Source organism: Chiloscyllium plagiosum, unplaced genomic scaffold (assembly GCF_037043375.1).
Source record: "Chiloscyllium plagiosum isolate Xiang-an unplaced genomic scaffold, Cpla_swu_hap1 HiC_scaffold_3, whole genome shotgun sequence".
NCBI lineage: Eukaryota > Metazoa > Chordata > Chondrichthyes > Orectolobiformes > Hemiscylliidae > Chiloscyllium > Chiloscyllium plagiosum.
The window spans coordinates 106,882,178-107,026,356 of NW_028270141.1; the positions used below are offsets into that span (position 1 = coordinate 106,882,178).

At 40.5% G+C, this 144,179-nt stretch overlaps 1 protein-coding gene across 3 annotated transcripts; it reads left to right on the forward strand.

The window, feature by feature from the left end:
- The first annotated feature begins 1,213 nt into the window (after positions 1-1,213).
- ibtk (inhibitor of Bruton agammaglobulinemia tyrosine kinase) lies at positions 1,214-114,953 on the forward strand. 3 transcript variants are annotated; one of them, XM_043686948.2, is made up of 28 exons: positions 1,214-1,348; positions 21,621-22,374; positions 24,504-24,600; positions 25,478-25,602; positions 29,612-29,722; positions 33,459-33,629; positions 36,173-36,290; positions 37,064-37,244; positions 38,976-39,099; positions 53,710-53,887; positions 56,706-56,886; positions 59,014-59,619; positions 60,064-60,150; positions 62,054-62,136; positions 62,235-62,272; positions 63,736-63,832; positions 65,835-65,936; positions 67,329-67,446; positions 71,797-71,857; positions 78,709-78,836; positions 82,259-82,371; positions 89,168-89,319; positions 94,176-94,330; positions 97,008-97,100; positions 100,124-100,285; positions 103,237-103,398; positions 111,000-111,132; positions 113,091-114,953. In XM_043686948.2, the coding sequence occupies exons 2-28, from the start codon at positions 22,051-22,053 to the stop codon at positions 113,214-113,216; spliced, it is 4,026 nt and encodes a 1,341-aa protein (XP_043542883.2). In that variant the 5' UTR covers positions 1,214-1,348; positions 21,621-22,050; the 3' UTR covers positions 113,217-114,953. The 3 variants fall into 3 exon arrangements, with proteins under 3 accessions (XP_043542883.2, XP_087838493.1, XP_043542884.2); XM_087982367.1 differs by having other exon boundaries at positions 67,416-67,446; XM_043686949.2 differs by having other exon boundaries at positions 38,976-39,066.
- Positions 114,954-144,179: the final 29,226 nt, after the last annotated feature.

The window sequence follows — 144,179 nt, forward strand, 5'->3', positions numbered from 1 at the left end:
CTGTCACACACTCAGACTGTCACTGTCACTCAAATTGTCATACGCTCAGACTGTCTCACACAGACTGTCAATCACTGTCACTCAGACTGTCACACACTCAGACTGTCATTCACAGTCACTCAGACAGTCACACACTCAGACTGTCAGTCACTGTCACTCAGACTGTCACACACTCAGATGTCATTCACAGTCACTCAGACTATCATACACCCAGACTGTCTGTTACAGTTACTCAGACTATCATACACTCAGACTGTCAGTCACTGTCACTCAGACTGTCACACACTCAGATGTCATTCACAGTCACTCAGACTATCATACACTCAGACTGTCTGTCACTGTCACTCAGACTGTCACACACTCAGACTGTCACTGTCACTCAAATTGTCATACGCTCAGACTGTCTCACACAGACTGTCAATCACTGTCACTCAGACTGTCACACACTCAGACTGTCATTCACAGTCACTCAGATAGTCACATACTCAGACTGTCAGTCACTGTCACTCAGACTGTCACACACTCAGATGTCATTCACAGTCACTCAGACTATCATACACCCAGACTGTCTGTTACAGTTACTCAGACTATCATACACTCAGACTGTCAGTCACTGTCACTCAGACTGTCACACACTCAGATGTCATTCACAGTCACTCAGACTATCATACACTCAGACTGTCTGTCACTGTCACTCAGACTGTCACACACTCAGACTGTCACTGTCACTCAAATTGTCATACGCTCAGACTGTCTCACACAGACTGTCAATCACTGTCACTCAGACTGTCACACACTCAGACTGTCATTCACAGTCACTCAGACAGTCACACACTCAGACTGTCAGTCACTGTCACTCAGACTGTCACACACTCAGATGTCATTCACACTCAGACTATCATACACCCAGACTGTCTGTCACAGTTACTCAGACTATCATACACTCAGACTGTCAGTCACTGTCACTCAGAGTGTCATACACTCAGACTGTCACACAATCAGACTGTCCGTCACTGTCACTCAGACTGTTTGTCACACACTCAGACTGTCATTCACAGGCACTCAGACGGTCAGATACAGTCAGGCTGTCAGTTTCCACCTGGAGACACCCTGCACCCAGGGAGACAATTGGTGGAGCGCCCAGCCAACCAGCAGTGGGGCTGTGATGTCACAGCCAATAGGAGTTGGTGATGTTGGGGTGTGCGGCTCGGTGCTGACATTTCAGTTGGAACCGGAGCCTGTGCCGCTGTTGCTGCCGCCGCCTGTGATCATGGTTACCGTGTCCTCGTTCCTTGCTGTTTTCACCGCCACCTTCTCCCTCTGCAGTGTCCGTTTCATCTAGCGAGAGGTAAGGAGCTGCCCTGAGCCCAGGCCTGCTGTGGGCTGGGGGAGACGCCCCCACCCCCCCCGGCCATGCTCGGGCCCCTGCCGCCCTGACCCTTTGGCAGAGCCGGCCCCTTGGGCGACAGTGAGCCAGGAGACCGCCTCTCCCTGTCACTCTCCCTTCTCTCTCTGCCTTGACTCAACAGGGACAGGGCTGATTGCGAGGTTTTTTTTGTGCCACGTCTGCGGCCAGGGCCGAGGCTGCAGAAGCCTCTGACCGTATGAGATTGTGATTAAAGATCTGAGATAGGACGGCACTGAGACAGTGTCTTTGTGTAGATATTCCCTCCTGCAGGGCTGCATTTGTTCTGTTTCCGTTTCTGTGTAACATGCACTTGGAATTTTGATAGCATAATTAATCTTGTTAATTCTATAATTATAGTTCAGGTTGCACTATTCCAAAACATTGGTGTTAGTTCTCTTCTGACGATCTTCTTGGCAATTTCTTTCTCATATCTCTGCCTCCTTCCTTCCTATTTGAATACATACGTTTATATGTTAAATGGGGAATTTTGAATACAAATTTCTTAATGGTTGAATATAATTTGTTTGGATGTGAGCATTTCTACCCCAACCACTTTCAATTGGAAACCAGTAGTAACTATAAATGAAAATGTCACTGATTAATTCCTTTACCACTTGCCTCTTCCCCCCCCCGTCACTCAAACAAGGCAACTGTCTGCAGAAAGACCAATGTTTTTGTTCATTCCTGATGTTACTGCAGCTGTATGTACTCTTGCTAGGTTATCTGTGAAGTACTTGATACAGTTTTGCACTTATGTGGGGGAAAAAGTGTGAGAAGCAGTTCAGAGAGGGTTCACTGGTTCTAGGGATGAAGAGGTTGGCTTATTAGGAAAAGCTGACAGATTGGGCCTGTATCTCTTAGTGTCTAGAAGAATGCAAGATGAGCTTATTGAGACCAACAATATTCTGTGAGAAAATGATAGGTGGATGCAAGGAGGATGTTTTCTTTTATTGAAAAAAGTAAAATGAGGTGACAGTTTGGTTAAAAATTATTGCTTTTAAGATAGATGAGAATTTAAGATGTGGTATTTTGTTTTCCAGAAAGCAAGGAGATTGGATTACTCAAATTGTTCAATGCACAAATGAGAGAGATTTCTAACGGCCAAGGGGGTGACAGACAGACAGACAGACAGACACACAGCCTGGGGAGAGGGTCTGAAAACTGAACAAATGCGCACTTCTCTTTGGCTAAAAGACCTCAGGCAGTGGTCTTTCTGATGCTGCACCTTGGCAGCAGCTGCCCCAGTGTGGGGCTGGAAAAGCGCAGCAGGCCAGGCAACATCCGAGGAGCAGGAGAATCGACGTTTTGGGCATAAGCCCTTCTTCAGGAATGAGACTGGTGCACCAAGTGGGCTGAGATAAAAGGTGGGGAGGGGAGTTTGGGGGAGGGGCACTGGGAATACCATAGGTGGAAGGAGGTGAGGGTGATAGGCTGGAGAGGAGGTGGGGGTGGAGAGGTCGGAAAGAAGACTGCAGGTCAAGAGGGCGGTGCTGAATCCGGGGTTTGGGACTGAGATAAGGTGGGGGGAGGGGAAATGAAGAAACTGGTGAATTCTACATTCATCCCGTGTGGTTGGAGGGTTCCTAGGCAGAACATGAGGCGCTCTTCCACCAGGTGTCGTATGGCCAGGGTCTGGCGATGGAGGAGGCCAAGGGCCTGCATGTCCTTGGAGGAGTGGGAGGGGGAGTTAGTGTTCAGCCTAACTTTTATCTCACCACCACACTTTTCAACTCTGGTCTCCAGAATCTGCAGTCCTCACTTTCTCCTAGCAGCTGCCCCAAGCTTTAGTGTGCCCCTCCAGCATATACTCCTGGACCTTGGAATGTGCCAGTCTGCAACACTCTGTCAAGGTCAGTTCCTTGTTCTGGAAGACCAACAGGTTTTGGGCCGACCAAAGAGTGTCTTTCACCAAGTTGATGGTCCTCCAGGTGCAGTCTTTTTTTTTGTTTGTATGTTTGTTTTTTTTGGCTGTCTGTCAGACAGAAGAGCATAGAGGCCTGCATGACTTGGCTGCTTAGAACGAACTTCGACAAACCGATGTGTCTTTCTCCAGGCTTCCTCTGCAGAAGCAGATGTGTGGAAATCTCTAACCAGTCCCACCCCACCCTGAGTTGCTTTGAGAGCAGCATGCTGTGGTGCAGACAGACTGGATGTACGTGGTAGTGACCGTCTCACCACCAGCCAAGCGATGTCTTGATACATGTTGGAAAGCTCTGGGGATGAGACATTGTCAAATGACTTTGCTCAGGGAACAATGTGACAGGGTCCATCCTCTCCTTTTCTGACAAGGTATCGAGAATGCTGCATGCTGACCACTTCCTGATGGATCTGTGGTCAAAGGTGTTTTTCTTTGCAAATTTCTCCATGAAGTAGAGGTGATATGGAACAGTCCAACTACTTGGAGTGTTCTGGTGCAGTGGGACCAGGCCCAATCCTTCGCAACACTGGGGACAAGTAGAACCTCCACACAATACTTGGTGTTTGTGTACTGAGGATCTCCACACAGCTTGATGAAGTTGCACACAAAGGTGGCCATCAGGACGACTGTGGTGTTGAGTAAACGTTTTCCCCCTCTTATCTAGAGGTTTGGACATTGTGACTCTGCAGACATGTTCAATCATGGACCTCCAGATGAAGTGGGAGATGGCTTGGGCGACTGCAATTACACAGGTTTGGGGAATGGGCCAATAACCAAGAGCACCTCCCACCTGATGATCAGGTTTTTACCTGTAATGAAGAGGGAATAGTGCATCCAAAAGACAAGTTTCTGCCTCACCTTGGCAATGCGCTTCTCCAAGATTTTGCATATGCCCTGGCCTTTCTGACTCTTACTCACAATACCTTCAGGAAATCTGTCCTGACTGTGAAGGGGAATACAAGATAAGTCTGCCCAGTTGTCATAGAGGTGTACAGCACGGAAACAGATCCTTTGATCCATCTCGTCCATGCCAACCAGCTATCCTAACCTAAATCTAGTCTCATTTGCCATAACCTGGCCCATATCCCTCTAAAACCTTCCTAGTCCTATACCTATTCAGATGCCTTTTTTAAATGCTGCATTTGTACCAGCCTCCAACACTTCCTCTGGCAGCTCATTCCATACACTCACCACCCTCTGCGTGAAAAAGTTGCCCCTTAGGTCCCTTTTATATCTTCCTCTCTCACCCTGAACCTAAGTCCTCTACTTCTGGGCTCTTTTTTTTTTTCCCCCACCCCTACCACTGGGGAAATACTTTGTCTACTTGTATTATCCATGTCCCTCATGATTTTATAAATCTCTATAAGGTCACCCCTCAACCCCCGATGTTCCAGGGAAAGCAGTCCCAGCCTGTTCAGCCTCTCCCTGTAGCTCAAATCCTCCAACCCTGGCAACATCCTTGTAAATCTTTTTCTGAACCCTTTCAAGTTTCACAACATCTTTCCGATAGGAAGGAGACCAGAATTGCACACAATATTCCAAAAATGGCCAAACCAATGTCCTGTATACAGCTGCAACATGACCTCCCAACTCCTGTACTCAATACTCTGACCAGAAAGGAAAGCATACCAAACACCACCTTCACTATACTGTTTACCTGCTGCTCCACTTTCAAGGAGCTATGAACCTGCACTCCAAGGTCACTTTGTTCAGCAACACTCCCAAGGACCTTACCATGAAGTGTATAAGTCCTGCTAAGATTTATTTTTCCAAAACACAGCACCTCTCATTTATCTAAATTAAACTCCATCTGCCACTCCTCAGCCCATTGACCCATCTGATCAAGATCTCGTCGTAATCTGAGGTAACCTTCTTGGCTGTCCACTGCACCTCCAATTTAGTGTCACCTGCAAACTTACTAATTATATTTCCTATGTTCATGTCGAAATCATTACATAAATGTCAAAAAGTAGTGGATCCAGAGGCGATCTTTGTGACACTCCACTGATATAGGCCTTCAGTCTGAAAAGTAATCCTCCACTACCACCCTCTGTCTTCTATCGTTTTTAGCCAGTTCTGTATCTAAATGTCTAGTTCTCCTTGTATTCCATAAAATCTAACCTTGTTAACCAGTCTCCCATGATGAACCTTGTCGAACGCCTTTCTGAAGTCCATATTGATAACGTCCACCACTCTGCCCTCATCAATCCTCTTTGACTTTTTTTTTGAAGAAGTAACCATCAAGTTCCTGCAAGAGATGGGGGAGCTACTAAATGAGTATTTTACATCAGTGTTTACTGTGGAAAAGGACGTGGAAGATATAGAATGTGGGGAATTAGATGGTGACATCTTGAAAAATGTCCACATTACAGAGGAGGAAGTGCTGGATGTCTTGAAACACAAGTGCATAAATCCCCAGTTCCTGATCAGGTGTACCCTAGAATTCTGTGGGAAGCTAGGGAAGTCATTGCTGCACCCCTTGCTGAGATATTTGTATCATCAATAGTCACAAGTGAGGTGCTGGAAAACTGGATGTTGGCTAATATGGTGCTACTATTAAGAAAGGTGGTAAGGAGAAGCCAGGGAACTATAGACCGGTGGCCTGACATCGGTTGTGGGTAAGTTGTTGGAGGGAACTCTGAGGGGCAGGATTTACACGTTCTTGGACAGACAAGGATTGATTAGGGATAGTCAGCATGGCTTTGTGCATGGGAAATCATGTCTCATGAACTTCCCAAAGAACACTGCCTTGCTCTTGCTTTGATTTACCTTTTTGGCATCTGAGGCCAGTTTGAACTGGTTGTGGATGTTCGTGAGTCTGCGCACGGACAGCGAGTCTGTGCAGAAAATAGCAATGTTCTCAATGTATAGAGAGGCTTGACCTACAGGCCCCACTGCCTGGAATAGTCACCCTTGTCGGCTTCTCGTCCTTCTTGATGGACTCTAACTTGGCAAAAAACTCTATACAAACAAGGCAGGAGAGAATAGGCAGCCCTGTCTGAATCTGGATCTGATCAGGAAGCTTTCTGATTCCCACCCATTGATTAAGACCACACTAATGATGTTGGTACAGAGCAGTCTGATCCAGTTGCAAATTCCCTCCACAAAGCCCACTTTAGAGAGCACGTCCCAATATGTAAGTGTGATAGTCTGTCGGAGGCTTTCTCTTCGTCCAAGCTGAGGTAGATGTCCAGCGCCTGTCCTGTGTGCAAGTGATCATATTCCTGAGGAGTGCAAAGCTCCCAGAGATTGTCCTGCCGGGAACAGCACAGGTTTGGTCGAGGTCAATCATCGATCCCAGAGTAGACCTAACCCAGTTGGCACTGGCCTTAGACAGGATTTTGTAGTTTACCTTCAGCAGTGAAATTGGTTGCCAATTTCTAACTTCTCTCTTTTCCCTTTTTGTAGATGAGTGATACCTTTTTCCATAGGGATTTGCACGCGCTACCTCTAGCAGATCCTGGCCTAACTAATCCCACAGAGCTGAATACAACTCAGCCGGTAAGCAATCGCTTCCGGGAGTTGTATTCTCGAGGGTCTTGGTCAGCTCATCTACAGTTGGTCCAGCCTCTCCTGTGTGCTGGCGTCTAAAATCTCTCCTATCGAGGACAGGAATGACTGCGAGGCTGTGCTGTCTGTGGGCCTTGTGTCATATGGTCTGGCATAAAAGAATTTGCTGGTATCCAATGTCAGCCTGAGATGATGTTATCAAAGCGTGGTGAGTAGGTGTTGCAGGGTGTCTCCTTTCATCCGCTTTAATTATATCAAAAGAGGACAGAATGATCCGATCATTTCACACTTTCTCATGTTATGTTATACTCTCATTTGCCAGGACTTTATCCACTCTCTCAACCTATCTATATCCCCTTGTAGCTTCCTTCAATATTCGCATCCCGCTATTCTACCTATCTTTGTGTTGTCAGCAAATTTAGCTACCCACACCTTCAGTCCCTTTTTCTAAATAATTTACATAAATTATAAAGAGTTGAGGCCCCAGCACTGACCACAGTGATGCACTACTCCTACCATTCTGATGGCCTGAAAAAGACCCATTTATTTCTGCTTGTTAGCCAGGCAATCTTCTGCCCTTGCCAGTACAATATATGCTTTTGTTTTCCCCAGTAATCCTTGGTGTGGACATCTGAATACAATACATCCACTGGTTCCCATTTATCCACAGCACAATTTACTCCTTCAACGACAACGCCAATAAATTTAGTTAACCATGATTTCCCATCACCAAAACTCTGTTGGCTCTGCCTGATTACCTTGAACTTATCCAAGTACCCTGTTAAACATCTTTAATAGCCCACCAGACAAAAAGGTAGCGCTCTGAAAGCTTGTGATTTCAAATAAATCTGTTGCTCTATAACCTAGTGTCGTGTGACTTGTGACCTTGACCACCCCAGTTCAATAGCGGCGCCTCCACATCTAACTACTTTCCCATGACAGATGTTAAGCTAACCGGCCTGTAGCGTCTTGTTTTTTGACTCTTTCCCTTCTTTTTGGAATAAAAGAGTTATATTAACCAGTTTCTAAGCTAAAGGAACTGTCCATGAATCGAATAAGTTTTAGCATAATTAAAACCAGTCCTTCAATTATCTCAGTAGCTTAGACTTTATCCTAGGGTTAAAAGGCAATCAAGGATTTGAGGGCATGTCAAGTTGCAGTTCCAATAATTTATTCAGAACATTACTACTTCCCTGATAATTTAGAATTTTCTTGTGTATCTCCCTCCTTTCAATTCCTCATTTACAGCTATTTCTGAGATGTTACATTTATCCTGTCTAGTGAAGACCGACACACACTATCTGTTCAATTTGCCTATTGTCTCTTTATCCTTTTTGTTATGAATTCCATAGACTGATTTTTCTACAGTGCCAATTCTTTTGATTACTCTTTCGTAAGATATTTTAAAAAAAAAACTTTTCCCACCTATTTTTGTATTTTGGCTTTCTCTCGTACTCTGATTTTCTTTTTCCCTCCTTTTTATATCAGTTCGTGATTTAAAAAAAAAAAATTCTGTCTAATCCTCTGACCTGACATCTACCTTGATATCAAACTCAAGGACATAATTGTACGATTTTTATTTTCTGTTTGCCAAGGGGGCAAAAGTAGCTGTAGTTGATATCAACACACATTTCATGGAGTATGACACTGATAAGTCCAAGCAAATCCAAGGTGCAGGAACATCAAGTCTAACCAGAAGCATACTTTATCTGAAATAAAATTCCATTCCTTCAATTTTTTTTTTTTTTTTTTGAAACTTGAAATGTATCTTGTGCTTTCTGGAATATTCCATGTCTACTATTGCATCTCTTGACCTATCATTAGCTGATATTGACATGAGGATAGCAGTTTTTTGCTTTGAAACATTTCAACTTTGCTGAATTCTTGAGTGATCTGTGTCACAGCTAACATTATCATAGCTGCATGTATTGAGAATGCTGTTCAGAGAATTACATTTGGTCATCCAGGTCCAGTTAGTGCCACTCTCTTTTTATATTAAATTTCTCCATGATATTGTTTTTGAGGAAAACATTTTTTAATTACACAGTTTATGGTAGTAGCAAAGCTCAAGTAATCTTTATCAGCTCTTGGCAATTTTTTCCCAGGCCATAATATCTGAAGAATGAGGATAGTGCTTCATGGCTGGTACCCAGTCTTTGGTTAAAATTCTACAGTAGGCAAAGATGTGTGACTGATAACAATGTCAGGCTCTTAATAGAATTAGTCTTTTTCCTTTATAATAGAGAATGGACATTCATGGCATTAATTAGCACCGTTTGTGTTGACAGTTCTGAATAGTTTTGCAGGCTCTGTCATCAAAAATAGTGTTCTCAATAAAGTGAGACCTGCACCTTTTATTTTCTCATTGGCCCTGAACTCTTTCCCTTCCAGATGAACGTGTAATGTTTTCCTTTTAATGGCCCGTTCTCAGCAAACCTGGGAGTGGAGCTGTGTCCATGATCATTCTATCCAGTCTGTGTTGATTACAGCTGCTGTAGTTGATCAGCTGTAGGTTGCCTGTCGATCTCACTATTATGATGTGTCTCATTCTAGCTTGATATCATCTTTTGTTTGATTTGGTATTCTGCTGAACAACAGTTTTTCAGCAGAAATGTTAAGCTCCAAGCACCCCTTGAAGTGGATGCACTGTAGCAAGCCAACACCTTTACTGCCTTGAGATAGGCAGTAGCTGACCAGTGAGGAAAGACTGTTCATTTCACCATTGGGGACAGCCCATAGCAACTGTTCTGAAATCCAATCAGTAATCCAGAGGTTCAAGTGAATGCACTGAGGATATGTGTCCACATCCTACCACAGAGATGATAAACTTTTTTGGTTTCAATGAATCTACAATTGAAAACTTGTCTTAGTGAATATGCCAAGTGGCTGACACTGTTGTTGTGCATAGATTTTTAAAAAAAAAAAAAATTGTCATTCAGGGAATGATCTGCCCTCCTTAGTTAGTCTGCCTTACATATGACTCCCATTCACACACTGGTTGACTCATACGTATTGTTGCAAGCGACTGTTACATCTAACTATGAAGTCTAAGAATGTTAAATGTTAATATGTGTGTTTATTAAAAACAAAATATCAATACACTTTTCCTTTTGTAGTTTAAATTATACTCAGCAAAAATGAGAATGACCTTTCTGTAAATTTACAGAAATAACTATAGGAGCATTTGCTTAATATCCTCAAATTATGAATGTACTTCCAAAGAAAAGTAACTTTTTCTTCATTTAACCTTTATTTTTTTAATGACAAGACTGATTGTTTGTTTGGTGTTTTTAACCATTCCCTATTTTAACCATTCACTACTTTGAATAGATGCTAGGGATGTGGAAAACTGCTCAGGCACACCCTCTCCACAAAAGCAGGACAATTCCCTTTTGGCCTATTTCTGCCCTAATATCTATTCACCATTTAGCAGCAAAGTGATATAAACTGTCATAGACTGTGCTGTCAAGTAGCATTTGTACAGTGAGAGCCTGCTTGCTGATGCTCCGTTGAAGTTTGACCAGCCCCTCCTCTCACTACAGTCTTGACCTAAAAATGAACAAAAGCTGAATTCCAAAAGTGAGGTGAGATAGACTGACTGCCCTTGACATTCAGGAACCCCAGCAAAATTGGAGACTTGGGAGCAAGTCACTCACCCTTGAGCCTGCTCTGTCATTCTATGTGGAGACTTGATCGCTATCTTTGTCACTGCCATATTCCAGTGCTATTCCTATGTCCCTTGATGTCGTTAGTTAACTAGAAATCTATCTTTTTTTTTTTACTAAGTGGTTGAGTTTTCACAGCCCTCTGTGGGGGTGGGGGGTGGGATTAGAATGCCAAAGAAATGTCTGGTGAACCTCTGCTTTCTGACTTTGGAAAATATATCATTCCTTAGGCAAGGGGACCAGAACTGCACATACTATTTCTCATATGTTCTCATTAGTGTTCCGTACTATTGAACCAAGGCAACTTTGCTCCGATACTTAAATCCTCCAGTGCTAAAGGGTAACATAGTGTTTGCCTCCTGAATTACTTGATGTACTTGCATGCTCGCTTTCTGTGACTTATGAACAAGGACATCCCAGTCACTTTGGAGATCAACAGTTTTTTGTGTCTCACCATTGAAGTAATACATCTGTACCTTTGTTCCTCCTACCAATCATCCTTATCCAGATATATTCCATCTGCCAAATTCTTGCTCTCTCATTCAGCCTGTCTGAAGCCTCTTTGTCTTCCTCACAATTCCCATTCCCACCAAGTTTTGTATCATCTGAGAGTTTGGAGATATTACATTTTAGCTATGCTAGTGTCTTACCCCTAACCCCAGGGAATTTTAACTTTGTTCACTTTCTTTGTGGAACTTTATTAAAAGCATTCTGAAAATTCAAGTGCACCATGTCCACTGGTTTCCTCTGAATTGACTGTTAATAACAGCCTTAAAAAAAAAAATTCTAATCATGTTTCCCTTCTTAAATCCTTGCTGACTTTGTCCAATCAGATTACTTTCTCAACTTTAACTGTCATTTTACACTAGATTCCAGTATTTAATACTACTGATGTCTGACTGACTGACTGACTGACAGATTTGCAGTTCCCTGTTTTGTGTCCACCCTCTCCTAAACAGTGGGCTTACATTTGTAGCCTTTCAAGGGAATCTTTTTTATTTTAAAAAAATTAAGAGGTCTTGTTAAAATTTTACAAGGCACTAGTCAAACCACAGCTGGAACACTGGATAGTTCTGACCCCCTTTATTGAAGAAAAGATATACTAGCATTAGAAGCAGTCCAGTGAAGGTTCACTAGACTGATACCAGGTAAGGAGGGTCTGTCTTGAGGGGAGGTTAAAAGAATGAGGAGAGCTAATTCTTTGAGATGGAAATAGCAGGGACATTGGCCATAATTTTCCAATTTCTGTTTGGCTACAGAGGACTGGAGGACAGCTAATGTGGTATGAAGAGAGCAAGGGATGAACCAGGGAAACTACACACCAGTCTGTCTAATCTCAGTGGTTGGGAAATTATTGGAAGCAATTCTGAGAGAATTAATCTGCACTTAAAGGCAGGGGTTAATCAATACAGTTAGCATGATTTATCTTTAAAAGGGAGGTCATGTCTGACCAACTTGATTGAATTTTTCAGACATGACAAGGTGTGTAAATGAGGGCAGTATATTTGATGCAATCTACTTGTAGTCAACCAGCTTTTGATAAGGTACTGCATGAGAGGCAGATTGGAAATTATCCATGATACTATATATTTTTTCCATTCTGTGGCGCCTCTAATTTCCTGATTTACACTATATCATACATTACCAATACTATTTGGCCTATAAACCACTCCTACCAATATTTTGTTGCTGTTTTTTAGCTCCAACCCAGCAGGTAAAGTGGGATTCAGAATCAGGAGAAAAACTCACTAGTTATCCCTAATATAAAAGGTAGTTGTATTGTTTTGGAGGTCTGTCATCACCACAGAACAGCACTGCAGAGGTTCCTCATGGTAGTGTCCTTGGCCCCATCATTTTTGGTTGTTTCATCAATAACCTCTCCACCATCATAAGATCAGATGTGGGAATATCTTCTGATGAATGTACAACATTCAGCATCATTTGCGATTCTTCTATCCTTAAGCAGCAAGGTATAGACAACATTCACGTCACACAGATGCCATGCAGTGACTACCTCCAACAAGAACAAATCTAACCAAGTACAAATTTACTTTTTGTACAAAGCCATTACCGTAGCTGAATCTCCAGTATCAGCATCCTCAAAGTTATCATTCACCAGACATTGAGTGAGCCAACAGATAAGATGTTGGAAATACTGTGCTGAGTAACTGACTACTTATCTGTGGTGTAAGGCACAAATTAGAAGTGATATGGAATATTCCCCACTTGTTTGGGTGATTGCAGCTCTAACAGTATTTGAAGCTTGATACTAAGCAATGAGGGCACTTGATTGGCACCTCATTCACTACATTCTGCTTTCCCACGCTCTACCATTGCCGTAGTAGTAGTAGTAGTAGTATCATCGTTCTTCTACTTGTAGGATCACAATCCTGGGAGACCCTTCCTCAAAGCACTGGGTATCCTCACAGCCCAAGGGCTGGAATGGTTCAAAAGTGTAACTCCTCACAGTCTTCCCTGGGATAAGAAATGCTGGCCTTCCCAGTAATGCCCACATCTCTTGAATGGGGAAAAAAATGATTCAGTTTGGCTTATCACTTGTAAACTGTTGTGCTGAGGATGTTTTAATATGCCATATTGTGAAGCATGCATTTCCAAACCATTACAAACTTTATGGAGACTGCGAACTGCCCACTCCAGGATTCCCCTCATGACTTCCTCCGTTGAATTCAATGTACTGTGAAAAATTACTTTTGCAACAAACATAATTGGAGTTGCCAGAAGGATTGCAGATATTTTCTAATCAACCTTTTCAGAGATGTTATGACACACTAGAGTAGGTGGGATGCTATTCTGGGCATCCTAGCCCAGAGGTACAGACACTATCAAGGCACCAAGCTAAAGATTGCATATTTAGACATCAGTTTACCTTTTAAATTGCAGTCCTTTTTTCTTTAGTTTTAATGTCTGGGCTCATTCCCACAGTATTCTCAAGTGGCATTCCAGTGTAACTGCTGCCCTTATCCTCCTAGATGGAAGTGAGATTGAAAGGTGATGTCTAAGGAGCTTTGTTAAACTTCAATAGTGCATCTTTATAGATGGTACATACTGCTGCTACTGCGAGTCTGTGCTGGAGGCAGTGGATATTTGTAAATGTGGTGCCAGTTAGATGTACTGTTTGAACTTGGATGATGTTGTGCTGCTTGTGGTGTTGGAGCTGCATGATCCAGCCAAGTGGGGGTTACTCCATCACAGGCCTTTTAGCTGGTGGAGAGGCTTTGGGAAGTCAAAAGTGAGTTATTTGCTGCAGGATAAGAACTTAGGAACAAGGAGCAGGAGTAGGCAATTCAACCCTTCGAGCCCACTCTGCTATGTAACATGATCACGGTTGATCTTATCCTGTTGTTTTTGGTTCTTGTTCCTAATCAACTTATTCCCCAGCTACCCAGTTCATTCCTCTCCTTGGTAACTGTTTGAAGCTAACCCAGAGTGTTTGCCATCAAATACTGGAGCAGGTTTAAGAGGTTATACATGCATAAACACCTGCATCACAAAGAAGGGCCTTCCAGCCCATTTTGAGTCTGCACCAGTCAAAAGCAACCATCTAATTATTCTAATCCCACTTGCAATGCCAATGCAAGCATCTAAATACTCTTTTAAACGGTATAAGGATTTCATGTCTTTACCATCCTTTTGAAGACAGTGAATTCTAGACTTCCACCACCTCTAGGTGAAAACATCTTTCCTCTTGTCCCATCTAAACCCATCTCAACCCTTGCCCCTTCCCTGAATTCTATGCTGCGCAGTTATTGATTGCATAAAGGGGAGAAGTTCCATCTCTACCCCTCATCACAATCATGTTCCCTTCAATCTCCTCTGCTCCAAGGAAAGCAGTCCAGTCTATCCAATCTCTCTCTCTTCTTCATTAAAATTATCCAGCAGAGGCAAAATCCTGGCAAATTTGTATCCTCTCCAGTACTATCATACCTTTCCTATAATGTTGGTTCCCGAACTGCGCACAGTACTGTAGCTGTGGCCTAACTAAGGGTTGCCTTCCAAATGTGGTGTAACCAAGATTCATTTCTTGTTCAAAATGATTAGCAGCTGTAATGGTTCAGCCCTTGTTGTTTTTATGACCTGGAAAATACATGGAGATGTTTTGTTCCTAGTTCATGTTTAATAACGCATGAGTCCATCTTGAGAACATCGAGATCCTCCAGAAGAACTTGAAAAGCTTTTATTGTGTGTTGGACTTGAAATGTTTCATTTCAAAGTGCTTGACTGCCTAGTCCTATACTATTTTAGAATTCTGGCATGGGCATGTAACATTCAACCTCCTGAGAAAGACAGCTATTAAAGTTGACCAAGAAGAGTTTTTTAAAAATAAAAACCCTGTTGCCAATTTATAAACATATCATCTTGCCTTCGAACCTGCAGTCTGCTTTTTAGAACTCAAAATTTCTATTTGGAATATGCTCACACCTTTTTGAACGTCTGCAGAGAGTCTATGCTGTCTGCAAACATTTGGTAATATGGTTGAAAAGGCAAAACTGAAAATAAATTGCTGGCATCTAACCTGACTCTGCCTATATATTTTACATTTGTTAGAGTTTCTCATCACGAATCCATCTCAAATTCAAAAAAGTAATTTGGACAGAATGAATCAACTTCTGGAATTTGTACATTTTTAATTTTTTTGTTTTTGTATTCTTGTCTTCAGGTATAGGGTCAGGACACAAGTCAGGACTTCCTTGACAGTTGAGAACCTGAAAACCAGATGTACATTCTTAGAGTCCTAGAAATGTACAGCCCCGAAACCGACCCTTTGGTCCAACCTGTCCATGCCGACCAGATATCCCAACCCAATCTAGTCCCACCCGGCCCATATCCCTCCAAACCCTTCCTATTCATATACCCATCCAAATGCCTTTTAATGTTGCAATTGTACCAGCCTCTGCCCCTTCCTCTGGCAGCTCATTCCATGTACGTACCACCTCGCACCCTAAACCCTATGCCCTCTAGTTCTGGACTCCACCACCCCATGGAAAAGACCATGTCCTTTTATCCTATCCATGCCCCTCATGATTTTATAAACCGCTGTGAGGTCACCCCTCATCTTCTGATGCTTCAGGGAAAACAGCCTAAGCCTGTTCAGCCTCAAATCCTCCAACCCTGGCAACATCCTTGTAAATCTTTTCTGAACACTTTCAAATTTCACAACATCTTTCCAATAGGAAGGAGACCAGAATTTCATGCAATATTCCAACAGTGGCCTAACCAATGTCCTGTATACAGTTGCAACATGACCTCCCAATTCCTGTACTCCATATTCTGACCAATAAAGGAAAGCATACCAAACACACCTTCACAATTCCTATCAACCTGCGACTCCACTTTCAAGGAGCTATGAACCTGCACTCCAAGGTCTCTTTGTTCAGCAACATCCCAGGGCCTTACCATCAAATCTTAGCAGGACTTATATATTTAATTTCCCAAAAATGCAGCACCTCCCATTTATCTAAATTAAACTCCACCTGCCACTTCTCAGTCCATTGGCCTATTTGATCAAGACCCTGTTTATAATCTGCAGTAACCTTCTTCGCTGTCCACTACACCTCCAATTTTGGTGTCATCTGCAAACTTACCAACTGTACCTCTTATGCTCACATCCAAATCACTTTTGTATAAATGATGAAAAGTAGAAGATCCAACACCGATCCTTGTGGCACTCCACTGGTCACAGGCCTTCAGTCTGAAAAACAACCTTCTACCACCATCCTCTGTCTTCTACCTTTTGAGCCAGTTCTGTATCCAAATGGCTAGTTCCCCCTTTATTCCATGAGCTCTAACCTTGCTAACCAGTCTCCCGTAGGGAACCTTGTCAACCGCCTTATTGAAGTCCATATATTATCACGTCTATCGCTCTTCCCTCCTCAATGCTTTGTTACTACTTCAAAAATATGATTTCCCAAGCACAAAGCCATGTTGACTCTCCCTAATTAGTCCTTGCCTTTCCAAATACATGTCCCTCAGGATTCCCTTCAACTTGACAACCATCGACATCAGGCTCACTGGTCTATAGTTCCCTGGCTTGTCCTTACCACCTCGTGGCACCACGTTAGCCAACCTCACCTGTGACTATCAATGATACAAATATTTCAGTAAGAAGCCCAGCAATCACTTTCCTAGCTTCCCACAGAGTTCTAGGGTACACCTGATCAGGAACTGGGGATTTATCCACTTTTATGCATTTCAAGACATCCAGCAATTCCTCCTCTGTAATTCCTGCTGTTAGCAACAAAACGGAGCACATTAGTTTAGATGTGGCTTGCATAATCGAACAATAATATTCATGATTTTTATATAACAGCTGAAGTACTTTCTGAAGCCCTATTTATTTCACGTGGACTTGGGATTTTCAGTGATTTATTTACTTTGACTTCTATTTCCCTCCGTAATCATTCATGGATACTTGTGCATTACACCCTGAAGGATTTTTCCATAAACAGATTTACTTCTCTACTTTACCTATGAGAAAAAGAGATGCTAAGTATCAGTTTTACAACTATTGATATTCTTTCCTTACATCTAACTTGCCTGTTAAATTCAAAGGATCTATATGCTACTTGGTCAGTCACAGTTTCTTAAATGTTTTAGGATTTGAATATGTTGGCATGATTGCATTTCTTGTTCATCGCTAATTGCCAAGAAGGTCTTGATGGTCCACTAATCCTCTTCAATGTACAACCATTAAATAAAGACTCCAGGATATTGATCTAGCAAAGGTGAAACCATGCTGATTATATGGTCAAGTCAGGATAGTGTGTGGCATGGGTATATTTAATTTTCCATGACATTATGGTTCTCTTTCTTTATGATATGAGGAGATGTTGTTGAAGTAATCTTGTTGAATTACTGACATACATCCTGTAGATGAAATTTACTGCAGCCACTGTGTGTAGTGATGAATGGAATGCAAGTGACTTGGTTTTGGTATCATTGTCATTTTCTATATTGTTTTAAAAAAAAAATTGTCTTCAACTTTATTTTATACAAAGTTCACCTAATTTTCTGTTAGTGAAGAGGTTAGCATTCCTATTTGCTTCTTTTCTGTACTTTGTTATGCACATGTCTTGTTCTCAGGCAGGTCACTTGGTATCAATACTGACTTGCTTCCATTCAGATTCAATTGGGTCTGAGATGGTTGCTCAGTCCGAAACATGATTTGCAAATTGTAGGTGGTACTTGAAGAATCAAGCAAATGAGATGTTTGGAGATTGTATGCTCCAGGTAAAGTCTCTTCCTGAATGAGTCTTTTCCATTTTGAGTGTTCATAGTCCACGATTTTCCAGAGTTGGAAGGTATGTTTGAATTTTTTTGCAGTGTTCTCAAGTGTTCCTGCTGTCCTCTTGGGAATATCCAGCTGCAAATGAGCTCTGATTGGAGTGGTTGCTTTGAGAGCTTGCTGTCAGGCATATCGATGACATGCAGAGTTGGTCTTGAGTAATGTTGCTGGGTCAGGCACCACAGTGGCTCAGTGGTTAGCACTGCTGCCTCAACAGTGCCAGAAACCCAGGTTTGATTCCCGCCTCGGGCAACTGTCTGTGCGGAGTTTGCACATTCTCCCTGTGTCTGTGTGGGTTTCCTCCGGGTGCTCAGATTTCCACCCACAATCCAAAGATATGCACGTCAGGTGAAATGGGCAATTTAGCATGGTCATAGTGTTAGTTGCATCAGTCAGGGGTAAATATAAAGTAGGGCAATGGGTCTTGTAGGGTTACTCTTTGGAGGGTCATGTGGACTTGTTGGGCCAAAGGGCCTGTTTCCATACTGTGGAAACTACAATTAGTTTCTTGGTACTGAACATGTTGACTTGGCTACGAGACTCTGTTATTGGGCCATCTTTCTAGTGACAGGATTTGGAGGATCTTTTGAAGACACTGTTGATGGTAACTGTCCATTGTTATGGAGTGCTTGCTGAAGGTGTCCAAGTCTCTTAAATATAACAGCAGAGGGATTGTTGCTGCCTGGTAAACTTTGACTTTTGTCCTGGGTTTGAAAACTTGGTCCTCAAACTTTTCCTCAGTTGGTTAAAGGCTGAGCTGGCAATGTCATCAAAGTGGGGCGTCCATCTAGCATTCTCCAGAGGTTCCAGCATCACAGGTACCTATACTCACCAAATCCGATCTCTCTCTCTATGCTTGATATCAAGAACTATCAAAGGCACTGCATGCTGGAAAGGCTTTGGATCATGACAAAATTCCAACAATAGTATTGAAGACCTGTGGTCCCTTAAGCTTTTGAATAGATCTGGCATCTATCTGACAGTATGGGAAACTGCCTGAATGGAAAAAAAACAAGACCAACCCAACCTTGCCAATTACCATCCCAAAGTGATGGAAGGTGCCGTCGGGCAGCACTTGTTTAGCAATAATCTGCTCACTGGACATTTCAATTGATTCTGACATACATGCAGTTCTTATTACTCCCTCCTCACTGTCTTGTGCGGAGAGGTTGAGTAGATTGAAGTTTACAAGAATGAGAGGTGACCTTATTGACACATACATGATTCTTGGACTTGACCGTTAGATGTGGAAAGGTTGTTTGCCTTTGAAGAATCTCTGACCACAGGGCATAATCTCAGAATAAGTGGTAGGTAGAGATGAGGAATTTTGTCTCAAATGGTGGTAAATTTTCGGAATTCTTTGCTATTGGCTGGATTGTTATGTATATTCCTGATGAAGTGCTTTTGCCCGAAATGTCTATTTTCCTGCTCCTTGGATGCTGCCTGACCTGCTGTGCTTTTCCAGCACCACTCTAATCTAAACTCTGGTTTCCAGCATCAGCAGTCCTCACTTTTGCCCTGTTATGTATAGTCAAGGCTGAGGTAGATAGATCTTTAATCAGTAAGGGATTGTGGGTTGTGGAGAAAAGACATGAATATAGAGTTGAAGATTATCCGATCAGCCGCTATCTCATTATATGGTATAGCAGATGTGATGGTGTGAGTGGCCTATTGCTGCTCCTATACCTTATGACCTTAAACCACCCGCCATCCAGACCTAAATGTGTGTACTGCTGTGCTGTGTCACTGGGTCAAAATCCTGGAATGCACTCCCAAGTAGCATTATGGGTGTATCTACAGCAAATGAACTGCAATAGTTCAAGAAGGCAGCTCACCTTCTCTAATGCAACTAGGACAGTGTGCAATGAATGCTGGCATAGTTAGTGGTACCCACATCCCCCAAAAAATCACTTCTTTACCACACTAGCAGTGTTCCACTATTGTCTTCTGTTCTACATTTTACTTAAGGACCCCCTGTGGAGAAAGTTATAGCACTTGGGATGTTGTCAACAATAACTTTTATACCCAATTGAAATCTAATGGTTTAGTGAACGTTGCTGCAGTAGCACAAATAGTGATGGTAATATTAATAATCACTCCATTTACTATCTATTCAATTTCCTAAGTCTCTGGTACTCTGCAGCTCGCACTCACTCTCTTTTCATCTTGTTTTATAATGCTGCATTATTATATCAGGATGATTCTATATTTTGCTTTAAAGATCTGACATGTGAACATTGCTCATACTTGTGGCTGTATTATATTATGTTATATTAGGGTCAGTCGACCCAAAACTTTAACTCTGATTTCTCCCTACTGATGCTGCCAGACCTGCTGAACTTTTCCAGCAATTTGTTTTTTTTTGTTCTGTTTATATTGTGTTCTGACTTGATTATGTTTGTAAGTCAGTTTATACAACAAGGAATCTATTTGTAACCCAGAGAGTGATTGTATAATCACATGACAGATTCCTTTTAACTGGCATAATTTCTGCTAAACATTTTAACAACAACTGGCAAGTGTTTCTTTTGGTACTTTAGACTAAAGCCTGGAATACAATACTGGGCTTAGGAAAAAAACTTGGCTGAGTTTCTGACTAGCACAAAACTAATGACAAATTGCAATGCAACAGTGGAAAAACACTAAATCTCATTTTAGTTTTCCTCTGGATATAGCTATAATTAGTTCAATGACACCAAATATTATACAAGCATTGGCTGCGTGAAGTCTGGTAGATTGCGGGATACTGAAGTGACTTGAATCTTATTGTAATCTTGATCAGTTTCACTTGGGGTGTGCATTCCATGGGGGATCAGTCGGTTCCGTAGGCAGTAGTTTCACTTGGAGCAGTCTGCCTGATTTTATTTATTTTCCTGACCATTGAACTCTGGTTTGGCTGACTTATACTCTTAATTTGCACAAAAAGTCAATTCAATCTTTCAATTGTACAGTTACATTTTTCTCTCAGGCAGCTGTTTTTTCAGTCAGCTTCTACTTATATTGGACAGAATCATTTATATTTTAAATGATGCTATCTTCTTGGGTATCTTTGGTAAACATTTGAGCAATAATTCTGTAATTTGTGACTTGTAAGCAGAATGAGAGATTAGGTCCTGTCTTCGAAACGCTAATTTTATGCTGTCCGTAAAAAGACGAAAAAAGGCTTGTTCCAATATTGTACCACTTTTGGGAAGGTTTATGGTTCTTCCTTTTTGAAATATCCTAATATTAAATGAGCACAGTAGCCATAACAGATTATTCTTATCAAAAAGCAAAATACAAATGCTCAATCTGAAACAAGAATGGAAATTGCTGGAAATATTGAGAGCTGGCTGCATCTTTGGAGTGAAAAACACCCAGCAGGCCTGTCAGCTTGTGTCTTTTGAAGATTAGATTTAAAATTTTGAGGAGTTGTATTCAATATGAAACTTGAATTATTTTTCTCTCTCTACATGTTGCCAATTTGGTGAGTGTTTCTGATCCTTGTTTTTTGTTTTTATTTCAGCTATTTCTTATGTCAGTTTCCAGTATTTGTTCAGCAATTTGCAGTGAAGTTCTGTGCATTGGAGCACTGAACTTTTGTTTTATTCAGCAGTTTCAATGTAATGGATTTATTGTATCAAAGATTTCATAGTGCTATCTGCTTATATTTGTCCATATATAGCAACTTATCTTTAATTGAGTTTATATAGAAAGTGTCATCCTAACTCTAAGAATTTAAAATGTGAGTTGATAAATTGGGGATTTGTCTAGTAAATCAAGGTTGAAATAATATAGCTTGTGGAATTGCTGATGTTTGTTTTTAACTTTTTACAGGTGGCACTTGCAATTATGGAGGCTTAAGCAAGAAAGGAGTTGTGGGGAGCTTCCCTTCCCTCCCCCCTCTGGTGGCTGACTTTGGATGAATGATATTCAGGAGAGTGTGGATGTTTTGACTGGAAACTTACAAAAATGTTTATTTTCCATAGTAATATTACAATTAAATTTCTATTTTTGTCTATTTAATTGCAAGAAAGTGCCATATTATAGATAGTATTTTATATCTTCGAGGAACCATCCTCTTACAAAACCAGCGCTGCTGTTATGTACTGAACTAATGTAACGAAGGATACAAGATTGCTAGAGTGCAGTGTTTTTATAACACCAGCACAAATCTAGCGCTTTAATGGTACAGCTTCCAGACAATTAAGTTACATAGTCCTCCTTGGAGTTTACGACATTTTGAAGACCTGGAAGTGGGCAGAAGATGAATTCTGTGATGGCAGACTGCACTCCAAAGTGCCGCTCTCTGCAGCATGCCCTTGACATGATTTCAGTGTTGACTAAGGGAACTGAAAGTCAGAGTAAAGCCTTCCTTTCACTGTATTGCTACAATGCAACTTCCCTGAAAGATGGCTTTGGCAGAACAGTTCTACACATGGCTGCATCTTGTGGCAAAAAATCTGTTTTGGATTGGCTCCTCGAAAAGAAAGGGGCTGACCCTTCAGTGAAAGATAAGGAATCTGGATGGACAGCTCTGCACAGAAGCATCTTCTATGGACACGTTGATTGTTCTGTGTTTCTTCTCAAGGTACTATTTTGTTATGTTTGCACTTGTATTGATAGCCCAGTTAGTCTTGTTGCGTCAGGTCTGTATTGGTGCCAATGTTTCTGGATCTTTAAGGAAGAAAAGTTCCTCTACCACTATTTGTAACTTCTTTTGAAGGAGAGAAATCTCACTGCAGATCCAGGGAATGTAAATTCTCATCTCAGTCTAATGACATTAGTTTGAAAATATTACTTAACAAAAAATCTAATTTTGGGACAATGGCAAGTTATCTTTTAACATGATAAAGCATCGCAAAGTACTCTCAAAAGCTTTGTTAAACAAAATTTGACACTGTGCCACACAAAGTATTAATCAGCTGACGAAAAAATTGAGAGAAAGTGGTATAGTTTTAAAGAATATTTTGAGGGAAGGGTGTTGGAGAGGTTTAGGGAGAAAATTCCAGAATTTAGGGCTTTGGCAACTGCAAACTCAGGCTACCAATGATATAGTAAAATATTCAATTGGCAGAAATTTCTGTTAATCCAGTGCCTTATATCAGAAAGAAATTTAATAGCTTGGAGATAATAGAGATGTCGTTGAGGTATCAATGTAGACCAAAGTGTTATCACCGCACATGGAAGCAAATCGAATGTTATGGATTTCTGGACGTTATCGCTGATTGGTGGCATTGTGCAGTCTTTTGAGAGTCTGCAGTGTCTCAAATTGGAAGAGAGTCACAAGCTTTCAGCAGTGTCTATCGTTTGTCAAACCATTATCTATTTTCAGAAAGCACAAAAAGTTTGATTTTTTTTTTAATGGGTGTACATGGATAGACAGATCCTACAGGGAATAAAAACAAAGAGTAGGTGTAAAAGGATCATTTTTATTTTTAGGGGTGTAATTGATCAGTGCAGTACTTCTTGATTGCACACAGGATATTGATGGAGGAGCAATGTTTGAAATTTGCTGACATCACCAATTTGGGCAATTTTTAGTTAATGTTTCAAGTCAGCTGGAATACTACCCACTTGCCTGGATGAATGCAGCCCCAACAACACGCTAAGCTTGACACCATCCAGGACAAAGTAGCTTGCTTGATTGGCACTGCATCTACTCCCTCCACCACCAATGCTCAGTAGCAGCAGTGTGTACAATTTACAAGATGTACTGCAAACATTCACCAAAGATCCTCAGACAGCACCTTCCAAACTCATGACCACTTCCATCTAGAAGGACAAGGGCAGTAGATGTATGGGAATGCCACCACCTTTTAAAGTTCTCCACTCACCATCCTGACTTGGAAATATATCATTTTTCCTTCACTGCCACTGGGTCAAAATCCTGGAATTTCCTACCTAATGGTATTATGAGTCACCCACAGCAGGTGGATTGAAGTGGTTCAAGAAGGCAGTTCACCACCACCTTCTCGAGGGCAACTAGGGATGGGCAATAAATGCTGGCCAGTCAATAATACCCACGTCCCACAAAATGATTGATTTTTAAAAAGAAATCACAGAAGTAATGTATTGGTATAAGTCAATATCATATAAGTCAATATCTAAGTTGGCACATTATGTACCAAGTTGGACTTCCTATTTGTGTATTTTTTTAAAAAGACCAGAATGAATTGAGAACCATAACACAAATGTGGGATTATGACTGAAGAAATGTTTAAAATTAGGGATTTCTGTAGGACTTTGTGCATGTTTTTCAAGCGAAAGCAAAGTTTGTGGCAAAGTATTGCTTTCACTAGCAATCCCAAAGAGGTATATCCTTAGATTTGTCATTGCAAAATCAATAGGAGGCTAGACGAATTGTTTGCAGATGCATATCAATTGCAACATTGTTTTATGGCAAATGGCTGTAGGAGCATAGACTGAAAGTCATTAAAAATATCGAATTGGCATTTAAAAAGGACGAATGCAAAAAGATATGAGGAAAGAGCAGTATGATGTGATTAACCCAATTGAAACAAATTCTGGTTGTAAGACCCCTTTCCATGATCTAGTTGCTATAGTTATAACCAGGTTTAAAGTTACATTTTAGTGCTCTTAAAAATGGTTGTAATTTCTAGAAGTTTACTGACTTTTTTTCTGTTAAAATTAACTCTATTGTCTCTTGCTTTTTAAATATGCAACATTAATGGGCTCTGCTTCTATTTTTGTTTGCAGCATGGAAGTAGTCTTCATATACAAGATAAAGAAGGGTTATCTACACTTGACTTGGCCATGAAAGATAGACCATCACATGTGGTTTATAGAAAGACTGGTATAATTCTCTTTCCTTTCTCAATCTGTGGGTGTCGTAACTTAAAGTAAATATTTGAACTATTGTTTTAACTGTTGTAAAATCCTTTCAAAATCTCTTCAGTAATGAGTTCTAAAAGTTCATTTAACTATATATCTGAGTAATGTGAATTAGAAATCATCAGTATATATTTTCTAATCCACTTGTTCAGAGATGTCATTATGCACTTCTAGAGCATGTGGGATTTGAACCTGGGGCTTCTGGTCCAGTGGTAGGGACAATACCACTGTCACAAGAGCCTTTGAAATCTTCAATGCGTACAATACCAGCTATCTGCAATGGAATCGCAGTTATTACCTTTTGGAAATAAGCTTGTACTTTTTTATGCCATCAATATAGCAAACTCGAGGCTAGTGTAAAAATGCAACTTGATGTTCTTTGCCAACAATTAACAGTCTAAAGGTCATGATTTGCTGTGTGACGAGTTTCGTTGAAAGCCGAGCAAAGACTGGGGCGATGCTGATGCGTGAGATGGTTTCTTAGAGGGAGGAAATAGAGGATCAGGTGACCTGCAGTTGGCATTAGTCACTGCTGTTAACAGGCCATCTGCTTTTCCTCTTGGCTAGTTATGACATTTTAGCAAGATTGACTAAACATTCTAAAAGCACCATAAAGAAATTTATTAAAGACGTGTATAATTCGCTAACTCTGTTTGTTTAGAGTTCTAGTGTTGCAAAAACTAATTTGCAATGTCAGATATTTTTTGGTTATTTTTAATAAAGTTTGCTGTAATTGGCATTTTCTGTAAATACTTTAACTGTGTGGCTCAGCAACATTACACTTAAGTGGTGTAATTGCTTTTGAATGTTTGACATGTATATTCAAATTTATTTTCCAGATCCCACTGAAGTTTATACCTGGGGTAACAACACTAATTTTACCCTTGGTCATGGAAGCCAACAAAGCAAGCATCATCCTGAGCTTGTGGACTACTTCTCTAGGTCAGGGACCTACATCAAGGAGGTATAAAAACTTTACTATGATCATAAATCTTGTTTCAAAATCTCTCTATGCCGAATAACAGAGTCCTCAGCAGATATTTAACAGTTTTCTTTGAAAATTAAATTGTGGTTGTATCTGACTGTGTGCTTGGTAGCGCTTTTGCCTCTCAATCAGGCAGTTAAAGGTTAAGCTTCAACTTCAGGACTGTTTTTCTTATTCATTCACGGAATGAGTGCATCATTGGTTGGGCGAGCATTTATTGCCCAGAGCAGTTGAGAGTTAACCACGATGCTGCGGGCCTGGATTCATGTGTAGGCCAGACCAGATAAGGACAGCAGATTCCTTCCCAGAGGACATTAGTGAACCAGATGGGTTTATCCAAAAATTGACAACTGATTCTCTGGTTATCGTAGACTCTTAATTCCAGATATTTATTGAATTCAAATTCCACCATTTGCTTTCACTGGATTAGAGCCTGGGTCCCCAGAATGTTATCTGGGTCTTTGGATCAAGAGACCAGCAATAATACCAATAGGCCATCACCTCCACTTGAGCAAATAACATAGGTGAATGCCTCAGGCTATTTACCCAAATATAATCTTTTGGATAAAATGTTCAGACAGCCCGACCTGACTCTTTGGACAGATGTTAAGGTACCCAAAGCACTACTTGAAGAATAAGGGGATCTCCTGCTGGTCATGCTAAATTTCTTTGTTAACAGCAAAATCATTGATCATATTTTGCTGTTTGCAGGCTATTTTGCACCGAGTGGCTGCTGTATTTGTTCAGAAAGCAGCAGTAATTAAATTCAAAGTAACTCGGAGCAATCTGAGATAGAGGTGCTGCGTAGAAGCAATTGTTTCTTTCAAACAGCTTTCATGTTCGACTCAATCTGCAGGATCTCTTTCTGGTGCTGTATTTTAGGAAGGAGCTATTTTAACTATTGAAGAAATTACACAACTATTGTTTCACTATTCTGGTTATAGTACAAATCAGAACAAATGTCCTGTGAGCTGCAAGATTAAAATCTCTTAAAATTTCTCTCTTTCAGTGAATGCAAGTATTTATAACTTTTCTTGCATCAGTGGTCAATACATTGTGTTGACTTTGCATGAAGTGATACATAAGCTGTGGTATTTTTATTATAATTGATGGATAGAAATAGTTTGGCAAGAAGCAATTCAGACTAGTTAATCTTAATTGATGTGGAATGTAGTTTACTATTTATGGAATGTATGCAATCTAAAGTAATGCTGCTGACTGGGATAAAAGTTAGCATGCACCATAATGTGTAAGTCTTGTTATTAGTCAGACCAGAGCATTATGGTGAGGTGGGTGGGGAAGGAGTTGATGCAATTTAAAAAAAGTAAAATCAATAAAGCAGCATGTGTTTTGAACAGCATAAGCTGCTGTCAATTTACTTCAGCATTATTATTGTTTAGTTCAGTTATAGGTTGAGATGTTGCCCATCCCCATTTGGCCTTGAAGACGATGATGTGTTACCTTGAACTGCCATTGTCTGTGTGGTGTAGGTATTTCCACACATTAAGGACTAAGTCCCATGATTTTTGATCCAGTGATAATGAAGGAATGGTGATAAATTCCCCTCCAATTCTCACCAGGTATATAACTATAATGCCATTCCTTCAGTGTTGATAGGGGGAGATTCTGAATGGATCAATTCGGTGACATGGAAACACTACGACTTAGGTTCACCTCCAACTCTCGCACAAGTCGTAGTGTTTCCATGTCATTGAATTGATGCAAATCCACTCTGAATCTCTCTGTCTAGCAACATCCATAAATCCCAGAACCCTTGTTCCTAACAGCGCAGGAAGTGAGATTACCCTTCCCCTCTGTAGGTTACAGCAGTTTAAGAAGGTGGCTCACCACCATTTTTGCAAGGACAATTAGGGATGTTCAGTAAATTCTGCCCTAATCGGTGGCATCCATATCTGTTGATTGAATCTGGGAAAAGAAACTTAATTTTGCTGGCCATATAAATACACTCAAAGTTCAGGACCAAAGCAGCACATTTGGCACCCTATTTATTACCTTAAGCACTCAATTCTTCCAACATTGCTGCATAATGCAGTGTGTACCATATATACAATGCACTAATGCAACTTACCAAGACCCTTTAAATGGAACCTTCGAAATCTATGCCAAAACCTACGAGGGAGGTCCAGGGCAGCAGGTGCATAGAAACATCACTACATGTTGCAGTTGTATAAGACTCTGGTGCGGCCGCATCTGGAGTATTATGTGCAGTTTTGGTCGCCATACTATAGGAAGGATGTGGAGGCACTGGAACGGGTGCAGAGAAGGTTTACAAGGATGTTGCCTGGTATGGTAGGAAGATCGCATGAGGAAAGGCTGAGGCACTTGGGGTTCTTTTCATTGGAGAAAAGAAGGTTTAGGGGTGACTTGATAGAGGTGTACGAGATGATTAGGGGTTTAGATAGGGTTGACCATGAGAGCCTTTTTCCACGTTATGGAGTCAGCTATTACGAGGGGGCATAGCTTTAAATTAAGGGGACAGATGTTAGGGGTAGATTCTTTACTCAGCGAGTCATGAGTTCATGGAATGCCCTGCCAGTAGCAGTGGTGGAGTCTCCCTCTTTATGGGCATTTAAACAGGCATTGGATAGGCATATGGAGGATAGTGGGCTAGTGTAGGTTAGGTGGGCTTGGATCGGCGCAACATTGAGGGCTAAAGGACCTGTACTGCGCTGTATTCTTCTGTTTCTACATTTCTATGTCCATGTGCATTCTTCTTTAAAGATGCACACCATTCTGACTTGGAACGATGTTGCTGTTCTTTCACTGCCCATGGGTGAAGACCCTGGCAGTCCCTTCCTAACAGCACTGAGTACCTTCATTACATGGACTATAGTGCTTCAAATAAGGCAGCTAACCACCACCACCTTCTGGTCAATTTGATATAAGCAATAAATTTGGCAAGATTGATGCGCTTGCAGCCTGTGAACAAAAAAAATCATGTTGAGGGTATTTATATTTGGAAAATCAATAATTAAATTAAATCTGATCAAGCCAGTCAACATCATCCTCACAATTCTCTATTCTACCCAGCTTAATATCATCAGCATATTTTAGATATTTTTCCCTCAATACCATCTTTTTTTTTGATATAAAGGGCTGACAATTCACCAGAGCCTGATTAATGTGCATCCCAGAGTATTAAAGGAAGTGGTTCTGGAAAGATTAGGTATATTAATGGTCATCTTCCAAACTTGAACAGAGTCTGGACACATGGGTTAGAAAGTACCAAATATATTCCCAGTATTCTTTTTTTTAAAAAAAAAGAGAAAAGTGATTTGCATTCCAGTTCGCCTATATCAGCAGTAGTGGTAAGTGTAAGAATATATTAGAGGGTGGTAGGTGCCTGGAATGAGCTGCCGGGAAGATGTAGAAGCAATATGATAGCAACCTTTTAGAGTCATTTAAACAACCTGAACAGGCAGAGAACTGAGGGATACAGACCATCTAAGACAGATGGAATTAGTTTAGAATGGCATTGTGACGCGGACATGGTGGGCTGACAGCCTGTTCTATATTCTATTGTATTGTTTTTATGTTTGGAAACGGAAATTGCTTTTTAATATTACTTTTTTAAGAGACTGAAATCTTTACCGCTCACAGCTTAAGGTTACCGGGTAGACCACTTGGGACTCCGATGAGGAAACCATTCCTTTACCCAGAGAGGGTGAGCCTGTGGAATTCTTCACAGAAAGCAGTGAAGCCAAAATATTGAATGTTTAAGGAGGAGTTAGATCTAGTTCTTGGTTCTAAAAGGATCCAAAGTCAAGGGGAGAAAGCAGGAAGAGGGTACTGAGTTGGCTGATCAACCATGATCCTATTGAATAGTGGAGCAGACTCTGAGTCAAATGGTCTTTTCCTGTTTTCTATGTTTACAAATGTAAGGTAACTATTAAGTATATAATTGGGAGCAATGAATAAAGTAATTAGCCTGTATTTAAATAAAGTGCTTGACTTTTTTATTTTTTAGGTTCTGCTTTGCAAATTTCATTCAGTATTCCTTTCACAAAAAGGTCATGTGTATACCTGTGGCCACGGCCAAGGAGGTCGACTTGGGCATGGAGATGAGCAAACATACCTTGTAGGTAGAAATTCTGTTAATTTTTTTTTTCTTTATGCATGTTTGCTTGCCTTTTTTTTTATGGAGAATAAATAAGAGATTTTGAAAAATCATGGAACAATATTATCTCCATGGTTCACTGAGGTTTTCTTTTGCACTCTGGTCCCTGGTAACTGCCCAGGAAACAAACTCATATTTGTCTGTGGGCCGCAGTGAACATTTCCTTTTGCTGCAGCAAGGCTTGACCTTCTCACAAGTAGAGTGTCAAGCTTGGGATGTTGCTGACAAAGTCATGTTTTTTTTTTTAAGCCTTTGTGAGCTGAAGAAAATTCAATTCCTCTCTGATCAAGGAAGAAGTGACTGGTAGAATGCATTATTACTTACTTTCTAACTTTCTAGCCTTTCTATTCTGGCAAGCCAAGATACCATAAAGATCTCAAAAGTCTGCAAACCCAACCGCAGGGTGCAAATGCAGCGCGGACTTCCCTTCCATCAACCTGGACTTAAATTCCTGCCCCAAAAGAGAGTGAAATGCTGGGAGGAGTGATGAGACAGCATTTTTACTCACCTGTAAGTAGCCCTACTCTTTAGCATAGAACAATCTATTTCTTTAAAAAAAGAAGCAAAGCAGGCAGTGTTTTTAACTTGAAGAATGACTGACAGAACCGTCAATGTGTTCTCTGGAACAGTGAATGGCAGATTCTGAATTTTGCGTAGGTGAACCTGCTGGAAGTTGTGCTTTTGCGCCATCAGTTACATTTTTCAAAAAGAACTTTTCTATCGCGAACCAAAACCTTGGCTAGTACACCCCAGGAGACAACATTTGCATGTCTCCAGTTTGTCACCTATGGTTTTTTACTGGCATTGGGAGCTCCTGACAGTATTGCCCACAGGATCAACAGAACACTTGAGCCTGTCCACCACCGAAAGGATTCCTGGAAATCCTGGTAGGATCGTCGGTCATGGTAGATTGCAGGAGGTGAGTAAGGGGACATTTGTTTAAAAAACTGAGATGTGAACGAATTCCATCTGAGGATAGTAAAATTCTGGAAATCTTTAACCTGGAGAGTTACAGAGGCTATAATCAAAGTATTTAAAGAGGAGGTATATAACGTTTTTTGAAATGTTAACGAGTTGAAAGTAATGCTAGCACAAAAGAGCAGTTTATGCCTAGGATATCTCAACCATGGTCTTATAGAATGGTAGGGGAAGCTCAAAAACTAATGTCCTACTCCTAACCATATTTCTTATGTTCTTGTGTACTCTGTCCAGTTACCCTGTCAAGGCCCTTCAGGATCTCATATGTTCCAATCAAAGCATCTGTTGCTCGTATCTTCAATGTTTACAAGCTGACCCTGCCCAGTCTTCCCTCATAAGACAATCTGCCAATTCCAAGTATTAGTTTAGTAAACTGTCTTTGAACTGTTTCCAACACACTTACATCATTCTTAAAAAGGATTTAAGCAATCAGATCTCTTGTCTGTTCATTCAAATCATTCATACAAATTGTGAAGAGTTGTGATCACAGCACTGATCCTGAGACAACTATATCATCTTGCCAACCAGAAAATGACCAATTTAGGTCTAACTTTTTTTCTAGCTAATCAATAAAATATGTAGGAGGAAGATGAGGACTACAGATGCTAGAGAGTCCGTCAAAGTATGGTGTTGGGAAAGTACAGCAGGTCAGCCAGCATCAAGGTAGGGGAGAGTCAACATCTCTGAATAAGGGCTTATACCTGAAATGTCAACTGTCCTGCTTCTCTGATGCTACCTGACCTGCTGTGCTTTTCCAGCGCCACAATTTTCGACTCAATGTTTAGGGAGATATAACAATGAGCTTTTATTTTCTGCCATTACCTTTCATGGGGCACCTTATTAACTGGAATGAAATACCACCACCTGTTCCAAAGCTGTGTTGTAAAGGCAGTTATTTTTTCTCCCTTGACTAATCAGATATACTGATGCTCAGGAAATCTAGTCAGCAGTTTTTTAAAATAAAAAATGTCAATGGAAGAACGTAACCTTACAATATTTTGAGGAGGTTGACTTAAATCCTCAGAATGGGTTGGTTATTTAATTGATTGCCCTGCCCCCCCCCCCCCCCCCCCCACCCAAAAAAACAAAAACCGGCTCACATTACAACTTCTAAATCCCACAGTGGGAATTCCAGGATTGAGTTACTCATTATTTTTTACTGCCTCGTGATCTGAAAGCTTGACTTTACCTTAAGACTTTGAATAATATTTTATAAAAATTTTCTGGGATGAGTTTAAAGCAATGATTTTCATATTTGCCCACAAATGTTCACAAGCTTATAATGAACAATTCTTTTGAGTCTTTGGAATAGAAATCCAATGAGTTTGAGCTATTGATAGAAAGTCTGTGTGCGTCTTGCCAATTTTCTCTCCTGAGGGCACTACTTTCTCTTAGAATGGAATGTAGGGGTGACATTTCCATTTCTCAGTTAACACTCTTGTTCTGATTACTGATCTCTGCTTGTCAGTGCGTGACATCATGGTCAGATGTTAGCATCCCAACAATCTCACTGGATCTCGATTAGGGGAGGAAATTCTGGCATTAATTACTATTTGAAATTTTGAATCAACAGATTGTGTGTTTGGTTAAATCCTTCTGTGGTGTCTCAAAGAAAATACAACATAGGAGCCGCCTTCAGCTCTCCAAGCCTGTACCAACACATTTGTCCTTCCATACTAAGACTGTCTTTGCTTACAGGATTCATATCCCTCTATTCCCTTTCTATTCACATATTCATCCAGGTGACTCTTGAATGCTGCTATTGTCTGCTTCCACCACCAGCTCTGGCAGTGTGTTCCAGACTCCAGAAAAAATGTCCCTTGCACATTCTTTAAAATTCCTGTTCACTGTATAATTTCCACCTGTATGTGACCTTCGAAAATGCATCACCTCGTATTTGTCTAGATTAAACTCAATCCATCATTCTTCTGCGCGTGCCTCCAACTGATCTATACTCTGTGGTATCCTCTGACAGTCGTCCTCAACTCCCAATCTTTGTCTTGTTCTCAAACTTACTAATTAGACCAGACGTGACTTATGTAGATTACAAACAGCAGAGGTTCCAGCACTGATCACCACTAGTCGCAACTCGCCATTCCGAAAGCATCTTTCTACTGTTACCCTGAGTCCTATGACTGAGTCAGTTCTTTATCCATCCTGCCAGCTCACACCTGATATCATGTGACTTCACCTTTTTTGTACCAGTCTGCCATGAGGGACCTTATCAATGGCTTTACTGAATTCCATGTAACATCAACTACTTTTCCCTCCTCAATCCTCTTTGTCACCTCCTCAAAAACTCTATCAAGTTAGTGAGGCTTGACCTCTCCTGCAACACAATCATGTTAATTTCAAAGCAAATTCAAACAGTGCATGGCTTTTTCTTTAAAAACTTCCAAAATTGAAATTTGCAAAATGCTTAAACAGATGGGTAGGGTATGATGTTCCTCTTGTTGAGAAGTCTAGAACTAAGGAGCACAATTTAAAACTGATGGAGAATGTCACTTAGGCCTGAAATGTGGAGAAATATTTTTACTTAGAGGGTTGTAAACATTTGGAACTCTTTATTAGATAAATTTTGAGATGCCATGAAAAAGGCAATGTGACCCACCATTACCTCCTGGCAAGATATTGCTGGGCAAGTTGTGTGAAGATTTCAAATGAGACGTTTTGATTGTACGGCACATTTACTGTATAACGTTTTTACTGTCTTATTTAGGTTCCTCGACTGGTGGAAAGTTTAGCAAGCCATCGTTGTTCTCAGGTGGCAGCTGCAAAGGACCATACAGTTGTTTTGACAGAAGATGGATCTGTTTATGCTTTTGGACTGAACACTTATTATCAGTTGGGCATTGTACCTCCACCAGTCAACAGTAGTATACCAAGGCAGGTACGTATGGGCAATTGCTCTTGTTTTTTGGGATGCCTGCCTAACAATGGGCCACTGATGTTCTTTAAAAGAGTCAGTTTATTTAAACCATTTAATGCAAACTTGAAATTTTTAGGGTCATTATCTGCAATGTTTTCAAAATAAAATGAATATAAAATTAATTTTTACTATGAGCATCTTTCTTAAGAGTTGAGGCTGAACAAAATTATGGAAAAAATTTCAAATTCTTAGAGTCAAAGAGATGTACAGCATGGAAACAGACCTTCGGTCCAACCCGTCCATGCTGACCAGATAACCCAACCCAATCTAGACCCAACTGCCAGCACCCAGCCCATATCCCTCCAAACCCTTCCTATTCATATACTCATCCAAATGCCTTTTAAATGTTGCAATTGTACCAGCCTCCACCACTTCCTCTGGCAGCTCATTCCATGCACGTACCATTCTCTACGTGAAAAAGTTGCCCCTTAGGTCTCTTTTATATCTTTCCCCTCTCACCCTAAACCTATGCCCTCTAGTTCTGGACTTCCTGACCCCAGGGAAAAGACTTTGCCTATTTACCCTATCCATGCCCCTCATAATTTTGTAAATCTCTATAAGGTCACCCCTCAACCTCCGCCGCTCCAGGGAAAACAGCCCCAGCCTGTTCAGCCTCTCCCTACAGCTCAAATCCTTCAACCCTGGCAACATCCTTGTAAATCTTTTCTGAACCCTTTCAAGTTTCACAACATCTTCCAACACATAGGAAGGAGACCAGAATTGCACGCAATATTCCAACAGTGGCCTAACCAATGTCCTGTACAGCCACAACATGACCTCCCAACTCCTGTACTCAATATTCTGACCAATAAGAGAGAAAGCATACCAAATGCCGCCTTCACTCTCCTATCTACCTGCGACTCAAGGAGCTATGAATCTGCACTTTAAGGTCTCTTTGTTCAGCAACACTCCCTGAGACCTTACCATGAAGTGTAGAAGTTCTGCTAAGAATTGCTTTCCCACAATGCAGCACTTTGCATTTATCTGAATTAAACTCCATCTGCCACTTCTCAGCCCATTTGCCCATCTGGTCCAGATCCTGTTGTAATCTGAGGTAACCCTCTTTGCTGTCCACTACACCTCCAATTTTGGTGCCATCTGCAAACTTACTAACTGTACCTCTTATGCTCGCATCCAAATCATTTATGTAAATGACAAAAAAGTAGCGGACCCAGCACCGATCCCTGTGGCCCTCCACCACCATCCTCTGTCTTCTACCGTTGAGCCAGTTCTGTATCCAAATGGCTAGTTCTCCCTGTATTCCATGAGATCTAACCTTGCTAATCGGTCTCCTGTGGGGAACCTTGTCAAATGCCTTGCTGAAGTCCATATAGATCACACCTACTGCTCTGCCCTCATCAATCCTCTTTATGGAGTATGAACTTCTGACTGTTTTGTTTGTTTAGGTTCTACTGTATGTCATGGGGTGGGTCTTGAATTTTGTGATTTTATATTTTTAGATGTTTCAAAAGCCCTTTAGCCTGGTACTTTTTTAAGAGGTAAAAATGACTAAGATGTCAGAGTCGAAGTTTGGCATTCAACCCATTGTGATTGTGGCTGATCTGATAATCCTCACTCCACTTTCTCGCCTTTTCATCAATTACTGTAGATTAAAGATCTGACTATCTCATCCTTGAATGTACATTTTTTAAAAAAAACTGTACCCTTTTGAGAGAAGAAATTCCTCCCCTCTCTTTAAATGTGTGATCCCTCTTATTGAGATTATGTCCTCTGGTCCTAGAATCTCTCATATAAGAGGAGCCTTTATTGAAAGGTTTAGGAGGAAAAGCAGGCAAGTAGGAATAATTGGGCAACTCTTTTTGAGTAAAAGCAAAATAATGCAGATGATGGTAATCTCTCCAACCCTTTATTTGAATGGAATTGGCATGGAATGGGCTTATTCAGTACTCCAAGGTTCTAAGATTGTATTTTGATTCTTGGAGGGGTCAAAGAGGAAATTTTATAGTTGTTAAAGTTAAACAATTTTCTGTCACTTCATTAAATGCTGAAGGTTCAACTGGAAATACCTAGTGTCTTACTGAGCATTGTATTTTAATTGTAAGATTAAATAATCTTAAATTGCAATTCTAATTTGTAGATCCAAAGAAGTTTGATTAAATTTTGTTACGGGATTAAGTGCTTTCATTTAAAATCTTGCTTTTGAAAGCTATTCCTGAAAATATGTTTTCAGATCCACTCAACTCGATGTTTTATGAAAACTTGTAACTTTTTCAAAACTTACAGATAGAGCAAAATTTTGTGTGCTTTTATGGAGGGCTTAGAACTATAGAAATTGCAATCTTGATTTTGTATTCCACTTAATTGCATATACTTTTAGTAACATTGCACCACTGGTATTTGAGTACCAGTACAATTCCCATTACAATAAGGATTTTTGTAAAACTATATATGGAAACTGCTGGTTTGAAATAATACATAAGGGAATGTTATGTGCTTTTACTTGCATGTTTGTGAATCTATACATCTCTTAACCATTTGCGAAGGTACAGTCCAAAACCCTTAAAGGAAGAACTGTGATTGGAGTTGCTGTGGGCAGGTTTCACACTGTTCTGTGGACAAGGGAAGCTGTATATACCATGGGTCTGAATGGTGGCCAGCTTGGTAAGATGTATAAGTTGTTTACATAATGCTTGCAACGGTGAATTAGCTATGTTAGCTCTGCATGTGTATAATGCTGTGACATTATACTAATTACTGTATTTAAAGTTTTTTCACTTTGAATTTTCCTTCACTTTCTTTTAAAATAAAGTACTGCCAGCATCTTTTATAACTTGAGTTAAATACAGGATAAACCCATTATGTTTGGGTCAGTTTTAGAAGTGAACAATGTGACATTTTAGCTTTGAATACTGTTTGTCTTTGCACCTATATGATACCGCAATCGTTTAGTGTATGATTAAATGAGTTTACTTGAGACTCTTGCAGCTGTTGGAGGAAGGCGAATGTTATTCTCCTTGTATGAGTAGGATTTAGACCTTTGTCATTGTGCTGCACTACTATCTTTTATGTTTCTAATCTGTGGCCTTTTTAGCACTTTATGAATATTATGTATGTGGGCAACTTTAAAGTCAATTTATGTACATGTTATGGAAGTATAATTTTAGACTTCTCAGTGACAACTTTTTTAGCATTATTTAGTAACTTGTGTTGTGATTAAAAAGTATTTTAAGGTGATGTACTATATTTGCAAATTCTCTCTTTAAATGAATAATACTTGTAGCTGCTTGCAATGCATGGCTATTTGGTTTTGCCCTTCACAATTTTTTGGGATGTCAACATTTGATTATTATGCTGCTACATAAGTTAAATCCTGTTCTTTCAGAATTGTGGTCCAGCATGCCAATATTTTCCATTTATCTGAATTATTTATTAAGGTTACTTAATGGATCCTAATGGGGAACGATGTGTGCTTGCACCTCGACAAGTATCAGCTTTGCATCATAAGGACATAGTGATCTCTCTCGTAGCTGCAAGTGATGGGGCCACAGTGTGTGTTACGGAAAAGGGAGATGTTTATCTGTTAACAGGCTATCAATGCAAGAAAATTGCTTCCAGGTATTTATTTTCCTTCACTTAAAGTTTCGGGCTCTCTCCAAGAATTGCAGTTGAGATCGAAACACCTGAATTTGTAAGACACAGTTTCTGTTGGCATCTCTGTTGCCAATGCATAGGGTGAAAAATTAAGCTTGGACATTTTAGTATATTCAATTCTTGGTGGTGCCTGGTGATATTCTGAACTTAAATGTTCCCCACAAGGGCTGGCACATTTGTTCAGGGGCTTGCATTTTATGAATGGCTGCTTTGATTTTGTTGATTCCTGAGATGAGTGATTTGTCTTAAGAGGAAAAAAGATTGAGTAGATTGGGTCTAAAAGAGTAAGAATAAATCTTAGTGAAACTTGGAGGATTCAGTGGTGGCATGACAGGGTTGATGAGAAGATAATCAAGAATTTGACTTTTTCTGCCTTTAAACTATTCAAGGACTTTGCTTCCACCATTTTTGTTGTTTGAAGAAGAGCTCCAAAGAGAAGCAACTATTTGAGAAAAAAAATTCTCATCTCCTGTCTTAAATGACTAACCCCGTATTTTTAATTTGGCGGCACGGTGGCTCAGTGGTTAGCACTGCTGCCTCACTGCACCAAGGACCCGGGTTCGATCCTGGCCTCTGGCGACTGTCTGTGTGGAGTTTGCAAAATCTCCGTGTCTGCGTAGGTTTCCTCCTACAATCCAAAGGTGTGCAGGTTAGGTGAATTGGCTGAGCTAAATTGCTCAGAGTGTTAGGTGCATTAGTCAGGGGTAAATGTAGGGGAATGGGTCTGGATGAGTTGTTCTTCGGAGGGTCGGTGTAGATTTGTTGGGCTGAAGGACCGGTTTCCACATTGCAGGGAATCTAATCTAACCAGTTACCCCTAGTTCAACATTCTCTTATCAGGAGAGACATTCTTACCACATACATCCTGTCAGACCCTGAGGGTTCTTGACATGTTTTAATCAAGGTACCTATCGCACTTCTCAACTTCAGTCGAATTAAGCATAGCTTGTCTGACCTTTCCTCATAAGACAACTTGCACATTCTAGGTATCTGTCTACTAAATCTGCTCTCAACTATTCCAGTGCATTTCCATTTGTTCTTAAATAAATCAACCAATAGTACTAATAGTACAGTACTAATGTTAATAATAGTACAATACTCCAGATATGGTCTCACCAGTGCTCATAATTAAACTATAATTGTCTTACTTACAATTTCCCTTGCAATAAATAAAATTTTATTAGCTTCCTAATTATATGCTATATTTGCCTGCTAACCTTTTGCAAGAATCTGGGGGCACCTGGATTCTGTGCATCAAATTTATGTTTTTAATTATTGTGACTCATGAGAAAAAGTTTAAATTTTAGTTTATATTGTTTAGAGAGAAAATGAGTCCCTGAAGTATGCAAAATCTCAGGTGGGCTGGAGAATAAATCCAGAATATGATTAAAATAAACAAGTTAGCCGAGAAGTAGTTTAACTAAGTTACTGAGGAAAAGAAATTAAAGTTGACATTAAAATTTATATACAAGGTTATTCCAGACATTTCTCTCTCATTCAGGAGTGCAGGTGCAATCTCTAAGCACGTTTAGATTATATCCAGTTGAAAGTCTGGTAGAGTTTTGGAATCTAATACCTTCTAATGTTCTTTGTCATATCCTGGATGTTCTTTGTTATTGCTAACTTTTTTTTTGTATGTATGAATACTTGTCTTTCCAGGAGGTGCTGAATTTAATTATTTTCTTGGGTGTGCAGGCAGTTAAACTTGAAGAAAATTCTTGTTACTGGTGGACACCTGGATCATAAAGTTGACCCTCAAGTACTTAACGAAGGAGGAGGTGAAAAGGTTTGCATACTTGGCCTTAATGAATCTGGCACAGTAAGTGAAGGCGTGCATTTTCCTTCTCCCTCTGTCTCTTAATACTACGCATCCCACGTGCACTAGGGATCAGCAGTGCAGAGATTTAATGTGGTATTTGAAGCTGCGTGGTGTGGTGTTGCTAAGTGGAGTTAGTTGCACCGTTAGGTACAGTATTGGGAAAATGTGTTTTTCACTCCAGTAGCTGCATCTAAAGATGACATAAGCTGTTACCGTGAAGTAATGTGCTTCTGTTCGTTCTTTTCAGCTGCAGGAAGTGTCCTCTGGTGGGCTAGAAGATGAGCAGGGGTGGGGAGGAATGTCCTTCAGGGAACAAAAAAATCTTTGCCTCGTTATTCAGCTTTATATCCTTTCTTTTAAAAATAAGTTGATAGAAACCTCACAGCTGAAAGAATTTATTTATTGCCACATGTTTATAATATCAATAATAAACAAGATAAATGTTTTTCCTTGTGCAGGTATAGCTGATCTTTTGTAAAAGCCAACTGCAATCTAATTCCTTTCAGGGAAGAAAGTCTCACCTATTTGGATCCATATGTAATGTTTGCAGCAAGTGTTTAAAGTTCCCGATGGTTTCAGCTCAGAGCCTGAGCTGGAGGGTGAACTACAGGTGCTGCAACTTCAGGGATGGTGTTGGTTGCCTGGATTCTTTCTTATCTGGAAACTGTCACACCTCTGAAGATGGTGACATCTGATTTGGTCAGCGTTCAGGGACAGGAGAGTGTAATTGTGAGTGTGGGAGCTAGGATAATGCAGAAGGTAGGTGTCTTTCTTTTGCAATTGTCCAACAATTTTGAAATGTTTTCATCTTGTTTGGATGAGATTGTGCACTGTTGGATTCTATTTCTACCCATATTCCTATATGGCTCAGAAACCTGCCAACATGCAACAAGCTGCAGAAGAAACAAAAATGCTTAAAATTCCACATACAGACTAAGACAAATGAGGGATATTTGAAATGGTGAGAGAAAGAGAGAATGCTGAGATGAGCTAATTGACTGTGGCACTGCATACAGGCAGCTATTCAGGCGTGGTGATGAAGGAGTAATGAGTGGTGCGTGGGACAGTATGGAGAGGGCACTTGACAAAGACTGTGTCCAGGTGGCTATGTTGCCAGCTGGTATCAAGATTCGGTACACCATCAGAGTTGGAGAGAACTTGCAATGCGATGGGGAGGATCTAGCCTTTGTGGTCTGTATCGGTACCAACTGTGTAGGCAACTCCGGAGGAGGTTCTATATCATTGGGATGAGGAGCTAGGTGTCGGGTAAACAACCTGAACCTCAAAAGGTGGTAACCTCAAGGCATATGCATTAGGCTTGGGGCCAATCAGATTGGAGAGATGAATCTGAGGCTCAAAGATTGGTGTGGGATAGTGAATTCTGGTTTGTGGCACTCTGAGAAAAGTGGGAACTTCACTGACTGGATGGCCTCAGCCTGAATGTGCTGGGACCGTTCTTGTTGACTGCATAAATAGGGAAGTACAGAGAATTTTAAATTAATTAGTAGGGGTGAGAGATCAAATTTGTAAGGGGTCGTAAATTAGTAGAATCCGAACCAAAGAGAATTATATTAATATAGGGAATAGCAAACCATCTGTGACCTGTCACTACGGTTGCTGTGGATGAATACAGAGCTGAAAATGTGTTGCTGGAAAAGCGCAGCAGGTCAGGCAGCATCCAGGGAACAGGAGAATCGACGTTTCGGGCATAAGCCCTTCTTCAGGAATGCTGCCTGACCTGCTGCGCTTTTCCAGCAACACATTTTCAGCTCTGATCTCCAGCATCTGCAGACCTCACTTTCTCCCGTGGATGAATACAGGGCATGAATCTAAGAGTAAATCAACCGAGAAGACTAGAATTTACCAAGAGTAAAATTAAAAGCAGTGTGTGTCAGCATATGATCTCAAACCATGTCAACTGACAGTGCAAATAGAAATTCATAAGTATGATCTGGTAGCCATTATAGAGACGTGGCTGCAGGATGAAATGGATTGTTGCTTGAATCCTGAAGGATATCAGGTATTTAGTAATAAGAGGAAGTTCTGCAAATGTAGAGGGTTGGATCTGTTTGCTAATTTTGATATTAGTACAATAGAAAGCGATGATGCAGGTTGAGTAAATCAAGATGTGCGAGCCATTTGGTTAGAAATGAGAAATAATAAAGGCAGGTAGTTACATACCCCTTTTGTTCTCATGCTCATGTGCAGATACAGCAAACGCGGATGAATAAATGTGAGAGTACCCACTTTAATATCGTAAATAAGCAAGCAGATTATAATCTGGCAATAGGTTGGGAAAGTACAATGAGACATATGTGTCTTTGTGCGCCAGCTGCTGAAAGTAAGAATGCAGGAGCAGCGAATGGTATTTTGGCCTTCGTAGTGGGATGACTGGAGTGCAGGAGCAGGTATGTTTTTGTGGGTTTTTTTGTTCTTTTGCAATTGTACAGGACATTAAGATCACACCTGGAGTAATGTGTGCAGTTTTGATATCCTTTTGTGGGAAGAAGTTCTTAATATGGAGGGAATATAAAGAAGGTTGAGCAGACTATCTCATACCATCCCAGGAGTCTGTCTCCAGACGGATGTCTACTACAAACCCACAGACACTCATAACTGCCTGGACTACACCTCCCACTTAGTATCCAGCAAGAACTTTCATCCCATTCTCCCAATGCCTCTGCCTCCGCTGCATCTGCTCGAATGAGGAGACATTCCACTCATGAGCATCCCAGATGTCTACCTATTTCGAACAATGTGCTCTTCCTTCCTCTGTCATCCAGACCGCCTTCCACCGCACCACCTTCGTTCTCTTTTCCACTGCTTAAAACTCCCCTCCAAATGCAATAAAGGCAGAGTTCCTCTTGTCCTCACCTACCACTCCACCAGTCGCCACATCCAACGCATCATTCTCAAACACTTCCACCAACTCCAACTAGACCCCATCCCATCTTCCCCTCTCTACTTCTATCTACCTTCCACAAGGACCATTCCCTTTGACAGTCCTTAGTTTGCGCCATTCCCCCTCCCCCAGACCTCCAGGTACATTCCTCTGAAACTGAAAAGATGCAAAACCTGCTGATACACCACTCCTCTCCATCCAGGGTCCCCAAACAGTCCTTCCAGTGAGACAGAAGTTCACCTCCCTCTCTTCCAACCTAGTTTACTGCGTCAGGTGCTTCTGATGTGGTCTTTACATTGGGGTGACCAAACTTAAACTTAGGGGTTGGTTAGCCAAGCATCACAACCAGGCCCGCAGGGGCCGTTTGGACCTCCTAGTCACTGCCCATTTTAATTTCCTTTCCCACTCCCTTTCCAACATGACCATCCTTGGCCGCCTCCATTGTCACAACGAACCGCACTGCGAATTGGAGGAATAACACCTTTTTTATCTTCCATCTGGACATCCAACATCTTGAAGGACTCCACATTTGAGTACTCCAATTTCAAATAGCATCCCTTCCCATCACCCCACTCCCCCAATGATTGGCTCACAGTAGGCATAAATCTCTCTTTTTTTTTTTTTACTATGACTAGACCTCTTGTCATCTCTTCCATTCTTCCATCTCCCACTTTGTCGACATGCAAGTACCATCAATTTCCAGGACTTGTCTGTTCTGAAGAAGAATCATGGGACTTCAAACATTAACTCTGTTTCTCTCTCCAAATGTGCTGCTAGACCTGCTGAGTTTCTTCAGCACTTTGTTTTTATTTCAAGTTATCAAAGTGGCATACATATCCCTAATAGTAATTACATGATTAGGTGAAACATGAAGGAAAAAATAATGAGCTTGTCAGAAAGGCATGCCGATAAAGATGGGAGACCTTAATCTACATATAAACTGGAAATGTCAGCGAGGCAAAGGTCGCCTAGGTGAAGAGTTCCTGGAACAAAACAGGAATTGTTGGGAGAACTCAGGTGTGCAAAGAAAGCAGAGTTAATGTTTCTGGTCCAGTGACTAGTAACCCTTCTGAAGAATGTTAACTCTGCTTTCTCTCAACAGATGCCACTGGCCTGCTGAGTTTTCTTTTCAGCAATTTCTGTTTATTGTTTCTGATTTCCAGTATCTGAAATTCTTCAGTTTTATTTTGGAGAGTTCCTGGCTAGTTTCTCACAACAGTAGTTCTGAGTACATCAGACTAGACTGTAATTCCATTTCATTACAACAATATCAGATTAATGATCCTTTGTAACAGCTAATTTGGAATGAATGAATGAATGACTGAATTTTGCATTCAGTTTGAGGGAGGGAGAAGTCTGTCTGAAACTATATTTATAAACTTTTAAATTGGGGAAAATTGAGGGCCTGAACACAGAGCTAGCATAAGTGAATTGGCAAATTGGCTGAATTTCAGAGCAGAGGGGAGAATGACAGTACTTGATGTCCAGGCTGTATTAGATCACGTGCGATATCAATAAGCCCACCAAAACTAACCAGTTGGAATTGGGGAAAACTCTGGAGTCAGAACTGCCATAGAGGAAAATGGTTACTTTGAGGTCCGTCATCCCAGCTCCCTGACCTCTCTGCAGGAGTTCCTCCGGGTACTGTCCTTACCTGCCTCAAAACCATTTTAGCTGCTTTATCAATGACCTTTCCTCCATCATAAGATCAGAAGTTGAGATATTTCCCCAATGATGGCACAACGTTCAGCACTATTCACAATTCCTTAGGTACTGAAACAGTCTGTCTAAATGCAGCAATATCTAGGCAATATGCAGATTTATGCTGAAAAGTGGCAAGTGGGTCAGGCTACAACTGTCCGAGAGAATCTGGCTATTGCCCCTTGACATTCAGTGGCATTACCATTACTATCATGATCAACATCTTAGGTTTCTGGTAAATGGTAATCCTATATGGATACACTACTTAAAATACTATGGTTGCAAGAGTAAGTCAGAGGCTCAGAATCCTACTGTGATTAAATTATCTTCTGACTTCCAAAACCAGTACACAATTTACAAGACACAAGTCAAGAATATGATGGAATACCCCCTTCTTGCCAACAACATTTGAAAATCTTGACACCATCCAGGACAAAGCAGCCTGTTTGGCATTACATCCAGAACCATTCATGCTCTTCTGCACCGATGTGTAATGGCAGCAGTTTGTATCATTTAGAAGATGCACTGCAGAAATTCATGAAGGCTTCTTAGATGGCACCTTTAAACCCATGACCACTGACATCTAGAAGGACAAGAGCAGCAGATACAAGGGAACACTGGCACCTGTAGCCTCCTCGATAAGGCATACACTGTTCCTTCACTGTTGCTGTGTCAAAGTATTGGAACCCCCTCCCTAGCATTATTTTGGACTGCAGTGGTTAGAGAAGATAGTTGGTCACCAACTAGGAATGGGCAATAAATGCTGGCCAAGCCAGCGATACCCTCATTTCAAATAAATTTTCTAACTAATAGGTTAGAGGCTAGATCAAGAGAAGTTTAGTGACACAAATTCTGCAGATATTTGAGTGTACATAGTAAGTATATTCCAAAAAGAAATGCTATGGGCTAGACCCACCATCTGTGGTTAACAAGAAATATTAAATGTAGATGCAAGCTAACAAAAACAGGCATATAATTTGTGCAAAGAATTGCATGCCAGAAGATTGGATGCATCTCAAGAGGAAATATTTGGGGGGGAAAAAGAAACAAATGAAAAATTTTGTTGCATGTACAGGGAGGCTACAAAATGCTATCGATAGGTTAAGTCAGTGGGCAGACCTGTGGCCAAATAGTATTATGTGAGAAAATGTGAAATGGCCCATTTTGGCAGGATGAGTAAAAACAAAATATTTTTTTTATGATGGTGTGGGATTGTCCAGCTGTCAGGTACAGATGGATCTGGGTATCCTAGTGGGTGAATTGCAACAGATTGTATGTAGGTACAGTGATTAATTGGGAAGGTTAATAGACTGTTATTTGTTGCAAGGGGAATTAAGTACAAAACTAAGGAAGTTGTGCTTTGTTTATTTATGGCACTGGTGTGAGATGGCATTTGCAGTAACACAATATCCGTCACCTTTTAGAGGATGTAGATGTATTGGAGGCCCCTAGGATAATATAGGTGGTTGATAAGCCAAACATGTCCAACCTCTTGTATTCACTGGAGTTTACAGGAGCAAGAAGTGATTTGATTGTAACATAAAAGATCTGGAGAGGTTTTGATCAGTTATATGAGCAGAGTGTTTCCTCTTATGGGAGAATCTAGAATTAGATATCACTATTTAAAAGTAAGTAGTCACCCATTTAAAACTAACGAGGGGAAACTTTTTTTTTCTGAGGCTCCTGAGGTTTTGCATTTAGATTAAATTCCCTACAGTATGAAAACAGGCCTTTCGGCCCAACAAGTCCACACCGACCATCTGAAAAGTGTCCCACCCAGACCCATTCCCCTCCCCTATATTTACCCCTGACAAATGCACCTAACAATATGGGCAATTTAGCATGGCCAATTCACCTGACCAGCACATCTTTGGATTGTGGGAGGAAACCGGAGTACCCAGAGGCCACCCACACAGATGCGACCGCATGCAAACTCTGCACAGTCACCCAATGCAGGAATTGAACCTGGGTCCCTGTGCTGTGAGGCAGCAGTGCTAACCACTGAGCTACCGTGCCACCCCTTGTATGGAAGAAGAGTCATTGAATATTTTTAAGGCAAAGGTAGATTGCTTAAACTTGCACCCCTTAGTTTTTTTTAATCAGGTGTGGGCAGCAATGCAGATCTAAGATTATGATCAAATCAACCATTATCTTATTGAATGGCAGATAGTCATGAGGGGCTGAATGGCCTGCTCCTGTCCTAATGTGTGTGATCATAATCTAGTCCACCTAGTTAGTTCTAATATCCTTTTTTGAAGTTGTCAAGCAGGCCATTCAGTCATGTATACAATTGCTGCCGAGGCTTCAGCAGCATCTTAATGCAGATAATGGTGGGAAATAAATGTAGCCATGCTTGGGTCACCCATGGAACAACTAAAGTAATTCAGTAAAAACAGAAAATGCTGGAGAAACTCTGCAAGTCTAGCAGCAGCTGTGGGGAAAGAGATAACCTTTCAGTCCATTGGTGACTCCTTTTAGCTGTAGGTCTGAAGAGATGATATTGAAACAAAGATATAAATTTGGTTTGGTGTACTAATTATTGTAAGTGGGCAAATATTTGAGAAATAGTCAAAATACTTTGACAATTTGAAGTACCAATACACAATCCTGCCTGAATATAAGGAGTTGAGTGTGACATTTTTAGTGAAAATACTTAGCTTAATCTGCAAAGTTATTCCTGTGTTCTGATTGGTTTGTTTTTTCCCCACAAATCACATGAATGCCTTTTTATAAAGGGAATAATTCCTTTATACATAATTTTGTAACCAAGGATTAAAAGAGACTGAGCATTGTCACATCTTTAAGATTACAAATGCTCAAATTATTTAATTGGCTGATTTGGAGACAGTAGCAGTTGTTAGTACAGAACGAGAGAGTTTTTTAATGTTGCATGCTATTTGCTACTGATATGCAGGTAATATCTTTGAAAAATAGAGTGTGAGACTATTAGGTGGTAGTGGTGGCTAACAAGTAGTTTACGTTAAAGAGATGTGAGAAATCTAATGATCATGTCAATCAAAGCATTGAAAGAAAACATTTGAAAGTTTGAATTTCAAGTCATTCAGCATGTGTAACACTAATTGGAGGGAACAGTTTATTTCAAGTTTCAGGATTTGTTTTATCCAGTCCTGAACATCTGGAATTGAAAAGGAATCTTGTTGTGGGGACCATTTAATGGTCTTAGTACAGATGAGCACTTCAACCACTAAAATGGTAGTTCCATCTTTTTACAAACAAATGGGCGGCACGGTGGCACAGTGGTTAGCACTGCTGCCTCACAGCGCCTGAGACCCGGGTTCAATTCCCACCTCAGGCGACTGACTGTGTGGAGTTTGCACATTCTCCCCGTGTCTGCGTGGGTTTCCTCCGGGTGCTCCGGTTTCCTCCCACAGTCCAAAGATGTGCAGGGTCAGGTGAATTGGCCATGCTAAATTGCCCGTAGTGTTAGGTAAGGGGTAAATGTAGGGGTATGGGTGGGTTTCGCTTCGGCGGGTCGGTGTGGACTTGTTGGGCCGAAGGGCCTGTTTCCACACTGTAATGTAATCTAATCTAATCTAAAAAAAATGCAGAAGTTCACCAAGGACTCTTAACAGTGCCTTCCCAGCTCATGACTGCTCCCATTTGGAAAGACAAGTACAGCACAAAGATGGGAACATCGCCATCACAGGTTCCTCTCCAAGCCATTCACCATTCTGACGTGGAAGTATGTCCATGTTCCTTCAGTGTTGCTGGATCAAAAGCCTGGAACTCCATCCCTAACAGCACTATGGGTATATCTACACCAAATGGACTGCAGTGCCTCAAGAAAGCAGCTCACTATCACTTGTCAGAAGCAATTAGGAATGGGCAATAATTGCCAGTCCAGTTAGCGACACCCACCTCCCATAAATGAATAAAACAAAAGCTATTATGAATGGAACTTTCTTTTTATTCCATGCTGTTTGATGTCCAATATTCACTCCCCCTTCTGAATTTTGTAATCTGTTGGCTGTTGTGTTGCTATGAGGAGCAGTGGGTGGAATATAGGCAGAGGTTCTTTAAGAAATTGGAATATTGTTGCCCGTGTTCACCCTCTTGTGGCCATCGAGATAGTGTCATCATACCACAAACGGGAACAAATTTGCTTACTGTACATTTTTGGGAACTAAATTGCATTCACTTGAATTAAGTCTTTTGCATTGATGGGAACATTTTCTCAGGAGAAATGCAAAGAACTCTGTGTATTGCCTGCATTTCTTGGGACAGCAGTTTGGCTTAGGCAGTTCTATGTAAATACATCTTCAAGTTTTGGTCATTGAAATTTTAGTTTGCATTGATTGTACTGGATGCCATCTGGTGGCTTCAGCATTGTTTAGCATCTTACCATTAAAACAGAAAGTTCTTGATTTTTTTTTAAGATACAGAGGAACCTTGATTATCCGTCATTCAATTATCCGAATATCAGATTATCCGGCAAGATCGCAAGGTCTTGTTGCTTGGCTAAACAATGTTATCAGGCATTCAATTAACAGAACAAAATATTCCCTGCCCGTGACCTTCAGATAATTGAGGTTCCTCTGTATTAAATGAATATCAAGGATTTATAAAGATGAACAATATAGAAATGGACCCTTCAGCCAACTGGGCTGTGACAGGAGATTCTTGACTAAATTGAGGTGAATAGATGGCCAAAGGTGAGAGATCTCAGAACTTGGAAGTTCCTTTGCAATTGACTTGTGGGAGGAGGTGTAACTGCTGATAGATACAAGAAAGTAACCTGATAGCTCTGCCTTTGATTGAGACTCCAGGAATAGAGAGTTTATGTAAAAAGGTGGAAGGGGTAAATGTGACAGGAAGGAAATTGACAAGGTTGCCCTGAGCAGGCTTGGAAAGATCAACAAGAGTGTTGAATAAGGCGATTGGATGTGCTGTGCCTCAGTGGCTCTTTGGCACAAACAGTGATACTGAGGGAAGCTGTAGCTTCTCAAAGTGAAACCAAGACCATGAACACAGGTCAGTAGGAATATCTAGGAATAATGAAGAATTGAGGTATTCGTAATTACTGAGTCCCAGGCATGGAGAAATTTAAAAGGAGAAGGACTGAGTTACAAAAGTAAAATTACAAGAGGAGAGCATAATTGAGGTAAAAAGACCCAAAAGAAAGGAGAAATAGTTGTAGTCAACTCTGGTCTGGAGCACCTGCCAAATGTGTATGCAAATGGATGAAGGAAACTTCTGATTACTTAAGCATATCAAAGATTAGGATTGATGTTCTCTTGTAATAAATGGGCAAGTTATCGTCATTACTTTTTGGCCCCACTGACTTCTACACCTTTTAGGTTGAACAAGGCAAAGGATACTTCATGCTGCTCATGACCTATTGCTCTCCATTATTTGATTAAATCAGTGTATTTTTCATCATGAACATCAGTTGGAAGGCTAATCAGAAGTATAGAATATATTCTGGTTTGGATTATTTTGCTTCTACCATCACTTGCTAAGTGATGTTTCAAAATATCTAGGTGACAACCTGTTCAGATGGGGCTTGAACCCAGGCCACAGGACCAGAGGTAGGAACACTACCATTGCAGCGCAAAGACCCTTTTTAGAATGATGTCTTTCCCATCATTTCCCATTTACTAAGTCCTAAAGTACCTAATTGCCAGATTTGGCTCCCATCAAATGGTAATCAACATCAAGATTACCATTCACAACTACTTTCTCAACAACTAACTGTTGAAGATACCTGTTCATGGTAGATTGCTGCGAATCAAATCTTGGTTTTTCTGAAGACAAATTTTCATCTGTATTGAAAGCACCATTCTTTACCTTATCTCACATTAACTGAGGACAAATGTAGAAGACTCTGCCATTTGCAACAGAATTATATGGCACCACAAGCTTTATGCTCATGATCCAAGAAGTTTTTCGCTCCATGATCCCTATCAATGCAGAAGAGTAACTGCTTCAATAGTTATTATAGGAGATCATGTTGAACCATCACTTTAGAAATTGTGTGTTAGCTTCAAGTTGGGACTGCTTGCACACCAAGTATCAAATTAGTTTACTAGTTACATTGCCTGTTCTGCATTGGCTTCCAGCGTTCCAGGTTCATTTTCATTTAAAATGTTCACACTCCTGTTTTAGATCTCCATGAGTTTGTCCTTTCTGATCTCTAAACTTTTTTTATTCACCACTTCCTCCTTCCATCCCATCACCCCAATCCAATCTCAAACACTGATCTCCTGACTCCTCCATACTCTTGCACAGGCCTCCCACAAGGGTGGCCATGCACCCAGTTATTTATGCATGGAATAATTTGTTTTTCAGTCCCTTTTTCTCAATCAGCTATGTTGGTCATCCTTCATCGTACGTGTACGTTTAGTTTTAGCTTTTTTTTGTGAAATTCCTTTGGGGAGGCATTAGGTCGATGGTGGAGCTTGGAGATGGTAAGAACAACACTGAATTACGTAAAGGGACCTACCTGATTTTTCTATGCATAGAAGATGATAGAAATTGGGATTGACTTAAGTGCAGTACAGATTATGGGATTCTCCCCAGCTGGCTGGTTTACAAGCATGCGTACCTGTGTGGGAGAATGATGTGGCTATAATGGAAATGTGGCTTAAAAATGTTGAGGATAGGGCACTCTAATGTTTCAGGATAGTGTTTCCAACATGATTGATTGAGAAGTAATAAGGGGTGGTGAATCCTTTTGGGACAAGGATAGAATTCATTTGGTTAGGGTGTAGAAACAAGAGATATTTTGAAATGCTACTGGGAGCAGTGTAGAAGTCTCCAGGTATTGCGAGGGGTGAGTCTGTTTCTATGCTGTTAACCATTGTGATTCTGTTAAATGATCTGGAACTTCCTGCCTATGTGGATGATAGAATGATAGACAGATACGATCAGCGATTTCGAAAGAAAATCAAATGGGCTACAGAGGGAATTAAGCTTGCAGTGCTATGGGGATAGAGTGGGGGAATAGGACTGGTTTGCTTTGCAGAGTTGAATTGAATACAACAGAACAAATACTTCCATATGTGTTTTGACACCATGATTGAATTTGCCTGCTTGCATCCTGGCCAGGAGATGTTCTATGTATAAAAGGTGAAATAGTCCTGATGACTGTTAATGGTTTCTGGCCACAATTTAACTGGGCTTATGTTAGTTATCACCCATAATTAACTCATTCTGAGATCTGTGACCTATAATAATTTATGTACCTTCTGTTAACACTGTAGTGTTAGAATTAGTCAGAGGGAAATGGGTCTGGGTGGGTTACTCTTTGGAGGGTTGGTTTGGACTTGTTGGGCTGAAGGGCCTGTTTCCACACTGTAGGGAATCTAATCTAATCTTAAATAATATTTAATATTCAAAGTAAATCTAAATGGCAAACAACTGCTATAAATAACTGAAGGCTATATTTTTGTGATACTAAACTGAAGAATGGAAGCGGGTCATGTGATCTACTCTGATATCTGTTCAACACAAGCATAAGAGGGAAACAAGTTAGGACACTGGATAAAATAATCATAACGAGAGAAGTTAGCTTATCCACTTTCAGGGATTCTATCTCTCCACCCTGGAGGCTCGCTCCCTCCCTCCATCCCTGATGAAGGGCCTTTGCCTGAAACTTCGATTTTCCTGCTCCTCGGATGCTGCCTGACCTGCTGTGCTTTTTCAGCACCACTCTAATTTAGAAGCAAAGAGGTTCTTCTGCAGCTGAACAGGGCCCTAGTGAAACCGCACCTGGAATATTGTATGCAGTTCTGGTCTCCAAATTTGAGAAAAGACATTCTGGCTATTGAGGGAGTGCAGCGTAGGTTCACGAGGTCAATTCCTGGAATGGCAGGACAATCTTATGTTGAAAGATTGGAGAGACTGGGTTTGTATACCCTTGAGTTTAGAAGACTGAGAGGGGATCTGAAAGAGACGTATAAGATTATTAAAGGATTGGACACTCTGGAGGCAGGAAACATGTTTTCGCTGATGGGTGAGTCCCGAACCAGAGGACACAGCTTAAAAATAAGGGGTAGGCCATTTAGGACCGAGATGAGGAGAAACCTCTTCACCCAGAGAATGGTGGATGTGTGGAATGCTCTGCCCCAGAAGGCAGTGGAGGCCCAGTCTCTGGATTCATTTAAGAAAGAGTTGGATAGAGCTCTCGAGGATAGTAGAATCAAGGGTTATGGAGATTGAGGATGATCAGCCATGATCATAATGAATGGAGGTGCAGGCTCGAAGGGTAGAATGGCCTACTCTTGCACCTATTGTCTAGTGTTTCCAGCATCTGCAGTCCTCCCTTTTGCCCATAAGATTAGAGAAGTCTTACAGCAAATGTACAAGGTGCTGGTGAGATCACAACTGAAGTATTTTAATCAGCTTTGGTCCCTTTACATAAGGGAAGATGTGATTGAAGCCTGGTACAGGGGGCTTGTTTTAAGAACATGTTAAACTGATTGGTCTGAATTGGAGGTGTCAGTGTTGGACTAGGGTGGACAAAGTTTAAAAATTACACAACTCCAGGTGATCGAACTGTGGGAGCAGAGGTTTTTTTTGTATTTAAGGCTGAGACAGGTTCTTGACCAGTAGAGAACTCATGGGAAAAGGGCAGAAAAGTGGACCTAAGGAGTGTCTGATCAGACATATGTTGGCAAAGCACCCTCAAGCGGCAAAACAGCCTATTCCTGTTCCTACTACTTATGCTCTTAATTGCCTACAGAAATGGTGTTTGGTCAATGCTACTTTTCAAATATCTTTTAAGAAGTTATTGATATCTGAGGGGATCGTGATCCTAATCTTGTTCCATACTTATGCCAAAGGAATTGTATAGCCCAATGGATTATGAAAGGGTGGAAAATGTGGAAATAACTGCACATTCAACATACAGTACTATCAATAGATGAAAATAGGAAATGAACAGTGATCCAATAAGCTGAGCACTACAGCTGAAGAGCAGTTCATTGTCAGTCAGAAGTTAGTAGATATAAGTTGCAAATGGAGCTGAGCACAAAGTATCTGCAAACAATGGTATTGATTTGAGGCAGAGGTAATTGTCTTTTTTTTTAATAGAGCATTAGCTACTTACTTCAAATGGGTACAGGTACCAAGGAGGACTCGGGCATTAGGATTATTAAATAGAATGATGTAGTGAAACACCAGCAGAGCTGAAGTGGGCCATATAGCTTGCTTCTAGTTTCAGTCAGTTATGCAATTACTCAGAATATGGATTGGAGAGCTTTAGTTTCAGCATCTTTTTAGACATAAGCAATCCTAACCTCTTTCTGACTTACGAAGAAGGTGGAATTTTGGAAGTGGTAGCTCTTCCAATCTGTTTGTTTTTTCCTCCTGAAACTACTTTGGGTACATGTGCTTCTTTCAGCTTCTATAATATCTATCCACTTCATGGACCCAGTTAAAGAATGTTTCTCTACACTGATCCCTTTCCATATTACAACGTTGAACAGGACAGGCCCTTCAGCCCTGATTGTTGTGCCAACCTTTTATCCGACTCTCAGATCAAACTAACCTACATATCCTTCATTTTACTATTATCCATGTGCCTATCCAGGAGTCACTTAAATGTCCCTAATGTATCTGACTCTACTACCGCTGTTGGTGGTATATTCCAGGCACCCAACACTGTCTAAAGAACCTACCTTTGACATCTCCCCTAAAACTATCCTCTAATCACCTTAAAATTAAGCGCCCTCATGATAGCCATTTCTGCCCTCAGAAAATGTCTCAGGCTGTCCACTCTGTGCCTCTATCATCTTGTACACCTTTATCAAATCACCTTTCATCTTTCTGTCGAAGCAAAAAAAAGTGGAAGTTTGAAGCTTAAAGATTAGGCAGCTTGAATGTTGCAAAGAATCCTGCTCCAAGCTACAGAGTGCCATTTTCTTATTGTGCTGTTTGTCTTTGTTTATTGGATGGGGATAATCAGTTTATGAACATTCTTTCTTTTATTTATTTCACTCGGGCAGTTATTTGTTTCAATTTCCTCCTTTTTTTTTCCCCATCAGGTGTTTTGTTGGCGATCTTCAAGCTGCATAATTAAACAGTGTCGGTGGGCTTATGGCCGTCAAGTCTTCGTGTCAGACATTGCTTTGAGCAAGCATGAAATGATGTTTGTAACACAAGATGGTGAAGGGTTTACAGGACACTGGGCAGGAGGAGAAAAAACAAATTTGGAAAGGAAAGGTAAAAAGTTCAATCTTGTTGCTCTGATTAATTTCTTTAAATGAATTTAAATTTCACAGTGAAAATTTATTGGGGGGCATGTCTCTCTAGCTTGGCAGCATGGTGGCTCAGAGGTTAGCACTGCTGCTTCACAGCGCCAAGAACTTGGGTTTGATTCCAGCATTGGCTGTCTGTTCCCCCTGGATGCTCTGCTTCCCTCTCACTCCAGAGATGTGCAGGTTAATGGATTGGTTGTGTGAAATTTCTACAATGTGCAGGTTGGGGGGATTAGATATGGTAAATTTAGGGTTACAGGGATTAGGTGATAGGCTGGGTCTGGATAAGATGCTGTTCAGAGGACCACTGTAGACTCAATGGGCTGAATGGCCTCTTTCTGCACTGTAAGGATTCTGTGACATTGATTTATGAATTTGAGTGGATTTTTTTTAACATAAACTAGTTTGTGTAAATGTTTCTCATGTGTGTCATAAATGTAGATGTAACATCTCTTAATATGGATGATAGTCTGTGCGAGCGTTCTGTCCAGATATTAAATCCTATTCAATAACAACCTGTCCTGGGCTGAGATAAAACTGCTATCTTAAACATATCTTAAACTGATGTGACTGGTGATTACAGGGACTCTGACATTAATTTTCGAATCCTCTCTGGCCATAGTGTCAGAGCAGTAGAGGACAACTAATGTGGTTCCATTATTCAAGAAGGATGTTCAGAATAAGTCGGGAAAATACGGTCCAGTGAGTCTAACATCTGTGGTAGGGAAACTAGTGAATAAAATCTGAAGGACAGTATTAATCAAGGATAATTAACATGGTTTTGTAAAGGGGGGATCATGCCAGCAAATGTGATTGAACTTTGAGATGATAACTGGGTATGCAGATGAGTCATACATTTCATGTCTGCATGGACCTCAGTAAGGCTTTTGACAAGGTCTTGCATAACTTTGAGCTGTGAGATCAGCAGTTTGACAAATTGGATTCAAAATTGGCTTAGAGGCTGGAAGCAAAGAGTGATTATCAGTGTTTTTGTGACTGGAAGCCTATGTCCATAGGCATACCACAGGGTTCAGTGCTGGGTGCATTGCTGTTTGTTGTGTGTATCAATGATCTAGAAATGAATGTAGGAGGTATGATCAGTAAATTTGCAGATGACACGAAAATTGGTGTGGTAAGCCACGCGGAGGAAAGTCTTAGATCACCAGGATCATATAGTTTAGACAGTGGCAAGTGGAGTTTAATCCTGAAAAGTGTGAGGCGATGTATTTTAGAAGGATGAAGAAACCAAGGGAGTACATAGAGACAGTCTCACAACCTGGAAACCAACCCTTCGGTCCAGCACTGACCAGACATCCTGATGGGTCTGGTTTGATTTGCCAGCATTTGGTCCATATCACTCTAAACCCTTCCTATTCCTATACCCAACCAGATGCATTTTGAATGTTGTAATTGTACCAGCCTGTAGTTCATGGCTTGTTCCATATATGCAGCACCCCATACGTTGCAATCTCAATGCCTGTTTTGATCCTTTTAATCTCCCTACCTTCTCCCCTCCCTGAACCAGCCAGGCTAAAGCAAAATCCAGGTGCAGGGGCTGTTCTTCATGGCAGAGAGGGAGTGTGAGAAATCATGAGAATGGTAGATATCCCCTCCTAAGTCTGTTTTTCCTTCAACTCCTGTTCATCTCTCCCTGACTTTTTTTTTTGTTCCCTTTTTTCCTGCTTAGTTGCCCTGCCTGGCTGTCTCATACCTAATCTTTCTGCCTTTTGTCTCCATTTTCTTTCTCTAATTTTTCCCCGTCTCTCTGCACACCTCTACCAGGTTTTACAGCCCCTCAGTGCTTATGTTATGAAATGGATTTCCTGGAAGTATGGTGGAGGCTCAGTTGAGACATTCAGGAGGGCATTAATTGGTTATTTAAATAGAAACATTGTGCACAGTTATGGAGAAAAAGCAGGAGCATGGCGCTGTGTGAAATGCTGCAAGCCAGTGCTAACGTGATGGTTGGAATAGCTTCCTCTGCCCTGCAACGATTACTACATGACACAAAGAACCAAAAGGAACAGTGTTTCACTTTGCTACAAAAAACATCTCCAAGACAAAGTCAACATACTTCTGTGGGCCAAATGTAAGCCAGTTGCTCTGGAGAAGAAAACATTGATTCTCTGAACTGGTCACAATGCAGACAGTTCCAAAATGATGTCTGTATGGGTTCCTAAGTATTTTGTAGCAGGATAGGTATTATGTAGCTTAAAAGGTTACAATCCAAAGAAACTTCACCATTTAGACTTAATTAAAATGGAATATAGCTGTATCAATCACTGCATGTGAAATAAGATAATAAAACTAGGAGATAATACATACTTTTGATTATTTCTTGCCAGTGCAATTTTTGTCAGAGGTAATTGTTGGTGGTTTGTATGGTTATAGTTTGAGAGATTTTTCTTTGCAGATTAGTGGTTGAAAGAAAGGGATTATCGAAAAGGGATTTTGTTACCCTGTTTTAAGTTTCCACTTTAGAAGTTGATGTTGATCTGTCACAGTGAGTTGTTTCAGTACCCAGATTACGATGTATTGTCATTGTCATGATTTAAAATATTCCTAGGTATTTGAACTGGTAACACCTTTTAAACCATTGTTGTGGCAGTGACTTTGTAAAGTATTCATAATGCGCCGCTCAACTTAGTTCACACTATTGGAATTTGTATAATACCTGTGTTTTCTTTTTGCCCTGGGTAAGTTTGAGTTTAGTTTGGAATTCAGCCTTTTATTTTGGCATGGAAGTATATTATCACTTGAACTGGGTTTCCTGTTTTTATTAGAGGAATTGTCCAATGCTCTGCAAAACACTTTGGATCATTTTGTTAACACAATTGGAATGAACAACAGCTTGTATGAACGGATTAGACTTGAAAAGCTTCCTTGTGTTCATCGTGCCGTTTCTGTTACCATGGATATGAATGGGCGCAACTTTGCTATTCTACAATCTGACCCTAAAACTAGGTACGTCTTTAGTTTGTCACAGGTAACCTTGCATGAATAACATTCACTGGAGAGATAAAAAGAATAGAAGGAAATCCACTTGCTGGTCTTTTTACTGCCTTTATGCCTATTTTAGATTGTGAATATTCTAATAACCAGCTCTCGCGATAGCTGGTAATCATGAAGTGTAATAATTTGGACTGACTTTGAAATTTTTTTTCTCCCCTCCATGTACTAAAACATCAGATAGGAATAATCTGTAATAAGGGAGTATTGCACATAGAAACAAGAGTTGGATATTCATCTTCAAGCCACTATTTCCCTATTAAATCATGCAGTTGGACCTCTATTATCTTTTTACTGTATGTCCCTTTTTGGAATCAGGTGTTCCAGACTTCAGGCAACCTTTGCATTAGGAAAAGTGCTTTTTAGTTTATTTCTAACTGATCTAACGTTATTGTAACGATTATACTCACTTGTATTGAATTTTCTATACTAGAGGGAATAGACTTTTTTTATCTCCCCTAACATGCTTTTCTTTAGTTTCCTGGTGTGTAAACAGTTGCTTCCTTTAGAACTTGACACTTTTGAATCTGTCCTGATAAATGCAAGATGAAATGTTTTGACAACATATTTGAGTATTTCTAAAAAATAAAGATATGAGTAGAAATATGAAGTAGTTTCACTAAATGCTCAAGATAAATAGTTCTCAATGTTGAAATATGATTGCATAATCTGGTTTGTTACCAATGCATTTGTTCAAATTTTAACTGTTCATTTTATACTCTGTTTTTATTCAAGTTTATATTTATCTTATTTTTGGTGAGGTGCTTGGAGTGGTATTAGGCAAGCTGATATGATACTGCTTTGCCTGTTTTAAAAGGGTATTGACTGAATTTCACAATGATGGCAATATTTAGGTTAACTGGGTGGATGGTGAAATGGGAAGTGACAGACTGGAATTTGAGACAAACAGAAGTCCCTGTTGTGGTCTTATGGCTCATTTACTTTATGAAGAATTAATAAGCTTGCAGCAAAGAATCTGCTGTTTTTCGGGTCAAAGTTGTATTTAAGGGGTATGCTGAGACCTAAAAGTTCTAACTGTCCAGTTTACTGAAACATTTCTTGGAATAAAATAATATATTGCAATGTCCTTGTGTTAAACTAGAGGTATTTTTATTATACCACATGATCCCATGCTGATCCAAAGAGTCACAGAAATTTCAATCATGGCTCAGTTAGTAGCCTTGTCATTTTGTTTCAAAGGATGCTATCATATTACTGTTTATGGAAATGTACACAGTGCAAATTCACTGGTATGTTTCCCCCATTTCAATAATGTCTACTTTACAAGAAAACCAGTGCTTTATTAGCTAATAAAGCATTTTGGAATGTTGAGATCACAATAGACATTGCATAATTACAAGCCTTTCTTCACGTTAACTTCTACATTATAGTATCACTGGAGATAATAATACAGGTGGTCATTCAGCCAATAATTCCTGTCAGTGCTGTGGTGATGCTATGGCTTTGAGAGCTGTAATTTGCTCTGGTTTCCTTTTATAACTGGAGGTTGAGACAGAAGTACCAAGTAGTCTGCTCCAATATTGGAGCAGTTGCATTTTAATAGATAAATATTCTATTTTTCTCAAGTTTTCCAATTCTTTTCTTTGTATTTTAACTATAGTGTAAGAATAAAGTGTGTTTTATTTTAAGCCTGGTAGTTTGACCAATCGGATTGTATCTGGAACACCTGCTTTATGTTTGCCTTTAAAAATAGGAAGAAGTTAGAGTCTAGGCATCTTTAATATATTTTGAGGATGTTTGGTCTGGTCCATAAGTGCTCAATGTTCAGTTAGCGCCATCTACTAAACTCTCATATTTCAATTCCTGTATGACTGCCTTTTGCCTTTTCAGATACTTAACAATTTCCCTTTTATATAATACATCTATCTTAATAGTCATACTTGTGCACTTTAATGTGAATACAATTATTATATATTGGACCGTGTCTGTCAACTTTGACATGCATGTCCTCTTGTAGTCACCTGTGTTTGTTACCATTTTCTACGCTGTCTAATTTGGTCTTATTTTTATATTTGTACTCTTTCATGGAATGTTCATCTTTTTTTTTTTCTTTTCTTTTAGCTTGTATGAAATTCCAAACGTGTCTTCCTCCAGCTTTAATGAAGACTTTGGCAAACTACTCAGGGAAGCCACTGAAACTGACAGTATCCACAATGTCACATGTCAAGTTGGCAATCAGGTTTTTCCCAGCCACAGGTATATTCTGGCCATGCGATCAGACTACTTTCGGAAGCTTTTCTTTCCTGATGAAGAACGTGTTGACATGCCTGATATCCGTCGACAGGAAGGTGATACAATGGGATGTGACTTGTACATTCTGGATAAGATTCAAGCTGACATGTTTGCCTATATTTTACAATTTATATATACAGATACTTGTGACTTGCTAACTGAAGGCTACAAACCAAAAATCCATTGCACAGATAAAATATTAACTTATCAAGATCCTTTAATATCCAACATGGAAGAATCTATGCAGAATTTCAGCTTTTGTGAAGAAGTGAAAGGGAAATCTGCATTTGAAGTTTATGAAAATTTGCCATGTAAAAAATCAAAAACCAAAAGTAAAAGCAACAAAAAAAGCAGAGGCCTTAATGAGGAGGCTAATCCAATTAAAATGCTGCAGGTTATGGCAAAAAAGCTTGGTCTTGCCAGTCTCTCTGCAAGGTAAGATTAAGGGATAAACCAAATTTAAGAGGGTGAAATTTCTGTATTTGTCAAAGGCAGATGTTTCTTCTCTTTATAGAAGAACAAGTTGTCAGTTTCCATTATTTTAAAATATTGATCTGCACAGTATTTTCATTTTTTGATTTAGTTCCCCTCCAGACCTTCAAAGGTATTTTATCTGGGTAATTGTTTCCATTGAATCGGGAAATTCTTTCTCACACCACGTACTCTGTCATCGCTATCGATGATGTTTAGCAGGACTGATACTGAATATTTTCCAGAGAATTTGATAAGAATGAAGTAATTTGCCCCAGTTGTCTCTTAATTCTAAATATTTTAAATCTCTTTATTTCTAAAATGACCGTTGCATTACCATGTGGATCTCAAAATGGTTATGTTTCGATAATTAAATGCTTCATAAAAATTTAAATATTGCATTTGCAGATTAGAAGGGGTCAGATTGGAAAATTGGAAGATAAAAATTGTACATAAGAAAGGTGGAAACAAACTGAAGTTTAACCGAAAGAAATGGTAAGGTGTGGTATTTATCTCTTCAAATAATGTAAGGATAAAGCATTAAAATATGTTTGAGTATTGTGCAATATAATACCTTTTCTGGTGTTAGCCTTAAAGCATGTTATTTGAAAAGTTAGTTAACTCTTTTTTGTTTTGGACTTAACCTTTAAATACTTAGGTACATTAAATAGTCAAAAATCTTTGACAACTCCGACTCACATATGTTTGAATAACGGTTGAATTTTTCTTCACAAGGTAGTATGAAAATGATTTGCAATTTATTTCCTCATGAATTTTTTTATCACAAACTCAGTGTGAGATGTTTGCGCCACTGGTAAGACCAGCATCTGTTACCTACTCCTCTGCTGCTACATTCCATAAGGTGTAGGTATATCTCTATTGTTCTTAGCAAAACCGTTCCAGGTTTTTAACCAAGCAGCAATGAAGGATTGGCAATACAGTTCAAGGTTGTGAATTTTCTAAATAATTTGTACATGCAGTTTTGGTGAATATAGTTATTGATAATAACCAGATAAAAATTGCATGATAGTTAGAAATTTTTATGTATTGGGGTGAATTTTCATTCTCAAGTGGTTTCCTGGTTTCTTTGTAATTAGCTTCTCTGTCAAAATTGAATACAACTTTGAAGTGGAAGTGTTAAAAGTATTATATTTATTTACAATGCTTGTTATAAATCGAACATTAAGCTCTTCTTCAATAAATGTGCTAACGTACACCAGTATAAAGCTACTGCTTTAATTTTCTAGTCTTTCTAATTGTTGATCTTCACAGCTCTCCCAACAGTCAAAGCAGGAGAAAGCGATCTCGTCTTGCACATCTTAATGACCTTTCCTTGTTATTTCCTTCTATATGTGATGACTTGGGGTGATAGTGATAAAGTGGCATGATACAGTGCTTTATATTGTCAGATAAGCAGCAGACAGTTACAATCTAGGTTAATATTTGAAGAATAATTGCTTGAGCATGATGCCAAAGCCTGTGGAATGAAACCCAAGCAGCATTGGCATCTGGGAGATGAGGAAAGTAAATTTTAATGAAAAAAAGCCTGGTATGGGAATGATCTTGCTTATCACCCTCATGTTCTGTCACATAATGCAGTGGCATGCCTCTACTTCACTAAAGTAAGTATCATTGGTCTGTTTGCAAGTTGTATGACTCTTTCAGTCCAACTATTCCACGTTGACCACATTCCTAAACTAAGCTAATCCCACCTCCCCTGTGCTTGGCCCATATCCCTCCAAATCTTTCCTAATAAAGTTCTTGTTCAAATGCCTTTTCATTGTTGCAACTATACCTGCATCCACCATTTCCTCTGGCAGTTCATTCCCCACGCACCACTTTCTATTTTTTAAATAAAATTTGCCCTTCGTCCTTTTTTTTTCTTTAAAATCTTTCTCCTCACTTTAAAAATATGCCCACTAGTTTTGAACCCCCACCTTGGGGGGAAAATACCATTTTTATTATTTATGTGATCTACACCCTTTGCATAAGGTCACCCCTCAATCTTGTATCTCCAGGGAAAAAGATCCCAGTCTATCCAGCCCATTTTTATAACTCCAACCCTTCATTCCAAGCAACATCTCAGTAAATCTTTTCTGAACCCTCTTCAGTTTAATATCCTTCCCAAAATAGGGTACCCCAGAAGAGGCAGCACCAATGTCCTATTCAACTTCAATATGGCATCCCAACTCCTATACTCAATGGACTGAGCAATGAGGGCAAGTGTGCTCAATGCCTTCTTAACCACCTTGTTTAACTGTGTTGCAAATGTCAAAGTATTATATACTTGAATCCCGGGTGTCTCTATTCTACAATTTAATTTTGTTGTGATTTGATTGTTCATCTCTCCATTTTCCAGAAGCAAATTTTTATTCCTACTTTTTCTGTTTCCTATTAGTTCATATTTGCGTGATGTAACTTTGAGATCTAAAGATGGAAAAGAATTTGACTGCCACAAATGTGTGCTATGTGCAAGACTAGGTAAAGATGTTCTTTTTGTTTATTTATGTGCCTGAATGTTTGCTTGAATTTGAATTCCTGTCCAGAATAATTTATAAATTATATTTACTTTCTTTTAGAATACTTCCACAAAATGCTGAGTAATGCCTGGATTGAGGTATTTAAATTTTTTTTGTGTAATAAAGCCTAGTTGGACTGAAAACTGTCGAAAGTGAGCATTTATTGCTGTGAATTATGTAAGCCATAAGATGTAAGAGCAGAAGTAGGCCATTCAGCCCATGACTACTTCTGCGCCACCATTCAGTACGAAGATGGCCAATCTGATCATCCTCAACTCTACATTGGTGCCTTTGCCTATAGCTCTCGATCTGTTACTGATTTAACAGATCTTAACCTTTTGCCCACACAGCCCTTTTGCAGTAAAATTCGACAGATTTACTGCCTTCTGAGTGAAGAAATTCCTCCTTATCTGTCTTAAATGGGCAATCTGTTGTTCTGAAATTTTGCTATTTGTTCCCAGCCTTTCCACAAGGGAAAACAACATTTTCACACCTACCTTGACAAGTTCTCTAAGAATCTTTTTTATATGTTTCAAAAAGGTCACCCCTCATTCTTCAAAACTCCAATGAGTACAGTCTTAATCTGCTCAACCTCTCCTCACGAGACAATGTCTCTATACCAGGGGCCGTTTAGTGACTCTCTAATGCCAATCTGTCTGTCTTCAGATAAGTGTCCTGTAACTGTTTACTTTTCCTTCTGTGGTCTGACTAGTGCCTTATGTAGTTTTAGCAAGAGCTCCTTGATTTTATCCCTCGTTCCCTTTTGAAGTAAAGGTCAACATTTAATTTGCCTTGCCTATTAAATCCTGAACATATATGCTGCTAGATTGTTATGATTTTTATTTGACGACTTCCAAATCTGTGTTATGGTTTTTTGCTGTTGTCTTCCATTTGAAATAATATTCAGCTCCTCTATTCTTCCTGCCAAATTGCATAACCTCACCATTTTACGTGAATTTATTGTGGGAAAATGTCTGATCTTTGGTGTTAATTAGCTCTAATTGAAAATGGTTAAACGTAGAGGTTTCTGCATAACAAAATAGATAAATGATTGATCCAATAAGAATGGTGTGTATCTCAGATGTTTTAGGCTGATGACTTGTTTAATCATCTCAATTCAAAAGAAAAAATTCATGTGATGTATTCTGAACAATTGAAATGATCTGTACTCTACCTGCATTGTTTTTCTTAACAAATGTTTGTAATGTTATGTTGCTAATTTTGGAAGTTGTAAAGCTAAACAGATAAAGGAATCTTGCTGTTTCAGAATCTCTCAAATTTGTGCTACATTACTGTTTTTAGTAGCTTTAGTCCCAAGTAAACATCTGAAGACATTTGTTAACTGGACAGCCATGTGCAAATATGCCTCTTGCTCCAGCCAAATTCTTTTGAGACGAAATAGAAAGCAATCAATATTGAAGTGTAATTCTGTTTTAATGTTAAAATTGATCTGATCTCTTTCTATTGTTCTCTCCCTTCCCAATCTTTCCCTTTCTTCCACCACCAACCTGTCCCTGAAACTTCCCATTCACCTTTTCCACCCCTGCATTTTTGTGTTTAGGCGACTTGTTGCACAGCTTTGGAAATGCCCATTCATTCTGACATTTTGGAGGTTATTTTGGATTATATTTACACCGATGAAGCACCAATTGTTAAAGGTTAGGATGATGTTTTCCATAACTTGTATTCAATCATGTAAATGCAGAGTGCTTATTTCAAATGCCTGCCTTTCCTTTGCCCTCTACCAGCAGTTTAGTACATAATGTTGCAAAGTATGAGGATGTAGTTACACATAAGAATTGATCTATGCCAGTGTCTGTGCTTCATATGAACCTCATCACACTCTTCTAAATCCATCAATCTATCCTTTTTAGTCCGTCCTTGTTCGTGCTTATCTTAAAATGCATTTATCTATGTGCCTCAACTGTGTTCTCCCATTCTAACTATACTCATCAGCAACAATTTGTATTATATAGTGCTAAAAGACCCCAGGGTAGATCCCAGGAGTGCTGTCAAATAAAATTTCACAATAAACTGCATAAAGAGGTATTGGGACAGATGATTTAAGTAGTTTTTAAAGATTGTATTGAAAGTTTAAAGATGTTAGGGGGTTTGGGAAGGTAGTTTGAGTTTTAGGATGTCAGCAGTTGAAGGCATGGCTACTAATGGTAACGCACTTATTCTTGTGCATCTATGAATCTTTCAGTTGGAGTGGGAGTTGATATTTCAGAGTTATAATGCTGGAGGGAGTTAGAGCGGAGGATCTAAACTGTGAAGGATTTTGAAAATAAGGTGAAAATTTTAAAATCAAAATGTTTCTTGAACTGGATTGAATTTTGCTCAACAGGCCTTTTGCTGTGCCTTGGTACATGTGACAATCAATTCAGTTCAACAGGCACATGCGAAATGGGGGAAACTAGACTTGGTCTGGCTTAGGACAGAAGTAGAGAGTTTTGGATGACCTCCAGTTTCTATAGTGTGGAAGACAGGAGGCTATCAGGATGCATGTGTTGGAAGAGCAAAGTCTAGAAGTGACAAAGACATTGAGACTGGGTAGAACAGATTCTTTGAATTTCCAATTTATTAGTCATTGTCCTTTTTTATTAGGTGGCGACTCTGTTTTCTATTGGAGGGAAAAGAATGGTTGTATGATTTCTTTTTTCTATATATACAAGTGTATATCCCCTCAGTTCTGATATCAAGTAATTTTATTTTGCATTTTCTCCAGTTTAGAAAAATGAGAGGTGACTTCATCCAAGATTCTGAAGGGTTTTTAAACAAATAATTCATACATGGGATGTAGGAGTCACTAGTTGGGCCAGTGTGTAATGGCCATAATTATTTGCCCTTGACAAAGTGGCGCAATATCTTTTTTTTTTCCACTGCAATCATGACCTTTTAAATCTAAGGTTTCCAATCTTGCTCCACAGTTAACTTAATTGCTGTGGTTCTGTTCGCCGAGCTGCAAGTTTTTGTTGCAAACGTTTCGTCCCCTGTCGAGGTGACATCCTCAGTGCTTGGGAGCCTCCTGTGACAACCGGAAGCGGCAGGGACAGGCCACTATAAATGCCGGAGGAAACACCACAGAAGCGCTTCACAGGAGGCTCCCAAGCACTGAGGATGTCACCTAGACAGGGGACGAAACGTTTGCAACAAAAACTTCCAGCTCGGCGAACAGAACCACAGCAACGAGCACCCGAGCTACAAATCTTCTCACAAACTTTGAGTTAACTTAATTTCGTATTGAGTTTATAGGCAAGTCAAACCGGGCTAAGAAATAAAAATATTTTCAAGCATGGTAGTTACAGCTGGCAGGAACTGGGTCAGCTGGGCCTGATTCAAAAAATTCATACCATTCAGTTTAGGGGGAAAAAAAAAAGAATGATCAAAATTGTGTGGAGCTCTCGACTTACTTTTTATTGCCTGGTATGAGTGAAAAGCTTAACTATTTCAGTATGAGCCATTACAACAAAATATTGGTTGATTTCATCAACAGTTAACCTCAGTAATGTTTAACTGCTTGAAATGTCATTGTGCCATGAACAGCTCTGAACAATCAGGAATACATGTTATTGATGGGAATTACTGTCAGTTATGCTAAAGTTTGTACGACGTTTAATGCTGATAAAGAATGCTATTTGTAAATTATTTTTCCAACAGAATCATCAGATGTGGAATTTATCTGTAATGTACTCGTGGTTGCTGATCAGCTTCTTATCAATCGTCTAAAGGAGATTTGTGAAGTGGCTATTACAGAAAAATGTGAGATTTTTTAACTTAATTTTGCAGGAACAGTTTTTACTGTTGCCAGTTCATTCAGCATCTGTCACAGACTCTGTCATCAACTTGGTGCTTTAGCATTCAACAACTCAGCCAGTGGTGGAAAATGGGTTAATTTTATTCGACATAAGGAAAGTTTAGTTAGACCATGATTAGTTAGACCATGATTGACATGGCAATGCAGCAAAAACAGTGAACTGGCAACCATAATTTGCAGGCTCGGCCTGTAAGTTACAACCCTGACTGTGTAGCAAGTTACACTGGAAGCCAACCCAAGATCACTATGGCCTTATGTGATGTATTTGCATATGTCAGAAGCTCAGTGTATGCAAGGCCCTCGATTTACCTGGGGAAAAGGAATGTATATATACACTTTTTTAAAAAAAAAAACACTAAAAGGGACATGAGATGACTTATGGCCAAATGTGAATAGTGGTGAATGGTGCCATCCAAAGATTGATGCGGCCTCAAATATTTACTGTATTAACAAATTGGGTTATGGAAATGGAAGCCCCATATATAAGATGGGCGGCATTATAAGCAGGGAGCCTAACATTGCAAAGAAATATCAATAGGTTAAGTGATTGGGCCTAGTTTTGATAGCTGCCAAGACACACAAAGCTACTTCTTGTCTGCTTTTAACGGTATTTAAGTTCTGTGTTGCCAAGCAATATAAAATTGAGTTGCAAAAATAATTGCAAATAATTCAGTTATTTTTAGTTCAAATGAATTTTAAAGCCAACTATTTCATCAAAATAATTGATAAAGTAAAATGTTAAAAGTGATAGATCATAAAACCTCAATTACTTAACTTTCTTAACTTGTTTTGATCACCATGTCACTAATAATTCTAAATTGTTAAATTGAGAGATTTCAAATGAGTTTTCGGACTCCTATATGATTGAGAAGCTGAAACTATGTCTTTTTGCTTCCTATTTCTCTATAGTTGCATGTAAGACCTTCTGTAAACTATCCTAGTCTGATGTTAGGAGTTTGAAGAGTGCTTTAATTTAGGAACTTAAAATGAAGGGATTCACAAGTGTGGATAAAATGAAGCTATTTCCCCTTGTGGAGGAGCCCACAAAAGAGGGCGGCATCATAAAAATAGAGTTTGGCCATTTTTTTTTAATTGGGAAAAAGCTTTTTCATGCAAAGAATCACGGAAATATTGAACTTTTACTCAAAAGTACAAATAGTAGATCAGTTGAAATTTTCAAGACAGATCAATTGTGGAATGTGGAACAAAGATCGGAAGATAGAGGTAAAATGTAGTTTCATTGATTTGATTGGTAGAAAAGGCTTGCAGGCTTAGATGATTTCTTGTGCATCATTGCTAAGTTTTCCTGAATATTAACAGGCTTAACTTTGTTTCAGTAACTTTAAAAAATGCTTCAGAACTTTTGGAGTTTGCTACGATGTACAACGCTGAACAGTTAAAACTGTCCTGTCTACAATTCATAGGTATAAATATGGCAGCTCTGCTTGAAGCAAGGTAAGAGACATTTCTCTTGATTTGCCATTCCTATTCCTTGAATGTGTAGTTTTTTATATATATAAATAGCTTGACTTTTTATCTTTTTATTTTTGAGGCTACATTTTCAACATATGATTCATGAGTCAGTCAGTTTGACAGTTTTCCTAGTCTTCTGTTTTACCACTGGAACCCAATCTTTCAGATATTCCTCCTGGAACTATCTTCCAAAACACCATTACCTGCTACTACCTTGGAATGCACGTTCATAGTGCCTTGAAAGTGGAGTTGTAGGTAGGATGGTCAAGAAGACATTTTGTATGCATGCCTTTATTGGTCAGTATATAGGAGTTGGGAGGTCATGTTGTGGCTGTACAGAAATTGGTTCGGCCACTTTTGATATATTGCATGCAATCTGGTCTCCTTCCTATCGGAAGGATGTTGTGAAACGTGAAAGGGTTGAGAAAAGATTAACCAGGATGTTGCCAGGGTTGGAGGATTTGTGCTATAGAGAGGCAGAATAGACTGGGAGTATTTTTCCTGGAGAGTCTGAGGCTAAGGTGTGACCTTAGAGGTTTATAAAATCGAGGGGCATGGATAGGGTGAATGGACAGGTCTTTTCCCTGGGGTGGGGGAGTCCAAAATTAGAAAGCATAGGTTTAAGTTTACAGGAGAAAGATTTGAGAGACCTAAGGGGCAACCTTTTCATGCACAGGGTGGTAAGTGCATCAAATGAGCTGCCAGAGGAAGTGGCGGAGGCTGGTACAATTACAACATTAAAAAGGCATCTGGATGGGTACATGAATAGGGAATGTTTCGAGGGATATGGGCCAAATGCTGGCAGATTTAGGATGCTAGACTAATTTAGGATATCTGGTTGGCATGGATGAGTTGGACCGAAGGGTCTGTTTCCATGCTGTATATCTCTATGACTCTAACTATTATTATTATTATTATTATTCTCCTAAAAGTCATACATCAAAGTAACTGATTGTACTCCTCCCCCTTTGTAAAGGACTGACAATGGGAACTGAACTTCCAGATGCCAGAAAGCATTTATGCCACAGTTATTGTAGGTAATGACCCTCTTACAAAAGACAAGGTCACTTCCTTTTGACATTCGGTCAGGCCACAGTTACTGAGATTCCACCGTAATCCTCTTGGGATTAATGTTGACCAGAAACTGAAATATTAAACCATTTAGGCTCCTCAAACCAGCACTCGTCCTGTCCTTCCTCCATAACCCTTGATTCCTCTATTGATCAAGAGTCTGTCTCAGCCTTAAGTTCACACTTGAACTGTGCCTGCACAATCTCTGTGGCAAGGAGTTTCAAGGAATCTCCACTCTCTGAGAGAAGAAATCCCTCCTCCTCTCAGTCTTAAATTGGCATCCCTTATGTCTTGGAAGAGTCTAGGACCAGAATCTGAGTGTCCACCATATTAACATCTCTATGCTCATGCCAAAATTGGGAAAGTTATCTTTCGGACGATTCTACAATGTCCATTGCTAAGATTGGCTAGGCAGTTCTCCTACAGGCTGAGTTGTTGAACCCGAAAGCACCTAGTTTATGACTGAGTCTGTGGCAGTTGCTGAATGACTTGGCAACAGTAAAATACATACTTCATAGGTGTGACACTGTTCTTGTGGCGATCAAGTCTTGTTACTCCATTGAGGATGTCTTTTAATTGTGTGGCACTATCATTGTGGATTTTGAAAGGTTCTAGCAACACCAAGATTGGACATTTGTGAAGTGTTTTAGCCATCAGCAGCAGCAGAATTACACTCCAATGCAATCTGCATACACCCACTCTATCATTGCCGTCAAGCCAGGAGAATCAATCCTCATTCAATGAAAGGTTTTATAAGGAGCAACACCCAGATATACCAAAAAGAGATGTCCACCTGTTGAAACAGTAACACAGGATCACTTGCATGTTGAATGGCATATGCAGCAAGTGATAGAGCTGAGTGATTCACAACCAATTGACCAAATCCACACTGGGCACTGCCTCATCCAGTTGTGAATGAGGATGGGCAATGAAAGAACCCAATGGAGGAGGCTCCACAAATATTTTCAATCCTCGAGAGCATTCAGTATGGGATTTGGGATGTCGCGTTGCGGTTGTACAGGATGTTGGTGAGGCCACCTTTGGAGTACTGTGTATAGTTCTTGTTGCCTTGCTTTTAAAGAATATTATTAAATTGGAGATGGTTTAGAAAAGATTTAAAGGATGCTGGTAGCACTGAAGGGTTTGATTTGCAAGGAGAGGCTGTTTACGCTGGGACTTTTTTTTTTGCTGGAGTGTAGGGGGTTGAGGGGTGACCTTCATAGAAACTTAAAATCATGGTAGGAAAGATAAGGTGAATAGTGAACGTCCTTTCCTGAGGATGGGCAATGAAAGAACCCAATGGAGGAGGCTCCACAAATATTTTCAATCCTCGAGAGCATTCAGTATGGGATTTGGGATGTCGCGTTGCGGTTGTACAGGATGTTGGTGAGGCCACCTTTGGAGTACTGTGTATAGTTCTTGTTGCCTTGCTTTTAAAGAATATTATTAAATTGGAGATGGTTTAGAAAAGATTTAAAGGATGCTGGTAGCACTGAAGGGTTTGATTTGCAAGGAGAGGCTGTTTACGCTGGGACTTTTTTTTTTGCTGGAGTGTAGGGGGTTGAGGGGTGACCTTCATAGAAACTTAAAATCATGGTAGGAAAGATAAGGTGAATAGTGAACGTCCTTTCCTGAGGGTAGGGGAGTTCAAAACGAGAGGGCATGTTTTTAAAGTGAGAGGGGAAAGATTTAAAAGGGCTCTGAGGGTCCGTTTTCACAAAGGGTAGTTTGTAATTGGAATGAACTGCCAGAGGAAGTGATAGATGCAGGTACGGTTACAATCTTTGAAAGACATTTGGACATGTACATGAATGGGAAAGGTTAGAGGGATATCAGGAGAAAGTGAGGACTGCAGATGCTGGAGATCAGAGCTGAAAATGTGTTGCTGGAAAAGCGCAGCAGGTCAGCAGCATCAAAGGAGCAGGAGAATAAGCCTGAAGAAGGGCTTCTACCCGAAACATCGATTCTCCTGCTCCTTTGATTCTGCCTGACCTGCTGCGCTTTTCCAGCAACACATTTTTCAGCTTAGCTGGATATCAGTCAAACATAGGCAAGTGGGGCTGGTTTAGTTTGGGAAACTTTGTCAATATGGATGAGTTTGACCAAAGAGTCTGTTTCTGTGGTTAATGACTCTGCACTAATCTACTGGGTTATAGAGTCAAAGGACAAGGCCAAAACGTTTTATAAGAAACTTTAGCCATCACCTTGGCCTGCACTGAAAGCCTCCAGGATCGCAGGTGCCAGTCTTTAGCCATTTCAATTCACTTAGTGTTTGTCGAGGAACAATTGGAGAATGCCAGGACCCCGTCAGTAGTGCTGCAGATCTATGCTTGTTGCCATGCTTCTAATCAAGCTGTTCCACTTCATCTACAATACATGCACCTACCTGACAATATAAATTGTCCAGGTATGCCTTGTATATAAAGGAGCAAATCCAACCCAGCAGTTTCCCACTCCATTCGTTTATCGTTGATCATTAGTAAAGTGATGGAAGGGATCATCAACAGTATTATCAAGCTGCACTTGCTCAGCAATAACCTGATCACTAATGCTCAGTTTGGTTTCCACCAGTACCACTGAGCTCCTGATCTCCTTACAGCTCTTGTTCAGATATACTCTGGAGAGCTGAACTCTAGAGGAGATGAGAGCCAGTCAGATGTGGTGTTGATGGCAAGGGCAGTCTGTCTTCAAGGAGCTCCAGGAAAGTTAAAGTTAATGGGAATCCGTTTGGAAAACCCGCTGCTGGTTGGAGTCATAACGATCACAGGAAGATAGTTGTGCTTCTTAGTGGTTGGTCAGTCAGCACAGCTTACTGGAAAAGTTTCCTCAGGGTAGTATCCTAGGCCAACAATTCAGCATTTCACCAATGACTTTCCCTCCACTGTAAGGTCAGAATATTTGTTGTGCAGTGATCAATGTTCAGCACCATTCATGACTCCTGAGGTATAAAGCAATGCATGCTCAAATGCAGCAAGACCCAGACAGCATTTAGTCTTGACTGAAGAGAGGCAAGTAATATTTATGCCGCGCAAATGCAAGGCCATGACGACTACCTTCAACAAGATATAGTCCAAACAATGGCTCTTGGCATTCAGCTTAACCTGTCACTCCCCAATCCAATTATATACCATCTCAAACTCTTCAAAGGTGTTTCCACCCATTGTTTAGAAAGTGTAGTTATTTGTTTTAACACACATTCCTAAAGAGCCACAGACAAGATCTATATAGATGATAGATTTTGATACTGATTTTTAATTTTAGATCTCTGGACATTCTCAGTGATGAAGTACTGAAGGAGCTCTCAGTTGCTTATAGGAATATGGTAAGAATTCTCTGACCTATGCATAGCATTGACCACTACAGGCTAAGCTTCCTTTTGGATTGACTTCTACCCTAGCCTTATGTACTGTCTTGAAATCATATTATTTTGAAACTTGATGTTGGTAAAGTGTCCCTCATTGGAGCTATTTGCAAAGGTTTGGATGACACATATCTGTACATGTGGCCTGTGCTTATCTTATTGATTCTAATTCTACAATAGAATAGAAACAAGAACTCAACACTTTCATTTATTTAGTGCCATTCAAAATGTCCCCTTTCCTAGCCTACACTCACTCTTGTAAACCAAGAAAATATGACACTAGTTTGCACATAGCAAGATTACACAACTGCAGTTGGACAGATGACCAAGTGTTGTAGTGGTGTTGGTTAAGGGACACATACAGAAATCCCTTCAATTGAAATACTGCAGTAGACTCTTTTATACTCACCTCATAACCTCAAAATTAAGGGGAGCACAGTTAGTACTGAATTGAGAAGAAACTTCTTCACCCAGAGTTGTGAATCTGTGAAATTCCCTGCCTAGTTAACACTATTTCAGTAAATGTTTTTAAAGTTGAGATTTTTTTCTGAACAGTGAAGAAATTAAGGGTCATGGTGGGTATGTGGAGCTGAGGCCATGAAAAGATCAGCCATGATCTTATTGAATTTCGGAGCAGGCTCGATGAGACAGATGGCCTACTCCTGCTCCTAATTCTTTTATGTTCTAAGATGGTTTTCAGCCTAATGGCTTATCCAAAAGACACCATTTCTGTCAGTATAGTCCTTTCTAAGTGCTGTGCTGAAATATCAACCTGGATTATGTCATTGTGTCTCTGTTGGAGTGGGTTTTGAACAATTAAACTTCTGGCCCAAAGGAAAGCACCCTTTGGCTCTACCTTTCCAAAAACAAGGGAAGCAAAAGGAGAAGTCACTTTTGGGAGTTTTCTACAGATATCCCAACAGCAACAGAGACACAGGAGCAGATTGGGAAGCTGATTTTGGCAAGATGCAGAAGCAACAGGGTTGTTGTCATGGGTGACTTTAACTTCCTGATTATTGATTGGAACCACCTCTGTTCAAATACTTTGGATAGAGCAGTTTTTTGTCAGGTGTGTCAAGGAAAGATTCCTGATTCAATTTGTAGATCGGTCAGTGAGAGGGGAGGCCTTATTAGATTTGGTGCACAGCAACAAACCAGGCCAGGTGTCTGATCTCTTGGTGGGAGAGCATTTCAGTGCTAGTGATCACAACTCCCGACCTTTACCATAGTTGTGGAGAGGAATAGGAGCAGATGGTATGGGAAAGTATTTAATTTGGAGAAAGGGAATTACAATGCTTTTGGGCAGAAACTGGGGTGCCTGAGTTGGGGACCGATGTTCTCTGGTCAATACATGACAAATGTGGAGGTTGCTTAGGGAGCGCTTGCTGTTGGTGGAACAAACCTATCCAGCACTAAGGGATGGTAGGGTGAAGGAACCTTTAGTGATGAGGGATGTGGAACGTCTCTTTCAAGAGAAAGAAGCTCGCTTACTTGAGGTTGAGGAGGCAAGGATTAGACAAGGCTCTAGAGTTACAAGGTAGCCAGGAAGGGACTAAAGAATGGACTTGGACTTAGAGCTAGAAGTTGTAATGAAAACACTTTAGTGGGTAGGATTAATGAAAACCCGAAGGCGTTCTACACTTGTGTGATGAACAAGATGATGGCCAAAGTGTGGGGAGGGCTGATCGGAGATAGTGGAGGGAACTTGTGTCTGGAGTCGGAGGAGTAGGGGAGATCCTTTAATGAATACTTCGCTGCAGTATTCAATACTGAAAGGGGCCTTTCACGTTTGTGACAACAATGTGAAACAGACTGATTATGCTCGAACGGGTTGATGTTAAGAGGGAGGATGAGCTGAAAATTCTGAAAAATGTAAGGATAGATAAGTCCCCTGCGCCAGACAGGAGATACCAAAGGTTTCTTCAGGAAGTGAGGGAAGAGATTGCTGTGCCTTTGGCGATGATCTTTGTGTCCTTGCTGTCCACTGGAGTAGTGCTGGATAATTGGAGGGTAGCAAATGTTATTCCCTTGTTCAAGAAAGGGAATAGGGGTAATTCTGGGAATTGCAGACCAGTCAGTATTTGTCAGTGTTGGGTAAAGTATTGGAGAGGATTCTGAGACAGGATTTATGATGACTTGGAAAATCATACTTTGATTTATTGAATTCTTTGAGAATGTGGCAAAACACATTGAAGGTAGAGCAGTGGATGTGATGTACATGGATTTTAGCAAGGCATTTTGATAAGGTTCCCCATGGTAGGTTTATTCAGAAAGTAAGGAGGCATGTAATGCAGGGAACTCTGGCTGTTTGGATACAGAATTGGCTGGCCTATAGAAGACAGAAGGTGGTGGTAAATGGGAAGTATTCCATCTGGAGCTTGGTGACCAGTGGTGTTCCTCCGGGATCTGTTCAGTTTATGATTTTTATAAATGAATTGGAAGAGTGGATTAGTAAGTTTGCCGATGGCATGAAGGTTAGTGGAGTTGTGGATTATGTGGAGGGCTGCTAGAGTTTGCAACAGGACATTAACAGGATGCAGAACTTGGCTGATAAGTGGCAGATGGCATTCGACCTGGAAAAGAGTGAAATCATTTACTTTGGAAGGTCAAATTTGAATGTAGAATACAGGATTAAAAGCAGGATTTTTAACGGTGTGGAAGAACAGAGAGATCTTGGGGTCCATGTCCACTGATCCCACAAGTTGCCACCCAAGTTGATAGGGTTGTTAAGGTGTACGGTGTTGGCTTTCATCAGTGGGGGGGATTGAGTTTAAGAGGCGTGACGTTATGCTGCAGCTCTGTAGAGCCTTGGTTCGACCACACTTGGAATGTTGTTTGGTTCTGGTCGCCTCATTATAGGAAGGATGTGGAAGCTTTAGAGAGGGTGCAGAGAAGATCTACCAGCTTGCTGCCTGGACTGGAGGCATGTCTTAAGAAAGATTTGAGGAGCTAGGGCTTTTCTTATTGGAGTGAAGAAGGATGAGAGGTGCCATGCCAGAGGTGTACAAGATGATGAGAGGCATAGACTAGAGTGAATAGTCAGACTTTTTTTCCCAGGGCAGAAATGGCTATCACAAGGGGGCATAATTTTAAGGTGATTGGAGGAAGATTTAGGGGAGATATCAGAGGGTGGTTCTTTAGAGTGGTGGGTATGTGGAATGCCTGCCAGCGATGTTGGTAGTGGTCAGATACATTTAGGGACATTTAAGTGACTCTTGGATAAGCACATGGTTGATTGATAGTAAAATGAAGGGTGTATAGGTTCGTTTCATCTTAGATAGAATAAAAGGTTGGCACAACATAGAGTTGAAGGGCCTTTACAGTGTTGTACTGTTCTCTGTACTGCTGCTTGCAAACTCTCCTCCAAGTCACTCACCAGATTGACTTGGAATAACATTATTGTATATTGTTATAATTGCATCAAATTTTGCAGCTTTCTCCTTAACATCACTGTAGGTGTATCTGCACAACATGAACTGCAACACCATCACGAAGGAAGTTCAATCCCACTTTGATTAGATTCCCTACAGTGTGAAACAGGCTCTCTGGCCCAACAAGTCCATACCGACCCTCCGAAGAATAACCCACCCAGACCCACTTCCCTCTGACTAATGCACCTAACATAATGGGCAACTTTAGCATGGCCAATTCACCTGACCTACGCATCTTTTTGGATTGTGTGAGGAAACCGGAGTACCCGGAGGAAACCACGCAGACCCTGGGAAAATGTGCAAACTCCACACAGACAGTCGCCCAAGGCTGGAATCAAACCTGGGACCCTAGCAATGAGAGGCATCAGTGCTAACCACCTGAGCCACCACGTTGCTTTCTCAAGAGCAATTTGAAATAGCCAGAAAATACTAGCCAATGCTAACCCTGCCAATGATGCTCACATCCCTTGAATGAATTTGAGTCCACGCTGAAATTTTATAATTAATATTGCCATCTTAATTTATAGTAACCTGTTCTGCTCTACAAATTTCTCTATGGTGACATGTTATCAAGAATAAATTTCTAAATAAAGCAGAAAGTGCTGCAGAAACTAAACAGGTTTGGCAGCATCTGTGGTGAGAAAGCAGAGTTAAGTCCACTAACTCTCCTTCAAAATTCAAGGCCTCTGCCTCCATGCTTATTTCTTTCGACAAGAATCCGGTTCCTGTTCCTGTCCCTGTCTCCCAAACCCCTTCACCTGCCACCAATCCATTCCCTCCACCTAGGCACTTGACAATGTGATATGGTCACCTTAATTTCTCTGCCATTCCCTCCCATCCTACCAATTCAAACCTACATCCCTCTGAATTGACTGTATTGTGTGCTTTCAGATCCAACCCTTACTTTGTAATCCAGCCGGCAACAAGGATGATGCTGTTGTTGTTTGGTGCACTGACCTCTGCATTGTGAAGGCTAAACCCCAGCTCTCCAACATCACTTTTTTGTCACTCTTTTATATAAGTGGTTTGGATGGGAGCATAAGAGGTACAATTAGTAAGTTTGCAGATGACACCGAAATTGGAGGTGTAGTGGACAGCAAAGAAGATCCCTCAGATTACAACGGGATCTTGATCAGATGGGCCAATGGGCTGAGGAGTGGCAGATGGAGTTTAATTTGGATAAATGTGAGGTGCTGAATTTTTTAAAAAGCAAATCTGAGCTGGACTTGTACACTTAATGGTAAGGTTCTAGGGAGTGTTGCTGAACAGAAACCTTGGAGTGCAGGTTCATAGCTCCCTGAAAGTGGAGTCTCAGGTAGATAGGATAGTGAAAGAGGTGTTTGGTATGCTTTCCTTTATTGGTCTGAGAAAAGATTTGCAAGGATGTGCCAGTGTTGGAGGGTTTGAGCTATAGGGAGAGGATGAATAGGCTGGGTTTGTTTTCCCATGGAGCATCGGAGGCTGAGGGAGAGTGCACATGTGAAAGACTGAGCAGTTGGGCAGACAAAGGAATAGATAGTGGTCAGCCTGGGATATTCAATAGCTTCTATTAGGGACCATGAGTAACTGACAATGGGTTGGTTGTGGTAACAGCCCATGTGATGACTAGGTCTGGTGTGCTGTAGTTAGAAGGGAACTGAAGGAGGTACTCTGGTGTTATAGACACCTTTTATAGAGATTTATAAAATTGAGAGGTATGGATAGGATAAATAGACAAGGTATTTTGCCTGGGGTGAGGGAGTCCAGAACTAGAGGGCATAGGTTTAGGGTGAGAGGAGAAAGATATAAAAAAAAGACATATGGGGCAACTTTTTCATGCAAGGGGTGGCAGTGTATGGAATGAGCTGCTAGAGGGAGTGCCAGAGGCTGGTACAATTATGGCATTTAAAAGGCATCTGAATTGCTTTACGACAGGAATGGTTTACAGGGATATGGGCCAAGAGCTGGCAAATGGGACTAGATTAGGTTAGGATATCTGGTCGGCATAGGCAAGTTGGACTGAGGGGTCTGTTTCCGTGCTGTACATCTCCATGACCTCTCTCCATCCTGGACCATGGCCCAACCATTGCACACCAGACTATTGTGTCCACAGTCATCACTAATCTCACTTGATCTGGTCCACCCGATATTCCCAATACTTCCCCATACCCATGGCAATGCAATTGAAGAAGTTGTATCAGCTGCTCATTTACTTCCACCCTCCTTACTATCCAAGGCCCATTTGCACCTTCCAGCTGAAGCACCAACTTACTTGCATTCACTTAATCTATATAGTATTCACTGTTCACAGTGTTGTTTCCCTGACAAATGGGAGACGAAATGAAGACTCTGCCCGTTTTGCAGAACACCTACTTGCTGTCCCCAGCGTGACCTTGAGCTTCCTGCTATTTCAACGCACAGTCATGTGCCCTGACCAGCATTTCTGTCTCGGACTTGCTGCAGTGCTCCAACAAAGTTTAACATAAGTTGGAAGAATAGCCTCTCGTTTTTCCTCTTGGGACCTTGCAGCCTTCAGGACTCAATGTCGATTTCAATAATTTTAACACCCGAGTACCTCCTTCTGTGTCCTTCTAACTACAGCACACCAGACCATGTCATCACATGGGCTGTTACCACAACCAACCCGTTGTCATCTACTAATGGTCCCTAATAACAGCTATTGAATTTCCCAGGCTGACCATTATCCATTCCTTTGTCTGCCCAACTGCTCAGTCTCTTGCGCACGCACTCTCCCTCCTATCTTTTCCCCCTTCACCCCCTTCTACCCCATATGCCAATCTTTTTCTAGCCACAATCCGTTCTGAAGAAGGGTCACTTGATCAAAAACAATAACTCTTTCTCTTCACAGATTTTTGCAGGTCTCCTGAGTTTCTCCAGCAATTTCTATTTTTGTTTTGGATTTCCAGCATCATCAGATTTTTGGTTTCTTTGAAAAATTCTAAATGTCACTGAGATCACCTGTATAACATTGAATGAACTATTGATCGTGTTATATTCACATTTATTTTTCAATGGATTGGATTTAATGGCTGCTATTGTATTTTTTATTTGACACTTATACAGTATATTTTGGTTTAAACAATACCTCCAGAAAATTAAGAATACACTTATTGACATCTTTTATAAATGACTATTTACATTTTTTACTGGTTATTTTTGCCATATGCTGAAAGATATCCTTAATGTTTGTACTTATCTCTTGTCTTTGGAGAAGAATAAATGATTAATTTTGTTAATACCATTGTTCCACTTTTATAGATGAGAAAAGTCTAATGCTATTGATTATTTCTACCAGCAATACCAAATTTAGGGATTTTTTTTGTGAATGTTTGATATGTTTAGAATGCTTATTTCTGAAGCTTCAGTGTTTTTAAATTATAGATTCCAGCCATGCAGAAAAGGATTATCACTCCCTATCCAGGTGGCCCAGACATCAGGTTCCTGAGCGAGGAGATTGATGATCACTCCTTAGCCAGTATAATCGAATTAGACTTTGAGTCATCTTCCAAGTGAGTGACTTTACCGTGTTGTGAGAATATCTCTGGGTTTCCTTCATCTGTGCTGTCTGAAAAGGGGCAATGTTACTTTATTTATAATCAGGTTGATTAGATATAAACAGATTTACCAGAAGTTTTCATCAATAGCTTTGATTAAATATTAGTGGACGGTACTTAATGGCTTGGAATTCTCTGCAAAACTCTCACTTGGATTTTTTTTGGGTTTAAATTGTGAAGACAAATATGATGCACAATACATTAAATACAGTAAACATTAGCATCAGTCACCTGTTATGATCCACACCAGTGCACTCAACTGTGCCTTACATGTCGGATAGTAGTCTTTATTGACTAGTTTTTTTAAAAAAACAAGCTGACTACTTGAATGTTCTGCAGTTTGTTGTTGATCTGTAAGATGGTGATGTAGTCTTGTACTTCATAATATATTTTAAAATGTATTCATAAAGGAGCAAATCTGGTTCTAATATTTTATTGATGCAAGTGCTGTATTGGTAATTATTGATTCTGTATATTTATAAGCTATGTTTTATGCTCGGCTCTTTATAAGGAACTCTTGAGTTTTGAAATGTCACTTCTGATTTACACCAGCTGAGGGAGCAATAGAATTGAGTTTAAATTTTACTGATCACCATGGAATTCATAGCTACTTTGTACGGAATCTTCTAGATTCCTGGATGAACTGTTACCAATAAGGGTAAATGTATCAGTAGATTGGTGTACATTCAACAGCAATTATTTCTGAGATTATAATTGAAGTATTCAGTGATAAAGGGGATGTAGCCTTTAGTATCTTTTGTAGGTTTTCCTGTCCAAGTATTGGAAAACTGGTTGTTTGGCTTTTTCAACTATAGTTAAAACTGGTACTTGGCTTCTAATGAGGGACAGGGACTGGCACTGTTATGTATTCATGAAGTAACATTGTTGGATATCCTAATGTATTTTGTGTAGGTGCTGGTGTCCAGTGACATGGAACATAAAAGTTGATACGGTATTGCCCAGTTGATGTATGTTAGTGGGGAGGAAGGAGAAACTTTGGTTAGTGGGCAGCATGGTGGCTCAGTGGTTAGCGCTGCTGCCTCCCAGCACCATGGACCCAGGTTCGATTCCAGCCTCTGGTGACTGTGTGTCTGTTTGAACATTCTCCCGTGTCTGCGTGGGTTTCCTCTGGGTGCTCTGGTTTCCTCCCACAGTCCAAAGATGTGCAGGTCAGGTGAATTGGCATGCAAAATTGCCCGTAGAGTTAGGTGCATTAGTCAGATCCATGTCCACCCACCCGGAGGGAAATGGATCTGGGCGGGTTACTCTTCGGTAGGTCGGTGTGGACTAGTTGGGCCAAATTACCTGTTTCCACACTGTAGGGAATTTAATCTAATGAATTATAAAGACAATACTGAAATATTTAACTAAATAAAAGGGCTTTTTAATCAGGAAGGGTGGATGATGATAGATTTGTAAATAATATCTCTTTTGCAGCATGTACTTTAATATTTTTTTTAGAATATGCTTTTTCTGTTCATTGAAGATGTATCTAGACAGATACATGAATGGGCAGGGAGCAGAGGGATACAGATCCTTAGGAAGATAGGTGACAGGTTTAGATAGAGGATCTGGATCGGCGCAGGCTTCGAGGGCTGAAGGGCCTGTGCTTGTGCTGTAATTTTCTTTGTTCTTTGTTCTAGCAGACATGTATTTAAGATGAGAGGGGAATGTTCAAAGGAGATGAGGGGCAGGGTTTTTTTTTTTACAGAGTGGTAGGAGTGGAGGCAGATACGACAGGGGCATTTAAGAGGCTTTTAGATAAGCACGTGGATATGGACCAAGGGCATGCAGAAGGCATTGGTTTAATTTGGTGTTACATTCGGCACAACATTGTGGGCCGAAGGGCCTGTTCCTGTGCTGTATTGTTCCATGTTCTATGTTTCAAAGTAATGGTATGGCTCCTCCTCAATGGAGCTTCCATCCAGTTTTGAAGGCCCCATTTCAGCTGAATCTTTTCTAATTCTGTCATTGTTCTGACTCCCATGATGTCCATGAAAACATCGAGGTGATCATTCCTTTCATTAAACTTTATTTTTCATTCAATCAGAAGCATCAACTCTCATCTGTCTACCTATACTGATGAGCTCATGTACAGTCCCCACCAAATAACTTTTAATGTTCAACATACTGAGCCACATTGTAAAGCTCCGCTTGTGTAATCCATTATACACCACAGACAAAAGTGAAGTAATGGTGTAAAGGAGGGTGATGAATGTGCAAGCAACACTGTGATTTAGTAATACGGAAACTGTCCTTGACAAATCTGAATGTCAAACAATTGGTTCCCAAGGCATAGCTTAAATGACAGCACTAAATAATTTCAGATGTATCTGGAAAGTATCAGATTGGTGATGTTGAAGTCCAAGAAAGAGACTGCCTCAGGAGTGTATGGGAGAAACAAGGGACTTAGAAAAAAATAACAAATTCTTCTTTTTGTCTAGAAATATCTGAATTGTCATATAATTGAGTTTTGATTATTATCCAGTTAAATGTGTATGATAGACAGTCACTGGTGGAAGATTTACATATTTAGTGATGGCAAAGGGTATACATTGATGTTACTTTGAAATATTGAGGATAGAAAATGTAGTGTGGGAATTAAAAAGAAATTATTCTACAGGAATAAGTGCACTGTGAAGTCTTATCTTTGATAGTGTAGAATTTAAGTATTGTTGAACAAAGATGCTGTCAAAACCTTTCATCTTACATTTGTAAAGGTTATTGGTAATGGTACCCATTATTCATGGTAACCTCAGCCAGTGCAAGAATTAATTCAAAATTGTTGACATCAGTTTGCATCTCAAACCATCTGTCCAGCTAAATGAACTAACCAACCCACGTATTGGATATTTATGATATGATAGAACAGATTAAACAAGTATGCATCAATGTGGATATCTAAGGGTTGTTTTAATGGTACCATTTAAATGATTTTTACTGTATAATTAATCGATTGACATCTCAATCAGATTACTGAAGTCTGAGTTTGAAAAATTAACTGCTTTAAAATTTTGATCTTTGTAAGGTAGCAAGTAAAACAATTTTAAATTTGGTAATGTCTTTATTGTAAAGTATTTGTAAGCACAAGGTAGCCTTGTTTTACTGGAGAATTCAACAATTTTCCATAATTCAGGTCATAATTTAATATTTCATTTTGTTTTTCAATTACATTAACTGGGTCCAGATACACACATCTTAAATTTAGCATTGTTACAAATGGTTTGTTCTGTCATTCCATAGATCAAATATTATTGTAAATCTGCCTTTACATATTTAGGTGAGCAAATGTGGAGGAACATTAAATTTTATTCCTGCGCTTGGTGTCACGTTTGTGGTTGAAAGCAAGAGGTTTTTTTCTCTCTCTCTCTCTCCAGAGAAACACTTTTCAAAAAGGCAAAAGTAAAGGCTAAAAAGAAGCAGAGACGGCGTTCTGACAGTTCAGGCGGATACCATTTATCGGATCTCATTCAGAGCACAACTTCAACAGGTGAGCAAATCACAATTAAGCTATATAGTGAGGGAGAAAGTATCTGGCAGTTACTGAGGTTATACTGCAGCTTCTGGTCTGGAAGGCATTCTATTAGCACAGGTTAAGCTTTAGATCTACAAAAGCTGGCTGTTTCTGCAAATACAAATTCTTCAAGCAGCTGGGAAAGGAACCTGGTAGTTCTGTCAGTTAGAAAACTGCCCTTTGAATCTCAAACATTATATGAATGGACTTTTATGACTACAGCACGTTTAAAAGAAAAATGAGAAATGCTAGAAATGCCTTCAATTTCTGAATTTGTTGAAAATGCAACTTTCATCAAAACTGTACATTTATTTGTAGTTTTGAGTTCAAATTTTCTCTTTCAAAGTTTGAAGGTACTGAATCTTTCTGGGATGTATTGCCACTGGCCAGAATAATGTGGCCACTGGAGCTACATGTGATCCAAGACATTCAATTTGGGCTGGCTATTCATTGTGCAGGGGACAAATTGCCTTACATGCTCATGCATTGTTTAAACTCCTGCACTATTCAAACTCCATTTTCCAAACAGAATTACTGAAACTAAGTAGATGTCTTGGTGGGTTTTCCAGTATGTCCCATAACCCCAATAGAAGAAATCCCTTTCCACAGCCTTGCAGTTTAATGCAAGACGTATCTACTGTGCCCAGTTCTTGTATTATGCAGTGTCTTTTCCTACTGGCCTCTTAGGAGGTTTGATAATACTTTTTTTTTAAAGATTGTAATAAATTTTGAAGGATTAGGATTTTTACTATAATTGTTTTATGGGATTGCTTATGCTGGAAGAACCCTCTTCTTTCTGCTAATTACGTAAAACAGTATAGCACAGGAACATTCTCAGGCTTTTTGGATGTTTCCTGTACAGTGGTATTTGAGAATTGTTCTGCATGGAATATGTGGGGAATAGGATGCAATTTATTCTGTTTTGGATGAGGAAAAAACTGTTGCAATATTGGTCCAACGTGGTAACTGGAATGAGGATTTTAGATCTAGCTTTGGGAGTTGACTGCGGGGAGAATATGAAACTAGTGGAGCAACAAAAAAATGCTGTTGGGAGGAAACTTCAACAGAATCTAGGTAGTTTGGAACAAAAATCAATTCAAGAATGGTTTCTAGAAGTACTTAGCTCTGGAAACATCAACATTGCAATGTGATATGGGTCTTGCCAGTGTGTGGTTGTGTAGCACATTTAAGTGTGAGGTCCCCTTACACTTGGGAAAGGACAGAGTCAGCTGGTGTTTGAATCTGTTTGGCATCTTGGACATTTTAAAGAATTGTGAAAACTGATATGCTTCTGTGGTACAAAGAACTGAAGAAGAATGATGGGGGAGCCAGAGAAGGAAGCAGCAGAGATATTTGAAGTTTGTAATTTGTGGGTAAAACAAGAAGCTGAGGTCGTGAAGTATTGAAGTGGATAGGGCTAGTATGCTGAAGAATAACATATTTAAGGTACTGGCCCTCTGGGAATGCAGTTGAAGCTGTTTGAACTGGTGTGGAACAGATTCTGGTAAGTAAGACCAGCAATGCTCAACAGACAAAACATTGGGCTAGAGGACACCATTAATTTAGATTGAAAGAAATCAAGTCATTTGCAGAATATTTTGGTAACAAAGTATTCATCGTGAGAATTCAAGCTGCAGTTAAATACTCCACATTTGATCCCCAGGTTCTAAGTAAAGGACTAGATTTCCCAGAGAATTCTAATACTGCCAAGTTGCTCTGAGTAAGAATAAATATTTTAATTAGATTTAATTTTTGAGTTGAAATACTTAGTTGACTCTTAATTTTTAGATTAGACTTTGAGTATTAATCATAGACACGTACAGCATGGACACCGACTCTTCAGTCTAACTCGTCCATACCGACCAGAGATCCTAAACTTGTCTAGCCCCATTTGCCAAAATTTGGTCCACATCCCTCTTGAACCCTTCCTATTCATATACCCATCAAATGCCTCCTTAAATGTTGTAATTGTACCAGCCTTTTCTCCACTACTACTACTGGCTGCGCATTTGTAGCATTATTTTGACAATTTTATTGCTTAGTTCCTGTTACATGCCTTTTGTCACTAGTACCTTTTCAAAACCAGTTGTGTAATTTGCTCAGTCAGTTTTTGTTGTTTGCTTGGTCCTTATTGCTTTTCTTTTGTACAATTGATCAGTTGACTGCATGGTGACTTAATAGAACGAAATCGCATTGCTTATCTGACTTTGTTTTTATCCTAACAATGGTTAATACCCTGAAGTTGTACTTTAGAGATGATGCTTTTTGAAGGGTGTGTTGTAATGGATGGGTACTACTTGTTGTGTTAAGCTTTGTAAAGAAAGGTACAACAACATTTTGTAAGGTTTACACAATGGCTTGTCAAGTTTGTATGCCACAATGCAAATCCTGGCTGGTTAGCAATAGCTTGCACAAATGTTTGATTTGTGTAAGTTTGCAAAGGAGTAATCCTTAACATCCAATTCATTTCTGACTAATTTAGAGAACTTGCTTCCTACTATTGGATGCGCAACCATAACTTTACTCTAAAATTGTAGATGTGCAAGAGTACAGTGTGGGTAATTTTGTTTTTTTTATTCTCTTGCATACTGGTTTATCTTTTTTTCACTTTGTAACAGATGTTTTCACAATTCTAGGAGTAGTGTTTGTTCCCTAACTACTTTCATTAAGAACAGGAGGAAGACGTTTTGGTCACTGATCTGGAATTTGAACTTCACTCCCTTCATTCTATATCTCATTTATAGAAAGAAAGTATTTTCTTTTTCTATTTATAGAATCATGTTGTAAGGGAAATTGAAGAAAAAGACAAGTTTTCTTTTGTATTTTGAAGACCTTGACAGCTCTACTGGACTTATGATTTAGAGATTTTCCTAAGGTCCTGATGTCAAAGATGTAAGGTTCTGAAAAGCAGCCCAAAACGTTAGGTTAAGAGGAATGTAGTGAGACATTGTGCTGTTGTTACCAAACCTTTTTAACTGGAGCATTTAATGCTGATAATGTGGATTTTTTTTTTACTTTTGAGATAGGACAAAATTAAATCAAAACCCTATAAAAAAAATAGAATATGGCCCACATATGATCTTGCACTTCTACAGATCTGAGATAGCTGAAATAGACACTGAAACCAAATAAATATTGGAAAGGCTGAGTAGAAGAAAAAAGCCTCCAACTTTGAATCCCAGTCTCTGAAAGAAGGTAGGATTTCTTGGTGAAACTAATTGGATAGATTTGCAGCAGGTTGCCAGCAATTGGGTGAATAAGTTTTAATATTTATTTATAGATTGAGTATATAAATCAGGAGCCATATGGCTCTTCAAGTCCCCACCACCAATTAGTAGATGGTGGCTGAACTGATTTAGTCTGCATTCCTGTTTCAACCTGAGGACCTTTAACCCTTTGCTAATCAAGAAGCTGTTTACTTTCAAAAGTATTAGAGGGTTCTGCTTTGACTTTTCTTTTTGACAGTTGCAAAGACATCTGTCGGAACCTTTTTTCTACTTGCATCTGTTTAAGGGAGTAACTTATTGTTTTTGAATATTGACCTAGATTCTTCCACAGAAAAATATACATTTATTTATTTTGGTAATTTTTTCCAAATGCACCCTGTCAAGACCCCTTGGGGTTTTATACATAAATTTTCTCTTTGCTCATAGGATATAAGCTTTGCTGGTTAGGCCAGCATTTATTGCCCAACCTTCATTGCCTTTGAGAATGTGGTGGTGAGCTGACTGCTTGAATGGCTGAAGCCCTTCGGGTGTAGGGCTAGGTGCAGCGCGGTTAAGCGATTTCCAGGATTTTGACCCAGCAATAATGAAAGTGCAGTGATATATTTCCAAGTGGGTTTAAATGAGTGATGTGGATGGGAACTTGCAGATATTGATATTCCCTTGTATCTCCATCCCTTGACCTTCAAGATGGTAGTGGTTATGGGTTTGGAAATTGCTGTCTAAGGAGCCTTGCTAAATTTCAGCAGTGCTTCTTATATCCATAGTGCACACTGCTGCGACTGTGCATCAGTTGTGTAAGAAGTAAATGTTTACAGATGTGGCGATCGTCAATGGGCTGCTTTGTTCTGGATAGTATCCGGTTGCTTGAGCTACACACATCTGGGCAAGCAGTAGGTATCCTATTGTATTTTTGATTTGTCCTTTGCAGATGGTGGACAGGTTTTGAGCAGTCAGGTGGTCTGCTTTTGTAGCCGTAGAATTTGTATAACTTATCCATTTCAGTTTCTGGTTAATGGTAATCCCCAGAATGTTGATAATGGGGGTTTTGATGACAGTATTGCCATTGAAAGTGAATGGATAATGTTCAGATTTTTTTTATTGTTGGAGATGACTATTGCTTGCACTTACATAGTATTTTGCATCAGTATTTAGTGCGGAAAAGGATGTGGAAGATATAGAAAGTTGCAAAATAGATGGTGATACCTTGCAAAATGTCCATATTACAGAGAAGGAAGTGATGGATGTCTTGAAAGGCATAAAGGTGGATAAATCCCCAGGACCTGGTGAGGTGTACTCTAGAACTCTGTGGGAAGCTGGGGAAGTGATTGCTGGGCCTCTTGCTGAGATATTTGTGTCAACGATAGTCACAGGTGAGGTGCTGGAAGACTGGAGGTTGGCTAACGTGGTGCCACTATTTGAGAGGTGGTAAGGACAAGCCATGGAACTATAGACCAGTGAGCCTGATGTCTATGGTGGGCAAGTTGTTGGAGGGAATCCTGAGGGACAGGATGTACGTGTATTTGGAAAGGCAAGGACTGATTTAGGATAGTCAACATGGCTTTGTGCGTGGGAAATCATGTCTCACAAACTTGAGTTTTTTTGAAGAAGTAACAAAGAAGATTGAGGGCAGAGTGGTAGATCTGATCTATTTGGACTTCAGTAGGGAATTTGACAAGATTCCCCATGGGAGACTGGTTATCAAGGTTAGATCTCTTGAAATACAGGGAGAACTAGCCATTTGGATACAGAGGGTGGTGGTGGAGGGTAGTTTTTCAGACTGGAGTCCTGTGACCAATGGAGTGCCATAAGGATCGGTGCTGGATCCTCTACTTTTTGTCATTTACATAAATGATTTGGATGCAAGCATAAGAGGTACAGTTAGTAGGTTTGCAGATGACACCAAAATTGGAGGTGTAGTAGACCGTGAAGAAGGTTACCTCAGACTACAAATAGGATCTTGATCAGATGGGCCAATGGGCTGAGAAATGGCAGATGGAGTTTAATTCAGATAAATACAAGGTGCTGCATTGTGGGAAATCAAATCTTAGCAGGACTTATACACTTAATGGTAAAGTCCTAGGGAGTGTTGCTGAACAAAGAAACCTTGGAGTGCAGGTTCATAGTTCCCTGAAAGTGGAGTCGCAGGTTGATACGATAGTGAAGACGACGTTTGGTATGCTTTCCTTTATTGGTCAGAGTATTGAGTACAGGAGTTGGGCAGTCATGTTGCAGCTGTACAGGACATTGGTTAGGCCACTGTTGGAATATTGTGTACAATTCTGGTCTCCTTCCTATCGGAAAGATGTTGTGAAACTTGAAAGGGTTCAGAAAAGATTTACAAGGATGTTGCCAGGGCTGGAGGATTTGAGCTATACGGAGAGGCTGAACAGGCTGAGGCTGTTTTCCCTGGAGCTTCAGAGGCGGAGGGGTGACCTTTATAGATGTTTACAAAATTATGAAGGGCATGGATAAGATAAATAGACAAAAGTCTTTTCCCTGGGGTCGGAGAGTCCAGAACTAGAGGGCATAGGTTTAGGGTGTGAGGGGAAAGGTATAAAAGGGACCTACAGGGCAACTTTTTCATTCCAGGGATGGTGCATGTATGGAATGAGCTGCCAGAGGAAGTGGTGGAGGCTGGTACAATTGCAACATTAAAAAGTCATTTGGATGGGTAAATGAATGGAAGGGTTTAGAGGGATATATGCAAGGTGTTGACAGTTGGGACTAGATTGGGTTGGGATCTCTGGTCAGTATGGACAAGTTGGACCGAAGGGTCTGTTTCAATGCTGTACATCTCTATGACTATAAATGTTTACATGCCTCTTGTTCCAAGCCTGGATGTTGTCTGGGTCTTGCTGCATTTGAACATGGACTGCTTCATTATGTATGAATTGTTGGGAATTGTTTTGCATGTAGTGCAATCATTGAACGTCTACCTCCTGACCATTTATGATAGAGAACATCGTTAATGAAGCAGTTGAAGACTGACTGGCTTAGGATTTTACTCTGAGGAACTCATGCTGAGATGTCCAATGATTAAGATCACTGACCACCATCAAGCACAACCATCTTCCTTTGTGCTCAATATGACTCCAACTGAAAGGCTTCCTTGATTCCCTTTTAACCCTAAATAGGTCAATTTGATGTTGTACTCATTTTTCTGATTTCTTTCAGAAACTAGACTGAGAAATGTGCCTCATTTTTTGATAGGTAAATTTAGTGTTGTAGTTTTGCTGGTTTTGTCTGTATGCCACATAATGCAGCTTGAAGGTCTAGTATCCTGGATGGTTAGCAATAGATTACACAAATGTTTGACTTGTGTAAGTTTGCAAAGGAGTAATTCTTAACGTCTGATATCCTTTCTGACTAATCCTTGCCCTTAATTGTTTACTTGAGCCAGTTTGGGGAAAAATGTTGCATTCGATATGCTACAAATCCATTTTAAGTTGTGTCTACATGTTGAAGATTTGGTTTGTGCCGGATTTCTCGTTACAAAGAACATTTTGTGATGGTCACTTTAAGGTTGATATTCTTTATACTTGCAGATTTACAAAGACCAGCAAAAACTAATTCAGTAGAATCCCTGCATGAGATGTTGATGTCTGATTCTGAAGGCAGCTATGCTGGTGGAGTAGCCAGCCCCAGAGAATTAGCTTCACCTGATTTTTCAGCTGGACTCTCTCAAGAGAAATCTGAGGTCTGTGCACTACAAATACAGCTACTCACTGATAGCAGATTACAAAACGGGATAAAACATTCAAGTTTTGAACCGCTCTACAACTTTGGAGTGTTTTGGCAATCCTTCACTACTTCAGTAATTTCTTGTTGTCCCCTACCTTTGTAGAATGCTGCAGATTTTCACCATCTTACTGACTAGCTGCCATTCTGTGTATTTTGTCCTATATGAATAGCACTTTTATTTGAATTATTGTAAGTTATGTTACATCAACAAGGAAAATGTTAGTCTATTTGAAGAGAGTCCCTTTTAAACGTTATACGTTCTAATAGATTAAATAGATGATGAAATGGATATTGCAAAATGTGTAGGACTTCAGTCAGAATCAAAAGAATGAAAATAGCTTTCAATTGGCTATTTGAGTAAATGTACTAGTTTCACAAAACTTTATTTTAAGTGATATTTTGTCAGGAAATTATATTTCTATCCAACATTAAACAGTTTTCCTTAGACATAAACTACCCATTTTTGGCTATGAAAGTAAACCAACTCGCTAAAATGTATTGAAACAAATATTGAGCGATTTTTGCTTTTGCACTGTATTTAATATATTTTCTGGATGTAATCAAAGTCTAGACCGCATAGCTTTCTAATACATGAACTAATCTGTATGATAGTTACATGTTATGTTTTTTGGCAAGTGTTTTCATAAAGTGTTTGTTTATTGTGCTGGAGTTGAAATAAAGTACCAAAATAATGGTGCAAATTAAATTTCTAGATATGTGACTAATGAATTACCTATATGTAGCATCTAATGTTGGTAGCTTTTTTGAGGCATGATGTTCGGGCTCTTGTTTGCAGTGATAGTATCCCTACCTCTGAGTCAAGAGGGCTGGGTTTATGTCCCACCTGCTCTAGAGGGGTATCAATGGTTATCTCCGTTGTCTCTCAGTGCCAGAGGCTGGGGGTTGATTTCCACCCTCTGGTGACTATGCGAACTCCACACAGACAGACATTCTCCCCCTGTCTGCGTGGGTTTCCTCAGTGTGCTCCAGTTTCCTCTCAGTCCAAAGACGTGCAGGTTAGGTGAATTGGCCATGTTAAATTGCCCGTAGTGTTCTGGGGCATATAGATTAGGTACATTAGTAAGGGAAATTTAGAGTGATAGGGTAGGGGAAAGGGTCTGGATGGGAAACTCTTCGGAGAGTCAGTGTGGACTTGTTGGGCCAAATGGCCTGTTTCCACACAGTAGGGATTCTCTGAACTTCTATGAACGTCTAAACAGTTCAAATTTTTAAAAAAACTTGTTAGTGGGCTGATATGTTGCAGTGGTAGTGTCCCTACCTCTGAGCCAATAGGCCTACATTCAAGTACCCTTGCTCCAGAGGTGTGTAGTAATATTCTGAACAGGCTGATTAGAAAATATCCTATGCTGTTAAGTTAGAGAGCTTATGTGGCGTACAGGTAGCATTGCTACCTTTTGAGCCAGGAGGTCCTGGTTCAAGTCTCACTGCTCCAGAGGGTTGTTTTAACATTCCTGGGCAGGTTAATGTAACAAAAATCTATACTGTTTTGTTAGTAAGTGGCAGATTTGTTTCTGCTTTAGTTTCTGTGGATACTCATACATGAACATTTCTCCACTCAGGTAGATGCCTCACTGTTGTTATATTTGAACAGCTTTCCATAGATGCAGTAATTTAAAAGCATAGGGCCTTAGCACCTTAAAATGTTTTGGAGCCGATGGCCTTGCTTTTTCTAGTGCACTAACACTGAAGCAGAGACTAATATTATAATTAAAATTGTAAATTTCTTGGAATAAAAATGGAAAATGCTAGAAATTCGCAGTTAGTCACCGGCATCTGTGGAGTTAAACAAAGTTAACATTTTATCGTCAAGATAGAAATGTAATATTTCAGTAAGTGAAAGTTGATAGAACAAAGAGAAGGTCTGTGGAGGACAGGAGAGATTAGGTGACATAAAAATCCATGGTACAAAGGGAAATAGTAATGGTTAAAGTAAAGAACATTTTAAAAGATGCTCTGAGATATGTGTGACTGGATAACAACTGCCCAAATGCAAAGAAAAGGTAAAAGAAATGCAAATCTGCAAAATAGATGTTTGCAACAAAGTGGAGGTTACAAATTGACTACTTATCATTTATATGTACAATCAAATATTATTGAACTCAGAGTCCAAAAGTTTGTGGAGTGCTAAGTCAAAAGATGCCATTCCTTGGAGTTGTATTGAGCTTCATTGAAACATTGTAATATGCCACAGGCAGAAAGATCAGAGTGAGAGCAAGGTGGATAATTAAAATGACAAGTGGCAGAAAGCTTAGTAGTTTGCATGCAAAACCGTTATAGTCTGCATTTAGTCTCCCCAGTGTGGACACCAAATTTGGGTGTCTTACAGGAAGTAAAGTGTGAGAGAGTTTTTTTTTTTAGTTAAGGTTTACTTTAGTTAAGGAGTCACTGGACATCTGGCGTGTATTAGTTAGTAAAAGTACACATTCCCATAGTTTCAGAGGACCACTCTGCTGAGAGTGAGACGATCTCCTGAATCACTGTTTGTTGAAAGCCTACCCCTAAAATTGTACATGCACCCAGATGAGTTGTGATTGTTGGGATGGTGAAATTCTAGAGCATGTTAAGATTAATAAGGAGGAGGTAGTAGATATTTTAGTGGGCATAAAGGCATATGAATCTCCATAGCCTAATGAGATGTGTCCCATGCTGCTATGGGAGGCAAGGGAAGAGATTGTTGGTGCCCTGGTAGAGAAATATGAGATGTTAGTGCCTATATGTGAAGTGCCAGATGACTGGAGGATAATTTAATGTGGTTCCTTTGTTTGGGGGTAGGGGGTAGCAGGGATAGACCAGCTACTTTGACATCAGCGGTTGGGAAATGATTGGGGGGGGGGGGTAGAAACTTGAGCAGGATTACTCAACACTTGAAAAGGCAGGGATTGATCAGGGAGATTCTGACTAATTGAGTTATTTGAAATAGTGACTGAATATGTGATGAGGGTATTGCAGTTGATGTGGTTTACATGGACTTCAAGGCCACATGGAAGACTGCTCCAAATGGTAAGACCCCATGGGATCCAAGTCAGCTTGATAAACTGGATCCAAAATTTGCAAATAAATAGGAGGCAAGAAGTGATGGTGGAGGGTTGTAGTTATGATTAGAAGCTTTTGACAGATGACATACTACAGAGGTCAGTGCTGGGACCCTTACTGTTTGTAACATACATTCACATCCAAGTGATTAATCTTGAAGATATAATGAGTACTTTTGTAGATGACTGAAAGTTGTTAGTGTTGTTAGTGATGAGGATGGTCTCAGGCTACAGTCTGATATTGATCAGCTGTTAAATTGAGCAGAGCAACGCCAGATGGAATTAAATCCTGTTAAGTGCCAGTTGGTGTATTTTGGGAGGTGCAGTAAGTGGAGGACATACACAATGAATTGTAGGTCCCCAGGGAGTACTGAGGAACAAGGAACCTTTGATGTGTAAATTCATAAATCACTGAAGATGTCAGCACAGGTAGATAGGGTAGTGAATCTGGGATATTTGCCCTTATTATCTGGGACAGAGAATTTAGGAGCAATGAAATATTGTTAAAACTTTAAAACATTGGTTAGGCTGCAGATGAAATGTGCAGTTCTGGTTGTCACACTATTGGAAGGAAGTGATTGCATCGGAGGGAGTGCAGAGGAGAACTACCAGGGTGACGGAGTGGAAAGTCTGAGTAATGAGGAGAGACTGGATAGGCTGGGTTTGTTTTCCCTGGAGCAGAGGAGGCTGAGGGGAGAATCTGGTTGAGGTATACAAAATTGAGGCAGAGACAATGTAGATTGAGAGAATTTTTTTTAACTTATGGCAGATCCGTCTAAGACCAGATGGCATAAGTGTAAGGTGAGGATTAAATAATAGTTTAGAGGGGGTGTGAGGGAATTTGGTGATAGAAATATGCACCATGCTGTCTAAGAGGGTGGTGAAGGCAAGAACTCTCAACATTTAGAAAGCATCTGGATAAGCACTTTAAAATGCCAGGGCATAGTGGGCTATGGATGAAAGTGCAGGTAAATGGGATTAGTATAGTTTGGTGTTTGTTGGTCAGCTTAGAGGTAATGGGCTGAAGGGAGTGTTTCTTTGCTGCATGACTGAGAAGTCGAGAGAGGGAAGAGTCAAAGAAGATGCGAGAAATGTGGAATTCTGACAAAGCCAATTAAATTTTCAATTCACGGTGAGATCAGGAAACAGCACAGAGGCAGTCATTAGCATCTTAGAAAAAGAGACGAGGGCGGTCATCCTGAGTAGGGCAGTAATAAACAATGTTTTGCATAATTCCATAAAAGGGAAGCATTGATGAATCTGTTAATACCCAGAGAAATTGTTTTTCTTTGGCAGAACTGAGTGAAGTTGAAGGAGTAGTTGCTTAATGAGAATTCAGTCAGGCAGAGGACGGTCTTGATGGATGGTGGCTGATTTGGCCTCTGCTCAGGGAAGACACAGAGACCCCTCAAACAATTGTGGTTGGAAATGGGTGTGAAGGAATTGGCTATCCAGTGAGCTGCCAAGAACCCATTCTGAAGAACTCCTATTGGACTCAATGTTAACTTTGTATCTGTCTCCACATGTTGCCAGATCTGATTTATCCTGCACTTCATTTTTCTTTCAAAACTTTGTTCTTGTAGTTTGACATTGCCTGAAACTCATTTAATTGGATTTACAGCCTGTATAATATCCTAAAAGCTATCTATTATCCTGTGTAATTGCCTGTGGTCCTTAATGACAGTTTAATTACCAGGTTGATCAGTAATTTGTAAAATTTTTACAATGGTATTTTATGGATGATTATTTGACACTTTAGATTGATGAAAAGAGCCATGTTTCTGAGATGAAAAATCCAACTGAAGAGGTAAAAATGCATGAGAAAATATGGACTCCTAAGGGACAGTCAAATCCAAAACCCATTCCTCGATCCAATTCTGGAAGTGTTACAGGCTGGGTAACCAATTCTGTCAGGTATAAATCTTTTGCATTCTGATTTATAATGTATCACTGAATGTATAAATGAATGTCTGTATAAGTAAGCATATGGTACTATTTGGTCTATGGTTAAAAATTCAGAATTTAATTTTTGTCCTGTCCAGAATGTTTCTAAGTTGTATGTATTTTGAATGGATTATTTAAAGAAGGCATTCATTAACGATAACAGCAATCCGAATTCTGTAGCATCTTTTAATGTATCAAAACATGTCAAAGCACATACGAGGGATGATTGAAGATATTGAGCCAAAGAGTATTTGGCCAAAGCATTGTTAAAGTGGCTGTTTGCAAAGGTGTCTTCAGGAGAGAATAAACTTCCAGATTTTTGGGAGCAAGAAATGATTAATCTCAAATTAATTTAGCATATTTTCATAAAGTTGACATGTTCTGGATAGTGTGATTTTGGCATTTAGAATATAGAATATTGATTTACAGCACTCTGGGCTATTCAGTCTTTCATGTCTGAGAATTATCATTCCTGATCCAGCTTTTATTCAGTACCCTTGTAGGTTCGAGCATTTCAAATGCTCATTAAAGTTCTTGTTAGTGACTTTGAGTTTCTGCCTCTGCTACCTTTTTCAGGTACTGAGATCCAGATCTCCTCATTCAAAGGGTGGAAAGATTCCCCTTAAATCTGCTCTAAACCTGCATTTTGTTACCCTGAATTTATGCCACCCTTCAAGTAAGAGAAATAGATATAGCAGACATGAAATTTCTATCTACGTCCCTTATAATTTCATAGTCTTTATTTAGGCCTCCCACCATTTTCCTGTTTTCTGAAGAAAACGGCCCTCTTCTATCCAATTTTGCCTCAACAAAAGTTCTTCAGTCTGAGCAATATCCTCTTGGATATTCCTTGAATCCTCTTCTGTGCATTCATATCTTTCCTGTAGTGCTGTGACCAAAGCTGAGTGCAGTACTCCATATGTGGCCTAACCAGTGTTTTATACATTTGAAGCATAATCCTTTTGTTTGCGTCTTGACTAATAAAGGCAAGTATCCTGTATACCTAAAAACAACAAATACTGGAGATCACAATGGGTCTGCCAACATTCATGGAGAGATAGCAAGCTAACATTTCGAGTTCTGAAGAGTCATCTAGACTTGAAATGTTAGCTTGCTCTCTCTTCATGGATGCGAACTGACCTATTGTGATCTCCAACATTTGCTTTCAGTACAGATTACTGCAGATGCTGGAATTTGTTCCTATATCCTGTGTTCCTTCCTGGTTACCTTATTTACCTGTCCAACCATACTCTGAAATCTGTACACATTCTCTGCAAAGTCCCTCTGTTCCTCTATACTTGCCAGTATCCTGTGGTTTTTGTCCCTGGTCCTGCCTTCATTGAATATTTTTGAGTGGGTAATAAGGAGGGTCACCAGGATAGTCAGCTACAACATCCCTTAAGCAATCTATGCTGTCTGACTAATCCACACTTCCTAAATTTGATTTCATCTTGCTCCTAATTTTTTTTTCCAATAATTTTCACAGCACTAATGTCAATCTGACTGGCCTGTAATTACTCCATCTGCTTCTTTCTCCCTTTTTAAACAATGCTACAACAATGGTTGTCCTCCATTCTTCTGGCACCTATAATTTCGGAAGCATTGAAAAATGAAAAATGTCTTTTCTCCCCTTTAATTTCTCCCTTTTGAGCTCTTGATACCCAGGGAATTGTTTGTCACAAGCATTTTCTTACTATATTTTCCTTGAAAGCTTACCATGGGTTTGCACATCTGTTTGAGGCCATCCCAAAAGCATGTCTTTAGGCAGTTCTAGGAATAATCTATTGTGGAATGATTAAAAACTTTTAAGGGTCAAAAAACTTTTGCACTGAATTACAGAAATGGATGGGATTCCTTTGTCTAACTGTTCTGTGATATTTGTTTCAACTGATAAGTGGAAATGAGTATCAGGCAGGCTATGTATCAGATCGCTGATGCAGCACTGCTGACTAGAGCTCCTGCTTGAGGAGAATTTTGTCAGAGTCCCCCTTTCCAGTGCTCTTTGTGGTTAGCATTGTTGCCTCACAGCACCAGGGACCCAGGTTTGATTCCAGCCTTGAGTGATTGTGCAAACTCCACACAGACATTCTCCCAGTGTCTGCGTGGGTTTCCTCCAGGTGCTCTAGTTTCCCCTCAGTCCAAAGATGTGCAGGTCAGGTGAATTGACCATGTTAAATTGCCCATAGTGTTAGGTGTATTGGTCAAAAGGAAGTGGGTCTGGGTGGATTACTCTTCGGAGGGTCGGTGTGGACTTGTTGGGCCGAAGGGCCTGTTTCCACACTGTAGGGAATCTAATCTAATCTAATCCAATCCATCATGCTTTCTGCTGCCTCTTCCTACTGAAGTCTTAGTGCAGCTTTCTCATCTATAAAGTTTTGTTGCTCCTGTTAGTATGGCACTCTTTCTGGTTGACTGTCAGTCTTGCCCTCTTGCTGGTTGCCAGTTGCCCATTGTCCATCTCCTATATGAGGCTGCCTAGCTCCCCCTCCATGTCAGTCTCTTTCCCTGTGCTGTTTTTCTGACTCTTTTTCTCTTCAAATTTAAAACTTATCCTATGTAAACTTAAAACGTGAATCATTGTCTCAGTCCTTTTTTTTGTGACCCATGGGATCCTGTGACACATCCTAAAATTAATCATTTTGTTTAGTCCTACGAGTCCTCCCACTGTAGGCTTACGAGCTATCATGGAAATGGAAGAAAATATGCAAAAATGTGAAACTGCACCAAAGACTAATGCAAGGTCAGTGTAAAACTTTATTGTTGTCAACTTAAATACTTAATCAGTATACTAATTTTGTGTTTTTACTTTCTCTATTCCTGCATCTTTACACACTAGAACTTTGCCCCAACCAGCTTTGACTTTGCACAAAATAGTTGTGTAAGCACATCTGTGAACTTTGCCATACCACTCAAACAACTACAAATGGCTCCTGTCTCAGCACTGATTAAAGCCTTTACAAAGTTATCCTTCACTAGTTTTCAAAGATTAAAGGCCTATTAGCTCATAACATGTATCCCGCCACTGGTTATGAAAACAGTAGAAGCAGGTAGGCAATGGGTACATTGCTTTACCACCCAATTTCACACTCCTGATCTACTAATCCTCTCCCCAGGAGGCAGGCATAACATTTTAACCAATAACTAGAAAACTCTAGCATGATGGTTCAGCAGAGCAAAGATTAGGCTGAGGCTGTAGGCTAAAGCAACTGCATGGCCTCATAAACTAATTTAAATAGCAGGATTGGTTCAGCATACAATAGACCAAACATGCTGCATTTTATGTTACAATCCAGCTTAGAAAACCATTTACTAAATATAATAATAGACAGGAGGTGGTTAACCTTCATCCTATACTCTGAGACAATTCTACTCCCTTTCCTTCCCCTTTCCACATTTATTGTATATGCACTTTCTACAGAATGCTAATAAAATCTATACTGAACATAAAGGTTACAATAAGCAGGGAAAAAAATTGAATGAGTGCACTTTTGAATTGAGAATTTTTTTTCTTCGGTTCTGCTATCTACACATCCTATAAAAGATTCTTGTCTGTTGATATATTTCTGTATTCGAACACAGGATACAGAAAATTGAAGCTTGTTTTAATACTGGTTACGAGCTTGAAACAACTGAGTGGGGAAATTAATACCTAAAAAGCTATAGGAATATTTTCTTTGTTACCACCTGAATAGAGTTACCACCTGAATAAGGGGACAAATAAAAGTGGCTACTGTTTGTTATCAAATGCTGTATATCTCTTTTATCAGCATTGATTGACGACTATGTAGAGTGCTTCTGCTGTGTCTACCAAACATAGGTATTTAGATCTGATTATTGCACAAAATTAATTTAGTAACCAGGATTAGAAATTCCCATCTAGTGCTTCCTTTCTAAATGGACAGTTTTGGCTCCCAAAGTCTCTGAAGGTTACCGCTGTAAGAGAGAGAACTTAGCTATCAAGTAATATTCTTTGCATGGTACCTTCAGGCATCACCATTTAAGAGCTATATCCTCAGAGTCTTTTGAGTATGTTTTGGCGAAGGTGGAATTAATATAGACTTATTCAGGAAAAAGAAATGGTATTGCTGTATTAACCAGAGCTTTATGTAACATGAAAACAGAGGGCCAGAAATAGTAGGGTCTTCATTATACAAAATACGAATTTTATTGTTATGCTTTAGTATATGATTTCCTTTATCAATTGGACAGAATCTCTTGGAATGTGAACAACTTAAGTAAAAATCTTAATAGGTTTTCAGTACTTAAATATTGGAATTCTTAAATAATAAATGTTTTTACACCAGATGAATTTAAGTTCAAGATTGATTTGAAACGCAGGACTAGGAGGGTGCTCAGTGCTAAGAGTACTTTTTCTGTCAGCACTTTATATCATCAGTTGGGGAGTGCCCCCTCAGATGAGTTAGGTCGACTCTCTAGGGTGTGGGAGAGAGAGCTAGGTGTTGAAGTCTCCTCCAGGAGCATGGAAAGATATTTGGAAAACACAAAGATATCAATTTGCAATTGGACCCATGCTTTGCAGGTAAGATTCTCCACAGGGTCCACTTGGCCCCGGACCGTTTGTCAAAATTTAAACCAGGGGCATCTTCAATGTGTCCCAAGTGCAAGGTCTGTACGGGCACTCTTAGCAATTGTCTCTGATCTTGTGGTAGGCTTCAAACATACTGGAATGCTGTTGTGGATGCAATGGTGAGGATTTTGGGTGCAAGGGTGGAGAAAGACCCAATCTCTCTCTCTCATTCTGGGCTTGCCCAATGTGTTCCCTGCAGATGTGCATAAGAAAAAACTTTTCAGGTATCCTCACTGTTGCACAGGAAAGAATTAGATTAGATTCCCTAAAGTGTGGAAACACAGGCCCTTTGGCCCAACAAGTCCACACCGACCCTCCAAAGAGCAACCCACCCAGACCCATTCACGTACATTCACCCCTGACTAATGCATCTAACACTATGGGCAATTTAGCATAGCCAATTCACTTAACCTGCACATCTTTGGACTGTGGGAGGAAACCGAAGCACCCGGTGGAAACCCACACAGACACTGGGAGAATGCGCAAACTCCACACAAACAGTTGCCTGAGGCGGGAATTGAACCCAGGTCCCTGGCGCTGTGAGGCAGCAGTGCTAGCCGCTGTGCCGCCCTAAATATCTTGCTAGGTTGGGTATCCAAAAAACCCCCGAGCCTGTCAGGTCGGCGGAAGACTGTTAGAGAGCATGTTCCCTTGGATTTTCTCACAAGTATGGTACATCACAAAACTGAGAGTTTTTATAAGACTTGGCAGCCTCTTTTGGAATACCTGGACACAGATTTATCTGCCACACTAACAAAGGCTTTTATAGCCGTAACGATTGTGTTTTACGAGCCCACTATCCATTGAGGAGGAACTGTGAACGTGTGAGTGTCTTGTTCGGCTGAGTTGAGTTATTACTATTTATTAGTTTTGTTGTTATTTATTTAGTTTAATAATTAGTTCGGTTTTTATTCTCTAATATCTATTTATACATTTGTACATGAGGGTGGGTTGCGTTTTTTACTTTCTTTTTTGTATTTGTTGTAACATTAAAAAATATAGATTTTTATTTTAAAAATCTATTAAGAAGCGCAAGACTTTTTTTCTTCCCTTGGTGATATGACCGATCGAATATCAGCAGGAATTAGCAGACAATATAAAATTTGCATTAGATACTCTGTGTAACATTGCAAGAGCAGTTTATTTGATTGTTTAACTGTGCAATATTTTCCCAGTGGGAATAAATCGTTATGCCATGGAGTGAAGCTTTCTCAGAAACAAAGGAAGATGATTGCAATGGCAGCTAAGGAACCAAGCACAAACTGCAGAATGGACACCACACCTATGAAATTAAATTTGCCTCCACCATTAACCCCATCAAAGACAGGAAGTGCTTGGTAAGTTCATGTGTCAACAATTGAAAGAATGCAATTTTTTTAATATATATCACATTTACTGTTGAATCCATTTCCTAATACATTAACCATAGAAACTTGGTAAATGCCCTTACTTGTGACGATCTTTTCCTCTATTGTCAACTGGGTTTGTACGTCAGTTGCAGCAAATATACACCTTCCAACAGTCCCAATCGCTCGAACCCCATCTCTTCTAGCCCAGCCCTTGCCATGTGTTCACCATACCCTTTGACCTTCCCCTCTCCCCTTCGTGCTCACTTCTTTGGGCAAGAGGCTCCCACACCCCCCCGCTCCACAGATCCTTTCACATCCCTAATTGGACATGCCTGCCAGGACCATTTCCTGCCCTCGATCTTTTCATTGACAATTGTCGACGGGACATTGGCCGTCTTAATTTCTCTGTCCCTCTTACCCATTCCAATCTCTCTCCATCTGAACTTTCTGCCCTTTGTTCCCTTAGGTCCAATCCCAACCTTGTCATCAAACCTGCTGACAAAGGAGGTGCTGTTGTCGTCTGGCGTACTGACCTCTACCTCGCAGAGGCTGAGCGCCAACGCTCAGATTCCTCCTCCTACCTCCCCCTGGAGCATGACCACACCAGTGAGCATCAAGCCATTGTCTCCAATACACTGACTGACCTAATTTCCTCCAGATGCCTCCCCACCACCACCACAGCTTCCAACCTCAGTCTCCCAACCCCGGATAGCCCGTTTCTACCTACTCCCCAAAATCCACAAGAAGGACTGTCCCGGTAGACCCGTTGTGTCAGCATGCTCCTGCCCCACTGAACTTATTTCCTCCTACCTTGACTCCATCCTTACTCCTCTGGTTCACTCCGTCCCGACCTACATCTGGGATTCCTCTGATGCCATAGATGTGTAATCTCTTTACATCTCTGTCCCACACCAAGACGGCTTGAAAGCTCTTCACCTCTTTCTTGAAAAGAGGCCCGAACAATCTCCCATCCACCACCACTCTCCTCCACCTGGCTGAACTTGTTCTCTCTCTCAACAACTTCTCCTTCAACTCATCCCATTTTCTCCAAATCAAAGGTGTAGCAATGGGTACCCGCATGGGTCCTAGCTATGCCTGTCTTTTCATGGGGTATGTGGAACATTTCTTGTTCCAGGCCTACCTGGGTACCCTCCCACAACTGTCTTATCGGTACATCGATGACTATTTCAGTGTGGCTTCATGCTCTCATCCTGACCTGGAAAAATTCATAAACTTCACTTTGCTTCGCTTCCAGTTTCCATCCCTCCATCACCTTCACCTGGTCCATCTCCGACACTTTTCTTCCTTTCCTTGACCTTTCTGTCTCCATTTCCGGCAATAGTCTATCCACTAATATCCATTACAAGCCCACTGACTCCCACAGCTATCTGGACTACAGCTCTTCCCACCCTCCGTCCTGTAAGCACTCTATCCCTTTCTCTCAGCTCCTTCGTCACCGCCGCATTTGTTCTGATGAGGCCACTTTCCAAAGTGGTGCTCTTAATATGTTCTCCTTCTTCTCCAACCGTGGCTTCCACCTACAGTTGTTGACAGGGCTCTCAACAGCGTGTGCTCCATCTCCTGCGCCACGACCCTTACCCCCCTCCCTCCCCTCCCAGAACAAGGATAGGGTCCCACTTGTTCTCCTCTTTCACCCGACCAGCCTTCACATGCAAAGAATAATCCTCTGCCACTTTCGCCAACTCCAACACGACACCACCACTAAACACATCTTCCCTTCCCTCCCTCGTCTGCATTCCAGAGATTGTTCCCTCCAGGACAACCTAGTCCATTCTTCCATCACACCTAACACCTCTCCCATCACATACGGCACCTTCCCATGCAATCGCAGAAGGTGCAACACCTGCCCCTTTACCTCTTCCATGCTCACCATCCAAGGCCCCAGACACTAATTTCTGATTATGCAGCATTTCACTTGTATCTCTTTCAATTTGGGAGCAACAAATGCAATAGACCAATGTGGTCTCCTCTATATCAGAGAGACAAACGCCGACTGGGTGATCACTTTGCTGAGCCCCTTCAGTCTGTATGCAATCAGGTCCTGGACCTTCCCATGGCTTGCCACTTCAACACCCAATCCTGCTCCCATGCCCACATGTCTGTCCTTGGCCTGCTGCAATGTTCCAGTGAAGCTCAACGCAAACTGGAGGAACAGCATCTCCTCTTCTGACCAGGCACATTACAGCCTGCCGGTCTCAACAAATTCAGATGATTATCCCATCTCGACCCCTCTGTTTTCATTCTGCTCCATTATCTTATTTTTTATTTTTATTTTATTTTATTTATCTTTTTTTATATATTTTTTCACTGTTCTGTACCTCTTATTTCTTGATTCTATCTTTTTCTCGCTCCCCACTCTCTTAGCACCCTTTTTCCCCTCCTCTTCCCCCTTTGCTACCCTTCTCCTCTGTTTTCCATTTGCCTCTGCTTCACCCATCTCCCCCATTCCCCACATATTTTGTCACATAGCACTGGCTTCAGCCTTGGTCATTCCCAGCTCCTAATCTCCCTATAATCTCTCTATGCACTGTCATTATCACCTCTGTATTGCTACCTTTGCTTCTGGAGCCAGGACTCACCTTCTCTCAGCCTAGTATAAATACCTCCCTATTTCTCCCTTTTTTTTAGCTTTGACAAAGGGTCAGTTAGACTCAACGTCAGCTCTTTTCTCTCCTTACAGATGCTGCCAGACCTGCTGAGATTTTCCAGCATTTCTCTTTTTTGGCAGCAAATACACATGTCACTTTGAGTCGGAGAGGATCTCTAGTTCCAACTTGGAAAGTGGAGTTTGAAAACTGAATGGAAAATGCTGCCTTTAATATAGACTTTTTATTTTCTCGTAAGATGCAAGGAATTTTTTTTTGTTCTGTTGTTTGTAGTGATAAATTTGTCAATTGATACTGAACGCTTTCACTCAGGGTAACTCCTTTCAATGACGTTGCTTCCCCTAAATCATTCCGTGAACTACTGATGCAAGAAAAGTCAACAGAAAGAGCAAGCGACTCCCTGTCTTCCGGCTCACTGGATAATAAATCTAAACAACAAGAACAACCGAACAATAAACATGAACAACCTACCAGGTAAAGAATTATAAAACCTGTTTTTTTTTATTTTTAAAGCCATTGTAATGATAAAGTAAATACTTTGGTCAGCATGTAAATCAGCTAATTACCATAGTACATTTTCTTCTGCAGAACTTCTAGTTTCATAAAAATAAGTTTTGACTGTAACTGTACTACTGATCTTTTGGCATTCTGCTCCTATGTTCCTGACTATGCCTACCGTAGCATTTAAAAGTATTCACTTGATACAAAATTTAGCCATCTGCTATTTTAATATTTCAAACAGTGCCTTGATTTTGTTTGGAGCCATATTTTGATTATTGTTGGTTTATGCAAAAAAAAAAGCAACACTTTTTAAAAATAATTGTTTTATCCCTCTGCTCACCCACAGTTAACGTAAGCAGAATTTGTTTTCTGTACCCATTCAAAACATACGGCTGGATTGTTTGATGGTAAAACAATCTCATTATTATTTGGAGTTGTGTTGAAGTGACAGAGATGCTTTCCCTCTTTTTGATCATTAGTTATAATGAGGAGATGTTCATTCGGCTTTAAAGGAAAATTCATGTGACTGGTTTTCCAGTGAGAACGAATTTTAAGCCTTGTCTCAAACTTGCATGAAGTTGCTCATGTGCCATCATCCATATGACATTCTATAGTTTAGCTTTTAAACCCATCAGTTAACTCTTTACTCTTCATAGGATATTATTTTTGAGTATTTAAGTTCAGCTAGTTGATATCAACTCAAATTATTTAATTAATATTTTGCACATTTCTTCCTGCTGTCAGTTACGAATGTTGACTGAGAAAACTTTAAATTTTTGATAGATTTCAGGTCTGTATTTAAACAGTACCTTGAGAGAAGAGAGTTAGAATATTACTGAGAAGAGAAACCAGTTACTGAAGCTTTTGTCTTGCGTTAGTCAGGATAAATACAAGAATGCCAAATTTTGAGTAATCACAATAATTTATATTACAGGAGAAAATGATGCAAGTTGTCAAAGATGTTTGGAGAAAATGTTAGGGAATTAATAGGATTCTCAAGCACCTGGCTAATGCTAACAAAGGCACAAGGCTTGAATATATTGCTTTTGTTTGCAGGGAATGTTTCCTGCATGTGAATGTGTTGCTTCTAACAGATTTAAATGAGGAGCATTGAATTGGGCTAACTATCTTGGATTGGTGGTTAGTGGGGGGGGGAGGGGGGGAGGGGGGGGGGGGGGAGAGGAGGAGTGACATCTCTTTTTTTTTTGCCTGCACATCTCTAACTTCCTCTCATTTCTTGTTTATTTGTACAAGCTGTAACAGTTTCTCACTATCCAGCCTGCTCATGCTTTTGAAAGTTTCTAACAAATCTCCTTTCAGCCACCTTGTCTCAGAAAAACAGTCACTACGTCTTCAATATGTCTTCATAACTGAGGTTTCTCATTTCTGGATCAGTTTTTGTAAATCACTTCTGCACACTCCAATGTAATCCCACCTTTCCTATAAAGATTGTGCACTGTACTCCAGCTGAGGTCTAACAAATGTCTTATACAAATTCAGCATCACCTTCTTACTCTTGAACTCTGCTCCTATTAAATCTGAGGACGCTGCTTGCTTTATTAATTGTTCTCTGTACTTGTCCTGTTAGCTTCAATAATCTGTGCACAGATGCAGCCAGATCATTTTGCTCCTGTACCGTTTTTAGAATTGTACCCCATTATTTTATATTGCCTTTCAATGTTGTTCCTACCAACATGCATGACCTCACACTTTTCTGCATTGAACCTCATTTTCCACTGATTTATCCATTCCACAACTTGTCAATGTCCTTTTTTAAGTTCAAACTGAAAAAACTGCGGGTACTGTGAATCAAACAACAACAGAAATTACTAGAAAAGTTCAGTGTGTCTGGCAGCATCTGTAGAGAGAAATTGGAGTTAATATTTTGAGTCAAGTGACCCTTCCTCAGAACTGGAACTTCCTTTTTGAAATTCCACTTCTTCACAGTTTACAATTCTTCAGAAGTTTACGTTATCTACAAACTTGGGAGTTGTTGCCTGCACACCGAGATCCGGGTCGTTTAATATATGTCAGGAAAAACAAGGGTCCCGATTCTTCATTACAAACCTACCTCCAGCCCAAAAATCTGTTAACCATTACTCTGTTCCTTATCAGTTAGTAAAGCAGATACAAAATTGACTACTTTCTGTTGGATACAATGACCTACAACTTTCCTCAAGTCTGTTGTTTGGAACTGGCCTCTGGAAATCCATGTATACCACATCCAACAGAGTTGCCCCTCATTGAGCTTTTCTGTTAACTGTTCAAAAATCTTCAAGCTAATTAAACACACTTTTCGCATTTTGAAATCCAGACTGACTCTCTCCAGTCAACTCCATGCTTTTCCATGTGACCATTATTCTAAATAAATGTTTTGTTTTTCTGGAACCTTCCCCACCACCAAAGTGAAACTGACTGACTAGGCTATATCTGTTAGAATTATCCTTTGAAGCCTTTCTTGAACAAAGCTGTAATGTTGTAATTCACTAGTCTTCTTGCATCTCCCTGGGTTCCAAAAAAGGTGAACAATTATGGCCTGTGACTTTGCGATTTCTGCCCTCATTTCCTCCATCCTTGGATGCATCTCATTCAGACTTGATGTTTTATCAAGTTTAAGTACCAACAGTCTATCCAAGACTACACCTGATGAACTTTGAACACTTCGAGTGGCAATGATACCTTCTCTGTCACCATGGCCTGGGCAGAATTATCCACTTCTGAAAACGGATGCAAAATAACACCTCAACAGTGCTGTCCTAAACCCTCGCATATAAATCCCTCTTTTGGTTTCTAATTGACCCCACTCCTACTTGTAAGTTGGTTATCATGTACCTTGTCAGAGTGAAAATACATTACAGAAAGTTTAGTTTAATTTATTTCCCTTTTCCTTCTTTATCAAATATTTCAGCACTTTGTGTTTTTAAATAAGCTGATTCATGGTTTTAATTCAAAATTCATAACCAATTGAGAATAATGTTATAGTTCTACCTGTTACTAGCATGGATTATATATTTTTCGTTGCTTTGTGCAAGCAAATGTAAAATGGTTGCTGTAGCCATTCAAATTGTATTGCAGATTATTAAACTACTGCACAATTTAGTGGTTGTTTAAAATTTCATTAGCTGCAAATGATATAGTTTAGTATGGTTGAATATAAATAGTAATTTGCTGACTTGGCAGAAGTCTCATCACTGCGTGATTTAAGGTACTAAAGTTCAACTGAAACTGAAGACAGTGATTTTTTTTTTTCAAATTGGGGCATGTTTTGATTGTGAATAGGGAAAAGATTATTCCCTTTGGGGAAGAGGATACATCAATTCAAAATTACTGCAGAGAATGACTGGATAAATGGGGTAATTGAAACAGTGTATTCCTGCTATGATCTTATTTTAAAGTGTTGTACTTGGTGTAACTCCAAAATGGAAAATGGGATACAAAAGGGATGTATTGTTAAGCAAAGTGGGATTTCAACCAGCAGGGATAGAAGCACAGAAACAACTGAACATCTACCATTTAGCAAGCTTAGTTGACGGCAATGATTAAAGCCGTAAGGCATATTGAATTAGAAAATCGCACAATTACTGAGGTCTCTTAGCAAATCCTGTGGCTGTCAAATCTGAGCCTTTGTTTCACAGCCCCATCCGTTATTGCCTTAAGTAATGCTCATCTATCACTACCCACAGTTTTGAATCGCCTATATTGGAGCATAGAATTACTGCATGGTATGGTCAGAATTGAGGCCATTGTTTATTTTTTAAAAATCAGACAAATATTTGTGTCTTCCTTTTCAATGTGGCAGATTGGGCACAACAGTTTATCTTGCATTTTGTAGCAAAGGCCATGTGATCCCTATGCTGTAGGTCTTTCTGCTCTAACTTTTTTGAACTTGCCTTTGTTAGCAGTACTCTTGCCAGCAGAATCTGCAGTTGGAATTAGTATTACCAATATAAGTTCAATATAGCTCACTTTTAGTATTGATGTGGCGTAACCACATCAGTGGCAAGAAATATTTCTACAAGGTGTTATTTTTGTCTTGGCCATGACCAGTGTACACTAGATATTCTGTAATACAGGCCAAGCTGTTTGTTTAGGCCTTTAATTTTTTTTTGTACAACCCGTGTTCTGAACTTGGGCAGAAAAGTTTGGATTGTGTAACTTAAATTTGATTTTGGTAATGCACCCCTGTTTTCTGAAGAGTTTTTGCATTATTGCAGAACTGACCACTTTGGGTGATTTGTGTTTGTGGTTTTAATGTTTTATAGAAAATACAATATGAAAGATGAATGTATTTACTGGATAGGTTTCTCGTAGTTTTGAATTTTCTCAGACTATTAAAGTTTTGCTTTACGTGTGGTTTGCTTACTTAATATGGCTTTGCAACATGTCATTACAGAATCACAGAATTGTTAGAGTGCAGAAGGAGGCCATTAGGTCCATTGTAACTATGCCAGCTCTTCAAATAAGCAGCTCTCTTTTTGATGCCATTCTGTTGCTTTCTGTCCATAATTCTGTACATTCTTCCAGTTCAAGTAGCTATCTCACTGTCATGGAAAAGAAATTAAAGAATGTATGATTATGACATTCCATGTCTTGTTTTGAGACAAGTCATTTTGATTGGATGTACTGAGTGCGAATAATCCTTGTGCAAGACAAAGAAAATACTTTTAGGATTAAGTATCACTTTGTGTTGTGGGCATGTTAAATATGAATATATGCATTTTGTTTCCTCTTACCAGATCCATTTTTGTGACTTCCCCCAAATTTTAGAATTTTATTCTGCAGGTTACTAGTCAGTCTATTGTCCAAACGTCAGGCTAATCATAATTCAATCTTTAAAAATCCTAGAACAGGCATCCAGAATTGCAAGCCACATGGTCATCAAAACATGGAGAGTAGGAACAGGATTAGGCCATTTGACCCTTTTTTGAGCTAGCTTCAAACCTTCGATGCATTCGTGATTCATCACTCTACGGAGTACCCTGTTCCCACTTTCGCCCATTCCCTTTGGTATCTTTAGAACTAAGAACTAGATCTAGCTCCTCCTTAAACATATATTTTTTTTGCCTCAATTGCTTTATGGCAGAAAATTCTGCAGACTCGCCACTCTCTGGGTGAAGAAATTTCTTCTTAGTCCTAAAATTAGCTTATCCCATGTCCTTAGACTGTGACTGCTAGTTCTTTGGAACAACCATTTCACACTTTAGTTTAGTTCTGTTAGAACTTCATAGGTTTCTATGATATACCACCTCCTACCTCTAAACTCCAGTAAATATAGTGCTGACTGATCCAGTCTGTCGTCATATGTTAGTCCTGCCATCTCAGGAATAAGTTTGGTGAACCTTCATTGCATTGAATCCTTAGCCGGAGCATCATCTCTCAGATATGGAGAGCAAAGTTACACACACAACTCCAGCTACACACACAATTCCCCAGGTGTGGTCTTATCCCGGCTCCTTACAATTACAGTAAGAAATCCTGCTCTTGCTTTCAAATCCCCTCGGTATGAAGGCCAACGTACCATTTGCTGGTTTCATTGCCTGCTTTTCAGTGACTGGTGTACAAGAGGACCAGGTCTCATTGCATTGCCTCCTTTTTCAATCGGTGGCCATTTAGATAATCTGCCTTCCTGTGGAGAAACCTCAAATTTATCCACATAATATTTAATTTACCATGCATTCGCCCAGTCACAACTTGTCCAAATGACACGGAAGCATCTTTGCATCCTTTTCACAGTTCTCTTCCCCCACCCCCCCCACATCCAGCTTTGTATTGTCTTCTGTCTTAGAGGTATAACATTTAGTTTCCTGACCGGAATCATTAATCTATGTTGTGAATAGCTGGGATCTGCAAACTATATGAATAGGAAGGGTTTGGAGGGATATGGGCCAGATGCTGGTAGGTGTGACTAGTTTGGGCTGGAATATCTGGTCGGCATGGACGGGTTGGACCGAAGGGTCTGTTTCCATGTTGTACATCTCTATGACTCTCTATGACTAATCCATTCGGTTTCCCTCTTGTCATTGGCTGCCACTCCAAAGACTATTTGTTTATTCCTATTCTGTGGTTGTTCTGTCTAAATCCAATCCCATGCATAATAATTTTACATGCTAATCTTATGAAATGACTTCTGAAAGGCCAATAAACCACATCAACCCCTCCCCTTAAACTCTACTAGTTACATCCTCAAAATTTGTCAAGCATGATTTTCCTATCTGAAATCCACGCAGTCTCTGTCTAATCCAGTTGCTGCTTTCTAAGTGCTGTGCTGTTAAATCTTTTATAATGAATTGCATTTTCTCAACTACCAATGTCAGATTAACAGGTCTAGAATTCTGAGGAAGGGTCACCTGAAGCCAGATGCTGCCAGATCTGCTGAACTTTTCCAGCAATTTCTGTTTTTGTTTTGAATTACAGCATCCACAGTTCTTTGGGTTTCTGATGGATCTATCATTCTGTTTTTTCACTCCACTTTCTTTTTTTTTAAATCGTGGGGTAATGTTAACTGCCCACCAATCCATAGAACTGTCTCAGAGCCCATAGATTCTTGAAAGATGGCCACCAATGCAGCTACGGTTTCTCTGATCATGTTCTTAAGTACTCTGGGCTCAGGCTGTCTAGTCCTGGTAGATGTCAGACTTTAATCTCAGCAATTTCACCAACATCATTTTCTTACTAATACTGACTTCAGTTTCTTCAGTTCTTACCTCTCTGATCCTGCATTCCCCAAGATTTTTGGAGATGTTATTTGAGTTCTCCTTTCTGAAGGTAAATCCAAAATGTGTAATTTGACTGCCACCTTTGCTCCCCAGTATAATTTCCCCTGTTTCTGATAGTAAGGTACCTATATTTGTCTTCACTTTTTTTTTCCTCTTCATTATACCCTATAGAAGCTTTTACCAGTCAGTTTCTCTATTCCCCGCAAGTCATCTCTCAGTCTATTTTCACTGTCTGAATCAATCCCTTTGTCCTTCTTTACTAAAATCGAAACTGCTCCCAATCCTCAGGTCTGCTGTTTTTTTAGGCCAGTTTGTGTGCTGCCTCGTTGAAACTTATACTACCCTAATTTCCCTTGCTAGTCATGGCTGGGCCACCATTCCTGTGTTAGTTGTCAGGCAGGAATGAACACATGGGCTACAGTCCCTCCAAGTACTCGTCAAATATATGCCATTACCTATCCACTGACATCCCTTTAAAGTAATGTTCCCAATTTATCATAGCAAGTTTGTACCTCATACCATACTGGTTTTCTCTTTTTTAGTTTCAAGCCTTATCACTCTCTTCATTTTAGTGAAGAATTTTGTCATATTATGATCTCACTTCCTCCAAGGGGCCTCGCTCAGCTAGATTGTCAACTTCTGTGAGTCAATTAATTACTTGTAGCTCTTCTGCAGTAAACCAATTTTTAATGTATAGCCATTTTTATAATACTAGCAACGTTAAAAGCTGGGCAACAGAAAATTAATTAATTCCAAGGTTTGCAGCTACTAATGAAGTCAACACAAAGTAGCTGATTCCCAGAGGTTATATTAATTGCTTTCACTATTAACTATAAATCTTTCTTTCATTCCCAACAGTCCTTGGTTAATGACAGTTGCTAGAAGCCCACCGGCAATACCTCCAATCACATTTGCGGCAATAGTGGAGGAGGAGCGTAAGCAAGAAGCTGCACTTCTGAAGAGCAGAGAGAAACCATTAGCTTTGATTCAGGTAACACTAGTTGTAAGCTATTCTGTGCACTATTTGAGTTTTTTTTTCCCTGGAGAATTGACTTCATTTAGGGACTTACAAAGTCATGATGCTTCAGATTCAGGAAAAACAATTTCACAGGTAATCGCCACATTAACTTGATTTTAGTTAGTGTTCCTCGTTAACGTGCACCATTGTCTAACTTGGTGCAAGGATTAGATTTGTCTGAATTTACATTTCGAGGCAAAGGCTATGTTGAAACTTAGATTAGTACAGCACAAAAAGAGACTTTTCAACCCACTTATCCTGTGCAATCAGAGTTATCCAGATTTATGCAATAGTTGAGGGTAAAACAATACTACTTATCCCTTGTGTCTGTCAGGTTTAAACCGTGATAGTTCACCAGTCCTGCTGTACTGCTCTCTCCCTATAGCCTGGCTTTCTTTGTATTCCCAGATGTATATATATCCTCTTCGGAAGCCACAATTGAATGTGCCTTTGCTATTGACAATGTATTCCAAATCTAACCATTTTCTACATTACAAAGATCTTCCTTATGCCACGTTTTGTGAATCACGATAATTTGGTTCTTCACCCTTCTGTCAGTGAGAAATGCTTATACTTTTTTTTTTGACCTGTATGTCTCTGGTCCATTCCTCATCCTTCCATATTTTCAGCAGGAACATACTGTGCCTTTTAAATTGTCATAGATCAAAAGTACTTTTTAATGCTTGTGTTTTCAAGTTAAATGTAGCCAAAAAGAAACAAGATTGACCACTAATAAAATATCACATGCTGAACATTTGGATTTTGATATTCATACAGCAGCCCATTGAGAGAATTCTAATCCATCAAGCCAGTGCAGTCACTGAAATATGGAAGTTGAGATGTATCTTTGGGAGCTCCACATTACAAGTGCTCATAATTATCTAGCAACTGCATGATAATAGTAAAATAAAATTGCAGATGCTGGAGATCTGAAACAAAAACAAATTGCCAGAGAAACTCAGCAGGTCTGGCACAACTGTGGGAAGAAAGCAAAGTTAAGTTTTGAGTCTGGGCTTGCTTCACATAGTTGTGCCAGACCTGCTAAGTTTCTCCAGCAGTTTCTGTTTTTGCATGTAAATAATCATTGCCAAAATTTTGTCTGCTACTAAAATGGTCTAGATGGTCAGAGGCAGTGCATACAACCTCATACTCTATTTCTAACTGATATAGAAAATGGCAGTAACAAAACAATGAACTTCTATCCTTTATACTGGTAATGCAATACTTTTGAAATAAGCCCAGTTTTTATAGATATATAAATACATCTATATAAGCAATATACCCTGTCCTCTCCATAGAACGGTTTCAGCATCTTGTCTGTTGCCTATCTCTGGAGCCTAAATTTTCTGATGTTTCTATATTGATTTTAACCAGGTATATTCATCCAGGGAATGAATTGCATTGTTAGCATCACCAGTGTTTGTTACCCATCTCCAATTTACCTTGAAGGTTTTTCATTGATTCTCTGGATGTGGTCATCGCTGGCTGGGATACATTTATTGACCATACCCTTTCTGCCCATTCCCTAATTGCCCAGAGGATGGTTTCAAGTTAACCACATCATTGTGGATCTAGAGTCAGATGTAGACTAGATCGGGGGATATCAGTTTCCTTGTCTAAAGAACATTAGTAAACCAGATGGCTTTCTCCAAAAATCATCAAGTCTTGTGGTTATCTTAATTTCAGAATTATTATCTAATTCAAATTCCACCCTTTGCTGTTTCCTGGGTCTCTAGTTTAGTCGTCTCATGGTAATACCATTAGACCGTCACTTTACACCTAATTCCGTGAACCACTGGAGTAACACATTTTAGTGAAGAATGTAGAAAAGATAGTTGTTCCTATTGTTTTTTCTATCTGAGTTTAAAAACAAAAATTGTAATGTAATTTCTTAACTTCAAAATGAAATAATTTTTATCTTCTATTTTCAGATTGAGGAGTGTGCTATCCAGGAATTACTAATCTACTATCAAGCCAGTAACAATCCTGAGGAGTTTATTATAATCGATAGATCACCACAAGGGCCCATAGCAACCCCAATATGGAGTAAACATTGATTCTTTTAGCTCAACAGTCAACAATAACAATGTTTTGAAATTAAGTTGGTCAGGGTTTACTCAATGCTAAATTAGTAGTAGAGAATTCTTCCAAGTAAAATGAATAGATGTTTGGGGAGCAGAAGCTGAAGTCCTGATTGGGGTCAGCTAGAAAATATAGGTATTATTAAAATCACAATTACTTCAACTAGCAACGACATTTTTTTAAGTACCAGGGAGAGGAGTATTTATCTGTTGTGCTTTAGACTTTGTCCTTGTGGGTTTTTTTTTTTCGTTTTGTGCAAGTTGCAACACATTACATGGATTAAATAGATAGAGAACAAACCAGTTTAATTCACAAATTTTGCGGGGTTGTTGCAAGAAGATGTGATGATCAGAACCTTGTTCACAAAGAGGAAAAGAAATCAACCATCTTGATATTTAAAATGCAAGTAGTGGTGGTGGCTTAGAAACAAGTTGACGATTGTCTGAAGTGGAGTCTCATTAAAGCCACACTGGAAGAAATGTCATTTAATAGTCCTACAATGACACTACTGTTGACTCATTTTTAAACTCTCCATCTACTGAGGGTTAGCAGTGTTTGCTGATTTTGGAGTACTGCAGTTCATGACCCAGATGAAATATTAACTTAAACTGTCATTCATAGACTTGTAGTAATGTCAAAAGTAATGAGGAAGATTCAATTTATTATCCAGAAGCATGTAATCTCCAGAAAATCAGTACTTTCTTTATACAGCTAAACCAAGGCTAATGGCTACACCAGATTGTTCTTTCCCTCTGTTATTTCTAAAATACATTTAGTTTCAACTCCAATCAATGGCCACTAGCACCAAAGTTGTCACCTTCATTTTTGGTCTGGCTCCAGGTAAGTTGGTAGTCTCACCTGTGGACAAATCTTAGGTGGTAGGCCTTAACGTGACCAGCATGGTTGCTGTTTATACTTTGCAGTGGTGAAAATAGTGAGTGTAAGTTCGAAATGAAAGTCCCCTCTTGAACAATTGTGATACTGCAAGCAGTGGTCGCTTTGCTTTTTTTAAAAAAAAACTTAACCGGCTTGGATTGCAATTGGATCCATCCCTGCTAACTATCATAAGTTGAGATATTGTTTCAGTGCAGCTCAAATATTTGTTGGTTTTGTTGTGCTAAAATAAACTTCTGATGAGAAAACTATAACAAAATAATTCTGTGCATGAATCAGAGAGAAACCTCTTGAGCATTCTTTTATTGCTAGTGCACAGTTAAAGGTTTGAACTTGTACTGTCACTAGTCGATTTAAACATAACGCAAACTGCTAGATTTATTTTTTTAGGTGTAGTGCCTAGCTTGCTATGTACATTATTTGAAACTGCATGATATTTGTGCATTTGCTTGAAAGGCTTTATTGTAGCTGTGATTGGGCAATGTTGGTCCTGCATGATTTGTATGCATTTGCACAACTGAGAATGGAACTGTTGACTTTTCTGTACCCTTGCAAAGCTGGTGACTGATTTTGGGCCGAGCAAGTAAAAGGTCTGTTACTTCTAATGGATAACTTGGCAAGTTAAACATAATCATTTGAAAGCAGTGTCACCATGTAAAAGATAAATTGGGGAAATGGGCAAACAAAAGTAATACTTAAGATGCAGTGTACATGATCCTTCGTTGTTTAAAAGAAAATATTTTCATGTTCATGGAGTTTAGCCATGACTGGTAGCAAGCTGGAAAAAATGAAAGCAATAAATGTGTATTTGACTTGAATGTGTGATATTTTATTTCACTACAATACTGTATAAATGCTCCTTCATCTGCTTTATTAACAGATGTAATTGAACAGGAAAAGTCATTCAGTTTCAATATTTGAATGAAGTCTATCATCAACAGGAAATAAGCATTTAAATGCTATTACTTTACAAGATTTTTACCATATTGATCAGATGATTTTTCTGCTAATACTGACACTACTGAGGAATGAACTTTTTATCAAAAAAAGACTTAGAACTACATTTAATCTTTTTGCATAAGTCCAGTGGAATTTCTACAAATATTTACATTAAAAAATTATCTTAAGTTCTTGATTTTAGCATGTCTTCATATTTTCAGTCTTGTACAACACTCTTGATTTCTACCTTTTAAATATTCAGCCAGACTTTGCCAGGATCGTCCCTGTGCATTCTAAATATTTTTGGTAGCTTACAACAGTTCTACAGATGACCTATAGGTTAAGTTACAGTAGTTATTTTTACACCACTTACAAAGCAACAGTAAATCAAAAACTCACATTGCCTGCGAAGTGAAGTTATTCAGAGGCGTGTGGAAGTCACTTATTCATCTTTACTGCAAACAGAAAGTTGCTCTTCCTCCATCCTTAACAAGCCATTGATGCAACCAAGGCTTAATAAAAGAAGTGATTCCTCAAAGAAAGTTTTAGGAGAGGAAAGATAAAGCACTGAAAATAAATGCAGATGAATTTAATTTGTTACTGGATATGGGGCTGCTAGCGAAGTTTTTTTTTGCCTTTGTCCAACATAGTCCTGACAACTTGCTATACTATTTACTATCATTTAGTGCTTTCAGTTATGGTGCTAAAATGGTATTGTCGCTTGATGAATAATCCAGAACCCAGATTAATGTTCTGGGGACATGAAATAATTCAATGACATGGAATAACTCTGCCTAATGCTGACCAAGTAACCACCATCAATTGTCATGAAGAAACCTTTCATTCACGAATGCACTTTAAGGTAGGAAATCTGCTAGCCTTACTCTGCTGTGGGTCTGGAGTCACATTCAGGCCAGACAATGTGATAGAATATAGAACAATACAGGCCCTTGATGCTGTGCCAGTCTTCTATCCTACTCCTAATATCAGACTAACCTACATACCCTTCGTTATACTATCTGCCATGTGCCAATCCAAGAATTGATTAAATGTCATCTCTAATGTATCTGACTCTTCTATCACTGCTGGCAATGAATTCCATGCACCCACCACTCTGTGTAAAGAACCCACCTCAGATGTCTCCCCTAAACCTTCCATCAGTTATCTTAAAATTATGCCCCCTTGTCATAGACATTTGTCATTGGAAAAATGGTTATTCACTCTAATCTTTGCCTCTCAACATCATGTACACCTCTATAAAGTCACCTCATTCTTCTTCACTCTCTAGTGAGAAACACTCTAGCTTCCCCCCAACCTTGTTTCATAAGACATGCCCTCCAGTCCAGACAGCATCCTGGTAAATCTCTTCTGCACACTCTCCTAAAGCTTCCACATTACCCTTTCCATTAATAAGGTGACCAGAAATAAACACCGTATTCCACGTGTGGTCTAATCTGGGGTCTATAGAACAAAGAAAATTTACAGTCCAGGAACAGGCACCAATTCCTAAGCATCTGTATCCCTCTGCTTCCCACCTACTCCGGCATCTGTCCAGACACTTCTTAAATGAATCTACCATGCCTGCCTCTACCACCTCTGCTGGCAACGCGTTCCAGACACCCACCACCCTCTGTGTAAAGTACTTTCCACGTGTGTCTCCCTTAAACTTTTCACCCCTCACCTTGAAAGCATGACCTCTCGTTATTGAATCTTTCACCCTGGGAAAATGCTTATCACTATCTACCCTGTCTATACCCTTCATGATTTTGTAAAACTCAATCAGGTCCCCCCTCAATCTCCTTTTTTCTAATGAAAGCAATCCTAACCTACTCAAGGTCTCGTCATAGCTAGAACCTTCCATACCAGGCAACATCTTCGTAAACCTCTGCATCCTCTCCAAAGCATCCGCGTCCTTTTGGTAATATGGTGACCAGAACTGTACACCACATTCCAAATGTGGCTGAACCAATGTCTTGTACAATTTTAACATGACCTGCCAGCTCTTAGACTCAATATCCTGTCTGATGAAAGCAAGCATACCATATGTCGCCTTGACCACTCTATCCACCTGTGCAGCAACCTTCAGAGTACAATAGACCTGCACTCCCAGATCTCTCTGTTCATCAACTTTTCCCATATCATTGTATAATTTGCTCTAGAATTAGACTTTCCTAAATGCATTACCTCACATTTGTCTGAATTGAACTTCATCTGCCACTTTTCTGCCCAATTCTCCAGTCTATCTATGTTCTCCTGTATTCTTTGACAGTCTGTTATGCTTTCTGCTACTCCTCAATCTTTGTCATATACAAACTTGCTGATCATATCAACAGTGCCCTCTTCCAGATTATTTATGTACATTGCAAACAACAGTGGTCCCAACACTGACCCCTGTGGAACACCACTGGTCACCTTTCTCTGTTTCTAGAAACTCCCTTCAACTACTACTCTGTCTCCTGTTGCTCAACCAGTTTTTTATCCACCTGGCTAGAATGCCCTGCACACCATGTGACTGTACTTTCTCCATTAGTTTATCATGGGGGACCTTATCAAACACCTTACTAAAGTCCATGTATATGACATCAACAGCCCTTCCTTCATCTGTCAACTTGGTCACTTCCTCAAAGAACTCCATTAAGTTGGTAAGGCATGATCTCCCCCTCACAAAACCATGTTGCCTATCACTGATAAGCCCATTCTTTTCTAAATATAAATAGATCCTATCCCTCAGTACCTTCTCCAGCAACTTTCCCACCACTGATGTCAGGCTCACTGGTCTGTAGTTACCTGGAATATCCCTACTATCCTTCGTGTACAGGGGAGCAACATGAGCAACCTTCCAGTCTACCGGCATCTCACCTGTGTCTATCCCAGCAAACTGGGATAGATCCCATCCGGTTCTGGGGATTTGTCCACCTTAATAACCTCTAGCCTACCCAACACATCATGTCTCCTTATGTCAACGTGATCCAGGCTAATCAAACTTCTATATCTAAACTCAATATTCATCATGTTACTCTCCTCCGTGAACATTGTTACAAAGTAATCATTTAGAATCTCAGCCATTCTCTCAGATTCAACACACAGCCTTCCTTCATTATTCTTTAGTGGACCAATCCTTTCTCTAGTTGTCTGCTTGCTTCTTATATAACAATAAAATGCTTTGGGATTCTGCTTGCTAAATCTATTTCATGACTCCTTTTAGCCCACTTGATTCCTCGTTTAAGACTGGTCCTACTCTTCTGATAATCCTCCAGGGCTCATTCTGTTCTTAGCTGCCTAGACCTTATGTATGCTTTCCTTTTCCTCTTGGCTAGTTGTACGATTTCTCCTGTCATCCACAGTTTACCAACCTTGCCTTTCCTATCCCTTGCCTTCAACAGGACATGCCTATCTTACACTATTTTTAACCTACCTTTAAAAGCTTCCTATGATATAATTGGCCTTGTCCCAGTTTAGTACTCTTCCCTTAGGACCACACTCATCTTTGTCTACGAGTATTCTTAAACTTACAGAATTGTGGTCACTGTTCCCAAATAAAACACCCATCACAACTTCTACTACCTGTCCTGGCTCGTTCCGCAGTACCAGGTCCAATATGGCCCCTTTCCCTCATCGCACTATTGACATACTGCTCTAGAAAACTCTTCTGGACGTTTCTTACAAATTCTACCCCATCCAGACCTCTAATGGTAAGTGTATCCCAGTCAATGTTGGGGAAATTAAAATCTCACTATTGCCTCTACATCTTTCCATAATCTCTTTACCTATTTGTTCTTCTACCTCATGCTCACTGTTGGGAGGCCTGTAGTACAGCCCCAACAATGTAACTACACCCTTCTTGTTTCTCAGTGCCACCCATAATGCCCTACTTCCCAAGCCCTCTGTAGTGTCCTCCTTTAGCTGTGATATCATCCCTGACCAGCATTGCAACTGCACCTCTTTTTTTTTTTAATCCCTCCCTGTCCTGTCTGAAGCATCTGTATCGTGGAACATTTAGTTGCCAATCATGTCCTCCTTTCAAACAAGTCTCTGTGATTGCAATAACATCATACTCCCAGGCAACAATCCAAGCTCTAAGTTCATCTGCCTTACACAATATACTCCTTGCATTAAAGTAGGTGCACTTCAGGCCACTAGTTCTTTTGCATTCATCTGCTCTCTGTCTACTCTTTCCCCTTATTTATGTTATCTTCATGATTCTTACAGTCTCCAGTTTCCACCTCGCTGTCTACTTGTCTTCTCTTCTGGTTCCCAGCCCCCACATTAGTTTAAAACCTCCTCAACAGCAGTTGCAAACACTTCCCCTTGCCTTTCCTATCTGGACATTGGTTCCTGTCTGGTTCAGATGTAGACTGTCCGTTTTGTAATAGTCCCACCTTCCCCAGAACTGGTCCTAATGTCCAACAAATCTGAACCCCTCCCTTCTACCTTCTGAACCGTCCCTCAAGCCACATGTTCATCCTGCCTATTTTTTCATTTCTATGCTGGCTAACACATGATCACTACCTTTGAGGTCCTCCTCTTTAACTTCTCTCCTAGCTCCCTGAATTCTTCTTTCATTTTATTTTACTTAAATCGTTGGTGCCTATATGAACCAGGACAACTGGCTGTTGACCCTCCCCTTTCAGAATGCTCTGCAGCTGATTGGTGACATCCCTGACCCGAGCACCTGGGAGGCAACACACCATCCAGGAGTCCTGTTTTCGGCCACAAAACCGCCTATCTACTCCCCTGACAATAAAATCTCCAATGACTGGCCCTATGAATCTTTTTCCCGCCCTTTTGAACAGCACTGTCTGCCATGCTGCCATGATCTTGGCAACTGCTGCCCTCCCCTGGTGAGTCATCTCCCCTAACTGTATCCAAAACGGTATGCCTGTTTTGGAGGGAGATGACCGCAGGGGACACCTGCACTGCCTTCCTACTCTTTTTCTGGCTTTTGATTCACTGTCTCCCTCAGCAATCCTAACCTCCGATGTAACCAGCTCACTAAACGTGTTATCCATGACCACCTTAGCATCGTGGATGCTCCACATTCCTGAGCTCCCACATCAAGCAAGAGGTAGATGCCATTGTAAGCTTTATACCAACTAATTAAAACCAAATAATGCCTTAAATATATGGCAAAGAAAATAAATAAAAGGGGGGCGGAGTGTGGGAGGGGGATACTACACGTGTAGTATCTTGGGAAGTCCTTACCTTCCCAGCACTCTCCTGGTCTCCACCTCCGCTGTGTCTTCCACTGATCTTGGACAGGAAAAAATGGGAAAACTTACCCTTCCCGGCAGCCCTCGCGTCACTTCACCTTCTCTCCTCACCGCTGTGTAAAAATAGAGCTGCAGGATAACCTTGTGGCTCTTAAACTCAATCCCCCTGCTAATGAAAGCCAACACGTTGTACGCCGCCTTAACAACCATCTCAACCTGTTTGGCCACTTCGAGGGATCTGTGCACATGGACCCCAAGATCCCTCTGTTCCTTCACACTGCCAAGAAACCTGCTTTTAACCCTGTATTCTACACTCAAATTTGACTTTCCAAAGTGAATGACTTCACACTTTTCCAGGTTGAGCTCCATCTGCCACTTACCAGCCCAGTTCTGCAGCCTGTTAATGTCCTGTTGCAACCTCCAGCAGCCCTCCACAACTCCACCAACCTTCGTGTCATTGGCAAACTTACTAACCCATCCTTCCACTTCCTCATCCAAGTAATTTATAGATATCACAAAGAGCAGAGGTCCCAAAACTGATACCTGTGGAATACCACTGGTCAATGAGCTCCTGCATAAATACTTTCCATCTACCACCACCCTCTGTCTTCTATGGGCCAGCCAATTCTGTATCCAGACAGCTAGATTTCTCTCTATATCCCATGCATCCTTACTTTCTGAATGAGCCTACCATGGGGAACTATTAAACACCTTGCTAAAATTCATTTACATCACATCCACTGGCATACCTTCATCAACATGTTTTATCACATCCCAAAGAATTCAATAAAGTTTGTGAGGCATAACCCTCCTCTCTCAAAACCATGCAGACTGTCTCTAATGAAACTATGGATTTCCAAGTAAGCATAAATCCTGTCTAGCAGAATCCTCTCCAATATTTTGCCCACCACTGACATATGATTGGTCTGTGATTTTTCAGGATTATTCCTGTTCTGTTTCTTGAACAAGGGAATATCATTTGCCACCTTTCAATCATCTGGCACCATTCCATGGACAGTGAACACGCAAAGATCATTGCCAAAGGCACAGCAATTTCTTCTCTTGCTTTCTGAAGAAACCTTGGGTATATCCAGTCTGGCCCAGGGGACTTATCTGTCCTTATGTTTTTCAAAGTTTTCAGCACATTCTTCTTCCCAACATCAACCTGTTCTAGCATATCAGTCTATTTACTTTATCCTCAGAAACATCAAGGTCCCTCTCAGTAGTGAATACTGAAGCAAAGTATTCATTGAGGACCTCTCTTACTTCCTCTGACTCCAGATGCAAGTTCCCTCCACTATTGCTGATCAGCCCTACCCTCACTTTGGCCATCCTCATGCTCATCACACAAGTCTAGAGTGCCTTAGGGTTTTCCTTAATCCTACCCACTAAAACTTTTTCATACCCCTTTCTAGCTCTCCTAAGTCCATTCTTCAGTTCCTTCCTGGCAACTTTGTAACCCTCGAAAGCCCTGTCTGATCCTTGCCTCCTCAATCTTAAGTAAGCTTCCTTCTTCCTCTTGACTAGATGTTCCACATCCCTTTTCACCCAACATTCTTTCACCCAACCATCCCTTCCTTGCCTCAGTGGGACAAACCTGTCCAGCATTATCAGCAAGTGCTCCCTAAACAACCTCCACATTTCTGTCATACATTGCTCAGAGAACATCTGTTCCCAATTTAGGTACCCCAGTTCCTGCCTAATAGCATTGTAATTCCCCCTCCCCCAATTAAATCCTTTCCCATACCGACTGCTCCTATCTCTTTTCATGAGTATCGTAAAGGTAAAGGAGTTGTGATCACAGTCGCTGAAATGCTCTCCCACCGAGAGATCTGACTCCTGGTCTGTTTCGTTGCCAAGCACCAAATCCAGTATGGCCACCCTCTAGTTGGTCTATCTACATATTGTGTCAGGAACCCTTCCTGGAGAAACCCAACAAAAACTACTCCATCCAAATTATTTGAAATAAGGAGGTACCAATCAATATTAGGGAAGTTAAAGTCCCCCATGACAAATACCCTGTTACTTATGCACCTTCCTAAAATCTGCCTTCCAATCTGCTCCTCCTTGTCTCTATTGCTATTTGAGGGTCCTGTAGAAAACTCCCAAAAAAGTGAGTGCTTTCCTGTTTCTGACTTTCAGCCATACTGACTCAGTGCACAAACCCTCCTCGCTGACCTCCCTTTCTGCGACTGTGATACTATCCCTAATTAGCAAGGCCACTCCTCCACCTCTTTACACCTTCCCCCCCCACCCCCCCCCCCCCATTCCTTTTGAAACATCTAAACCCTGGAACATCCAACAACCATTCCTGCCTCTGTGATTTTGTGATATCAGAATCTCTGTAATGACCACAGCATCATAGTTCTAAGTACTGATCCATGCTCTGAGTTCGTCACCCTTATGCGTCTTGCATTAAAATAGACACACTTCAACTCATCACGCTGACTGCACCGTTGCCCTATTAAGCGCCGATCCCTCCTCACAGACTCTCTGCATGCTATAGCTGCCTGTTCACTACCTATTCCATCATCTCATCTGGAGCTCAGGGTCCCATCCCCTTCCAGTCTAAACTCTCCCCAAGAGCTCTAGCAAACTCCCACCCAGGATATCGGTGCCGCTCCAGTTCAGGTGGCACCTGTCCTCCTTGTACAGGTCTCAATGTCAGCAGAAGGTTTCCCAATGATCCACATGTCTGAAGTTGTCCCTCCTACACCAGTCCTTCTGTTCATCTACATTCACTCTCTATCCCTAGCCTCACTAGCCCATGGCATCAGTAGCAATTCTGAGATTACTACACTGTTCGTCCTGCCTTCTAACTTCCAACCTAACTCACAATATTCTCTTTTGAAATGAAAGAAAAGCCTTACCCTACCAATCCTCCATACACGGTTTTTCTTTGGTCAGAGGAAGATGATGAGTGGGAGACACTCCATGTGCAGTACCTCGGATTTAGCCATAGCCTGAATATATCAGCTCACATACCCAGCAACCCCCATGTCCACGTCCACTCCTGTTGAGCCATTGCTCTGGCTATTCACAAAGTAGAACTTTAAGAGGCAGCTTTACCTTCCCAGCAGCCCCCGGTCTGTGCTCTCACCGTTCCCGCTGCATGAACTCTTGACTATGGTTGTGGAAGGACAATAAATGCTAACCAGGCCAGTGACACCCACATTCTGCAAACAGAAACAGAAAAAATCCCAATTCTTTTAACAAATAAGTTGTCAGATGAAATTTGTTATTGACCTCGGTGGAGGTATCAAAACTGATATCCAAATGCTTTAACTAAGAGACACGTTTTAAGGAATGTCTTAGAAAAAGAGAAGTGTGATAGAGCAACTTCCAAAACTTCAGGGGGAGGTTTCTGAAGGCATGCTACCCATTATTAATGCACAAGATAGTAAAATGAAAAGTACAATTGACAAGAGCAGAATATGTACAGGACCAGGTAGCAGGATGAATCATTTCCGGAAGGGTGTTCAAACATTAACAATAATACATATGTCCCTTCAGTCTGCTCTACTGTCCAATAAGATCAGGGCTAAGCTGATTGTGGTCTTCATTTCACTCTCCCATCAGTGCCCCATCAATTTTCACTCCCCTATAATTACCTGACATTTCAGTCAATTAGCCAAAAGAATTCTGAAGATTCACAACCTTCAGAAGAAATTCTTCTAATCTCTTGCCATAAATATTGTGGTGTTTATTATCTCTGTCTTCAATGTAGTGGTGCACACTAATAATGTAAATAAGGTGGTGAGATCAATAAGTTCATAGATGGTAGAAACATCGGTGGAGTTGTAATTAGTGAAGAGGTTAGCCGTAAACTGGAGGAGATGTCAACCAGACCTGTTAAGTGGGCAGAGCTCACTAATGTAAAAGGGTGGCACAGTAGTTAACAGTGCTGCCTCACAGCCCCAGCGAGCTGGTTTGATACCCAGCTTTAGGTAACTGTTTGTATACGGTTTGCATGTTCTTAAATAGCCCCTAGTCAAAGGATGTGCAGGCTTAGTGGATTAGCCATGATAAATGTGGGGTTATAGGGATAAGGGGGGACACAGGACTAGGTGAGGTATTCTTTGCAGGGTTGGTGCAGACTTGATGGGCTGATTCTGCCCTTTCTGCACAATAAGGCTTCTATGAGCATTGGTAAATGGAATTCAATGCAGAATACTGAGTGGTCATGATCTTGGGGAGGGCTAGTAAGGGAAGCAATTACATGATGTACACAGGCAGTCCCTGACTCAGAGACTTTGATAGTACTGGCTAACCTTGATAGTTATCCACTGCCTGTTAGCTAGTAAAATTCTAGTCTGATGTGGGGGTAACCATACAACTGACATTGCAACCCTGCAAATATTTGTATCAAACACCTGGTCAGGAAGTTGGAGAAAGTTAAGGTGGCTTTCTTTGGTCTGTTCAGTACTGAATAAAGGGATTCCAAGATTGATTGGAAAACTTAGACAGATATATTCTCTGCAGCCATTTCATTTGAGACTAGAATGCAGACCATTAAGTTCAATGGGTGTGTCTTTCTTTAGACCTAATTGATTGACTAATACTTTTTGTTCAGTGACAAACAGCCATACCACATTACTTATGACAAGACTACAGCTTTCCTGATCATTTTTGTTCTGATTTTTTTCAGGATGGCTTCTTAATGTCTTCTCTCACCATGTGGACATTCCCATTCTCACTATAGTCTAAAAAGTGGCACTCCATACCAGCTTCCTTACTCAGAAGCCCATAAGTGTTGAGTAAAGAGCTCTGAAATTTGATCCAACAAGAATAATGCAATGATGCACGTCCAAATCAGTGGAAAATATGTGACTGAGTTAATTGTGCTCCCATCCACAGGCCGCCTTTGTTCCCTTGAATAAAACACAAATATTTTGTTTGCAGCATACTGGAGCTGTTTGACATTTGGACTGAGACGCTACTTCAGGAGTTTCATCAAGTGTGTACACTTCTTCACTTCTGCCTGCAGAACTATGTCAGGACAGTAAGGAATCATTGCTTTTTCTCTAAGATTGAATTTGCGCTCTGAGTCTCAAGGAATCTCATAAACAAAGTTTGCCACCTTGAAATACTGGTACCAAATGGGTCTATCTGAACATTCCACATTTTGCTTATATCACAACATCCATGAATTTCTTTAATAATTGAAAAGACGTATTTGATGTGATCAGTGTTTGACTTTCAAGTGGATGAGATGCAGTGGGATCCTCTCATGCTAACCAGTAGTAATACTATGTTAACAGAGGCACTCCATACCAGCTTCCTTACTCAGAAGGCTATGCTTTTGTTCCTGGGGAATGAGAGCTTGCCTTTGAAGGTGTTTATTAATTTTGAGTTTGGAAATATATCTAGAATGATCTTGAATGACAGCAGTAGACTTTGCCTTCAATGTAAATGGTGAATTTATGATGTACATTGATTTGACACTGCACTTTTCCAGAGAAATGAATTTTGGGTTCACAAGGGGACAAACTGAACAACCACATGGAGAAGAAGAGGAATTGTAATCAGGTCACTAGAGGATGGTCCTTGTTATTGGATTGGAGAGATTGGTTCACAGTTTGTGTGGTTACGCACAAACAAAAAATCAACACTTCATGTAACCTTAATTTTACAATTGCTGTTGTGATTGCTAATATTAATGGTGTTTACATTTCTGTAGCAATCTATTAGTTTTCGAGCAGTTTGGGATGTCCTGCAAATGTGATAAATTAGAGTTGCATTCATTTTCTTTATGCACCTAATCACAGTCCAGTGAATGAATTTTGCAAAATAGGATACGCCCTTAGTGTGAAAAGACATTTAATTAGCAGACTTTCAACTCACTTAACTATTCTTTTGTCAGATTATCACGGTTTTTTGCAACTGCAGAATGGAATTGCTCTTTGTTTTTCCCTACTAACTCTTAGTTTTTGTTCGCACTTGTTATCACACACATATCGTTTGGTCAGGTTCGAAGGTAAATATTCCTCAATTCTCCTGAAAATTGGGATGTTATCTTGCCTGCAAGAGATTGGAAGGAAGATTTCTCTGCACTGATTGCAAAGTGGAGAAAGGGTTCCTCCATATATGTGAAGCAAAGTGGAAAGAGGATTGCAATGCACAAGTCAGAATGGTGAATAAAAAACAGGGAGTGCTGAAAATAAGCGATAGGAGAATCTTATTTGACTCAGTGCTGCTTCAAGATCTGAGTATTTTAGAGTAAGTTTTGTTTTTATTTCAGATTTCAAGCATCCACAGCATTTAGATGTTATTATTATTATACAGAAAAAATTTCTCTGCTTACTTCAGTAAGATGTGCACTAAAATTCAGCACCCAACAAGGAAAAGCACATCTGAAGCTTTGGAGGGAATTAGGTTCATGCAGAATGGAAAAAAATCCAGCAAAATATAAAACAATTCCAATTTGTTGATAATTTATTGAGATTTTAAGTATCTAGGAATTCTAGGATTTAATAGGAGAATTCTAGAATTTAATCAGAAAATGTAATACAAAAACATCTAGCAAAAATGACAAACCAAAACATCTTTTATTATTGAGGTACCTAGGAAAAGGATTAGTGCACCACCAAGATCTGAAAAGTATATGAATTCATTACAGAAGAAACTTTGGCAGTAAGCTTGGTGTTTACAAGTCTGGTAATTTCTTTTATTCATGGGATGTGGGTGTCACTGGCTGGGCCCAGCATCTATTGCCGATCCCTCATTGCCCTTGAGAAGATGGCGGGGAGCTGCCTTCTTGAACTGCTGCAGTTCACTTGCTCTGGGTTGACCCACAATGCCCTCAGAGAGGAGATTCCAGGGTTTTGACCCAGTGACACTGAAGGAATGGTGATATATTTCAAGTCAGGATGGTGAGTGGCTTGGAAGGTGCTATCTGAGGATCTTTGGTGAATTTCTACAGTGCCACTTGTAGATAGTACATGCTGCTGCTACTGAATGTCGGGGGTGGAGGGTGTAGATGCTTGTGGGTGTGATGCCCATCAAGCAGGTTACTCTGTCCTTGATGGTGTCAAGATTCTTGAGTGTTACAAGAAGAAGGAAAGAACTGAGAAATACATTCTGTAGGATCAATGATGAAAGCGATGAGTTAAAACAAAAAAAAGGCTGAATTTTAAGGAAGGCTGATTGAGATGAAATATTGAACTTTGAAAGCTTAAGATAAACAACAGGGAAGTGGAACAAAAGAGTAACTTGTGTTAATGAAACCGAGGCAAAAATTAAAAATGGATGGAGGGTTGAAACTCATTTGAACCTCGTTGACCAGATGTTAGAAATAAAATAGTTGAATCAATCAGAGAGATCCGTACTCAACTGGCAACTGACAAAACATGACAAATGGTCTTTAATGTTGTTTTTCTATTTTTGAACCGTCCTCATTGATTTGCATAATTAATTTTTTAACTTTCATTTTCCTTGTTCAATGTTTCTTGAAATCAATTAAAAACTGCCATGAATCATTTGAGCATAATAATTTTGATATTTTATGAATTTGAAAGAGGGAACTGCTTTCAAACACTCAGTGGTTGTCGGGCAGTATCAGGCTATATTAGATGTTGACAAAGATCTCTTTTAGGAAAATTCCAGTGACACTGAGTTTTAGATTAGATTACATTAGATTACATTACAGTGTGGAAACAGGCCCTTCGGCCCAACAAGTCCACACTGACCCGCCGAAGCGCAACCCACCCATACCCCTACATTTACCCCTTACCTAACATGACGGGCAATTTAGCATGGCCAATTCACCTGACTTGCACGTCTTTGGACTGCGAGAGGAAACCGGAGCACCCGGAGGAAACCCACGCAGAACGTGCAAACTCCACACAGTCAGTCGCCTGAGGCGGGAATTGAACCCGGGTTTCCGGCGCTGTGAGGCAGCAGTGTTAACCACTGTGCCACCGTGCCGCCCACTTGAGTTGCCATTGATCAAGTTGTTGGGTGAGTTTGTGGCCCTTTGCTCAAACAATAATTTCCTCACAGATTTTGTCATCACATGGCTGTATAATTGTGAACTGCCAAACTTGGAACTCTGTTGTGTTTTTCAGAAACAATGGGCAATATTTGACATCAGTACATGTACTAAAAAGCAAAGAGACGTTTTGATTTTTTTCATTTACTTTCTGTTACAGTGAAGTAACAGTGATAATGCTCTGAGACAGGATGGTGTGTGGTTTGGATGGTTAGTTGGTGATGGGTGCTCTCCTACATCTACTGCCCTCATCCTTCTAGGTAGTAGAAAGCACTGTTGAGTTTCTTTGTTCAATATATTGCCAAGCTTCTTAAGTGTTGTTGGAGCTGTACTGATCTAAGCAAGTGGAGAGCTGTGTTTTTCCTGCACCATACTCTTGACTCTTATCTACAGCATCTGCAGTCCTCACTTTCTCCAAGTGGAGAGTATTCCGTCACAAACCTGACTCGTGCCTGTAGAAGGTGGACAGGCTTTGGTGAGTTAGAAAGTGAGTTACTCACTGCAGTATTCTTAGCCCCTGACCTGCTCTGGTAAGTATTCATATAGATGGTTCAGTTCAGATTTGGTCAATGGTAAGCTGATGGGGATTCAGTGACAGTAATGCCATTATATGTCAAGGGACAATGGTTTTTGTTTGAGACAGCCAATACCTGACATTAATGTGGCACGAGTGTTACTTGCCACTTATTGGTAAAGCCTGGATATTGTCCATGTCTTGATGCTTCTGGATATTGGAGTCACAAATGCTGTTGAACTTGTTCAATCTTTGACAAACATTCCCACTTCTGACTTTTTGAAGGAAAAGTCACTGGTGAAAATGGTTGGGCCTGATATACTAGTCTGAGGAACCTTTGCAGAGATGACCTGATACTAAGATATTTGACCTCCAACAACCATAACCATCATCCATTGTGCTAGCTGGGACTTCAGCTAGTGGATTTTTCTCCCTGATTCCCATTGATCTATGTTTAGCTTTAGCTCCTTCATGCCATATTTGGCTAAATGCTGTCTTAATATCAAAGTCAGTCACTGTCACCTCACCCCTGGAATTGCGTTATTTTAATCAATGCTTGGACTAAGGCTGTGATGACACTGGGAACTGACTGGCCTTGGCAGAACCCAAACTGTGTGTCAGTGAACGAGTTATTGTCAAGAAAATGCCACTTGATTACACCATCAACAACTCATACCATCATTTTTCTGATGATCGGGAGTGACTGATAACACTACTTTGTCCTGCTTTTTTTTGTGTACTGGAAATGCCTAGGCAATTTTCCATGTTGTTTCCTAAATATCAGTGTTGTAGCTGTTCTGGAACAGTTTGGCTATGGATACAGTTCGTTCTGGAACACAAGTCTTTAGTACTAATGCAAAAGTTTTGCCGGAGCCCATAGTTTTTGTAATATCCAGTGCCTTCAGCCATTTCTTGGTTTCATACGGAGTGAGTTGAACTTGTCGAAGAATGATATCTGTGATCTGGGATCTCAGGAAGATGCCTAATTGAATGATGCACTCGGCATTTCGGGCTAACCATGCTTGCAGATGTTTCAACTTTGTCTTTTGCACTAACGTGCTGGGCTCTCCCATTGTTGAGCTTGGTAGTATTTGTGGAGCCTCCTCCTCCTGTTAACTCATTGTCCACCACCAATCCCGAAGGAATTATAGAGTCATAGTGATCTGCAGCACAGAATAAGGCCCTTTGACCCATCATGTCAATGCCAGTCAAGAACAACCACGTATCTATTCAAATCCCATTTTTCAACCCTTGGCACATAGTTGTATACCTTGGCACCAGGATTGTATGGCAACTTTAACATTCACCTCAGGGAGCAGGCAGAGCTTCAGATTTAGGTTTCACCCAAAAGAGAACACCACCTCTGACAATCCGGCAATCAACAACATTCTGTCCCAAAGTCTGTTACAAGGCGTGAGAGAGTATTAACCATGGATCCAAGGCTGCCAACATAACATGGGTCTGCTGAGTTTGGGAGCATTGTTCTCTTTTCTTCTCATGCTTTTCACACAGTGAACATTCTTTTTGGTAGTGAGGGAAGGGGGGGGGGGCGCGTGGAATGGTGCAGGGGTGGTAAGGAGGTGGAGGAGCAGGAGAGAACATATCAGCTGAAGTCATGACAGCCTTGTAAAAGAAAAACATCTCTTGTGCAAAAAAATCATCTCTTGGGTTCGTATCTTACGAGACCTAACTTCTGAGTAAGCATTTGCAGAAAAGCTGACAGCATTATGCATCTGAGTCAAATTTGGTCATTAAGTGGTGTATTCAAACATGAGGATCAAATTATAGAATTGTTATGTATGGAGTACAATGTTTCATACATAGCTTTGTGAAACATATTCATAATAGTTTACAAATGGGTGCGTTTGTGTTTCAATTCTTTTAACCACAGCAGACTATGAAGAGCAATAGCAGAACTATTAAAATCCTGTGCTTCTTCTCCTGTTATACGAATTGAAACATTGGTCTGTAACAGCAACTGTATATCGTCTATTGTATATTACTTGCAGGGAGGGGGTGGGCTGGTTACAAAAAGATTTAATCATGCAGTTAAGACGGATAGGACCTCTGACTACTAATGGGAATTTTGGGTTGAAACTGAATGGACTAGTAATGCAAACATATATCACTGGGGACGTATTTGACAGTGGCCTTCCCCATTGGCTCCTGTGGACTCTGATGGGTGGATACTTTAAATATTCGCAAAAGAAGCCTTGGGGCCTGGGACAGGAGAAGGGAGAGGGACCTCACGGTGCCTTATTGCCCCAAGAGGTGTAAAATACAGCAGTTAGAAGTTGAGCACTGGAAATCTGCCCATTGTGCTTGTGTCCTCCTTACCAAACATTTGTGTTTAAATTGAAATTCCTCCTCTTTAGACGACCCATGTGCCAACCCACAAATATTAATCATAAAACATGATAATTGGATGAGAGTCTGAGAGCACGAAATGATGCCAAGTGCTCATCGTGGGAGTGAAGCACATATCCATTGCCTGAATCCTGAGTGTAATTATGACCTTGAAGTCACAAACGTTATTAGTTACAATATATGCACGCTCCTTTGTATGTTATTAATTATGATATAAACTGTTTAAATTTTACATGTTCATGCCAGAAGTGGATGCCAACTGTTAGTGTTGTCCATCTCTGCTTGTTTGAAGCTCACACCAGGGAATTAGTGAATATTATGTCATGGCAGTGAGTAAATCACAAAGCAATCTGGAGTTGATTACCAGTGAATTGTGCTTAGAGTATTTTTAAAATCTGTTCAACAAACATGGGCGTTGCAGACAATGAATTGCCCAAGCCTAACTGTTCATGAGTAGGTGGAGGAAAGCCGCCATCTTTGAACGATTGCAGGTCATATACTATCAGAAAGGGAGTTCCAAGTCTTTGATCCACCGACCATGAAGAAAAGACAATTTGCTCCCAGGTCAGGATAGTGTTTAACTTGGATATGGCTGTGTACTCATTAACTTGTCTCTCTTGTCCTTCCAGGGTAGCAGAGGCCATGGATTGCTGATGTTCACTTTGCAGATGGTGTACGGTGTTGAATATTTAATGTCATGGATAGTATTGAAATCAAACAGCCACCTTTGTTCTAAAGACTGTTGAATCTCTGTAGTATCAGTAAAATTGTTGCCATTCAGATAACTAGGGAGTAATTCATTACACTCCTGACTTATGCCTTTAGATGGTAGACAAGTTTTGGGGAGTGAGGAATTGAGTTACTACAGAATTCCCTGGTTCTGATGTCCTCTCTTAGCCACGTCAATTCAGATTCTGACCAATGCATGATTGATGGTATGGGATTCAGCAATGGCAAATATAAACATGCAATGTGGCAAAGATTAGTGGTAAGCCAAAGGATTGGGAAAATTTTGAAAACCAACAAAACACAACCAAACATTATAAATTGGGAGAAAATAAACTTTGAGGGTAAACTTGTAAGTAACATCAAGTCAGACAGCAAGGTATCTTTACTTATCTAAAAAGAAAGAGACAAGCCAAAGTGAGAATAGGCAACTTAGAGAATGAGGTTAAGGAAATAATATTGGGGAACCAGGAAATACAGAGGAGTCAAATAAATACTTTGTATCAGTCTTCACAGAAAACACAAATGGCATTCCACAGTTACTAATAATCAAGGGACAAATGAAGGTCAGGACATAAAAAAGTAACAATCAATAGAGGAAAAGTGCTCAGGAAACTAATGGGGCTAAAGACCAATAAGTCCCTGGACCTGATTGGATATGTCCTAGATGTTAAAGGATGGAGCTACAGAGCTAATGGATGCAGTTGTAGTAATCTTCCAGGAATTCTTAGATTCTGTAAAAGTCCAAGATGATTGGAAAAGTGTCAATGTAATACCTTCATTTAAAAAGGGAAACAGACAATCTAGCTACAGAGCCAGTTAGCTTAATGCCTGTTATTGGATTAACGTTAGACTCTATATTAAAGGATGTGATTAATAGAGCATGTAGAAATACATAATATGATTGAGCATGCCTAAAAGACTTCCTAGAATTCTTTGAGGAGGTAATAAGCAGGGCAGATAAAGGGGAAGCACAGAATGTAGTGTTTTTGAATTTTCAGAAGATGTTTGATAAACAGCCAATGGAGAGCTTTCCCCCTCATTCCCATTGACACCTTCTAGCCATACCATGACAAATTCTGAATTCACGTCAAGGATAATCACTGTCATCTCATCTCTTGAATTCAGCTCTTTCGTAAATGTTTGGGCTAATGATGTATGGTCCTGGTTGAACCCAAGCTGAGCAACAATGAACAGTTTATTGCTGTGTACATGTCACTGGCAGTAATGCTTTCCATTACTTTGATGATGGAGAGTAAATTGAGTAATTTGTCAGATTGGACTTGTCTTGCTTTTTATGGTCAGGACATACAGGGGAAGTTTTGCACATTGTTGGGTTGATGCTAGTTTGGAGCTGTGCTGGAGCAGCTTAACACAGGGCATGGCTTATTCTGGTGCACGGGTCTTCAGTGCTACACCTGCAATGTTGTGGGGGCCCGTAATCCTTTTCAGTCTTGGATGTCGTTCAGAGGACTGACATCACTGAAGTTGCAGATATTTCTGCAGTTGTCAGCAGAAGTGACATAACTGAAGGATTCCTCAGTGGAATTGGGATTTATTTAAAAAAAATTAATTTTGATAAAAGAATTAAAAGATTTTAGCAGATCATTTCAGGTCTAAGGATTTTGTGTTATTGAGTTTAATCAGCTGGTGATTTAATGCCACATTCAGCTGCTGCCCACGCAAAGTGGCATGACCCTCAGTTTTGTCCCTGGTCAGGGAGGAATTAGTGCCACTAATGCCTGGTATAATAGATCCCACTTTCTCCCCACTCCTCAGCAAACTACGTTAGTCAGTGCCGCCAGGGCAGGTGCCAGGGCTATGGACTGGCACCAACATGGTGCTGATGGGTGGATTTTCCCAGGCTTGTCTGGAGCTGTCAGGATGACAGGTGACGGAAATAAAATGGGCAGGAGGTAGAAACATTACTTTCCTAACATCAAGCTAAACCTTTGATCTAGGTTTTCAGAACTTGCCAGGCAGTTGGTTAGCTCAGTTCGCTGGCTATGTGGTTCAGAGTAATACCAATAGCGCAGGATTGAATTCCAGTCAGGAGGGCGTAGACTCAGGACCAGCCTCCATGCACAGCCCCTAATGTTAGAAGACAAAAAAAAATCTGCAGGTGCTGGAATCCAAAATAGATAAGCAGGAGGTTGGAAGAACACTGGAAGCCAGGCAACATCAGGAGATGGAGAAGTCAACGTTTCAGGCATAACCCTTCTTTCATAAAAATAGAAGAGGCCATTGGAGAACTGCCTTGGACCAAACTGTCAAGGGAAAACAATTCAGGATGAAGCATCAGCAGACAATGTACCAAGGACCTCCCTTTAGTCAGCACACAGGTAGCCTTCCAGAATGAGAAACAATTATTTGATCTGAGATAGAAATGGAAAGCAAGTTTAGAATTGGCCTTTTTAGGGAAGAAAGATAGAAAATAGGATCAGGAGTAGACCTGTTTTTGCCCTTTGAGTCTGCTCCACCATTCAATATGATCATGGATGATCATCCAACTCAGTACTCTCTTCCTGCTTTTTCTCCATATCCTTTGATCCCTTTAGCCCTAAGAACAACAACAACAGCAGTTTTAAAAGGGAGAAGAACAGACAAAGAAGATACACAGTGTGGTTAGTATAAGAGAGAGAAAGAGAAAGAAACTGAAACCAGAGTGAACCTGCACAGTTACTGCCTTTGCTGTTTGAATTTGTGTATCGCTGGACATCGGAGTACGTCTGGGAAAATTAACAAACGGTAAAATTCACAACTGATCTTGGAGGTACTGTTTGGGCGAAGTTCACAGCACAGTATCAGATAAATTAATTGTTTTAAGTGGCCTACAGAATGTCTGCAGAAGTGAGTAGAGTGGGTTCTTTCTTGATTATTTTTGTTTGATTCTTGTTTTTTGAGATATGTCTCTTGATTAAACTTAAAATATAAGCCTTAACTATTCATCTAACCTGGAGCAGTGTTTTGTAGAGGAATAAGACACTGTTATTTTCAGGGTCTGTAGATTGTGTAGGAGCAAAAGTGGCCTTTAGTAGAGTGATATGTACTTCTTGTCAGATGTGGGAGTTTAAAGAGAGTTTAAGGGTTACTGTGGATTATATCTGCAATAAATGCAGTTGGTTGCAAATCTTATCAGATCGAATGGATCAGTTAGAGAAACAGATAGAAGCAATGAGGAATTTGTAATAGCAACAGTATGTGATGGATGGCAGTTATAGGAAGGGGGGAAAGTCTCAGAGACAGTTACATAGATGAGTTAACTCCAGGAAAGGTAAGAAAGGTAGGCAGCTAGTACTGGTGTGTTCTGTGGCTATTACCGTTTTGAATAAGTATGCTGTTTTGGAAAATGTAAGGGGTGATAGACTCTCAGGGGAACGTAGCACAAACAGCCACATTTCTGGTATTGAGACTGGCTCTAATGCAACGAGGGGTACGTCGGCTTCCAAGAGATCAATTGTGTTAGCGGATTCTCTAGTCTGAGGTACAGACAGACGTTTCTGTGGCCAGCAGCAAAAAATCAGAATGGTGTGTTGTTTCCCTGGTGCCAGGATCAAGGATGTCTCAGAGAGGGTGCAGAATGTTCTCACGGGGGAGAGGGGCCAGCAAGAGGTAATTGTCCACTTTGGAACCAACGATATAGGAAGGGAAAAGGTTGAGATTCTGAAGGGAGATTACAGAGAGTTAGGCAGAAATTTAAAAAGGAGGTCCTTGAGAGTAGTAATATCGTTGTGTTGCTATGGTCTGGCGATGGAGGAGTCCAAGGACCTGCATGTCCTTGATGGAGTGGGAGGGGGAGTTGAAGTGTTGAGCCACGGAGTGGTTGGGTTGGTTTGTCCGGGTGTCCCAGCATGCAGGTCCTTGACTCCTCCATCGCCAGACCATAGCAACACGACGGTTGGAGGAAGAGCACCTCATCTTCCGCCTAGGAACCCTCCAACCACAAGGGATGAACTCAGATTTCTCCAGTTTCCTCATCTCCCCTCCCCCCACCTTGTCTCAGTCAAATCCCTCGAACTCAGCACCGCTTTCCTAACCTGCAATCTTCTTCCTGACCTCTCCGCCCCACCCCACTCCGGCCTATCACCCTCACCTTGACCTCCTTCCACCTATCGCATTTCCAACGCCTCTCCCCCAGGTCCCTCCTCCCTACCTTTTATCTTAGCCTGCTGGACACACTTTCCTCATTCCTGAAGAAGGGCTTATGCCGAAACGTCGATTCTCCTGTTCCTTGGATGCTGCCTGACCTGCTGCGCTTTTCCAGCAACACATTTTCAGCTCTGATCTCCAGCATCTGCAGTCCTCACTTTCTCCTTTAGATGGAGAGGAATTTGTTAAGTGTTATAAGTCAATTTTCTGATTCAGTATGTGGATGTAGCTACGATAGAAGGTGCAAAACTTGACCTACTCTTGGGAAATAAGGCGGGGCAGGTGACTGAGATGTCAGTGAGGGAGCACTTTGGGACCAGCGACCATGATTCCATTAGATTTAAAATTGTGATGGAAAAGGATAGACCAGATCTAAAAGTTGAAGTTCTAAGTTGGAGAAAGGCTAATTTTGACGGTATTAGGCAAGAATTTTCAAAAACTGATTGGGGACAGATGTTCGCAGGTAAAGGGACGACTGGAAAAGGGGAAGCCTTCGGGAATGAGATAAAGAGAATCCTGTTAAGGTGAAAGGAAAGGTTGGTAGGTATAGGGAATGCTGGATGACTAAAGAAATTGAGGGTTTGGTTAAGAAAAAGAAGGAAGCATATGTAAGATATAGACAGGATAGATTGAGTGAATCCTTAGAAGAGTATAAAGGAAGTAGGAGTATACTTAAGAGGGAAATCAGGAGGGCAAAAAGAGGACATGAAATAGCTTTGGAATATAAAATTAAGGAGAATCCAAAGGGTTTTTACAAATACGTTAAGGACAAAAGGGTAACTAGGGAGACAATAGGACCCCTCAAAGATCAGCAAGGCGGCCTTTGTGTGGAGCCGCAGAAAATGGGGGAGATACTAAACGAGAATTTTGCATCAGTATTTACTGTGGAAACGGATATGAAAGATATAGACTGTAGAGAAATCGATGGTGACACCTTGCAAAATGTCCATATTACAGAGGAGGAAGTGCTGGATGTCTTGAAACGCATAAAGGTGGCTAAAACCCCAGTACCTGATCAGGTGTACTCTAGAACTCTGTGGGAAGCTAGAGAAGTGATTGCTGGGCCTCTTGCTGAGATATTTGTATCATTGAGAGTCACAGGTGAGGTGCCGGAAGACTGGAGGTTGGATAATGTGGTACCACTGTTTAAGAAGGGTGGTAAGGACAAGCCAGGGAACTATAGACCTGACGTCGGTGGTGGGCAAGTTGTTGGAGGGAATCCTGAGGGACAGGACGTACATGTATTTGGAAAGGCAAGGACTGACTAGAGATAGTCAACATGGCTTTGTGCGAGGGAAATCATGTCTCACAAACTTGATTGAGTTTTTTGAAGAAGTAACAAAGAGGTTTGATAAGAGCAGAGTGGTAGGTGTGATCCATATGGACTTCAGTAAGGCGTTCGACAAGGTTCCCCATGGGAGACTGGTTAGCAAGGTTAGATCTCATGGAATACAGGGAGAACTAGCCATTTGATACAGAACTGGCTCAAAGATAGAAGAAAGAGGGTGGTGGTAGAGGGTTGTTTTTCAGACTGGAGGCCTGTGCCCAGTGGAGTGCCACAAGGATCGGTGCTAGGTCCACTACCTTTTGTCATTTACATAAATGATTTGGATGTGAGCATAAGAGGTATAGTTACCAAGTTTGCAGATTACACCAAAATTGGAGGTGTAGTGGACAGCGAATAAGGCTACCTTAGATTACAACAGGATCTTGACCAGATGGGCCAATGGGCTGAGAAGTAGCAGATAGAGTTTAATTCAGATAAATGCGAGGTGCTGCATCTTGGGAAATCAAATCTTAGCAGGATGTATACACTTAATGGTAAGGTCCTAGGGAGTGTTACTGAACAAAGAGACCTTGGAGTGCAGGTTCATAGCTCCTTGAAAGTGGAGTCACAAGTAGATAGGATAGTGAAGAAGGCGTTTGGTATGCTTTCCTTTATTGGTAAGAGTATTGAGTACAGTAGTTGGGAGGTCATGTTGCAGCTGTACAGGACATTGGTTAGGCCACTGTTGGAATATTGCATGCAATTCTGGTCTCCTTCCTATTGTGAAACTTGAAAGGGTTCAGAAAAGATTTACAAGGATGTTGCCAGGGTTGGAGGATTTGAGCTATAGGGAGAGGCTGAACAGACTGGGGCTGTTTTCCCTGGAGCGTCGGAGGTTGAAGGATGACCTTATAGAGGTTTACAAAATCTTGAAGGGCATGGATAGGATAAATAGACAAAGTCTTTGCCCTGGGGTCGGAGAGTCTAGAACTAGGGTGAGGGGTGAGGGGGAAACATAAAAGAGACCTAAGGGGCAACTTTTTCACACAGAGTGTGGTATGTGTATGGAATGAGCTGCCAGAGCAAGTGGTGGAGGCTGGTACAATTGCAAGAGGAGAAAGTGAGGTCTGCAGATGCTGGAGATCAAAGTTGAAACTTTATTGCTGGAACAGCACAGCAGGTCAGGCAGCATCCAGGGAACAGGAGATTCGACGTTTCGGGCACAGGCCCTTCTTCATTTTCCTGAAGAAGGGCCTGTGCCCGAAACGTCGAATCTCCTGTTCCCTGGATGCTGCCTGACCTGCTGTGCTGTTCCAGCAATAAAGTTTCAACTTTGGTACAATTGCAACACTTAAAAGGCATTTGGATGGGTATATGAATAGGAAGGATTTAGAGGGATATGGGCCGGGTGCTGGCAGGTGGGACTAGGTTGGGTTGGTATGTCTGGTCGGCATGGACCGGTTGGACCGAAGGGTCTGTTTCCTTGCTGTAAATCTCTATGACTCTGTAACTAGATTGAACTAGAAGTCACTGTTGTTTCATGAAGCTGAATTGCATTATCAATAAAATTGGATGTGGACTCATGCCGACATGAGGAGTATGTAACGGATGAACAGTTTTATTAGTAGAAGCAAATCATTGCTATTAGAGAGAAAGGAGAGAAACCATTATCAAAACTAGAGGGCACAGGTTTAAGGTGAGAGGGAAAAGATTTAAAAAGGACTTGAGAGCTAACTTTTTCATGCAGAAGGTGTTCCGTGTGCAAAACAAGCTGACAGAGGAAATAGCGAGGGTGGTACAATTACAACATTTGGATGTAAGGCATCTGGATGGGTGTACGAATAGGAAAGGTTTAGATGGATACGGACCAAATACTGACAAATAGGACTAGGTCACATTTGGTTCCTGAAACGGAAAAACTGACAAATGAAGAAAGACTGAATCAATTGGGCTTGTAGTCACTGGAATTTAGAAGAATGGGGTGGGGGGGATCTCATTGAAACATATGAAATCCTGATGGGACAGGACAGGCTCGATGAGGGAAGAATGTTCTCGATGTTGGGAAAGCCCAGAACTAGGGGTCACTGTCTAAGAATAAGGGATGAGCGATTTGGGACTGAGATAAAGTCTTTGAGTTATAGAGATGAACAGCACAGAAACAGTCCCTTTGGTCCAACCCGTCCATGCCAACCAGATATCCAAACCTAACTAGTCCCACTTGCCAGCCCCAAACCCTTCAAACCTCCTATTCATATACCCATCCAGATGCCTTTTACATGTTGCAATTGTACTGTCCTCCACCACTTCCTCTGGCAGTTCATTCCACACACACACACCACCCTCTGCATGAAAGATTTGCTCCTTAGGTCTCTTTTATATCTTGCTCCTTAGGTCTCTTGTGGGCTAAAGGGATCAAGAGGAACAGGGAGAAAGCGGGAATGGGATGCTGAGATTGCAAGATCAATCATGATAGAATCCACAGAATCCATAGAATCCCTACAGTGTGGAAACAGGCCCTTCAGCTCAGCAAGCCCACACCAACCTTCTGAAGAGTATCTCGCCCAGACCCATTCCCCTATTGGTCTACATTTCCCCCGACTATTGTACCTAACTTACAAATCCCTGAACATTTAGAATGGTCAATTAACCTAATCTGCACATCTTTGGATTCTGGGAGGGAACTGGAGTACCTGGAGGAAACCCACACAGACATGGGGAGAATATGCAAATTACACCCATACATGATCATATTAAATGGTAGTGCTGGAAGGGCTGAATGGCCTACTCCTGCATCTATTCGCTTTGTTTCTATGATATCTGGTAGACATGGACGAGTTGGATTGAAGAGTCTGTTTCTATGCTGCATGGCTGTTGGACTTAATGACTTACAGAATCAGTGGGTAGTATCTTACCAGGTCCTGAATGTCGTTGGCTTTGGTGAGAAATCTGGGACAGTTCCATGAAAAGTCCAGTGAGACCTTTCTCCATGTCAGGACCAACAAGTCACAATTTCCAGCAGAATTCTGGATATTGAGATAAGATGCTCGCTGATGAACAGCAACAGGCCTATTAACTCAATCAATTAATGGGGATTATCACTTATTATCACCCTCAACACCAGCTCATCAATATGCAATTCCCCATTCCAGCAAGTGCTAGACCGAAACTATATGCTGAGAGTTCCCAGGATGACAATCACGGTGTGTAACCTAGTAATTCCAGCTCATCACTCTCTCCCACTGGATTGTCATCTTGGACACTTGGCACCAAGTGCCTGAGGAGATGCTCCAGGGCAAAGCTGAAGGCACTCCATGTCATCGGACACTGTCCATAAGACATAGGAGTGGAATTAATGCCATTCAGCCCATCGAGTCCACTCCGCCATATAATCATGGCTGATGGGCATTTCAGCTCCATTTACCCACACTCTCCCCGTAGCCCTTAATTCCTTGCGAGATCAAGAATTTAAATGTATTTAAATGTCATCTAACATCCGCCAGTCTCACTGAACCATCATGGCATATTTCCAATCCACTGACATTACACTTGCTCTTTGGGGAGCACCAGCAATTATCATTCAAATGTCAGCTGCAATGACACTTTGCAGCTAGACACAGGAACCCAGCTCATGGACTGGATGAGACTGCCTCTCTGGGCTGCTCATGCACTTAGCAGCTTCCTGGTAACAGCATTCCTGCTTTGTTTCTTGTGCCTTGGCCCCACAGCAAGAGCTGTAAGAGCTTGTTTTGCTACATAGTGCAGACATTAAGCCAGGCTGCTAGTTATGCTTATCAATAGTCACCAGTCAAGGGGATGAACATTATTGTTGTATGGCACGGCACTGTCAGTGTCACATCTACAAACTATACCAGCTGCCTGTGCAGCAACCAACCATACGTTCTTCAACCAAATCGCTATGTCACCATGTCTTAGTGTTGCTGTCCTTGGTTGAGTCATGATGGGTGGATTCAGTGCAGTCGGTTAAAGAGCAGCATCTGCTCACAGTCCAGGGACTTGGCAACAATCACTCACCCATCTGGGGCTGTCAGTGTCAGGTAGTCTGTATCACTGCAGCCCAGGTTGTCAGTGGAATGAGCATTTGGTGGGATGAAATGGCTTCAGGGGACTGTAGGGATAAGGAAATGGTGGAACTGTAGGGGATTGTTGGGAATTGTAGGCATCAACCTAAGATGTGGAGTGGACAAGGACAGTGAAAAATCAACCTGTAAGGTGGGGAGCTGGCAATGGGAGAGCATTGGATACTGAAGGAGTGTGTGTGATAGATTGTGGCCTTAAAGGGGGACATCACCAAATTGTAGTGAAGTGGCTTGGGGATAAGTTTAGAAGGTTAGAGTTTCAACTTGAGATGGCAGGTGGGAACATGTGGGTGTTTGATCAAGACAAACTATCCACGGATGTGCTTGGTAGGAAAGGCCATTGAGTCTTGGGGTGGGGGATGGTATTCGATGACTAGGAGGAACCTGGTATCCATGGTGACTGCTGTGGCCTGCACTGTCTACTGTGATCTGCTGAAAGCCATCTGCGAACAGACATTGATTGGGACAACATTCAGAGCGGGTGGAGACAATGTCCATTTCATTGCCAAAATTAAAGGATCCGCTTCTGTGAGACAGGAGGTCCTTCAAGGGGCAAATGTATTAATCACATGCCTGCAAAGTGCAGGTCCACATCAATCACAATCATATCATCATGTTTGTGAAATGACCAAAGTGTCCAAGAATGTAATGTACAAATGCTGATCGTAGGCAGTGTCGACCAAATCATTGGTCCTTACACATTACAATTGAACATCTCTGAAGCAGAAATGACCACAGTTGACCTTAGATGAAGAATCTGTAGGCCACAAAGTGCACAGCTAATGTAAGTCACCCCAGGGTACAAAGAAGCATGGAATTGAGTTTCTCTCCGTCCAAACAGTATGTATAATGCAAGACTCTCGTACATAAAATGATGCCTTGTGTGGCTGATGTAGGTTTGGGAGGAGAAGGGATCTGTACACATACAGCGCTTAGACTGTGCTGCTAACTATGTGCTAAACATAGTTACAGACCATTAGAGGGAGACAATTGACACACAACAGGTGAAGGGAAAGGTTGAGATGGAAAGTCGTTCATGATAAACTCAGCCAGTATGGGAGTTTAACCTATGCTGTTGACATCACTGTTCATTGCAAACCAGCCACCCAGCCAACCTTCCTGCATTACTGTGGAGCACTTGTTGACACAGAACCCTATGTCAGTGTCAAGGTGAGTCAGTACATGGCTCTGCTTGTCAGAATGCTCCATCTTTCACTTTATGTAAGGGAATGGTAATGTGTCATGGTGCCTGTTGGCTGCTTTTATTACGAAGAACCCATGGTATTTCTTATTTTCTAAACCAGATTCATTGCAAGCATGATTGGTGCACTCAGCCACCCAGCATGGGCTCACATCCAGAGTAGGTGGAGCCAGTTTCTATTTGAAAGCCACATTCATAGACTCTCATTCCCGGTAGGTGTGGTCATTGAGGTTGTTGCCAAATAATGAAGGTGCAGGGAGATCAAGGAGGATTAGATATACCAGCAAACTGCTAAGGAAAAACAAACAGCCACCAAGACATTGGAGTCAAAGATCATCTCTGGATGTGTTGGAGGCGCAGGGAGTTCAGAGTGTTTTGGCCTCAGTGCCTTTTCCTCTGGATGAGCGAGCTGCAGTATCAGGCAGTTTGAGGAAATCCTGGGATATTGTCACAGGATTGTGCTGGAGTGGGACTTGTGACCTGAAGGAATGGTTGAGCATCCTACCCTAGTAGCTGTTAAAGTGATAGCTGTAGTAAACATTAATGTAATTGGTTGCTTCCATGAATCCATGGGAGCCAGTGTGGGATCGCTCAATCAAACGGAGGTAGAAGACAGAGGGTGGTGGTGGAGAGTTGCTTTTCAGACTGGAGGCCTGTGACCAGCGGTGTGCCACAAGGATCGGTGCTGGGTGCACTGCTTTTCATCATTTATATAAATGATTTAGATGTGAACATTGGAGATATGGTTAGTAAGTTTGCAGATGACACTAAAATTGTGTGGTTGTCCGTGAAGAAGGTTACCTCAGAGTACAATGGGATGGGCCAGTGGGCTGAGAAGTGCAGATGGAGTTTAATTTAGATAAATGCGAGGTGCTGCATTTTGGACAGGCAAATCAGAACAGGACTTATATACTTGATGGTAAGGTGCTGGAGAGTGTTGCTGAACAAAGAGACTTTGGAGTGCAGGTTCATAGTTTCTTGACAGTGGAGTCGCAAGTAGAAAGGGTAGTGAAGAAGGCATTTAGTACACCTTCCTTTATTGGTCAGTGCATTGTGTATAAGAGTTGGAATGTCATGTTACAGCTGTACAGGACATTGGCTAGGCCATTTTTGGAATACTGCATTCAATTCTGGTTTCCCTGCTTTCAGAAGGATGTTGTGAAACTTGAAAGGGTTCAGAAAAGACTAAAAAGGATGTTGCCAGTTTTTGACATTTTGAGCTATAGGGAGAAGCTGAATAGGCTGGGGCTGTTTTCCCTGGAGCATCAGAGGCTGAGGGGTGACGTTATGGAGGTTTGTAAAATCATGAGGGGCATGGACAGGGTGGATAGCCAAGGTCTTTTCCCTGGGTGTAGGGGAATCCAAAACTAGAGGGCATAGGTTTAAGGTGAGAAGGGAAAAATTTAAAGGAGACCTATAGGACAACTTTTTCACACAGAGGGTGTTATGTGTGTGGAATGAGCTACCAGAGGAAGTGGTGGCGGCTGGTACAGTTACAACATTTAAAGGCATCTGGATGGGTATATGAGTAGGATGGATTTGCAGGGTATAGGCCAAATGTTGGTAAACGGTATTAGATTAATT

What these genes read in the sequence shown, in the direction of transcription:
- ibtk (XM_043686948.2), top strand. Translation starts at nt 22,051, where the DNA reads ATGAATTCTGTGATGGCAGACTGCACTCCAAAGTGCCGCTCTCTGCAG. An exon ending in AAACATGAACAACCTACCAG is followed by an intron (nt 103,399 to 110,999) that starts GTAAAGAATTAT and finishes CATTCCCAACAG; the next exon opens with TCCTTGGTTAATGACAGTTG. An exon ending in AACCATTAGCTTTGATTCAG is followed by an intron (nt 111,133 to 113,090) that starts GTAACACTAGTT and finishes TTCTATTTTCAG; the next exon opens with ATTGAGGAGTGTGCTATCCA.